This window comes from Canis aureus, chromosome 24, assembly GCF_053574225.1.
Source record: "Canis aureus isolate CA01 chromosome 24, VMU_Caureus_v.1.0, whole genome shotgun sequence".
NCBI classification, from domain to species: domain Eukaryota; kingdom Metazoa; phylum Chordata; class Mammalia; order Carnivora; family Canidae; genus Canis; species Canis aureus.
Window position 1 is genome coordinate 16,894,114 of NC_135634.1, and position 144,179 is coordinate 17,038,292.

At 36.6% G+C, this 144,179-nt stretch overlaps 2 long non-coding RNA genes across 10 annotated transcripts; one reads left to right on the forward strand and one right to left on the reverse strand.

Annotated features, from left to right (window-relative positions):
• Positions 1–19,768: 19,768 nt before the first annotated feature.
• On the reverse strand, positions 19,769–71,681 carry LOC144295836 (uncharacterized). Of its 2 annotated transcripts, XR_013362926.1 has the most exons (5): positions 71,537–71,681; positions 48,679–48,793; positions 45,462–45,637; positions 24,329–24,533; positions 19,769–19,987 (listed from the first exon to the last, which is right to left on the reverse strand). It is a non-coding gene; the product is annotated as an uncharacterized LOC144295836 (long non-coding RNA). The 2 variants fall into 2 exon arrangements; XR_013362925.1 differs by lacking the exon at positions 48,679–48,793.
• A 27-nt stretch (positions 71,682–71,708) lies between these two features.
• LOC144295837 (uncharacterized) lies at positions 71,709–84,038 on the forward strand. Of its 8 annotated transcripts, XR_013362934.1 has the most exons (6): positions 71,709–72,049; positions 72,539–72,724; positions 73,178–73,278; positions 73,357–73,469; positions 74,105–74,180; positions 74,595–74,728. It is a non-coding gene; the product is annotated as an uncharacterized LOC144295837 (long non-coding RNA). The 8 variants fall into 8 exon arrangements; XR_013362930.1 differs by lacking the exons at positions 74,105–74,180; positions 74,595–74,728 and adding an exon at positions 81,780–84,038; XR_013362932.1 differs by lacking the exons at positions 74,105–74,180; positions 74,595–74,728 and adding an exon at positions 78,996–80,651.
• The last annotated feature ends 60,141 nt before the right edge of the window (positions 84,039–144,179 follow it).

A 144,179-nucleotide genomic window follows, 5' to 3' on the forward strand; every position in this document is an offset into this window, starting at 1 on the left:
AATACAGATTCTGCTCACCCAGAACTGGAACAAGGCCTGGGATTCTGCATTTCTACCAATCCCACACGGGATGCTGAGGATCCAGGGCTCTGCAGACTCTGCTGTGAGTGGTAATACTTTAGATGGGCTCCTGGAGAGAGCAAGGGTGATGAGTTTATTTCCATACCTCTGTCAGTCACACTGGGGTGTTTTATAAGTCCATCTCTCTCTCTTTCTCTCTTTTTCCAAAGGATAAAGATGCCAGGAGGAGTTCTCTAGTTCTCTTTCTTCATTGCCACCTGCTGTAAATACCAAGGACAGGTGAGGACAAGGATGAGGGCCCACTGCTTTTTGCCTGCTCACCAGAGCCCACAGGTTCTCTTGATTCCAGGCCCCAGCAGGGCTAAAACACCGCTGATTGATGGCCCTGACCACCACAGTGACAGCAGGAGCATCGCAATTGTCAGAGCTCCATCTGCGGCTGTTGAACTTAGTAATGTTTCTTTTGAAACAGAGAAAGTTGGGCATGTCAAATGCTAAGAGGTTGAAAGTAAGTGTTGTAGGTGGTCTGTCTGATGAACTAGAACAGATGCCGCTTTTATTTGCACCCTAATTGTATCAGGCCTTCCTGGTGGGAGATTTAACACTTTTGGAGGGAAGAGTGCTACATTCCTTTTTTTTTTTTTTTTTTTTTTTACCTTAAATCCCAAGTGTCTTAGATTCAAAGTCGGGTTTACAAATGGGAAATTCCTAGATGTGTTTCTCCTCCTCCCCTCTGGAGCCCGGAGTTCAATGCATTCTTAACTTTCTCGCACCAGCATTTGCTCTTTCCCTATTGTTCTCCCATTATAAGACCAGAAGAGAAAGTAGGTTGGGTCATTTGCATCTCTTCATTGCAAGAGTAAGCTTTGTAAAAACACCAATACCGAGAGTAGGCAAGCAAGCGGCATGTTAATATAACTTTAGGGCAATGAGTTAAAAGCCCTAAAATGTATTTCTTTTGTTTTCTATTTAGTCACATTGGATTTATTATAAGCAGGTAGATTTCTCATTATAACATTGCACATGAGTTCAGCCCTGATCAGAGGTGTATCACACTAGTAGAAGATCTGAAACCATTAGGAGAAAAAAAAAATTCATTTACAAAAGAATGATTAAAATAATGACACAAAAAACCACCAACAACATGGTACTTACCTCCTCTGCTTTCAGGATGGTTAAAGACAAAACAAAGTAAAGCAAAACACAAACAAAACAGTATTTTTTTTTCATTTCAATTTGAAATCCTCAGCTTAGTTTTCAAAGCTCTTTTCATCTCTTGCTCCATTCAGAGTTTCCACCCTAAATTATCATTTAATCTGACATACAAACCTTGTCTTGTTTTATCCAGATGAAAATGGGCTCACCCCACATTCTGAGTTAGTTTCTACTTCCATCAGGAATGTTTCCTCTGCTGGTTCTGACTCTCCCTGCAAATTTGGCCTCGCTGCCCACCAGCACATATATACTAGCCTACTGTAAATGTCAGCTCAGTGTCCCCATGCCCATCCCAGGCTTTGACAAGTGAACTTTTCTAACCTCTCTTCAGTTACCTGGTTGATTGCCACTCAAATGCCATCGCAGGACCATATTCCTTCATTGTCTCATGCCTGAATATTCTGCTTCTGTGAGTAGAAGAGATCTTAAAAGATAGGTTTTCTTTTCTCCCCATTATTCTTGCAAGTACAAATAGTGCATACCAGTACTAAAGCCCTCCCAAAAGTGTGGTTAGTTTTTTGTTTTCTTCAAAACCCTTCTAGCATTTCAACAAATTTATTATGTTCCTATTTTGGAAAAATATACTTTCTGCTCATTGTGAAATATTTGAAATTATGTGGGGGGAAAAGCCCCCAAATCATCCATAAACTACAATTAAGTTTTGTGATATATACTTCTATTTATTCCTCATTTGAAGGTCATACACACATACAGATTCTATATTGCATCTATCTATCCATCATTCAAGAATAAGATGTTTCATTTAGGTTTCCCCCTAAAACTCTGAGTTTACATTGTGCTTGATATTTTGCAATTTACATTTTAAATTTAACATCATGGGAACAATATATGATGTCATTTTTCTATTCTTGTTATTACGATTATTAAAACAACATGTTTTTAAATGCATATTATTCCATCACAAGGTATTATCCTAATCCATTAAAACAATTTTTATTATTGAACATTTAGAACATCTATGTGGTCGATTGTTACATTAATGGTCTCACATCTCCTGTGTGTCTCCTCCCATGCTGATTCTGGCTTGAATGTGAGACTTGTATATTTATTTTCCTCTTGCTGCTGTAACAAATTATGTCAATTTTTGTAGCTTAAAACAGTCAAATGTATTATTATTTTACCATTCTTAAGGTCAGAAGTCCAAAATTGGTCTTTCAGGGCTAAAATAAAAATTCAGCTGAACTGTGTACCTTCTACAGATTCTAGGGGAGAATTCATTTTCTACATTTCTAGCTTCTGGAGACCACTTTCATTCCTTGGCTCATGGTTCTATCACCCCAACCTCTGCTTTCGTCGTCATGTCTACTCTACTCTTACCCTCCCCTTTCCTCCCTTTTATAAGGACCCTTGTGATTATTACATCAGGACCACCCAGAGCATCCAGGATTATTTTACCATTCTAAGATCCTTAACTTAACCACACCTATAAAGTCCCTTCTGCCCTGTAATAACATTAGGATGTAGACATCTTTAGGGGCTATTCTTCTGCCTCTCATGAATTGCTTGGGTCAATGGGACATCAACAAATGCAGCACAAACTAATTTGGATAAGTGTCTAAGCAATAGGGTTTGTCTCCTTGGAATCATGCTGCTCCTGTGTATAAAATCTATGTTGTCCTGATAGAAACATCATTTGGTTAGGAACTAGAGTGCTCATGGCTTCAGCAAACAGCCAGGCCTAGGAGTGAGACTATCATGGATCATAGAACCCTGAGTACTTTGTTAGGTATAGCCATGTGAATGACTACAGGAGACACCAACAGTAGAACTCACTAGCCCAGTGAGGCCCAACTGAAACAGAAGAATCTTGAATAAATCAATCATTCTAGTTTTGAGATAGTATGTTTAAGGCTATTTGTTATGCAGCAATACATAACTTGCTATTTTAAACAACATTGTGATGAAGAACAGTGCATGCACATCTTTGGGGAACATATGAGTTAGATAAAAGCTCTCCTAAAGATTAGCGAGACCCAAAAGGACAAATCTTTTGTGATAAGATTACTAGAAGCTCAGTAGATGGAATCATTTTCTTTTGTTAAACAGCTCCTTTGTAACTTTGAAGCCCAGCCAGACTGGTAGCAATGCACTGTAGTGGAAGAAAACATTGGTCTTGACACAATTGAATGACTTATTTAGCATCTTTAAGCCTCCATCTTCTCAGAAAATGGAACTTCATCAGTAAAATAGGAATGAAAAAACAAATGGAGACTCTGTCATTCCCTTCTTTTGGGATTGTTGTTATCATCCAGTAAAATTGTCTTTACTAAATGTGCTGTGCAAACTTCAGAGTGTTGTAATTATAGAAACTCTTCTTTGGGTTCTCACTAGGTATTTGGATTCACCAGTAAGAAGACACATTTGGTCAGAGAGCTTTGAGAGCCTATGTGACCTTGACCAGTTGCTTCATCTCTCCAAATTCTGGCTTTCTCCTCTTGACTTTTATCTCTATAAAACCTTTTGATTTTCCTGCTTTTTAGAGTTGTATTGAACACTGAATGAGATGACAGACATTAAGCTCCTAGAAAAGTACACTGGATGGATTTTTCTTTCTTTCCTATCATTCACTCAGCTCCCTCCACCCAGCCACCACAGGCCATTTGCATCAGCTGTGTTTTATGTGTGTTTTTTGTACTGCCTTTATGAAAGAATGCAAGAATAGCAGGCATGTTCATTACTTAATATTTCACAAGAACATGCAAAATAGTTTATATGTCCTATATTATTCAAAGACTGAATACAGGGGATCCCTGGGTGGCTCAGCGGTTTGGCACCTGCCTTCAGCCCAGGGTGTGATCCTGGAGACCTGAGATCGAGTCCCATATCCGGCTCCCAGCATGGAGCCTGCTTCTCCCTCTGCCTGTGTCTCTGCACCCCACTCTTTCTTTCTCTCTCTCTCTCTGTGTCTCATGAATGGATGAATAAAATCTTAAAAAAAAAAAAAAGAGTGAATACAGACTGGTTAAGGGCTGCAAGATTTAAGAGACAGAGAATGGGCAGAAAAGTGCCTTAAGATGGATGCTGAGCCCAAAGGTGATGAGAAGGCATGCAGGAGTTAGCCAGCCAGGAGTTTCTGGCCATAAGTAAACATGAAGTGACTTAATATTTCAAACATTGATAATATCAAAAATATCTCTGATGAGGCTGAGGCCAAAACAAAACAACAAAAACAAGCAAACAAACAAACAAACAAAAAAACTAAGCAAAATTTTTGATACCCAGGACAGGGTTGATTAGGAACTCATTCACAGATTCGACCCAGTTGAATTATTTGAGATTTATATTTATGAGCAATGAGTGCACTCAATAGCTAAAACAGAACAGGTGACATATCCAACCCCACCTCCTCCAGAAAGTTTTCCTGAATGATAGCATTTAGTCATCCTTCTTGCATTGTAGACTCCATATATGATACAGTCCCTGTTCCAGGCAACTTATTAATAACTGCTATTTTAGTACTTAATTATATTTACTATTATAAATTATTTGCAATTGTTTCATAATATTATCTCACTCAGATTGTAAAACCCATGAAGAAAAAGTCCATATCTTGTATCTTCTTAAGAGTTTTGATTAGCCCTCTCCAAACCTTTCTGCCCACAGTTCAGGAAAATAACAAAAAATTCTAGAACTTAATTAATTGGTATTTTGATAATGACAGGGCCAATATTTCACAATCATTCTGAAGGCCTGCTTTGCCACTGTTCAGGGGTAAGTCAGATTGGGTAGGCCAAGTGTTCTGAATGGCCTTTGACCCTACCAAAGAATGCATTGGAATAAAAAAGTCAGAGAACTAACCGTTACCATTTTAACTTAGGTATACATACTCTTCGAAGTTCTCTTTAACGTCTTATCTAATCAATATGAATTTACCCCTTGAATTGCATGTTTAGCAATTCATGGCACAATCAAAATATAAACATAAAATTTAGTAGAATGCTGGGTTTTGTGGCCCATGTCATAATAGTCTATCTGTGAACAATACTTTTAGTGGATTGCAAGGCATTACTCAATTACAATATAAAATTAACCCAAAGGAGAAGGACACCTTTCTTGCAGGATTATGTTCTGTATGTTGACATATTCCTCTTCTGACAATTTGAAAACCAGGAAAGTGGTGAGTGGTTTTGTTGCTACTGTTATTTTACTATAGCCACCAGCATTAGAATCAGATAGGACACTTATTTAAAAAATCAGATTCCTGACACTAGACCAAGGTCTACAGATTCAGGATATGTGGAAGTGTGGGGGAAAAAAATCAATCTGTATTTTCAGCAAGTTTCCTAGGTAGTTTTATGGATCCTAATGATTGAAAACCATAATTTTATGTTTAATCATAGCTTAATTTCCTAGGCAATTGTGCACATTTCATCATCCCTCTTTTTCCTACTTGGTCTAGAATTGACTTCAATATATTCACTGAAGCTTATTTTGGTGTTTTGTTTTGTTTTAATACCTGATGTACTGCTAAGACTATATGCCATAGGATAATAGCTCTAAAACTTGACTTGCATCAGAATGATGACTGGAACTTAAGAAATAATACCTAGGCCCCATCCTAGATTCACTGTATCACACTCATGAGCACTAAGGCTGGGGTATACATTTGTTTCAAAAGCCAAACAGGTCACTCAGCAGTTGGGACAGAGAAACATCATCTTAAGGTGGAGGTATGACCATCTGGGAGACCATCACTGCTTTCCAGTCACTAGCATCTTGGGTGGCAGTGGCTCTCTGGCCCTGTTGATTGGCAAACCCGCCTGACCCTGGGTGTCCTACATGTGCAGCTGTAGAGCACATATATAGCACATGTGTCTGACATCTGCATGCCCCTCCCAACATTGACCCATCATTCCCTCTGTGGGTAAGTCAGTGTCTCTGAAGTCTTTCTCCTGTACTCCTAAACTGATGGCCATTCTCCCTAGAGCCTCTAGTGGCCAGTGTAGGAGCAATGCTTCCACTAAAATTTCCAGAGGCAATTATAAAGTTTTCTAGCTCATTCAGGAGATAATTATTTCTGGGAATTTTCATAAAACATTCTAGACTTACCAATTAGAATCATATTCCCAGTTCTGTTCCTCTGTTGAGTAGGAGGACAGGGCAGAGGCCCTTAAGCTTCCCTTGCCCTAAAGGAATCTTTCATGTTCCTAACTGACCCTCTTGGGTAGAATAGAGCAAACCTTACAACTTCTTGACATTATCCAAATACAGATCTTAAAGGCATTACCATACTCTCTAAATGTCTAGCAAATGGCCTTCTTTAATATGCTGGGAAGACATGTGCACCTCTAACTTTAGGCACAAGCAGACAAATCTGATAGGATTTCTTGGTAAATATGGAAATTAAATGTCAGCAATAAACCTGGATTCCAATAATGAAGTGCCAATATAAACATTTCCATATTCAGACAAGCCAAGGACACATGAAGGTGGCCATACGAATCCTAACCACCTTGGTAAGTTTAACACCACTGCTTTATATTTTGACTCTTGGGGCTGGCAAATAATTTAGCTAAAGGTTTTAGAGAGAACAAAAGGCATGGCCTCTATTCAAGGACCTCCTGTATTTTGAATTTTTGCAGGCTTAGGTCAGCCCATGAACTATAGGGCTGTTTTAAAATGTAATCATAACTACAAAGGTACTCTCTGGAATTCTTGCATTGTTTGGCATTTAGTGATTAAAGCTGACATTCGTTGGGCCAAACTGGAGCTTTAGAATTGATAGACCTCGACTAATCCTAGCAATAAAAATGGTCACAAATGAACGGTGTGACAGGTTTTGAACCAAGAAAAATCATCACTGAGCTCACTAGAAAAGATTAAGAGACTGTCAAGTTAAAAAATGATTGGCTCCATTTACACTTGCTTTGGGTAGTGAATGCTGTTTTATCCATTTGTACTTGCCCCGTCATCTCTTTCATGTGTCTTATTATAATAATTTCCAAAGTCATAAACAAAGAAAATAAGACATCACCTCAGATAAAATGGCACAAGACCTAATACAAAACATTAGCTATGGCACAACCTGGCCTCAGAGAACAAAGAAGTTTAAAATTCATCTTACTTTACAGTGTTAGAATGCTTTACATTAAATATAGATTTTCCCCCTGATTATATTGTTTCACATTCCACTGTTCCCATGCCATCAGCCTCGAGGACTTTATTATTTATGTAATTCCAAGATCTGATGCAGAGTAAGTGCATCTGATCTCAATGAATGGCATAGGATAAAAAAAAATTATCAGTAGATTTTAGGGGAGAGAAAAAGACCATTTTAATTCTTTTGCAAGGCTAATGATTAGTAACAGATGTTGCTTTTCTGATTGAATTATTTTTGATTCATTTTTCAAAAAAAATATAGATCTGTCAAAGTATTTTAAATCATCTAGAGATAGAGGTTATTTAAACAAGATTCTTTTATTTTTCATTTTAGGGAGAGCTTCTACCTTCAAGTGCTGCAGGTTACAGGGGGATCTAATTTAGAGTGACCTATGTTTATATATATATATATATATATATATATATATATATATATATATATATATAGTAGTAGTAGTGCCAGCTTCATTTAGGGACTCCTAGTCTCAAAGGAAATTTTTGAGTCCATTCTGGTGTCAAGAATCTTTGAGCAGTAGGATGAGCTACAGAGAGAAATTTGTGTAAAGGAGTCTTAGACAGGCATGAAGTCTCGTTTCTGGTCTTATTTGGGAATTCAGGAGTTCAACCAACAGGGCTTCCAGAGAGCAAATATTCTTCTCACAGCAGTCTTTTTGAGAGAAAGTCTCTGTATACTTCGTTCACCCATAACTTCTGTGCTCTACTTTATTCAAATGGCAGAGCTAACCTATGAAGAGGGAGATGGGGAGATCCATTTGAAAATAAGAAACAAGATTCCTGTGACTGTGTCCCAGTAGTTTCCAAATGGATATGGATTTCATCTCCAAAAGAATTAACAAGCAACCTTCCCTCTTATTTTCAGAATTTAGATCATCCATTCTTTATATATTAAAAACTTACAACATGGTGGGCAGAAGGTGATGAGTAGAGGAAGAAAACCCAGAAAAAGAGCATCATGTTCTAAATAAGAAATTTGAGAATAACAGAACAAAGCAAGGAGAAATAAATATGTCATTTTCTGTATCTCTGTAACAAAGAGTGAAAAGTGATACCCACTGGACAGATAGGGTTCTCATAGAATTAAAAAAAAAAAAAGGTTAAGTAATAAAAACATAAAAAAAGACATACTAGATGGACCTGGATCCTTGGCTGCTCTTGAGAACAAAATATAACATCTCAACTCTGGGCCAATTTTCCCACCCAGCACCATTGGTGAGGGCCCACAGATTCCAACTTTAGACTTCATTGCCTTTCCTTCTCCCTATTTTCTCCTGTACACTCATTTTCCTTTTTGTGAATCACATCCCTAAGCCCTCTAGACACTGAATTTTCAGTCACTTCTCTGTGCCTTCTTTGAAGACAAATTAAGTCCACCTGTTTGAAAATATCATTCTCTTCTCCCCTTGGAGGTAGAATCTCCACTGAGTTTTTTTTTTTTTTCAAAACTAAGCTACTTTAGCTTGAAACTCTGAATTTCTTATTCAGAACCTATATATATTGTTTTTCCCCTAAAATCTGAGATTTGTTTTTTGTTTGTTTGTTTGTTTGTTTAAATTACAGTCTTACTGTTGACAGTATGCTCTTGACAATATATGATAGGGTCACCTGCAGTCCCTGTATTCAATATTTTAGCTCCTCCATTTATAAAACAAATGATGTAATCCATGAATATATCAGAAAATTTCAGAAAAGAGTGAACTATTACAATGTATTATCCTCTGAATTCCTATTATATGCCAGTGTATGCAATGGTAGAAGAATTGATTTGGGGGAAAGAAAATGAATAGAGAAACAGGTGGAGATGTCCTGGCTTCTGGTCTGCATTTTCCATTACTAACAAGATACATTGGTTCCAAAGTAGTACATATAAACTTTTGCAATGAAATTGATAAAATGCAGCAAGTGAAAACCCAGCATTGGAATTAGAAAAGAAAGACAATTCAACTCCTTTGCCCAGGAGTGCCCTAGGTGAGCTGTACCTCTTGCTGGGCTTCTGTGGCCATCCTTCAGGCCAACTCATGACCCTTTCTTGAGATGTGTCCAACTGTTCTCTCCAGGATGATTGGCCAGAACATTTCCTGCATAAAAGCAATAATCTAGCCCAAACAAGATAATGACTCATTTCTTAAATGCCACATTAGGTGAGAAAACAGAAAAGAAAATACCATATGTAAAATGTATCAGTCTACATAAATTGGCTGAGCTGGCACATGAGCTAGGTAAGCAAATAAAAATTTGCAAATTGACTCATACAAACTCAAAGCTGTCACTATAATCAGAACATGCAGTGGAGGGCAGTTGTCTTTGGCATCCTGGAGAAATATATCAATATAGATAGTACACAAAATTTAACATAGATAAAGAATGGCTGATTGCATTTTCATCTATAGGTCAGATCAAACATTCCAGAGAGCCAAGGGTTTATCCTGTGCAGAAAAATGCAAGGTGAATTGCCAACTTGGACAGGTTTTTGTGGATCCGTGGAGGCTTGGCATTGATTTGCTGTTGACTATAATCAGACTCCTGGTGCATTTCAGGCATTTGTGTTTCTCCCCAGTCATACTGATCCAAGTCTGGCTGAAGATAATTGGACATTGGCCTTCAATACACTGCCTCTAGTGCAGACTGACAGGCTGGAAATGATCCTTATGGCCATCCTTTTGTAGTTAACAGTACTGACAAATGTAACTTTTCTCTCCTTCTAAAAAGTGCATTCGTATAATTTCAAGGTATTAATTTCCTTACTTGGATTCTGTCCTGAAACAATAATACTATTGGTTTGAATGTCTGGGATTTAAAAAACATTAAAATGATCACCGCTATAGGTTGAATAACAACATTCAGTAAATGTGTCTACAGAGAGACGAGACGAAGCTAACTTTTAGTTGTCTTTTGATTCAGTTCAAGGGAAAAAAGGGTCTTCCCAAGTGTGACCCACAATTCAAATAGCGTTATATTGAGACTACAGACAATTACTTTTTAAAACTGGAGTGTTTACAAGGAAGAAGACAGTAGCAAAGATTGGGAGAGGAGCATGGATTATGAATGTAAACAAGTACTAAATCAGCTAGGTCAACTCAACCTCAAGTTCACAAAAACCAGGCTAGGATGAGAGCCCTGTAATTATTGAGAGCCTGGATAACAGGAAAATTCTGAAACACATTCAAAGGCTTGAAAGCAGGATTCCTTAAAAATACCCTTTTAATGGCATGATTCAAAGATTTGACAGCTGGTTCTGAGATTAGCAGGTGGAGATGAGACATGGATTTTGGTTCCTGTGTTTTGGAAGAAAGAAATTATAGAAGAGAAAGAGTGGGGTGGTGATATAATTAAAACCCAACATTTTAGAGTGACTGCCAAAAAAGAGTTAGGAAAGACTCCTACTTTCTCAGAGTGGCAGACTCCCCAAAGAGTGGAAGTGAATGAAAATTCCCACTGTCCACTCCTGGATGGATGATACCTCACAGCTATAGCATATTTAAGATCAACAATAAAAAACAATTCCAAAGCTTAAAATGACTTAGCACGAAATAAGCTACAATGAAAAGGACCTAACTTGGATCAGGTGATGTGATCTGGCCACTCCTTTACTTGATGTGTATGGCTTTTCACCTTCTACTTGATCCATTTAGCTTCAGCTTTCTCTGAATTGAGTCACATCCACCTCAAAAGGCTGTTGATGATCAAACGAGGGAACCACATGTAATAATAATAATAATAATAAACTCATAAGTTCTAAACAAATGGGCAGTATTATAAAATTTGTAGTTATGAGATCATAATTCAGGAAAAGAATCATCATGTTCTTGATGTCACTTCTGCCCAAGTGGGGATCCAGGAGATGATGCAACTCCTGTCTGAGCAGAGAGCCCGACTCAGGACCCCAAGATCATGACCTGAGCAGCATGCAGATGTTTAACCAACTGAGCTACCCAGATGCCCCTGGGTTTTTAAACTTTTAATAAATCTTCTATTTGTAATCTGGATTTCTCAACTGGGAAGTTGCTGTGGAGAGAGGTATGATGGATTTTTTCAAGTGTATTCCTCATATTTTAGAATCACTGTAAGAGCAAGTACTATTATTAATAGCAGTTTGTAATCCCACTCAGGTATTTTCAAGTGGAAGAAGGATTGGCAAGTGCTTTAGGAGAAATCAAGCTGTGAATGTTGCAGGGGGAGCACTGTAGTTATTTTTAGTGTCTTAATGTATACATATTTCTATCATTACCTGATGGGTAGATAGTGGCTCTTTCCTGAAAATGAAAAGAAGGAAATACATAGATATTTTTTGTTAATTTGTTTTCTTTTTAACTTTTTATTTTGACACAATTGTAGATTTATGAGAAATTGCAAAAAGGAGTATCTTACCAAAACCAGGAAATTGGCGTTGGTGCAATCCACAGATCTTATTCAGGTATCATTATTAATACATACACTCATTTGTGTATGTCAGTGTATGTGTGTGTGTGCGTATGTAGTTTTCTGCAATTTTATCACATGTGTAGAGTTGTGTATGCACTGGGGCAATCAAGATAAAGAATGATGCTATCACCACAAAGATTCTCAATGCTACCCCTCTATTACCAGGCCCCTCCACAACCCATTCCTAATTCCTGGAAACACTAGTCCATTCTCCATGTCTATAGTTTTGTCATTTCAAGAATGTTATATAAATAGAATCATGTAGTATATTACCTTTTATGACTGGTATTTTTCACTCAGCCTAATTTCTTTGAGATACATCCAAGTGTTTTTGTGTGTATCAATAGTTTGTTCATGTTTATTGCCACGCAGTCTTCCAAGGTATGGATGTACCACGGGTATTTAATCATTCACCCAGTGAGGGATATTTGTTTTGTTCTTTTCAATGTTTTGACTATTAAAAGTCACAAGTGCATACTTGTGGACTGGCTTTCTTGTGTGAACATAAGTTTTCAATTTTCTGGGATAAATGCCCAAGGGTGCAATTCCTGAGTCTTATGGTAAGTATAGTTTGATTTTACTTAGTATCTGGTATTATAAGAAAGTCCTAAACTGTCTTCCAGAGCACTTGGACCATTTACTTTCTCCCTCCAACACTGTGTGAGAGATTAAGTTATCCATATCCTTCCCAGCATTTGGTGCTATCAGAATTTTTAATTTTAGCCACTTGGCAAGTAACTGATAGCTATGATGATATCTATTTATGCTTTTGATTTTTAATGTGCTTATTTGTCTTCTATATATTGTCTTTAGTAAAATGTTCTTTCATGTCATTTACCCATTTTTATACTTGGATTATTTTCTTTGTAATGTTGAGTTTTGAAAGCTCTTTATATATTCTATATGCACGTCTTTAGTTGGCTATATGGCTTAAAATATTTTCTCCTATTCTGTTGTTTATTTTTTCATCCTCTTAGCAAGATCTTTCATAGAGCAAATATTTTTAATGTTGCTGAGGCTCAATTTATCATTTTTCCTTTAGCGTCATGTTTTGGTGTCATTACATATTTTTAAAATTGGAAACAATTGGTTTCTCTCACTGGCAAAACTCAAGATATTACAGATGCTCATTTTCACTTTTTTTTCCAATAAAAGTGAAACAGGTAGGAATTATGGTTGTGGGTATCAGTATGACTTTGCAATTTGATAAACAGAAAGTATGTCTGGTTTCTGGTTTTAGAGAGGAGATCAAATACTAAAAGTATATGACATGTGAGAGATTTATATGACTTGTGGAGTGCATTGTTCTAAATCTCTGCATACATGCCAGAAAGGTTTTGCTTCTGAATTAAAAGATTTATAGTCTTTCAATTTCATTCAGAGCAAAACTATCACTAGAGTTATTGTAAGTAGTAATTAATAATTCTTAAGAAGCCTAAATTCAGTTATCTTGTACCTGTACAGGCATTTTTCTTTAGTTCTTGCTCTAATTTTTCACCAATCTAAATTTACGAATAAAATGTCTTAATGACATGTTCTTTATTGCTTAAGAGCATAGATCTCATATTTTTAAATACATGATCAAAAGGAAAATAACAATGCATTCTTGGCTAATCTTGTGTGGTTGTTTAGACCATGCAGGGTAACGCAGCACAGCTCATCTGACCACACTGAGTCCCGCTCACAGGTAAGCTAGCTCTTAAGGGGAAAACTTCTTAAAACTCACCCTGAATCCAAAGTAAAAATCACTCCTTAACTCAGGACTTTGAGAAATATCTTCCTCTGTATAAACATTAGTTTCTACTAACTAGAACATGTTCACACATAGAAAGAAAGAAAGAAAGAAAGAAAGAAAGAAAGAAAGAAAGAAAGAGAAAGAAAGAAAGAAAGAAAGAAAGAAAGAAAGAAAGAAAGAAAGAGAAAGAAAGAAAGAAAGAAAGAAAGAAAGAAAGAAAGAAAGAAAAAGAAAGAAAGAAAGAAAGAAAGGAGAAAGAAAGAAAGAAAGGAGAAAGAAAGAAAGAAAGAAAGGAGAAAGAAAGAAAGAAAGAAAGAAAGAGAAAGAAAGAAAGAAAGAAAGAAAGAAAGAAAGAAAGAAAGAAAGAAAGAAAGAAAGAAAGAAAAGAAAAGAAGGAAGCTATTACCTTTGGCATGAAGACAGCTCAGTTAGGAGAAAGTTTAAATTTGGCATAATTAACATTCTACAATTACTAGAAATTGCCAGTTAGTTTAAAATCAGTTGGAAACCTTGGCTGAAATCTATATTTATAGGAAGATATTTATACAATGTAATATTAAAAGGAAATAATAAATTAAAAATAATAAAAAAGAATAAAATAATAATCTGATGTCTTTATAAGTCCTCTATGAAATGTTGGTTTTGCTTTTTCATCTCTGTGTTTCCCATTCACAGACAAACACAAAAAAGTATAATTTTGTCAATCTATGTGATTTCTGATAGAATAATTGACCTATGTTCTTATAAATTAAGGTTACTTTGACAGTAGAGTTCTAAGCATCATACTTTAGTACTTAGACACTATTTTTAAATGAATGCTTTCAATTGTGGTTGTTTTTGTTTGTTTGCTTTTTGTTATTTTGACTGTGATAACTCATAATGATATTTATAATATTCTTCTCACCAAGAAAGTTTACTGAACAGCTGATCAGAATTGTATTGATAACATTTTTAATGAGGAGAATAAACTTGCTTAAAGAACTCATCCCCTTAAATGGTTTCCACTATACTTGTTTCTAAAAATACAATCACACTTCCTTGTAGTTTTCTTGTTAGTACTAATGTGTTTGGTTTACTCATTTACTGGCCATATTTTATCGACGACATTTTCAACCCTGAAAGTTGGAGTGACAAGTCCCAAAAGAAACAAAAGGTCACTGTTGAGACAAATAAGGCATATGTGAATGTTTCAGAGAGATTTCACACTGAATATAGAAGCACTCCTAATCCATAAAGGAAGATACCCTATGTCAGAACAACAGTGTAACTCTAGTTGCTCTTAGGTAGCTTTTCTGAGACTGCAATTTGCAATTGTTCTTTTACTATAAGGTGATGTTGAGGGATTTGGGGTGGGTGGATGCTAAGCCAACTTTCTCTCTATCCTTTTTTTAAGATGAGTTTATATAATCAATTTTTAAAAAAACGATAAACACAGAAACCCAGCCAACAGAGGTAAATTAGAAAATATTCTCTCCACATGGTTGTATTACTAAACATATTGATCGAGTACCTATCATGTATGGTCATGGTTTCATTGAATTTTAAAAGTTTTAATATTTTCAGTAATCATCATCATCATCATCATCATCATCATCACAGCTTTTGAGCACTTACAACATGCCAGGCACTGTATTTAGGATTATTAAATCCTTACCTCATTTAATCCTCCAACAAATGAAGTATATTCAAGTGGTTATTCAGAGTCCATAGAGGAGAAAACATTGCCATTTGCCTGTGGATACCAGCTCTTACAGACATTCAGGACCACGTCTCAGGTGTGTCTACCTCCAAAGCCAGTCTCTTATCTACTTTGTCATTCAAATTTATTGTTAGTTGCATCTGAGTTTTCATTTCCAATGAAATGAAATCGTTTAAAAATTATTCAAATGAGAATGGGGAAAATTAACAAGGCAGGAAACAACAAATGTTGGAGAGCATGCGGAGAAAAGGGAACCCTCTTACACTGTTGGTGGGAATGTGAACTGGTGCAGCCACTCTGGAAAACTGTGTGGAGGTTCCTCAGAGAGTTAAAAATAGACCTGCCCTACGACCCAGCAATTGCACTGTTGGGGATTTACCCCAATGATTCAGACGCAATGAAACGCCGGGACACCTGCACCCCGATGTTTATAGCAGCAATGGCCACAATAGCCAAACTGTGGAAGGAGCCTCGGTGTCCATCGAAAGATGAATGGATAAAGAAGATGTGGTTTATGTATACAATGGAATATTACTCAGCCATTAGAAACGACAAATACCCACCATTTGCTTCAACGTGGATGGAACTGGAGGGTATTATGCTGAGTGAAGTAAGTCAGTCGGAGAAGGACAAACATTATATGTTCTCATTCATTTGGGGAATATAAATAATAGTGAAAGGGAATATAAGGGAAGGGAGAAGAAATGTGTGGGAAATATCAGAAAGGGAGACAGAACATAAAGACTCCTAACTCTGGGAAACGAACTAGGGTAGGTGGAAGGGGAGGAGGGCAGGGGGTGAGGGTGAGCGGGTGACGGGCACTGAGGGGGACACTTGACGGGATGAGCACTGGGTGTTATTCTGTATGTTGGTAAATTGAACACTAATAAAAATTATTTTATTAAAAAATATATATATATAAAAAATAAAAAAACTAACAAAAAAAAATTATTCAAATGCTGGCGCTTCCATACTCAGCTTTCCTTGCTTTTCTCACACCTATTTGCTCCCTACAGGAGCTATCTGAATGGAAGGTGAATGTTTCCTACCTCCTACCTTCTTCCTTTTGAAGACCAGCCATTCTGAGACCAGATGGACATTGAACACTGAGCTGAACTACCTGTATTCATTCAGAAATGTTTTTACAGTATTTAATGGTCATGTAAAAGGTGCAATATAAACTCCAACAAAACTAGGATGGAGAAAGTATTTTTGTCTGATCATAAAGTGTTATTAATTTATTGTTGATGGCATGCCATAAAAATGTTTATCTCATTTTTCTCAGTACAGAAGTGCAGACGGTGATGGTTCAATGTAGGAGGTGCAGACTACAACTGTTCACACAGCAGGGATCCTGTACAGATATAGATACTTAAAACCACTGTCCACCTCATGGTGACACCAACATTCTAAAGGTTAAAGGCATTTCAGGTAGAGAAGCAGATTAAAACAAACAAACCAAAACAAATAACCTCTCATCTTGCCATCAAATGGGAAAAAGAACTAAACTATCTTCAAAATAAAAATAAGAGGTAGGAGACCTTTTTTTTTTTTTTTTTTGAAGATTTTATTTATTTATTCATGAGAGAGGCAGTGACACAGGCAGAGGGAGAAGTAGGTTCCATGCATGGAGGCTGATACGGCTTGATCCTGGATCTCCGGGATCACGCCATGAGCAAAAGGGCAATGCTCAAAGATTGAGCCACCCAGGCATCCTGAGAAGACATTGTTAATAGGAAAGAATGATTTCTTGATAGGACTCGGGGTTCTATCTGGAAGACAACTCCATGAGTAAAGCAAAATTCCATGTTAATAGGAACTCTCTAAATGGCAATGACCATTAAAGAACTTTCTTCATTGCTGGAAGGGTTATGTATCTAGACTGCTCAAATGATATTCATTGGCTACACATGAGTATTGAGCACTTGGATTGTGGCTAGTGTGATTAGTTTTAATTTTAATGGTTACCTATGACAACTGGCTACTGTACTGGACAGCATAGGTCTGAAATATAAATGCTTCCCTAGTGGAAGTCATGGAGATTTTTACCAGTCATTTCTATACCAATTCAACTTCTCATACATTTCCTATCCTAGGCACTTCCTATATAACCTCCTCTCTGAGTGGTGGGCTTATGGCTTGCTCTCAAGACTAGCAGGGGCCAAGGACCCACCTACCACTACATGAGCCCAGGGACACACCACATCATAAAATCCCAGAACTCACTGAGCCTCAGGCCTGTCCAGTAAGTACAGTTACCTGCAGGATATAATCAAGTCTGTGTGTTGAGTCTTGTGACTTCTGGAACACCACTGAAAAAAAAAAAAAAAAAAAAAAAACTTTGTATCTAAAGTGACCCATTGCAAACAAAGACAAAGATTTCTAAAATGGAGAAAAGGATGGCCAGGATCTCAGAGGCACAACTTGGATGTTTCATCTCGTGTACATCAAGGAGAGCTTGGTGAAGCGAGAAATGAAGATGTGGCCTTGCTCTTTGTATCTGTCCTTGCTCTTGACCCATTACCTACGACGTTCTGAGGCAGAGCCTGAGAATGTGAGAGGTGGGGTCTGGTGCTGGTAAGGAGGGTGCTGGCAAGCAAAGTTAGGCTGATGTGTCTTTTGATTCTCTGGACTCACATGATGAGCCCAAATGAGGTACTAAGGCAAACAGAGATTCCTAGCTCTCTGCCTGACCTCTAGTATCACTATCCATCCTCCCAGCCCCAACTCCCAATTTCTCCTCCCATTTTTCCTTACACACACACACACACACACACACACACACACACACACACACGAGTTTGGGGTTATAACTGGGCCCTCGCCTTAGGGTATGTACTCTCCATCTGTATGCTATCCTATAGGTGACCGCAGCATTGTGAAAGTCAGCTTATTCTTACTCTTTCCAAATTCTCACAGATTACCCAAGAGCTATCAGCCCAGGAAGCCCTGAAACAAAAGAGCACAAAGTCCCTAGGAGCCATGATCATTATTGTGAAAGCATCTCTCACAGTTCTGGTTGCCCAGGAGATAACTCACAACACTTCAGTGTTTCAGCACCAAATAATGACTTCCTCTTCCTTTTCAGATTCTACTTCTAATCATTTCCTGTGGGTTCCTGCACTGTCTTTCCCTCACAACAAATAATAAACGTGTTCCCTCCCTCATGAGGATGAGAAGGGGTACAACTGGCTCTCTCAGAATAAAGCCGAGACTAAGGATGAGGGAGAGGAGAGGAAAGTGGGTGGAAGGGTAGAGGAGCCCAGTGCCATAGTTCAGGCTATGGCAGTGCAACCACAAGAGGGGTGTGACTGTGCCAACTGAAAGAAACGCGGGATTCATGCCTGTAGGAACTTCTTCAGAAGGACTTCCCTAACCATCCCCTGCTGCCCAGGAGGGCCCCAGCTCTGCTCCATGCCATGAGGATCTCACAGGTGCCCCGATTCCATCCCACCATGGTGCACCCTTGGTGCATTGTCACATCTGAGTTGCAAACCAGGAAGCAGCGCTGGGGCCTCCTGCATCCTCATTTGTTATCTGCTTTGCACAGTGTCAGACACATTCCCCTAGGAATGAGGAATGGGAGCCTGTAAATAATGTATTCAAACTGTCATAAACCACATCTTCTTTAGCCCCTTCCATTCCCTGTATATTAACCTCTATTTCTCACTGACAAACGCGATAAACATTAGGAGTAAAGACTGGCTGGTGGTATGGGGAACTAAATGTCATATCTAAATTAGACTGTTCTGAGAATTGTTATTAACTGTCATTGGAGTCTGATCAGTATATGTAGTCTGGTCAGTATATGGGAATCTAGTCAGTATGTGGAGTTTGGTCAGTATATTGGAATCTGTTCAGCATGTGGAGTCTGGTCAGTATATGTCCAAACAGGAAAGGAAAAATGGAAGAACAAATGACATCTTCCAATAAAATTAAGAGGATTATCAAGTTTTTCTTGATTCTGTCATCTATTTTTTTTTAATTCACTGTGTAGGTCTTTTCAAGGGATTTATTTCAAATAATATATATAAGCAAACATAAAGCTAACCTAGTATGCTTTGAAGTAAGTTGAAGTAAGTTGAGTAAGTCGAGTTTGAGTAAGTTCTCTGAGTAAACATGAATTAAAATCTTTGACAGAGATAAAGAATCAAGATGAGCCAATTTGTCATTCGGTTTGGAAGTTAAGAAGCTGCTATCTCCCCTGGATATCACTGAGTTTCAGCTTTGCTGCATAGAACGGGAGCTTCCACAGAGTTACTGTGACCTCTAAAGGACCCTGGTCCCCACAGGACCCAGAACTTGGGTCGGGCAGCAAAGAGCGGCAACCACGAATAAAAAAAAAAAAAATTAAATTAAAAAAAAAAAAACTTTAAAACACAATGAAGAGAAGAAGAAGGAAGAAAATCGTTAAACACAGAAACCATCTGTGCCTCTGCTCCATGCAGGCTTATTTTTCCAATACCTCACATACCTCAAATACTTCAGTACGACTCCTACATCTGAGAAGAAGAAAAGAAAAATAACAAAACTCAATATTTTATTAAGCAGATTATCTTTATTGACATGAAAAATTGGATACTTATTTAAAAAAAAAACAAATATAACTTTTGTTTGTTTTTGGAAGCTCCCTGTGTCTGCTTCTTTGGCCAGACGGGTATCTTTCCCACATCATTCTCCTGAGCTGAGCGTGGGTGTGCGTCCACCCTCAGGTAGTTTGGTGGGCTTTGCTATGCTGTGTATGTCATGGGCTAAGACTGCAAAAGGAAAAGAGTTAAAAGAAGCAAAATTGCTAGTAGACTATTTTTTTTATAAATAATTTTACAGCACATGTACATTACAGTGCCAACAAGAGGTTGTAAATATATTTGTCAGGTAGCTTTTTCTCTCTTTAAAAACAATTACTGCATCTGTAAATGCTTTCTTTGTGAGTATATTCTTATTAATTAAAAAAAAATTACTAGGCCTAAATTTTTCCATTGTTGTAGGGTTTGGAGTTAAAAACATGAGTGGTTCCTGATAGCTTAAACTACCTGACAGACTATCATATTTTTATATGAACTCTTTCACCAACACTAATCAGAATGCCATTGTAGAAGCATTGAATAGATTTTGGTAATTATGAGCTAATTTCATGGGATGCGAGGTTTTGTGATACCTTCACAATATGTTTTCACACCCTTATCCTTAATTAAAGTCAATTTGTCTAAAAAATTATATTAGGAAACATTTGGTTCTACCTAAGTAGATGCTTGTGTTGTGTAAACAATCATGACCTACATTCAAAAGTAATCCTTGACCTTCTTTTGCAATTAACCAGACAAAACAAAATAAACATTGCCAATACACTTGGAAATTTCTATATATCTGGAAGCAAATGGAGGTAAGAGATCATATGTTTCAAGTTTAGTTCTACAAATTTGGAAGTTCTCATCTTTGAAATTGTCCTGTATTGCTTTGCTTAGAAATCCTTAGTCACTGCAGTGAACATAATATTGCTCTATTTATAAAGGAATCTTCACAAAGAGCAATGGTAGGAAAACATTATTGGGCCTGTTCAGTTGGAGTTCTTCCTCCTTGCCCCAGGAGAATATACAATATAATTCAACTATTTCTCATGTCATCTTTTACATGGGAAGATAATATTGATGATGAGAGATACCCACACTCTTATGTAGGTATTAGGATCTTCTTGGGTTTAGGGATGGTAGTTATCACTATTGCTGGTTTTTCTTTTTCTCTTTCATGAGCTATTTGAGGCCATAGATTCAAATGAGCCATTTGGTCTCTGGCTCCTAGGGAGCATTGATACACTGATTGTTCAAATTCAATAGTCATAGCCCATGATTCGAAATTGTGGCTTCTGTGTGTTTTAATGGCTCTTTTTTTTTTTCTAGGAAGTTTTCATGATCCAACTTATTAAAATTAAACTAAAAAAGTCAACAGACAAATTATTCCCACCCTTAAGCTAGAAGGAACATTTCTTCACCGCTGATTGAGTCATCACTGACAGGTTTGATATATAGATAGTAGCTCGGGTCTCAAAAATGTGTAGCTAAGACTTCAGGTAAACCCGTTTTTCATTAAAAAAGCATAAGCCATTGATATTACTCAGCAAATCTGTGTTCTTTGAGGAATTCTGCAAATGTCAATTTTGAATGCTCAGTGTCCTTAAATCACAAATTATTTCATTCCCTTTGTTCAAATGTACGATACCTTCTCAAGGTTAACCTAAGTTATCTATATGTTCTTACCTACAACAATAAGAAAAGGTGAAGAAGAGTAGTGACTTCTGCCTCTCAGAGTGTTCAATTTTTATTTAATTAGCTTAGCCCCAAAAGCGATGATAACTTGAATGTGTGTTCCACTCATGGATGTCACTGTCCTTCAGCAGCAATAGCTATCTTGCATGAAAAGGTCATTGCCACATGTAAAAGAAATGCTCTGGTGATTCCTGGGTGGCTCAGCGGTTTAGTGCCTGCCTTTGACCCAGGGCATGATTCTGGAGTCCTGGGATCAAGTCCTACCTCAGGCTCCCTACATGGAGCCTGCTTCTCCCCCCGCCTGTGTCTCTGCCTCTTTTTTTCTCTATTTCTCTCTCTCTCTCTCATGAATAAATAAATAAAAGTCTTTTAAAAAATAGAAAAGAAAAGAAAAGAAAGAAAAGAAAAAAAGAAAAGAAAAGAAAAAAGAAAAGAAAAGAAAAAAGAAAAGAAAAGAAAAGAGAAAAAAAAGAAAAAAAAGAAAGAAAAGAAAAGAAAAGAAAAGAAAAGAAAAGAAAAGAAAAGAAAAGAAAAGAAAAGAAAAGAAAAGAAAGAAAAGAAATGTTCCAACATCATAGGGCATGTGGAAGGAGTAGCAAGTGGCAGAGAGGTTGCAAGCACCTGAGTCATTGGTTATGACAGGATGCTGGACCTTTGATAAGTTTAGAATACCCTCAAGTGTATTGAGGTTCAAGTACCATTAACTCTTGGCAATATTCTCCTTCCTAATTCAAAGAACAAAGGATTACTAAAGCTCATAAAAAGGCTTCTCAAATTTCAAATAGCCCTAAAAAAAAACATTTAATGAGTTAAGAGTAATTGAATCAGAGACATATGGATTAAATTTTCCTTGAAATCACAAGGGTTTAATATTAAGGAAGAAGTCACTCAGCAGATCCCCCAAAGACTAGCCAAACCCATTTTTTAAGACCAACTAGTCATATTCTGTAACCCTTCATCTTCACCCATTTATCTTTGCCTAAAGAATTTTGTGGTTTGGGTGGTATTGCGTTGATTATAATTATTCCAATAGATAATACATCTGTCAATAAAAGAATTCAGTACATCTGCTGCTTATATATTCATGGTTTGATTCATTTACTTACTTAAATGTAATTTAACTGTGTAATAACCTCATCCATCTACAACTGTGGATTTCAACTGTTTAACTAATGTGAATTTTTTTTTTTTTTTTTTTTTTTGTAAACCCAAGCACATGCAGATCCACCATCTAGCAGGTTGAGGGGAAAGAGAAAAACATGGGCTCTAGTTTCCATCTGAGGTGGCTCCTCAGCACCTCTCCATAGAGGTGGAACACAATTTACAGGCCTTTGATCTAGCATATAGCCAATAATAGGGAAATATACAAAATAAAAGAGACAGGAGATTCCTAGGAAGCCAAATGGACATTACAAAGCCCATGGAACTATTAGAAAATTATCTGATTGTATTCATTATATTCTTACTTTACAGATAATTCTAGCAAGTGTTGAAAATTTATCTACAGAATATTGACAGTAACAACTTGGGAGACCTAAAACTGTGGGAAAAATAGGAGGGAAAGGAGGAAAATAGAAAATTGAGACAATTTTCGAAAGGTTTAGTTAGGTTTAAGAGAAACAGCCTACTACTTAAGTAGACTCCGAGTATCAATGAACCAAATGCAACATAATAACTGGTATGCATAGTTGAGAACTCAAGTTATAAAGAAAACTTCATGCTTAGAAATACTCTAGAGCAGGAGAAAATAGTATTGCACCATTACTTTTTATTCAAGGCGTATAGAATGTACCAAAAAACTATGGTGAGTTTATAGGAAACACTAAATGTGCAATGATAAAATCTGTACTATTACTGTGGGTTTCCCCCACTCCTCAGCATTTGTGCAAATGTCTTCTAATGCTTAATTAATATAAAATTAACGGGGAGGACAAATCAGTAGGGACAAAACTACTTGGGTCTCTATGGTTTGGTGAGGCTGTAAGGACAAGTACTGTTGTGGACAGCATTCATTCCAATAATTGGATAATCCACAAACAATACATGGAGCTTGACCACATCTATGTTTTCAGACTCAGTGAATTCTTTTTGGAAATGTGGCAGCAATGTGTTAGGCGTAGTCCTAGCTGGAGGCAGATGTAAGAGTCAGAGTAACATAGAAAATGTGGATCCAGAAAGAAATACCAAATTCCCTTAGGAAAAAAAAAATGGGTTGTATTATCTTGGCACAGAACCAAGTCTAGGTGGAGCCTTCAAAGACCTGTGGAAATTACTAACAGTAACATTTTGACTTCTACAGATTAAGTCCCAGAATATAATAATATAGTTCATACTTTCCTTCCTAACTCTGTAAGATAGGATTATTGTTGTCAAAAAAACACACTAACATGATAGTTGGGATTTCTTTATATGCGTGTGTGAAAATGAGTTTCCCAGAGCTTAGATGAATATAACTTCCCTCTTTTGGAATATTAAAGTATTGCTCATGAATGTTACCAAAAAAGATCTCCATATTAGAAGTTCCAAGGTACTGAACATTCTGAAAATTATTCACCGAGAGTTTGACCTTTTACAACCACCTAAAACTGAACCCCCAATGAAAACTAGAAACTCAGCTGGGAAAAGGAAAATACCAATACAAGGACACAAATGTAAGTATAACCCAAAGGTGATACACTTGTCCAAAACTCATTTTGGAGCAGAAATGGGGCTATTCCCATGGATCTTAAGATTTTGTAAAATAACTGTTGCAAATTTAATGTCACTATCTCATTCTCTTAAAACCCTAACACCTATCAAGAACCCTGCCAGTTTCCATCGGAGCACAAAACAGACCTCACTCTCCTTGAAGATAAGCCAAGATCTGGTCTTCTGACTTGAATGTCTGCATCAGCAATGCTGCCAAACGTCTTTGAGCCCTGGAACCTCCCACGGATGAGTCCTGATTTTTTTCTGGATAGTGCTCTTTAGTTCACTTCCATGGGAGAAAGCATATTCTGGAGATTGAAACAGGATGACCCTCTGTCCTTCAGAGAGCTCACTGTAAAAACAAACAAACAACAACAAAAACCACTACCAACAACAAAAACATGTTATTTAGCTCCACTGTACCTTCAGTTTGTCAATAGTAGGAGAAAAACTGTGATTCTGATGTTTAAAAGAAAAAAATCAATTTGTGACTCATGCAATACCAAAAGAAGAATGTTTAAGGAAATAATTTTGAAGACACGATGTACTGATATGCTTACCTACCATGGGTAAGGTCTTGCAGAGTTAAAAGGAACATTTATTTCTTATTCTGTGATTTTTAATTTCAGCGAGATCTAGAGAAAAACACCAGATATTCACAGTAGGAAACTTTCACATGAGCTGCTAGCAGTTCGCTCTCCTATGGTCTAGCGTTATTATTGACTGGGGTTTGATTTTGTTTTTGTTTTTTCACACCCAACATGCTACTTCTTGGGGAGTAAAATGCCATACTACAAGAAAATTTTCAAATAAAAAAAATGCATGTCCTTTCAGAAACCTCTGTTCAGTTCTGTCTTTATATAACAAAAAAATTCATGTTCTAATATGCTGAAAGCTCCAATAACTTTTTACAAGGAAACTTGAGGATAGTAGGCTGAAGTAGCACACTTGGCTACCATCAGAGTTAGTGCTGAATTGAAGAAGAGTACTTCCCTCCCCCCCCCCAAACATAGGCAGAGATGGAACAGACTGAAGGCAGCATAACTATCTGACTATTATGAATGCTCCAGTCTCTGGGTAGAAATATGCCCATTATGTATCCGTGCTCCATCTGCAGATTGTTTTGCAGCCTCTGCCCACATTGGAAAATCATTTAGCATCACTCAGAAAGAGAGCCAGAGCCGTGTGTGTGTGCATTTTTACTAAAGTAAAATGTGTACTCATATTTAAAAATAAAATAATCTGAGCACTTAAAATTGAAAGCAAGAACGCCCTTCCTCCTGCCCACCCCACCCAGCACCACTCCTAAAGAGGCAATCGCTATTAACTTTGTTGGCAACTTCTGGCCATGACCTCCATTTCTTTAAAACTCTGCACTTTCTTCTCCTTCATTCTCAATTAATCTATGTATTGTATTATATTGATCTCTTTTATCCCTTACTTATTGACTTACTAGAGCATCAGATGAAGATTGAAGTTGCCTCAAGTTCCAAATAAGTCCTAGTTCTGTTTAGATTCCTTTCTCACTTACCTTTGTGCTGGCCCATTCATTTGCCCTTGCTAAGTCTCTCTGTGGTCCAGGTTCAGCAATCATCCATGCTTCTAATAACAGAGTGGAAACAATTCTGGGTGTCTAAGGTATAAGCAATTCAAAAGTGAAGCCTAGGTAGTGCATCTAGCCTCTTGCTTCCTGAATTGTAGAACAGTCCTGTCATAAATGGCTATTAGATTTATCCCACAGCTACCAACCTTTAGCAACTTTGCAAAAGGGATAAGTTATTTTGTAAATGGAGGAGTAACAGGCTTTACTGTGCTGCCAAGGGGCAGGGCAATGCTGTCTTCATCTGGGCCGCCGGGTGCCCAGCTGAGAGGCTGGGTATTTTACCAGGGACAAAAAGAAGAAGAAGTGCCAGGAAACAATAAGAAGCCTTGGAACCTTCCCTTTATCCTGAGTCACCTTTGACCATCCTGAGATGGTTCTTCGCATCAGAAAATTACTACTTCTGCTCTGCAAGAAGAACAATTGAAAGACCTTCACCAGTTCTGGGCTGTTGGACTTACTGAGCTAGTCACAAGTGAACTTCCTCTTCCCTAGAACGGCTATTTTTGAAAACAGTATCATGTACTCTCAGTCCCAAAAAGTTGTCTGGTTGTTTAATCTTGAGTCACTTGAAACTAAATGATTCTGCCTTAATAATCTATGTCACTGTCCCCTTAACAAATATCAGTCCAACTATTTCCTTTCTAACACATCTTCGAGACAAAAATCTGCTACTCACGACTTGTATGGCCCTGGGCATGCCATTGCAACTCTCTGAACCTTGGTTTCTTCACTTAGAATATGATTGTTTTTCAATGTCCAAGAACAACACATAAAATTGGAGAACTATAGAATCTTAAATGTGGAAAAAAATCTCAAAAGTCTTAAAATTCCATCTCTTTCCAAATGCATAAATCCTTCCTCCATATCCCTGGAATATGTCAGTTAGTGCCTAAATTCCTCTAGGAATAGGGAATTGAAAACAATACTTCAAGTGTGGTCTGACCTGAGCAGAGAACAGTGGGATTATTAACACCCTTGATCTTGACACTGTTCTGTTTAAAAAACCAAAGTTTGCATTAGGTTCATATGTAATTTTTGGCTGCTACATATTTTTGGCTCATTTGGTACTTGTGGTTACAAAATTATGAGAATCACACACACACACACACACACACACACACACATCCTTTCTGCTACATTCTGAATTTAATCTTTTTCCTTCAAATATAACTGTTGATTTTTGTTTTCTAAATTGTTGCTTTTGTTATTGTTTTCCTCTGATCAAATAAATAATTCAGGTTTGCTGTGAAAAAAGTCCAAAAGGTTTTCACAAATATGAAGTGAACATCAGTTATAATTCCAACCCAGAATGTACTTGTTATATTCTGACGAATATCACTTCATTTTTTTTTCTCCTCTACATATATGGCTATCTACCTGCCAATGCACATGCACTCATACACACACACACACACACACACACACTCATACACACACACACACCCCAAATGATGGTACTTGTGATTGCTTTGGGCTGACAAAAGCCCATTTAAGTAAATTGACTTAAGTGATGGAAGTGGATAGTGGATAGTGAGCCTTTGTGGAACTAAGTCCAGAGGTAGGATGGTTTTCAGGGTTGATTGACTCAGTGGCTCAGTGATGTCATTGAGGATCTACCTGTGTCCTGTTTCTTCACTCTGTTTTCCATGGTATCAGCCTCACCAATGCTCTCCCTTTCTCTTATGATATCAGGATGGGTGCCAAACCATAACGGGAATAGATGTGCACATGACCACATCCAAGAAGAGGGATTGGGAGCCACTTCTGGAAGTTCTCTCAGGAGAGCAAAGACTGCCATCACTACAAGTTACCAGCAAACACATTCTCCCATTGCACTCTCCTGAGACGAATCACTGGTTCACACCCCAATCAATAACTGTATCCAGGTGAGATAGTATTACACTGGTCAGTTTAGGCCTTAAGCAACCATGCCACTCCCAGAGCCTTCTAGGTGGAGTTAGCTTCTCTCAAATTCACAGACTTGAGTGAAGAAGGTCTAAATATCTGGATGAAATTTAGTAAAGGAAGTAAAATAGGTTGTGGTGAAGCCATTGCAATGTTCACTATACCCGTCATATTGCATGATATCATATAATAATAATGTTATTATTCTATTATATATAATTATTAAATTACATGATATTATATATAAAAACCTTTTAGATAGGCAGGTAGGTAGGTAAATGGATGGATATATGAATGCATAGATAGAAAGATGGATAAATTAGGTATATATATATATATATAAATAGGATCAAGTTAAACATGTCGTTTTGTAACCTGGTTTTCCATAACCATATTCCATGAACATTTTCTATGTCGATTCTCAGATTCTTACAACTTTTTAAATGGATAAATAATGTCCCAATATGGTCATGACTGATGATTTTAATTGGCCCTTATTACAGAACAATACTGTATTTTTAGTTCTTTCTAGCACATGTATAATGCTGAAATAACATGTTTGTACATGCATTCTGGCACAATCAGCTGCTTGTTTCCTTTGATAAATTTAGTTAAATATAGTTTCTGAGTAAACAGAGAGGAAAATATAAAATTTCAAGACATATGGCCAGATTCCCTTCCAAGAAGGCTATATGCACTTATTCTACTGCCAATATCATTTGTAACTGCCCATTTTGACACATATTTAACACAAATATATTGTTAATATATTTAATATGATCTTTACTCTATAAGTCTATTAGGGGAGTGGGAAATGATAACTACTCTGCATTTGTTTTCCAATTCTTTTGTTACTAGTGGGATTGAACATTTGAATACATATGGTTGTCTCTTTTTTCTTTGGCTTATTTTTCTATTGAAGCACTCATTTTATATAAGTGAGTAAATACTTGGTAAATGTTTAACTTCTGCTATATTTGTTGCATATTAATTATTCCTTATTTGTCCTTCAACTTTATTTATAGTGTTCTTGCCATATGAAGTTAAAACATTGCAATGTAATAAATCTGTTGCTGCTTTCACATAGGTGGGGGGAATTTTAAGTCTAAAACATGTTCAAATACTTTTGAACATCTCCATAGTGGTTCCTAATATATTTATCTAAATGATTTAAAATGTCATCTATGAATTTCAAAACACTGACAAAGTTTTAAAAAAAATGCTGGGTACCTGGGAGTGGCGAAGATTCCTATCTTAAAATATACATCAGAAAAATTTGGGAAAAAATCAAACATTTAAAAGTAAATAAATAAGAAAATTGAAAGAAACATGGAACATGTTTTTATAATCTTAAATATTTTAAATATGCTATAAAACCCCAGAGCCCAAGAAGAACAGACTGATAGACTCATAAATATATTTAATGATTTTTAAATAAGCACAAACCCTCCCTCCAATGAGGTTTACCCAAGGTACAATTATTGCTAATTGAAAAAAAAAAAAGCCCTATGTCAAAAACCAATAATAAAGTAGGAAAAATATTTGTAACTCATATCACAAGGACTAAGTCCCTTTACCACATGAAGACTCATCCAAGTCCATAAGGAAAATATATGTGTAAAATACAAACACTTCTTAAAAATCACAAAATATGCATAACCTCAGCCATATTAAGAGAAATTCATACTAATAACACAAGACACTATTTTTAACCTATCATATTAAAAAATTCAAAAAGTTTGCTACATTACAATTTTGGCAGGGTATGGGGTAGAAGGAGGTTGAGTTGATTGTTAGGAATATAAATCACTAGAGAGAAGAATTTGGCAAAATGTATTAGGAACCGGCGATGCTCAGGATTTATTCTACAGCTGTGTATTCTACAGAGAGAAACTGTATGTATGAGAAAGCCACCATCATGCCTACAGTTTGTGGATAGACAATCCACATAGACTCTCTCAAACAAGTATATAATTTTGTTTTTGATTACCCAAGATGTTCTCAGGCTAAACAAACATGCTGAGTGAAATCAATCAGAGGAGGACAATCATCATATGGTTTCGCTCATACATGGAATATAAGAAATAGTGAAAGGGATTATAAGGGAAAGGAGGGAAACTGAGTAGGAAAAATTAGAGAGGAAGACAAACCATGAGAGACTCCTAACTCTGGGAAACAAAAAGTTGCAGAAGGAGAGGTGGCTGGGGGGATGGGATAACTGGGTGACAGGCACTGAGGAGGGCACTTGACGGGATGAGCAAAGGGTGTTATACTATACGTTGGCAAATTGAATTTATTTTTTTAAATATTTTATTTATTTATTCATAAGAGACACACACAGAGAGAGGCAGAGACATAGGCAGGCTCCATGCAGGGAGCCCGATGTGGGACTTGATCCTGGGTCTCCAGGATCAAGCCCTGGGGCAAAGGGAGCGCTAAACCACTGAACCACCCGGGCTGCCCCAAATTGAATTTAAATAAAAAAGTAATAAAAATAAACAAAAATCATGTTGGCATGTGGGAATATTCATGCATCCTCACCTTTGTGGATTTATAAACCGCTAGGTGGTGGTGGGTAGAACACAGGTTTTGGAGTCAAAAGATGAACTATACTAGAACAGACAAGAACTCGTGATTTTGCATTAAACTTTGGATTGGGAGTAAAGAATAAGAGTCAGAAGCCAAAGACTATTTTTATAAGAGGTTTTGTGAGATTCTGAACAGAAGGAGATCTGCCATGAGGCATGAGTAATAAACCCTAGAAGAGGGTCACAGGGGCCATGCCACCTCTGCTCCGAGGCTGTACCATTGGTGCCTTGATACATTTGGCTCTTGGATGTCACAAGGCCTGAAGGGCATCATCAGTGGTGGCACTCATGAAGCTCCAGTGGAAACTGGTGTGGGAGAGGGTAAACATGGCAGACACCACATGGTGACCATACCAACAGACTGGTCTGTGACCTTAACACTGGCCTTTGGAGAGTTCAAAAATTGTTGGAGACCAGAAGAACAGAACTATGTCAGAGGTTCAGAAAGCTTCTATGAGAAAATTTTAAGTTGTTTTGTTACACAGGATGATGAGGTCTGATTATTGTCTGTTCACTTTGATTTTATAAAAAAGCCCAGAGGTGGTGGCAGAGCAAAATATCAATCTTCACAGACTACTTCATTTATTCCACAAGCATGCGCTGACCATCTGTTCTGGCTGGGCACCACAGAATGGGCAGACTTACCCTCTACCCTCAAGAAGCTCATGGTAGTGGGAGAAAAGAGTGGTTAAATAAATATTACAGGACAAAATAATGTTAGCCTTAATTTTGCTAAGGGAGCCCAGAGAGGAAGCGAAGAAATGTACAAGTTTTCAGAGATGAAGTGAAACTTAGGTTGAGTAAACCAAAAGGCAAAGACCGGCATCCTCAGGCAAAAGCAACATGCTGGACCAAGACAGGGAGATGTGGTAAAACGTGGGATTTTCTGGGAACAGCTAGTTGTTCAGTGTTGCTGAAATTGAAGATGTACAGAAGTAGCCATTGAATGGAAGATTCGCTGAATCTCTGGGGCCAGTGGGTTTGAGCCAGAGAGTGATGGGCACTGTGAAGCATTGGTTTAAGGTAATGAGAGTCATAGAAAATGTGTTTTGCTTAAACTAGAGGGGCGATAACATCAGATGTCAGATTTAGGAAAATTTCTGCAGCAGTGCAAGGGATGAGACCAGTTTTACCTTGGTCCAGGATGAGGTAATGACGTTGTGTGTTGCAGTGACAACAATTTGCAAAATCATTACTGAGGGATGTTTGTCAGGTGTGTTAATGTTACTTCCTGCTCATCTTTCCAAAGGAATATGGAAAAGATTTAACAAACAACCTTCCCATTATCTCTAAATTGGATCTGCCTCCTGCTATTTAGACTGAATTTTTGTGGCCCCCTGACCTCCAATTCATATGTTGAAATCCTAACGAATGTGTGATGGTGCTAAGAAATGGGGCCTTTGGGTGGTGATTGTGTCATGCAAGTGGTGCCCTCATGAACGGGTGCCCTACAACCCTATGGAATAGATGCTATGATTTTCCTATTTTACAGACTGGAAAAGCAGAAGCATGGAGAAGTGTAGTAACATAATCCAGATCACACAAGGTGTTAACTCAAAGCAAGTCAATTGGGCTTCAGAGTCCCTGTTTTTAACCACCACATGAAGACCCTTCCTAGTATGTCACCCCACGCAGAAGGTAAACCTCTCAGTCTCTCACCTTCCTCAGATCAATCTTCTTCACAGCCACTGAAGGAAGCATGGCACAACCCAAAGCTAATCAGCCCTTTCCACTACTTCCTTTCTTCTGTAACTATCTCCCTCAGTATAATATCCTAGTCTAGCACGACTAGGAGGCATTCATGATCTGATATTTCTGAGTTTATCTCTTAGTCCTGCTGTCCCCTTCCTTCCCCAACACCCTTGCCCAAGCCCCACATGCTTCCTACCCCCTACTGTGTATATGCTGCTCCTTTTGCTGGGAAGGCTGTTCCTCTTTCCTTCTTGCTTTCCACCCTCATTCTCTATAACCTCCATTGCCAGTGGACTGCTCTGTTGCAACCTGTACCCTGAGTCATTTCCTGTGAAAGCCTGCTTTCGACCACCCTTGTAAGAGTAGGGAATGTTTGCCCTATACACTAAACAGTGCATGCACACCTGTTGCGGCATTTATCATTAGCGTGCATTCATCACATTCTCAAACTCTCCCTATAGAGTACAGTAGATGATTAGCAAGTGATCCTCAAATGAATACATGAGTGGAGAGAAAGGATTGGCCTGACTGAAGTATCAGATTTGTATTTATTCACTTGGCTATCAATACCTCTCTTATTATGGTTACTTTCTTCTTCTTCTTTTCAATAAGTAACATTTTTTTTTTAAAAATCACCTTGAATCTATCTTTAATGGTATATCATATTTAGGAATCCTGCTGAGGACTGGGGGATACAGGGCCTGGGGGTGGGACATCTGGTCACACAGCCATGGAACAGTGACCGGCTGCCATTCATTATGGAAGATCTGTAATATTTCACAATGCTGCACCCGTGCATGTGGCCCAGTGCTGGTTACCTGGGCCCAGCACTCTGTTCTCACCAGTGACAGTGACTCACATCCACAGTGGTTTCTTGTGGGAGGCTGCACACCCCCGCCAGGGAGAGAGGATAGCATTATTTCCAGGAGTATGTGGAGGAAGTATGAGAAAGCACTCTGGATGATTCTAATTTCTCTCTGCCAAAGCCCATGTGCCCCCAACCCTCCAGAGTTCGGTAATAATGACTGGCTTCCCAAGCAATTATCCCTTGAATATGGACACTTGCCTTCCAGGCCCTGTGGATCTGTCCAGCATCCTGAAAAGTGCCTGGGTCTACTTGGGAAAAAGAGACCATCATAACAGGCCTCAGTACTGCTTAGAAACAGAGAGTACAGGAATCAGGCCTGATGAGGTTAATTTGCCAGAACAAAAATGAAACTTTATGTCAAAGGGTGAACTCAGGCAGGGGCTGGCACACGCAACGCAGCTGGAGGCTGGATAGGAGGTCCACAGGGTAAAATCAGACGGTGTTGCTGGCATTGCACCCGGCTGGATGCCTCTTCTGGAGAGGAGGAAGCCGGTGATTCATTCCCTGCAGCTGCTCCTTGACCTTGGCTAACCTTCAGGCTGGTTCAGTGGGCAGAGACCCTGACTCAGAGAGGTTCCATTTTCGGGTTCAGCCTTGGGTTGCCGCAGCTTGTATAGATGGTGGTGTTGGTACTTGAGAGGAGCAACCTAAAATTTTCTAAATGTTCATTGTTTGTCTAAGTGTGGACAAAAGATGATATGTCTCTCTTACTTTTGCTATATTTTTATGACTATAAATATGTCGTCACTGTGTACTCATACAGAGCAAAGGGTGCTTTAAAAATAAGTCTCACTTAAAAAGATCATTCTTTCTTTTGTAAGTGTATATATATTTGATTCTAGATGGAAAGTAATTTCTGTGTAATCATTACAGTAACCAGCCATCCTAGGTCTTGAGGACTTATTCAGTCCTCTTCTGACTCTTTGCCTCTTCTGAATATCCACTTCTCTTGCCAGAGTTTAAGGACCTGTCAGACAGGGGTACCACTGTTCCTCTTGCCTCTCACAAAAAGAAAAATGGGCCCTTGTAGAGAGGAGAACTTTTTTTTAAATTTTTATTTATTTAGTTCAGAGAGAGAAAGAGAGCATAAGCAGGGGGCAAGGGCAGCGGGAGAAGCAGACTCCCCACCAAGCCGGGAGCCTGATGCAGGGCTCGATCCCAGGAGTCTGGGATCATGACCTGAGTTGAAGGCAGATGCTTAACCAACTAAGCCACCCAGGTGCCCTGAGAGAAGAGCTTTTACTATCCTTTTCTCTTGCCACCTAAAACATCCTGTCCTTCTCAGCTTTGTGATGGAGGGGACACCACAGAGTCAACTGGAAAGGAACCATACATTTATATCCCTTTTTAAATAAATATTTTATTTAAGGGCAGTTACAGATTTACAAAAGTAGTTGCAAAGATATAAAATGTTCCCATATATCCCATCCTCACTTTCCCTTATTGTTAACATCTTCTATTATTATGTTCTATTTGTTGCAATCAATGAGCCAATGCTAATACATTATTAATAAACTCTAATTAACCAATAGTAAATTATTAATGAATAAAGCCCTTACCTTATTCAGATTTTCTTAATTTTTTTTTTACCCGATGTCCTTTTTCTGCTCCAGAATTCCACTCAGGAAACCATATTACATTTAGTGCGCATGTCTTAGGCTCCTCTGGCCTGTGACAATTTCTCAGGCTTGCTTTGTTTTTGATGACCTTGACAGTTTTGAGGAGTACTGGTCAAGTACTTTGTAGAATGCCTCTCAATTTGTGTTTTTATGATGATTTTCTCATGGTGAGACTGACATTCTGGGTTTTTGGAGGAAGACCACAGAGGTAAAGAGCCCTTCTATTCCCATCATCTCAATGATGCATGTGTGGTATCAACATGATTCATCACTACTGATGTTGATTTTAACACCTGGTAGAGGTCATGTTTGTCAAATTTCTCCCCTGCAGGTACTTTCCCCAGCCCCTTCTCACTGTACTTCCTGGAGTGATGTCACCACGCACAACCTACACTTAAGGGGTGAGGCAGAGTGCTTGCATAAATTATATGAAACTACTCAGGACAGATTTATCTCTTCTCTTCCACTTATTTGTTTATTCAATCAATCATTAATCCATATCGCTATCTACTCTAAAATTTGAATTACAGTATAATACTGTGTTTTTAGTTGCTAAAATTGCCCCTGATTTGGTTGTTGGAGGCCTTTCAGTTGGATTCTGTCTCTTTTGGACATACGTCCATTACTGGCAGGGGAACTTTTGTTTTGTTTTTATTTTAAGCAATTCTTTACTTACACCACAAGATACCCCTGGCTTACCTTCAATATTTCCTGCCTCAGCCATAAGAGAATCGGCTATTTCCACAAAGGACTCAGGTTCCTTTGATGGGAAAATGGTATTAGAAGCCAGGATCTGGGCACTAGGTGTGCTCATTGCTACTGGGGTATCGTTGCTTCTATCCCCTTTTAGCTGACAGAGCAAAGAAAATATACTTAGATACATACATTTTCAGAGTTGCTTTTTATTACTTTTTCCATTGTATGTCCTTAAGAGCTATCATATTTCCTCTATCCTACAGGGAATGATATGGCAGTAAAAAGCATGTGGGCCAATGAACTGATAACTGTAAAATATTTCTACTACTCAGAACCCACACCTGACTTTGCAAAGGAAACTACAGAGGCATTTAAACTGGTTCTCAGTAGTTTCATGAATTGAAACAGTTAAGATTTTGCTCAATTGACATGTCTTCAAGGAGGATTTGCCTTATGAACTTTTTGTCCTAACTTTTAGACTGGATTGGCTGGTGACTTCCATGGATCTCCATGCAAATGGCAGCTATATTCTACTGATCTCTTCTTTTTTTTAAAATTTTTATTTATTTATGATAGTCACACAGAGAGAGAGAGAGAGAGGCAGAGACACAGGCAGAGGGAGAAGCAGGCTCCATGCACCGGGAGCCCGACGTGGGATTCGATCCCGGGTCTCCAGGATTGCGCCCTGGGCCAAAGGCAGGTGCCAAACCTCTGCACCACCCAGGGATCCCTACTGATCTCTTCTTATGTTTGCTTTATAATACATGGAAGGCAGACTTTAAGCATATGTCCTGTTTTCTAAAATGCCTGACACATTATAATTCAGCAATAGACATCCGATAAATAAGTAAATGAACAAGTGAGCCAATAATCTGCTGCCCTGTTATATCTAAGTGATGGTATGTCATTAATAGAGTACTCTGGCACATGGTACTTAAAATATAGCTATAACTTATAAATACCTTCAGAAACTTATTCACCACAGTCTTAGGAGGATGGGAGTGGTCCCAAACTAGGGTTTCTCAGCCGTAGAGCTAGTTCACTTATGGGCATTTGAGAAAACAGAGGAGCTGGCCTGTCATAGGTAATGCGTTGGGGTCAGATCAGTGCCATGCTTCTGACTCCTCCTGCGGCCAACCATTCATGGTACAGGAGTGCCAATGAAAGGAGCATCATGGCCTTTTCATTCTGCCCCTCTGCGTCTTCCTCCAGAACTGCTCCTGTGTCAGAGTGACTGATGGCATATGCAGTCATGTCATGTTTTGCTATCAAACTCTTTGATTCAAATGGCAAATATCAATATTCATATTACATTTTTTATGTACCAGAATTGTTTTGTAATATGATTTTACTTTAAAGTGAAGTGGAATCTGTTGTTTCCCAATTTTAAAAATTACCTTAGGTAATGCACCCTTCACGGATGCTCACAGTTCCACTAGGCAGCCTCATGGCTTGTGCTCTGAGACCCTGGGATGGATTCCTGTCCTCCCCTGCTGGCCCCATCACTTACCATTGCTTTATTTTCTATTTCAAGGAGAAAAACCAATTGTGTACATGCAGGATACTAACACAAGTATGCATTTATTCAAAGGTGCAGTCATAGCACCTTGATGCCCCGAGATTCCCTGCCTGACTGTGGTACCTAAAAATGGCCCACATTGCCTTCCTGTCTCACTGGAGAGCTGGGCTGCAGGTTGTGTTTTGCCTCCGTCTTCTGTCCTCCCAATACCCCGTCTGAAGCCTGCTCAAGCCTAGGTTTGCAGCTGCAGTTTTTATCCACAATGCTCTCCCTGGAAATACTTGTCTTTGTTGTGACTGAGATATTTAGATCTTTCCCTCAGTACTGTCCTCACTTGATTGACTGATGAGCCTGCGAGTTATTTTGAATCTGGGTTATTTCTATTTCCGGTGTAAGATGGTAGAGGCTGCATAATTGCTTACCCCATTCTTTTACTTACTTTGATAACCTAAATTAAGTGAGTAAGCTGTTTCATTGTAGAGGCTGTATTTTTTTTTTTTTTCAGAAATATTGATGGTCAGAACCCAACACTGGGCGTTTCCCCCTCGTATTAAATTACACTGCTTGGAGGCATAACATGTCAACATCTTGGTGTCTGGTGCTCTCAGGGGAATCTTTTTTAGGATTCTTTTTCTGGAGGACGAAAAAAAAAAAAAAAAAACACTGCCTCAAGGTCCTTTAGTAAATCATTCTGTAAGTGGCCCACAAAAGATGAAGGGATGTGACCTGGCAATAAAGATATTATCTGGAGAGGTTTAAATTAATGACTACATTCCAGGTGCTGAGTTGGTTTTCCCAATGACTAGATTTTGATAAATTGAGTTATTCACACTGCACAGAAATTTAATTTGATGACATCTTAAGGTTAAACTGTAAGGAGGCAGAATGACAGGACAGTCTAGAGAAAAATAACTGCCCACACAGGAAAGGAAGCCCTAGGTTAGCTCGGTCTCCTTCATGCAGTGTGCCCATGAGGTGAAAATTATTAATATTGTCCTTGTTTTTTAATGTAAACATTAACTTTAAATAGTTTTATGGTCTTTTATGAAATGAGATATTTTAAAATTGTAAAAATGAATAAAAATTAACTGGACAAGGAAGTAACTTAGGATGATTAATGTAAGTGTTTAGACTAAGAACATGAGTGTTAAAGTTTCCAGAGTTACAAAATTGCCAGATGAATGATTATTTAAAAGCAACATTGTCCTAGTAAACAAATGTAAAACCAGGCAAATACTAGATTTTATTATTGAAGCATAATATACATTTGTAAAGACAAAGCAAAGCAAAGGATTTTATAAAAATATACTGATGCATTCCATTTATCAAAAGTTATACTATGAAAGGATTCTTTTTTTAAGATTTTATTTATTTATTAATGAGAGCCACGCACAGAGAGAGGCAGAGACACAGATAGGCTCCCCACAGGGAGCCTGATGTGGGACTTGATCCCAGGACCTTGGGATCACGGCCTGAGCCAAAGGCAGACACTCAAGCACTGAGCCACCCAGGTGTCCCACTATGAAGGGATTCTATGTGAAAGGAGAAATTACCAAACTACTAACATGTAGTTAGGACTTAATTAAAAATATCTGTGTACTTAGTTTCAAAAATTTTCTCTCAACCTATGTATTATCACTGTTATTAAATTGCCCACATACTAAGTGTATGAAGCATATTTGGTAAAATTATTCATTATTTTTTTAAAGATTCTATTTATTCGTGAGAGAGAGAGAGAGAGAGAGAGGCAGAGACACAGGCAGAGGGAGAAGCAGGCTCCACGCAGGGAGCTCAATGTGAACTTGATCCCGGGACTCCAGGATCACGACCTGAGCTGAAGGCAGATGCTTAACTGCTGAGCCACCTAGGTGTTCCTATGCATTAAATTTTTAAGTGCAAATATAATTGATTACGTTTGCCTTTGGTGTGGTAAATTTTCAGTGCACATCATCTATTCATATTTGCCTATGAGTAGCAAAATATTAAGTCAACAGGTAATGAAAAATTCACTTAAGCCTGGCAACTAGCTCTGTGATAATTTATGCCAGGCTCTGTGTATTAGTAACAGGGAAAAGAAGCATGATATGTCATCATTTTATCTTTGAACTTCCTCCTTCAAAAGATATAAGAAGCTAAACTATTTTTTAAAGATTTTATTTATTTATTCATGATAGACACACACACACAGAGGCAGAGACACAGGCAGAGGGAGAAGCAGGCCACATGCAGGAAGCCCAACGTGGGACTCAATCTCGGGACTTGGGGATCATGTCCTGAGCCAAAGGCAGACGCTCAACTGCTGAGCCACACAGGCTTCCCATAAACTATTTTTTAAATAAACTTTTTATTTTAGCTTTCAGTTCACAAAAAGAATTGCAAAGCTAATACAGAGGGTTCCTATGCACCTCACACACAGTTTCCCGTATTGTTAACCTATTGCTAATATCAGACATACTATAATATGTTTGGCACAAGTAATGAAACAATACTCACCCATATTCACTAACGAAAGTCATACTTTATTCAGATTTCCTTAGTTTTTCCTATTTTTTTTCTTTTCTAAAATCTCACCCAGGTTTCTATATTAATATTTAGTTATCTTGATTCTAGATTCTGACAGTTTCTCAGACATTTCTTGGTCTTGATTTCATTGACAGTTTAAGGGAGTATTGGTCAAGTATTTTGTAGGATGTCCCTCTAATGCAAAACATCTGATATTTTTCTTATAATTAGACCCAGGTCATGTGTTTTGGAGAGGAAGGCCACAGAGGTGAAGTGCCTCCCATATTATCATATCAAGAGTGTATACTATCAGTATGACTTATTACTATAGATGACCTTGATCACTTTTGTCAAGTTTCTTTCCATTGTAAGGTTACTCTTTTTTTCCCATTTCAAAAGTGTACCCTTTCACTCTTTGGAAAATTGTCACCCTTCGAAGCCCAAGAACAAGATCAAGTCAGAAGTAGGAGAAACCTTACAAGACTGCAAGCCAGTTGGGAGTCAGCTTAATCTCTAATTGAGTTAGGTAAAAATAATCATCCCCTACTCAAACTATGTTGCAGAGAAAAGAGTGAATATTCTCTGAAGAAAAATCATCAGGAGACTAAAAGTTTTAACACATTATTTTGTATTCAATAAAATATTTTCTAGAAAATCTGAGAAAGGGAGCCATGTGACCGAATATAAGAGAAAACTTAAACAAAAGAAATAGACCTAGTGATTCAGAAGGTGATAAGACAAATAACAACAGCAGCAGCAGCAGCAGCAGCAGCATCTGTAGAGATAAATATTAAGAATGTTCCCCCCCCAAAAAAAAAAGAATGTTCCCAAAGTCATTAATGACATCAACTTATAGATTCAAGAAGTGGAGGGAATGTAAACAGAATAAATAAAAGGAAGGTACACTAAGGCAGGTCTCAGTAAAGTACTGAAAACCAAAGAAGACAGAGTAGAAAAACTTTTAAAACAGCCAAAATAAAGACACAATTTCTTCAAAGAAGCAAACAATAAACTACAATAAGACTTTCCTTTCAGTATTTAAAAACTGCCAGTATCCTTAAGTGTTGAAATAAAATGACTTCTAAAGTTGGATTCTACATCCAACAAAAAAATCTTTCAAAATAGAGGCAAAATAAAGACATTTTTCAGAGAAACAAAAATGGAGAGTATAGACCTGTATCAAATACTAAAATGATTTTTTAGGAGGAAGACAAATGTCCCTGAATGGAAACATGGAGATAGAAAAAATAATGAGTAATCAAGTATATTGATTATATTGTGGATAAGTATAAACATCTACCCTTAAAAATGATAAAATAATAATGTTTTATGTTGTTTAAAAAAATAGAAGTTAAAATACAAAATAATAATGTGAAAAGGTCTGAGGAAGGTAAAGGTATTAAATTCTACCAGCTGATAAAAAGAGAGGTCAAACAGGAAAATGAAAAGTAAAATGACGTGAACCCAAATATATCAGTAATTAGATACAGGTGAATGGGCTAAGTCTGACAATTTAAAGTCCAAGATTTTTAGAACGGATAAGAAAAAACAAAAGCTAACTTGTATATTTGCTTATTGAATAATCACCATAATAGAAGCACACAGCAGTTTGAAAGTAAAGGAGAAAGGATGTACTGCATAACCATCAACTAAAGGAAGACTCGTGCTGATACAATATCAGGCGAAGCAGATTTAAAGAAAAAAAAGTATTAAGAGAGCATAAATACAGACATTTTATTATGATTAACAGTAAAATGTAATTATATATATCCATGTATAAATTAATATTTTAAGTATATAAAATATAAATCATACACAAAATAATAAGTGATATAAATTAAATGAAATACAAAATAAATATGAAGTATGGATAGATTGAAATGTAAGGAAATAGGCAAAAAACCACACTGGGAGAGTTTCACACACTTCTGTCAATTAGTGACAGACTAAAAAGACTAGACAACATTAATAAGCTTAGTCTGATGTTATTCGTAGAAAATACAACTAACAGCAATGGAATAAAGCTTCTTTCAACAGCACATGTATTACCAAAATTGATCATATGCTGAATCACAAAGCAAATATTAATGTTTCACAAGATTAAAATAATTCAAAGTATGCTCTCTCCTCACATTGTAACTAAGGCAGGAATTAATAATAAAATAAAAAATATAATAACTCCACTACTTAGAGAGTAAGGAAGAAACTTTCCAAAGGCTTTTATGTCACGATAGAATTCAAATTGGAAGTTAAATCTTACTTTCCACTGATGACATAATATCAAAATATGTGGAATACAGATAAAGCAGTACCTACCAACAGGGAAATATAGAGTTGTGCAGGAATATAGTATAAAAGAGGAAAATCAATAATTTAAAGTTCCCATTTGAAGAACTTAGAGAATGTTAAATCATTTCCAATGTAAAAGGAAAGAAATAATATAACTCAGAGAAGAAATCAATCAAGTGAAAAACAAATGTATAATGGAGAAAATCAGCACAGCCAAATAATGGCTTTATAAATGAATGATAAAATAGTGAAAGTTGTCGGTTAATAAAAGAGGGAAAAGACAAAGAAATAATTTCCAGGAGTAAGAAAGAAGACATCCCTATAGATTCTATAAATATTTAAAAGACTATAAAAACATTTTAGAGAAAATGGACAAATTCCTTTAAAAGTACAACCAATCAAAAAGGTTCAAGAAGAAATTTTAAAAATCTGAATATTCCTAGAAAAACTGAATCAATGATGAAATGGAAAAAGGAAAAACAACTCCTGGAACAGAAAGTTTTACTAGTGACTCCTCTCATTTTTTTTTAAAGGAACAATGTCAGTCTTACTCAAATTCTTTGAGAAAATTGAAAATAATACTTATAAATGTATTTTAAAGGCTAGCTTGATCTTGATACAAAACTCCAAAACAGAAACATAAGAAAAGAGAATTATAGGCCAACACACTCTTGAAAATGGAAGTGAAAACCTTAAAATGTCAGCAAAACAAATTCAGCAATATTAAGAAAAGGAAAATCCATTGCAACCATAGTAGAGTTTATACCAGAAGAGCAAAACTGTTTATACACTGGGTTAATCATTGTAATTCACCATCTTATCAGAGAACAAAGTGAAAATCACCAGATAATCCCAGTATTGACTGAATAACACATTTGATGGAATTTAATAGATGCACTCCACAAAAGCTTTTAACAAACTAAGATTAGAAGGAAATTTCTTAGATTTAATAAAGAATACCTAATACAACAACAACAAAACAACAATAAAAGCACTACATTAAATGGTGAATTTCAAATGGTGAAGAATTCCAAATAGTGAAGAAAGCTTTCTTCCTGAAAATAAGAACAAGACAAGGATTTCACTTGCTACCACTTCTATTTATCATGTTACAGGACATATGATGTAATAGGGAAAATTATTTAAAAAAGGTTTAAAAGGAAGTATAAAAACACATTATTCAGAGTTAAGATGGTTGTATATATTTAGACTCCCTCAAAAATCTCTAGATAAAATATTAAAATTGGTAAGGGAGTCAGCAAAGTCACAGGACGAAAGGCAAAAAAAAAATCAATGGTATTTATATGTATTAGGAACAAACAGAAAATGAAATTTTAAAATATTGGTTAGTATAAAAAGAATTATTAGAAATAATCTAATAAAAGATGTACAGGAATTGTACTGAAAATAAGAAAACATTACTAAGAGTGCTTTTAAAAGACCTAAAAATATGTGGAAAGATATACCACATTTATGAATGTGAAGGTTCATTATTGTGAGGATGTTAATTCTTTTCGAATTGGTATATAGATTTAATACAATTCCCATCTGTATCTCAGCAGATTTTGTGAAAATTTGCAAACTAATGTTAAGTTAGCTGTACATGCAAAAGCAAAGGATAGTCAAGGCAGTTTTGAGAAAGAAAAAGAAAGCTGAAGGATTTACATGGTTAAAATGAAAGAAAAAACAAGAGAATACCAAGTGTTGGCAAGGATTTAAGTAACAGTAACTCATCATACTTCATACTCTGCTTGGCAAGAGTGTACATTGTTAAGATCTCTTTGGAAAACTGATGGCATCTGCTCGGTCTGAACATAGGTATACCTCATGACCCACAAATTTCAGTTCTACAATATGTTCTGTGTGATCAAGAATGGAGAGACATGCAGATGTTCATTAAAAGGTACTTAGGAATTCATCCTGGCACTATGCACAACAAATCCGACCTGGAGTCCCAATGCCCATGAATATTAGATTGAACAAATAAACTGTGGTATATTCATGAGATGAAATATACAGGAATAAGCATGAACAAACCATCATTACACATAAAGCCATGTTTGGATTGCAAAATATAATGTCAAAAATATATAATTATATATATACATATATAATTAAATTTCTACAAAGCTATAAAACAGGTAAAATTAATGTATCATGTTATAAATCATGATAGTGGTTATTTTGGGGGTAGCAAGAGGGGTGGAACATTAGGAGTAATTGTGGTATGAGTAATGTCTGATATATTTCTTGAGCTGAGAGTTGGTACCTTAAAATGTCCCTTTCCTAAGTTTAATCAAGCTCTACACCTCCTCCCTAAAAATTTTGCTTAAAAAATTTCAAATGGGCAAGGGGATGAGAAATCCAGCTTACTGTGAAAGATTATTTTGAATTGAAATATAGTGAAAAGCAGAGACATCATATGTGAATGCAATTAGAAGCACCTTTCTCCTTGACCAAGTCTGTCTCCATCCAGCTGTAATAAATGTTTCAGTAGCAGACGTTGACCATAATAAGTACTTTTGCAGGCTCAAAGCCAAACCCAGATAAGCCTCAGTAGGACTTTGTCCAATTTCTTAATTTAAAAATGCAGTATTCATTTTAAAGGCCAATTTTAGCCATCCTGTTAAATCTTTGTTGCACCAGGCTGTTCTATTCAACTTCCCCAATGTTTACTAATCCCTGAAAATAATTGAAAGCAATTTTACAGAAGCATGAAATGAGTTTTCATGGATTTTCATCTATACAAAGTGGGCTCCAAAATTATATTTGATCCTGAGTAGATTACCTACTTATGTTTTTTCAACTTCTCCTATTTCCTTATTGCAACTTTACTAAATCTCACATGTTGTTCCCCCAAAAGATTTTTAAGAAGTAATTGCTAAGCAAATAACATAAGAGAGATTATACAATTTTCTATCAATTGTCAAGTAAAAAGTATACCATGATGCCTATTCTGAAAAATTCTTTCCACTTTTGATCATCCATTATCTACAGCATGCCGTTAACTTTTATAACACTAAAGTTATTTTCATTTTATAAGTAATATATTCTTTGTGTCAATTCATTTTATTTATTTTTTTGTGTGTCAATTAATTTTATATGGGAATATATACACACATATCCATACATGCATACACATTTGTTAGTAAGGCTCCCTTCCTCTGTTCCTAATCCCACTGGGTCTTTCTAGCAGGTGACTGACTATACTATATTATTTATGAAATGATTTATCTTTGCAGACCCAGTATCTTCAAATCCCAGAGCATCATTTGATCATACCATTTTCTATTTCTTACATGAGAAAGAAATCTCTAAAAAGGATGAATTTTCTATTTTCACTTGCTTCATAATGGTAGTAGTAACAGGTAACATATATTGTGCCGCCACTGGGACAGTTTACTAAGCACTTTACAAAGACCAAATCACTTTATCATCCTAACATTCTATGTGCCAGGTATCTGCTACCTCCAATGTAGAAATTCATTCAGGGAGAGGAAAATAGATACCTAGAGCCACCATTATTAACTGGCAGATGTGAATTTTGAATTAGTGAAATCTGATTCCAAACTTTCAATTAACTCATGTCTCCATAAGTGGGATTCTTACCTTGAATGTGTGATTTCCACATTTGACTATAACAAAGAGTGAGTAAGGAATTCAGGTAGTCATATGGATATGGCACCCTTGACTCACTTGGTACAACCGCTTATCTCAAAGTTACAAAAGTACCAGCATATCTCCCAATGTTTACCAGTTGATTGCAATTTGGAAAAAGCTACCTCAAGAACTCATGAGTTGTATTTTATTATGATTAAGTAAGAAAATCAGCTGTGAGATTTTAGTGAATCTGGCCAATAGCCTCTGTGATAATTATGGAAGATATTCCTAGTTATCACAAATATTTCCACTCTCCTCACCTCACCCCGCTCGACCACTTCTGGCAAATGGTGTTTCCCAATACCCCTGATGCTGGGGGCCCTCCATCACGTAACTTACTTTGGCTAAGGAAATGTGGGCAGAGCAATATTTTTGAGCTGTTGAGCATCTGTTGGGCTCTTTGTACTATGTTCAACCTTCAACCGAAACCTCATGCCGCGATGTCAGCATCCTCATACTAAGGGGCCACCAGGTGGGGCAGAGTTCCTCCGGATCACCACTAACTCAGCTTGGTCCTAGGTCATGAGCCAGAAATAAACATTGTTATTTAAGCCACTCTCAGTTTGGGGATTTTTCATAACTACAAAAATCTCTTGGTTGTCCTGACAGTTAACTAAAAGATAAACAAACTTGCTTTGCTGGGTGTATATATTATATCCTACTTACAACAATTCTGTTAGGTGTTATCCATAATCCCCCCCCCTCCCCGCCCTTAATCTTCATAAGGGCAAAGGCTAAAATGTAAATGGCACTTAATATATACTGAGCACTATTTACTTGTTTAAAAATACTATGAAGAAGGTGGTATTACGATTTCCATTTTGCAGGAGAGCAAACACACTCTTGGTCACATGGCTAACAAGGGATAGAGGCAGAATTTGAAATGGGGCAATCTATGCACAGAGACGTGAAAAAGTCTGTGGGAAAATTGTGTTTCGGGGAAGCTGAACGAGTTCTAAACACCACATGGCTATTAAGTGTTGGCAACCTCACAGGATTCATAAGAAATAAACAAAGGGGAATTCAGTTATTTCTCTCTCTCTCTTTGTGTTTTGGTTAGGAGTAGTCTTCAAAGCTGTGATTTTAGTTTTCCTTCTGTTTACTTTTGCTAATTAATACTAATCCCATAAATACTAATATAATGATGCAAAGGGTAACTTTCAGAAGAGTTACACAACTCTCTATAATTTGTTGCCTGGTTCTAGAAATACCTAGAAGGTTGCAAAATGCTGGGTTACTAATATTTCCTTCATGTGAAGCAGAAATTAGAAAAATTAAATTATTAGATGCTTTATTTATTTGCTTTTTTGTTCGTATTTATAGAATTATGCACCTGAAAAGGATATTAATCTTTCCTAGGAGATAATGCCACATCTATATCAATCTACATTATTCTCCAGTCCTTAAAAATTATATATTTATGTAACTGACCTAAAAGTCAAGTCAACAATTTATTTTCTTTCTTTATTACCCCTAGCATGAATTCCTACACCAAGGAGACCTTTCAAGTTTCTGTTTCCCGCCATTTGCTCACAAGTTATTTTTGCCAACGTGGCCTGTCCTTTGCTATTTCATTTCTATCTGTGCAAATTCTCCTGTTCCCAGTATCCAGTGAAAGTTCTAGCTCTCCTTAAACCACTCTGTCTCTATTAGTTTTGCCCAAGTGATCAATTGTGCCTCACTCTTCCAGGAAAGAGTAGGGGCTGCATCATTTATTAAACAGCATTTATGACTGCATTCATTGTTTGGTTATCTTTTGATGTCTATCCCCTCTTAAGTTTCTTAAGGAAATCTGTCTTAAGTGTAAGTTTCTTAAGGAAATGACTTATATCTTATGTTATCTCAAAGAATCTCGTGCAGGACTATAAACATACTAAGTGTTAATAAATGTTTTTCGATTCACTACTGGGTAGTCACCAACTATACACAGTGGTATCTTATAATCAAAAGTTGCTTCTAAGTGATTTGTATGCCACAATCTCCTATTAACATATACTACTACATGTTATGTTATCAATTCAACCAAACACCTAACACAGATATAATCAGTGTTTCTTTTATGTCTTATCTTTTAGAGCATAAAAATCCTGGGATACAGGCCATGCTTTCTCGTTTTTGTTTATTTGTTTGTTTGTGTTTTGTTTTTACCAATATTTGGGTATTTCTTTCCAAACACAAATACCTTTCTAGCATCTGAGCCACCAGCTCAAATTCTGATAGTTTCTTTTTCTTTTTCTCTTTCTTTATAATTTTATAGCCTATATTTGCGTTTTAAAGCATGTTTGGTATGTTTTCAATCTCCTGAAATTTGTTGAGATTTTATTTATGTGCAGTATATAGCCAGCTTTTTAAAAAATGGTCCATGTGCATTTAAAATAATTTCTTTGGCAAATAGTTGGACATGGTACCATTTCTATGCCTATTTGGCTAAGATTGTTAATCATAATTCTATCTGTAGATTCTATCAATTACTCAGGAAGATGAGTTAAAAATCTGCACTATGACTATGATTGTGAATTTTTTCTTTGTTTCTTCTTGCAGTCTTTCTCTCCCCCTTCCCCCTCTCTAACTCTGTCTCTCGGTCTTGGAGGAAAACTCAGTTTCGAAAACAAAGTATATACTATACATTATGTACCACTTAAAGCAGAAGAAGAACAGTACCCTGTATTAAAGCACATTAATATTCTAAAACAAAGCCACCACAGTGGATAAATAAAGACTATAAATGATATCTTGTCAAGTCAGCTCAAGTCTTGGCAGCAAACATGCAAGGCTTTCAGTTTTCAAGGCTTTGTTGATTTCATCATTGTGGACAAGAGATTTTACATCTGTATTTTCAGGGTAGGTTATAATGTGTGATATAAACAGTGTTCTCTTCTAGCACATGGAACCATTTATCATTATAAAGTGATGTTCATCTCTAGAAATACCTTTCACTATAAGTTCTATTTGTCTGATATTAATACAGTTGATATCAATGTATATTATTATAGCAGCAAACTAATGTATTATATATGATATTCTATTACATCTATAAAATTGGTTTTGTATTTATGTGGTATATTTTTCTCCATCTTTGTCTGCATCCTTATAATTTAAGTATATTTTTGATGTGTCTCCTATAAGTATATAATTGAATTTTTAAAAACACACTCTAAAAATATCTGTCTTGAAGTACTTAGTTTCTTTACAGTGAATGTAATTACCACATTGCATTGAATGAAATAATTATGTTTAAATACATTGTCATACTTTCTGGTTTCTGTATTTCTCTCCAATTTTATGTCTTTCTCACCTTTTTCGACCACTTTTCCTAATTGCTTTTTGTACTTATGTGTTTTTCTCCCTACACATACAAAAGTGTTTCTCTTTCCTATTATTTGCTATCTTAAAAATTAAAATATGCAAATCTGACAAAATAGAAAATTTTCTTTTCATCTTCAACCAGATAATAATACAAGGGAAAATACAAGGACCTTAAAACAATGCACATTCATGCATTCCCCTGGCTTGCGTGCTCTTCTAGCCATCACTATTTTCATCTTTTCCAAAATACCTTGGGTCAAGATGATGTGAGCATGAACATTGAGTAGACTTCAGTGCAGCTTTTCCCAGCTTCTCCTCACCCTTCTCCTCACCGCTGGTACCAAGGCACCCTCCTGGAATATCCCCTACAGGTGGAATCAGGGTCTGGTTAGATTTAGTTCATCTTTTACCTGACCTTAGCTTTGGGAGAATCCTCCCTTTAAAGAGTCAGCTTTCTTGTCAGACTGATAGCCTCTGGCTCTTGATCCATATTTTCACTACCTCCAGGGACCCTCACAACAAAACATTGGATTCACTTGTATCAGTAATTGCCCTCAGGTTAAGGCTCTTTCAGGACTCAGCTTGATTTCTTGGGTCTCTGCTTCCACTTAGTTTTGGAACCCAGTAACTCCTTTCTTTCTCTTTCTTTTATTTTTTTTAAGATTTTATTTATTTATTCATGAGAGACAGAGACAGAGAGAGAGGCAGGGACACAGACAGAGGGAGAAGCAGGCTCCATCCTGGGACTCCAGGATCACACCCTGGACCAAAGACAGGCACTAAACCGCTGAGTCACCCAGGGATCCCCTCTTTCTTTCTTTCTTTCTTTCTTTCTTTCTTTCTTTCTTTCTTTCTTTCTTTCTTCTTTTTTTCTTTCTTTCTTTCTTTTTTTAAATTTGAGTATAGCTGACATACAATGTTACATTAGTTTCAGGTGTACAGCATAGTTACTGGATAATTTTATGTATTATGCCATGTTCACTGCAAGTGCAGCTACCTTCTATTACCATGCAATATCATTACAATATCATTGACTATATTCCTTATGCTGTGTCCTTTATTCCCATGATTTAGCCTGGACCAGATAACTTCTAATAAATTCATCAGGTTCTCAGTATTTAAAAAATCTTTTAAAAACCTGTATCTACATTATAAGTATAATGTCTCAATTAATGTCACAACCATGTATTTAAGGACAATATGAATTCATTTATTAACAAGTGTGCATGTGCATTTACTAGCATGGGGCAGATATGCTTAAATATATTAATTATAGGATACCAATGTTTCTGAAAATACTAGAGGTATTATTGCTATTTCACAAACAAATGTCTTGGTAGTTAGGGGAAAATGAATGCCAAGGGGAAGGCTAGTTAATGTCTTTCTAGAGAACATATATGTCTCTAAGATTTCACATTCTATGTGAAATCAGTCAATGAGAGTTCCTTCCCCTTAGAATTCACAGCTCCCCTCACCAAGAATCTGCAGAGCGAATCTAGGCACCTCATTAACCTCTTCTGTGGATCAAGCTCCTTCAGCAAGTTCTGCTTTCTCAGGGTCCATGATTGGGGAACCTGCCTGCAGATCCCAAAGCAGAAGCCCATCAAAAAACTCTTAGGAATTTTTGTAAGCTTCACTATCCTCCTTGGAAAACATGACACCCACACCTCTGGCCTCCACATTGCAAAAGGTTCTTTTCTTTCCCTGGAAGCAGCCTTGGGCAGCTTCCTTTTATTTGCATGACTCTTTTGAGAGACTTTCTTTCTTTAATTGACTAATTAAGTTAAAGGCCACGGTATCATCCTGGAAGTATTTTTCCTTCTAAAAACAGCATTTTAGCCTTTAAGAGTTCCAGAGAATGGCCTCCTCTACCGCAAGTGCCATTGGGCTTGGCGCCTGACCTTATCCAGCCACCACATGCATGGTGTTTCTTTGAATCTAAAATGAGAGAGGGAGCTAGAAAGCCAGAATCGGCCAGTCTTTCTTTTCTCCCAACTTACTCATTTCCATTAAGTGCCTTAGGGACTGGCTGCTAAATTGTGAACCCAGCAAAGTACATTTGGGCTGTGAGTGGAAACAGTTGGAAAGTTTGGGTTGCTCATCCCAACCAGCAGATCCTCTCTGCCTGTAAAAGAAAGTGGCTCACTTTCTGTGATGTGAAGCAGTAGGTGGATGTAAGTGTAGTCAAAGCTGGGAGAGTGGGGGTGAAGGGTTGGGGGTGGGGGGGGTAGGTGAAGGGGAGAGGCAGTCTTCTGAGATTTCTGGAACTCAGTGCTTCACATCCAGCTAGAAATAACACATGAACAGCTGTACAAGGGTCACAGGTCCTCTCCCAGCTGAAAGCCCTTAAAAACCCAGCAAACTAACTAAATGTGCTGTGGACTTTATTTATGATATTTATTGCACTAGTAGAAACATGGGATAGGGCAGTGGCCTGGGAAATTGTCCTCTGGGAATTTATGCAAATACAGCACAGGAATGTGCAGCTGATAAGATCACCTGCAGTGTCCACCTCAAAGCAAGGGGATTTGAGATTGCTAAGGTCCATCTGTCCTGATCATGGGTAATTGTTGTAATGTGGAAACCCCGCAGCCCACAATGGCAAGTGCATGACAATTCTTTGCCTTTTCTCGGCTAACACTACTATTTTAACATCATAGTAGGCAGACATTAGACAGTAAGAACTTTCTCATAAGGAATGATATTGCTGGCACTTCTTTAGAAGATGTCAAATGGGTCATAGGACAGGGCTGCAAAGAGGTCACAGAAGTTAGCAGCCAGAGCTCTCTGACTGGCCAGTGTGTTGCTGAACACTTCTCTTTATTCTACGTGACCCATTTGAAAATCAATATAATAATCCCTTTTATCCTAAAACTAAACAGATACTTCTAAGTCTACCGATAAAACTAAGCAATGAAAAATTATTATAAGCAATGACCACATATGCTTGACTCTATATTCCTCTTTCTTCCCCAATTCTCTGCTGTCCATCTACAACAACTCCACTGACACCTCTTCCCCCTTTTTCATCTTCACTGCCATCACCCTGATTTGGGACCTCACTATTTATTTACATAAAATCATTCCAATAGCAAAATCATTGGATTTTTGCCCAATAAGCCTCCAAGTGCTTTCTCTTTCAATTCATGCTAAATACCACAGTGAAATGGATTTGCCTAAAGCACACCACTGACATAAAATTTCTCTGATAGGTGCCTGTCACCTATCAAATTGAGTCAGATATCTTAGTTTCGTATTCAGGTCTTCAACGTACCCATCTTCCTAGCCCTAACTTCTTTGTTCATTATCCTTGTCTTATATTTCAGTCTTAGCTCCAATTTGGGAGAGATGCCTGTGTTTTTGGGCCAGCATAGATTCAATCACTGGGTTCTAGAAAACTACCAAGAGATTATAAGCAAGAAAATGATGTGGTTATATCAGGCTTTAGGTAAGCCTGTGAGTATGGCTTAGAGGGTGACTGAGGAGTTTGAAAGCTCCTGCACTTCTCAAGTGTGAGGGCTTGCTTGACCTTGACAGTAGAAGGAGGAATGGAGAGGAAAGAGATGAACCAAGAAAAAGGCACCAAAAAGAAAGGATTTCTAAAAATAACAGTATTGATGAAGAGGAATGACTTAAAAATTAGAGAAACAAGCAACTTCCCAAATTCCCCATTCTATTTGAGCTCTCTTCTAAGGTTTCAACAACAGGCCTTTGAGATAAAGCTCGGTGTAGTAGGTTGTATGTCTTGTAGTTTTATTTTTTATTTTTTTTTGTCTTGTAGTTTTTTTTTTTTGTCTTGTAGTTTTAAATGACATGTATATTATTTCATTTTAAATATGACTCAAATTAACATTACTTCATTTATCCACTAATCTATCTCCAATGTTTATCATCTTTTAACCACAGGCCTATCAGATATTCTGATTTACTTCCTCAAAATATTTTAATACTTGAGTCACTATTAGCCAAGCAATCAAATAGCTGATTCACAGTTAACTATAATTCTAATCACTGTGTCTTCTGATTGTGGAGCAGAGAAAAATGTATTTTCTGTAAAGTTATTTAAAACAATATTGTGAATGTACAATTCTTTTTCTTTGTGTCTGTTTTAAATGTGCAAATGATCTATAAGACTAAACAAGGTATAGATATACTATGTTATATCAACACAATGGTTGGCTACACAGTCAGCACTCAATAAAGTCTTACTGAACAATTAATATGTTCTTCAGAGTTTTAAAGTTGAAAACATAATAAGTCCCATTTCAGAAAAACAGGTGCAATTGTTATCACTTCCATTTCACAAGGGCAATGGATAAAGGATTTCCTAGCTTGTTTAAACCATTTTAAAAAATTTATAAAAATAGTATTGTGGGGTGGTTTGTTGTTAAATTCCTTGAAGCCTTTATTTAGAAAAAAAATCTTGATATATGAGAGTTTACTTATTGAGTAATATAAGGATTAGGAAAATATTAGGCTGCAACTTGCTCACTGAGTGAATATGGTTCTGATTATCTCTCAGGAATCAGAAAATAAAAAACACTAGAGACCAGGAATTCTACAGCGAAAATTCTAAATATCTGATGAAATGTGTCTTACAAATTAAGTCCCAGACCCTTTTCTGAGCACTTAATACACTCTCAGGGGTAAAATGTGTTTGTTTTTAGCAAAGTAGATTAGCTTACATCTTGTGATGGGAAAAGTCTATGTAATCCAGCCTGTCCTGTAGCTCTCATTTCGAAGCATTTCTTCTGGGTTGTATCTTTTGGCCATAGTTATGGATCTCAATTTTCTTCTCTGTCTGAGTGCTAAATCGTTTTCTGTCTGCTGTCAAGCTGTCTCTTTTGGTTCCCAGGACCCCTCCCCTTTTTGTGAGTTACTCACTTCCAAGGTCAAGTTGAATCCATCTTTAGTTTTCTTTATTTATCACACACTTCAAAATCTAGCATTGCTTCATGTACCTGACTGCTGAGTATGTCCAATTTTAACTTAGAAGATCAATTATTAGACTATAAATAATTGAGATCAAATTTTGTAAAACACTGCATGTTCAATGGACAACCCTAGGTCTTCCAGAGTTCAAAAAACGTGGGGTAGGGCATTAGCTTAATAGGTTTTAAACAATAACTATTTCCAGTAGTTGGATAATTTGGAGGACTGGTCAATATAAGACCCTACCATTGTCCAAACCGCCTTCTGTGTCCCTTCTATGGTGTCAAAAGCCTGGAGAGAGCTACCATTCCCAAGCTCACAGGCTGCCTCCATCAACCCTTCCAGATGGAACTCCCCTGCTAAGCCAGGGGCCTAGGCCTACTTTCATTCTTTCTCATGGCAAATGGTCCAGCAGATGTTTCCTAGAGGGTTGTGGTGGCTGGAAGATTGATTTCCTGGCTTACTGGGGTGCTAACATAGTATCTTGAAAATTATGTCATGTGGATTATAACCCTTATGCTTTTCTAAAAGAAACTTTACACTTGTTTGGAAGAGGATACATGTCTATATGGAATTACTTTGGCAATAGCCTTTATTCCTGCTTCCAAATCAAGGAGGGCAACTTCAAATACTAGAAGACAGGCTTCAACATGATTCAGTCCCCCAAAGTGCAAGATCTCCATCACAAAGCAATGTTATGCAGCTCATCACAGATATTTATTATAATGAATTCCAGCAAGCAAACTATATTGTCTCCTGATGAAAAGTATGATAGTTTATCAAGACTATTTTGAATTCTAAGCCTGATCTTCAACCAGCTTGCATAGCTTCCACATGTGGATAATAATAGCTAACACTGATATAGCAATTCACTCTACACCAGATGCCCTTAAAAACACTTTACATGTGTTAACTAACTTGATCTACTCCTAACAATCATCCTATGATACAGGTACTATTATAATTCCCATGTTAAAGGCAGAGAACTACTGCAAGTGACTTGCCCCAAATCCAACAGGCTCATAACAGTTGGGGTCAGGATTTGAATCCATTAGTATCAATCTCAGATTAACTGTTGTACAATATTCCATCTCCATAAACTTTAACCCAATTTGAACATTTATAAATCATCAATGTATTTTTTTAAAGTGCCTTTTATTTCTTTTTGTTGTCTGATTGTTGAGGCTAGGATTTCTAGTACTATATTGAACAAAAGTGGTAGGAGTGGGCATCCCTATCATGTTCCTCACCTGTGGGGAAAAGTTCTCAGTTTTTCCTTATTGAGAATGATATTCACTGTGGGCCTTTTGTAGATGGCTCTTATGATATTGAGGTATGTTCCCTCTGTCCCTGTACTTTGGAAAGTTTTAATTGAGAAAGGATGCTGTATTTAGTCAAATTCTCACTCTTCTCAGATAAGATGATACTTTGTGTGGAAAACCCAAAGACTCCACTCCAAAATTGATAGAATCCATACAGCAATTCAGCAATGTGTCAGGATATAAAATCAATGCATAGAACTCAGTTATACTTCTATACACTAATGATATAGAAGAAAGAGAAATTAAGGAATAGATCCCATTTACAATTGCACCAAAAACTATAAGATACATAGGAATAAACCTAATCAAAAAGGTAAATTATCTATACTCTAAAACCTATAGAATACTTATGAATTAAATTGAGGAAGACACAAAGACATGGAAAAGCATTCCATGTTCATGGATTAGAAGATTAAATATTGTTAAAATGTCTATGCTACCCAGAGCACTCTACACATTCAATGCAATCCCTATCATTATACCATTGACATTTTCCTCGGAGTTGGAATGAATAATCCTAACGTTGTATAGAATCAGAGACGTCAAAAAAAAAAAAAAAAAAGAATCAGAGACATCTGGTGATTCAGGGTTTGAGTGTCTGCCTTTGGCTCAGGGCATGATCTTGGGGTCCTAGGATTGAGTCCTCCATCGGGCTCCCTGCAGGGAGCCTGCTTCTCCCTCTGCTTATGTCTTTGCCTCTCTCTCTCTCTCTGTCTCTGTGTGTTTCTCATGAATAAATGAATAAAATCTTTTTAAAAATCTTTCAAAAATTGTATGGAATCAGAAAAGACCCTGAATAGCCAGAGGAATGTTGAAAAAGAAAACCAAAGCTAGGGGCATCACAATGCCAACTTCAAGCTATATTACAAAGCTGTAATCATCAAGACAGTATGGTACTGGCACAAAAACAGACACGTTGATCAATGGAACAGAATAGAGAACCCAGAAATGGACCCTCAACTTTATGGTAAAATAATCTTTGACAAAGCAGGGAAGAATATCTAATGGAAAAAAGACAGTCTCTTAAACAAGTGGTGTTAGAAAAATTGGACAGCCACATGCAGAAGAATGAAACTGGACCACTTTCTTATACCACACCCAAAAATAAATTCAAAATAGGGGGAAGATCTAAATGTGAGACTGGAATCTATCAAAATCCTAGAGAACATAGGCAACAACTTCTTTGAACTCAGCCACAGCAACTTTGTGGAAGACACGCCTATAAAGACAAGGGAAACAACAGCAAAAATGAATTATTGGGGCTTCATCAAAATAGAAATCTTCTGCACAGAAAAGGAAAATAATCAACAAAACTAAAAGGCAACTTATGGAATGGGAAAAGATATTTGCAAATGATAGATTGGATAAAGCTCTAGCATCCAAAATCTATAAAGAATTTATCAAGCTCAACACCCAAAAAACAAATAATCCAGTCAAGAAATAGGCAGAAGGCATGAACAGACATTTCTCTAAAGAAGACATACAAATGGCCAATAGACACATGAAAAAATGTTTCATATCACTTGCCATCAGGGAAATGCAAATCAAAATCACAGTGAGATTCCACCTTACACCAGACAGAATGGCTAAAGTTAACAAGACCGGAAACAACAAACATTGGTGAGAATGCAGAGAAAGAGGAACCCTCCCACACTGTTGGTGGGAATGCAAGCTGGTTGAGCCACTCTTGAAAACAGTATGGAGGTTCCCCTAGAAGTTAAAAATAGAGCTACCTTATGATTCAGTAATTGCACGACTGAATATTTGCACCAAAGATACAAATGTAGTGACCTGAAGGGGCACCTGCACCCCAATGTTCATAATAGCATGTCCACAGTAGCCAAACTGTGGAAAGAGCTGAGATGTCCATTGACATATGAATGGATAAAGAAGATGTGGTATATAATACATACAATGGAATATTACTCAGCCATCAGAAAGAACGAATACTTAACATTTACATTGACATGGATGGAACTGGAGGGTATTTTCTGAGTGAAATAAGTCAGAGAAAAACAATTATATGGCTTCACTCACATGTGGAATATAAGAAACAGCACAGAGGATCATAGGGTAAGGGAGGGAAAACTGAATGGGAAGTCATCAGGAGAGAGGAGGAAAAACCATGAGACTCAACCATAGGAAACAAACTAAGGGTTGATGGTGGGGAGATGGGTGGGGGAAGGGGTAATTTGGTGATAAGCATTAAGGAGGACACATAATGTGATGAACATTAGGTGTTATATGCAACTAATAAATCATCACACACTAAGAAGGAAGGGAATGAGGTAGTTTAAGTATATAATAATATATCGATAGAGTAGGGATAATTGAAAGATATAGAAACTGGAGGCCTGAAAAGGACAATGAGCAATTAGAGTGAACATCAGAATATGAGACAGATGGATAGGAAATAGTCATAGAAGAGTTTAAGTTTTATGATATAAGCATCAAAGAGTTTAGGAGGTTGAAAGAAAGCAAAGGTGAAGATCAAGAGTCCTGATGATGCTCAAGGACCTAGATGCTGACCTCTTGGCCACTTTGGCCATAGGAATATTGAAACCAGCCAGTTTGGTGGTACAACATGGGCTATAGAAGATTATTGTGGCCTAGGTGCTAATGTCTTGAGCTTATGTCTTAATTGTAGCAGCATGACTAAAGGTGGACAGCTTTGTGACAATACGAAGGATGAAAGACAGGAAAAGTCAGGTAGTATTAATTTAGAATGCAGTTTTACATAGAGACAGAAGAACAGTTCTTTCACAAGTGGCATTGAAGAGCTCAGAATGCCATTCCCTCTCCTGGCCCTTGAGTAGATCAGGAAACATTGACTTCAAAGGGCAGCATGAAAGAAAAAAAAAAATCAGGGTAGATCCTGGATTTCTTTAAGGGATGGAGGGAAAATTCTGAGAACATCTGGGGGCATAGGGTAGGATTTTGTCATAATATAGGCTCTGAGAGCACAGATGAAAGATGGGAAATTAGGAAGAGTGGAGACAGGAAATGGGAGGAATCAAAGAGCAGTGTGAGAAAGGGAAAAAAAAAAAAGGCAAACCCAACCAACCAACCAAACAAACAAAAACAAAGAGCAGTGTGAAAAAAAAAAAAAAAAAAAAGGAGTAGGACATTATGGGGCAGAGGGAGTACCATAGAGAAAGATCAGAGGATGTATGGCATGTTCAAAAGCTTCCAGTGTTTCACTCCAGCCTCAGCACAGAGAACAAGGCTAGAGCACGGGGGAAGATAATGTGATTCCAGAGCTCATTAATTAATCTGAATATGTAGATTGCTTACAGTTGGTGTAGATGAAGTGAAGACCTGGGACAGCTTACCGGTTAATATCACCTACAGTTCTGGCATAGTAACTCTTCATTACACATGAAGGAAGGACTGAGGCCCATTTATCAAGAGTTATTAAATACACTGTGGCTATTATTAAGGATCAATTAAGTTAATTCTTCAATTCATTTTTAACATCTGGTATCCACATTCTAGTGTAGTGTCAAGAAGTCTTGCAACACTAGAGTAGGACTGATGGTCAACAAATTTAGACCATTGAGCTTAGAGTCTGAGTCTGAACAAGTCAACTACAGATAATGGAAACTGATAATAAAATCTTGATGGAAAATGCAAGAAATGCATCACTTTGCCATTTCAAATAATTTGCATGAATACTGTTTATTTTTCCCCTAATTTTCCATTTGACATGGTCTAATAAATAACAAACTGTTATTAATTACTGTTTAAATGGGAAAGCATACTTAAGCCGTGTAACCTTTTAGACTGAAAAAAACAAATACTTATTTTTGATGATGTCTTAAATGTTGTTTCCAGTCTCATGTTTTTATCTTAGTAAAAATTAGCTAACCTAGCACTATCTTTCAGGAATGCCTTTTTTTGCAGTTCAAAAACACTTGCTATATGTGTGTAAAAGCTATTTGAATTAAGTATAAAGTTAAAACTTCATGCCTCAAACCTCATTCAAGTCATATTCAAATATGTTTATAATAATTTCCTCTACAAATTCAAGAGTAGAACTATTATCCCTTAATGAGGATCTTTTCAATGGTGTAGTATTCATCACATCATGAGATTTGAGAATGACAAAGGACTATGCCTAGAATTAGAGCTTAAATGGAACAAGTTCTTACGGTATTAAAATGCAGTATGTTGGGGAAAATGAACAGGCAGGAAAGGGACCAGAGAATTTATAGTTGGCTGCCATGATCAGTAAAGAGAACTGGGAATATATATATATATATATATATATATATTTGCTTTTACCACTATATTCCTGACAACAGTATTTGATGCTTTGGATTTGTAGACATGATCTCAATTTTAAACTATTCTAGAACCCATTCTTCTGATTATAGACCTACAGGGCTAGATATTCTTCAAGTTTACCTAGTTATAGGAGAATTTATTTTCAAATTATTGTGGGAGTGGGAAATGGTTTATTTTTTCCATTCTATGACCCTGTGTGCTATATTATAGGTCATAGGGATTGAATCAAACTGAATTGTATTTTCCTCCAATGTCTTATGATTGTTATTACCTTTCTTTATTCTTTGAAAGGGGAGAGTATAAACAGAAATTATCCACTACACACAACACACACAGTGACCAAATACAATCTTTAAAATTTTAAATATCATAAAGTTAACTGGGGAACATAATGTTTTTCCAAACAATACCCCATTATCTTTAATCTTCTCACTGATAGGATACAGAGTAGATGTCTACGATGAAAAATTCCACTAGAAATTTCCTTTGGGGGAGGAGGGCAGTGGATGGTTTTTGTTGTTTGTTTTATATTTGATAGTAGAATAAATTGGAATGTTTCATACCAAGGATTGAGCTAAATTGTTTAATTGCATGTGAGGGATGAAAAAGGCTATAAAAATTGTATTGGATTCCAAATCACATTTTGAAAAATGGATACAATTAGGAAAGTGTATCCTCCATTAAAAAAGGATTTAATAAACAAATGAAAGAATTTGTCAGTTATCATCTTTTTCCACAAAACTTGAATCAGTTGTACTAAACCCTTCACTCTTTAATTTTCTCTTAGTCAGCTGCTCCCTGTCTTGGCTTTCCTTGTCACCACACTCCTAGCTTCCTGAATTCTTCTTTACCAGGCTCTTCCTCCTGGCTTAACAAATACATCTCTAACTGGCCATTTGTCTTGGAGATGTCATTCTATTTTCTTCAGTTCCCATTATTTCCACACAGGTATTTACAAAAATCAACTTTCACTAATCTCACTACCTTCCAGTTTCTTTTTTTTTAAGTATTTTTTAAATTTTTATTTATTTATGATAGTCACACACAGAGAGAGAGAGAGAGAGGCAGAGACACAGGCAGAGGGAGAAGCAGGCTCCATGCACCGGGAGCCCGACGTGGGATTCGATCCGGGGTCTCCAGGATCGCGCCCTGGGCCAAAGGCAGGCGCTAAACCGCTGCGCCACCCAGGGATCCCCTACCTTCCAGTTTCTTAAGAGAATGCACATCCTAACAATAGGAAAAATAAATTGTTGGAAATTCTGTGCATTACATAGACATAGTTTGGATTTAAATACACTTAAAATGTTTGTAGGATTGTGGCCACCCCAATTGTCATATCTTCTCATTACTTGTATGTGTGCGTGCCTTCTGGCTCACTACCATCCAGGCTATGTTATCATACTAAAGGTCCTGAAGTTGTACCTTCACAGGACAAATAAACTCAGGCCTCTCATCATCCCTAAGACAAATGAGCCAAGTCCTCTGCCTACTACTCTGCAACTAGTGACATCAAATAGGCCAAAATTCATTAGGGCTCCAATTTCTCTTTGTCAGTCAATTTCTATAATGTTCTTTATTTCCTGGCACCTCACTCAGATCAGCCTGCATGTACTTCCTAAACCACTCTATTTAGGGATTTGTACTATTTATCTCTAACACTTCTTTCCCCTTCTCATTAATGTCTTCCACCAACCTTTGAGCCATTTCTTTCCTTCACTGAGAAGTTTGGAAAATGGTTCATAGCCTTACCTTATTTCTAAAGCTTGCTATCACCCTGAGTGGGTTTGTGACATCCCCTTCATGGTTCATCCTGCATTTCCCTCATGAATCACAGTCATCTCCTCTTTGCTATATTAGCTATTTCTACTAAGAGCTTTCCTTAAATAGAGTACAGATTCACCCTGAATAGATTAAAGTAGTGTGACAGTTCGATTGAAAGTATAGGTTTGTCGTAAGAGAGACCTAGCTTTGAATCCTGACTCTACAGGAGTAGTTGTTTTAATTTGGACAAGCTATTTAATCTTTATAAACTGTATTTTTCCCAACTTTAACTTGGAGAGGATATTACTTACCTCAAATGATGGATGATTGAATGACATAATACATAAACCTTCTTGGCAGGTTATTCTTTCATTAATTGCTTCAATAAGCAAAAATTTGAGTACGTGGTACATATTGTACTAGACAGAGCGAAAACAACAGCCAGCAAATACAAAGCAGGGCTTCCTCTTAAAAAGCTTACAGTGGAGGCACCTGGGTGACTCAGCAGTTGAGCGTCTGCCTTTGGCTCAGGTTGTGATCCCAGGGGCCTGGGATCCAGTCCCGCATCAGGCTCCCTGTGGAGATCCTGCTTCTGTCTCTGCCTATGTCTCTGCCTCCCTCTCTGTGTCTCTCATGAATAAATAAATAAATAAATCTTTAAAGCTTACAGTGTACTGAATAATGAATAATGTATACATTCTTAATCAAATAATTACTTTAATTAAAGAACATGCAACTTAAAAGTATCATAAGGACTCTAAAGAAAAGGGAAGTTGTGCTCCATAGACAGATGGCAGAGGAAGCTGACTTCGACTGGTTATCCACAAGGCTTTCCTAAAGAGGAGGTATTTAAGCCAAGATCTGAAGATGTAATAGGCATTAACTAGATAAAGAGCTTTTTTTATTTGTTTTGTGACATGAGAAGGAGAGAACTTTTCAGGTAGAGGAAAGCATGTGCAAAGACCTTATGTTGGAAAGGATCATGTTGGATTAGGAGGATTGAAAACATGCCAGTATAACTCAGATAGTGAGGGAAAGAGCAGGTTCAGATGGGACAAGAGAAATGAGCAGAAATCAGAACATTAAAGCATTTCTATGTTATATTAAGGATTTTTGTTACTCTTCTAAGAGCAATGAGAAGCTATCAAAAAGATTTATACAGAGACATGGCATGATCACCAAGAGAGTTTATTGCTGCTCTAGGAGAAATGCTAAAGGAAGTTCTTTTGGTGGAAATGAAAGGACACTAGAAAATAATTCTAATTCACATGAGTAAATAGAGTACCAGCGAGGGTAATTACATGGGTAAATATAAAATTAAGTATTAATGTATTTTGATATATTACTTATCTTTTTTCCTAAATGATTTAAAAGACAATTGAATAAACCAATAATTATAAATCTAAATTGGGTACACAATGAATACAGATTTATAACAATAGCATAACTATGGAAACAGAGCTATTTATAATAGTAAAGCTTTAGTATACTATTGAAACTTAATTGTTATGGGGCGCCTGGGTGGCTCAGTGGTTGAACGTCTGCCTTTGGCTCAGGGCGTGATCCCAGAGGCCTGAGATAGAGTCCCACATTGGGCTCCCCACAGGGAGCCTGTTTCTCCTTCTGCCTATGTCTCTGCCTCTGCCTCTGTGTGTGTGTGTGTGTGTGTGTCTCATGAATAAATAAATAAAATCTTAAAAAAAGAACCTAAATTGTTATTAATTTCAACTGGAATAATATAATTGAGATGTTATTACTAAGAAAATAACTCAAAACTTATGGTAAAAAATGACACAAAAGACTTAAAATAGCATACAAGAAAATATCTAGGGATATTTTCTTAGGGGAAAATAAGGAGCAAAGTGACAGAAGTTCAGAGCCCCTTTTTAGTAACTATATTAAATGTAAATGGATTAAGCTCTTCATTTAACAAGCAGAGATTAATAGAATGAATATTTTAAATGATCAAACTATATTCTGTGTAGAAGAAATTCACTTTAGATTTAAAGACATAAGTTGATATAAAAAGATGGAAAGAAATATTTTATTCAGACAATAGCCAAAAGAAGATCTGGAGTGATTATATTAACAATGAAAAAAATAAAATTTAAACAAAAATTGCTGTAAGAGATAATGAAGAGCATTATATAATTATTAAAGGAATAATCTATCAAGAAGTCATAGCAACTATATACACCTAACAATAGAACCCCAAATGTATGAAACAGAAATAAACTTCCACATTTTGGTAAATTTGTTTTTTTGACAATGTTGCCAAGACAATTCAATAATAGTGAACAATAATGCAACAAATGGGGGCATCTGGGTGGCTCAGTCCATTAAGTGTCTGCCTTCAGCTCAAGTCATGATCCCAGGATCCTGGGATTGAGTCTGGCATTGGGAATCCCTATTCACCAGGGAGTCTGCTTCTCTTTCTCCTCCCTTTGCCCCCCCCCACCCCAACTCATACTCTCTCTCACTGTTTCTCAAATAAATAAATAATATCTTTAAAAAAAATAATGCAACAAATGATACTGGGAAACTAAATGTTCATATAGAAAAAAAAAATTTGAACTCCTGCCTCATACCACATATAAAAATTCAAAAATGAATTAAAGACCTGAATGTAAGAGCTAAAACTATAGAAATTTTAGAAAAAATATAGAAATAAATTTTTGTGACCTTAGATTAGGTGGTAGTTTCTTAGATATGACACCAAAAGCACAAACATACAAACAGAAAATAAATTATACTTCAACAAAATTAAAAACTTGGTGTTTCAAAGATATCACTGAGAAAGAGAAAAACCAGCACATTCTCAAGAATGGAAGATAATATTTGCAAGTCATATATATGTTATATTAAGAGGTTTTGAATATAAAAAGAATTCTTACAACTCAATAACAACAACAACGACAAAACACCAGATAACCCCATTCAAAAGTGGGCAAAGGATCTGAATAAACATCTCTTCAAAGAAAATACACAAGTGATGAATAAGCAAATAAGAAAAGCAGCTCAACCTCAGGAATTTTCAATTCAAAACCACAAAAGATATCACTAAAAGATAATAAAAAGCACTGGTGAGGATGCGAGAAATCTCAGCACTCATACATTGCTGATAGGAATGCAAAGTGGTAAATAAATAAATAAATAAATAAATAAATAAATAAAATAAATTTAAAAAAATAAATAAAATTAAAAAAAAAAAAAGGAATGCAAAGTGGTACAGTCGCTTTAGAAAACATTCCCCAAATGTTAAACATAGGGTTTCCATACAACCCATCAATGCCACTCTTAGGTGAACCCAAGAGAAATATAACATAAATCCATGCAAAAAACTTTAATGTATATTTACAACAGCTATATTCATAATAGTCAAAAAGTAGAAACCATCCAAATGTTCATTACTGATGAATGGAAAAACAAATGTGACATGTCCATACAATGAGATGGTATTTTCTCATTAAAAATAAATGAAGTATGGGTACATGCTACAACATGGATACTTTGTAAACATTATGCTAAGTAAACCAATCAGAAAAGACCACATGTAGTATGATTCCATTTATATGGAATTATACGAATTATATAGTTTGTATAAAATTATACCCAAATCTGTAGAGACAAAAAGTAAGTCACTGGTTGCCTGGGCCTAGAGAATTTGGGGGCAAAGAAGGAGTAATTAAGTGCTAAGGGACTGGGATTTCTTTTCGTGGTGCCAGGAATGTTCTAAAAGTTGACTATGTTGATAATTATATAGTTCTGCAAATATATCTAAAAACCATTGAATGGTTAAGTGGGTGGATTATATGGTATGCAAATTATATCTAAATAAAGCTGCTGTTTTACAAAACCTCAATATTAGAAAATATCTGAAAGAAACCAGTGAATTTCATTTTATAATAAAACAAAAGCTCAATTGTCTATCCCTTAGAAAAACATAGATTGGCATGCTATAGAAATTAAAGCAAAGAAGAAGCAATCTTTTTCAAAAGGCACACACACACACACACACACACACTCAAGCTGGGAGTGACTCTGAAGCATGGTGGATCAGACAAGTCTGTCTTCACAGCATATGGCTGGATCCTGTTTTCTCTTCAAAAGAAATAAAGTGGCAGTTTTTGTTACTTTAGAGGCGATCTGGCCATGACAGGAGGCTTCTTTTGTTCCATGACTAGGTAAATGGGCTGTAATGACTCCAGAGAGATCAATCATGCTTTGTTATATATGCATATTCATTTACATTTTCATTTCCTCATGAATTCATTCAAAATAAATGGAGTATCTATAGTGAGCTGGAGCTATATCAAGGTCACCCTGAGATGAAATAGATATTTTTTGGAATTGCAAGATTGGCTTTCTCCATTCTTCTCTTTACTGCTTTTCATTCTTACCCCTTCAGTGTCCCCTTACTTCTTTTGTTCAAATGTGTAACGTCCTCCAAACTCAATCCTTCATCACTAAGAAGTTCTAGGAAAATTATAGAGCTCAAATATTATCACTCTTAGAATAATTTTCTATCTTAAAAAAAGTAAATAAAAGCTGTAAACCAAAAGAAACACTAAAAGTGGGATTTTGAGCATTAAGAGGGTTTTGTGTATTCATTCATTCAACAAATATAACTTGCCTATTGAGCTCTAGAACTAGGTGATAGAAATTTTTAAAAATGAACCAGACACATGGATCCTGCCCCAATGAAGTTTATTTGTGAATATGGGTGTGGTGTGCATATAAACATACAATCTTGAGGGCACCTGGGTGGTTCAGGGGTTAAGCATCTGCTTTTCGCTCAGGTTATAATCCTGGAGTCCCGGGATCAAGTCCCACATCAGGCTGCATGCAGGGAGCCTGCTTCTCCCTCTGCCTGTGTCTCTGCCTCTCTCTCTCTGTGTCTCTCATGAATAAATAAAATCTTTAAGAAAAATGTATGATCTTGAAATACAGGGCAATGAGTATTTCTAGTTGGTGAGTACCCACTAAACTTTAGGAAATTTTTAAAAATAGAATTGACTTGAAACTTTGCTTATATTTTGTCATTTAAAAAACACATTTATATCATAGTAAATATTTGCGACAGGGAAGAGAAAAGGCTGAGGGAAAACTGGGTTTGATGAAAGGTGGACAAAAAAGACATCCGTTGAAAGGTGCGAAGGAAGCAGAAGAAATGTGGCTTAACTGTGGAAGGTCTGTGATCAAGGACCACAGCCTTGGAGGTGAACACAGTTGTGGACTTGCTAATTCCTTCTCTGACCTGCAGAAGTTTAGAATGATTCCCGGACATCGATCCACTTTTTACAGACTAACCTTAATTTTCAAAAATTTTAATGGGGTATTCACTGGACTGTCTGAAACCCCAGCGCCACATGGAGCAGGAGAGCTCTACACACAGATCGAGTCTGGTAGATTTGAGTTCCCCAGCTCAAGGGTTTTCAGGACCTAGACATAAGGCTATTGGATAAGAGCTTGGGGCACTAGAAGGAGCATGGTCCACCTAAATGCATTCCAGTTCAAATTTTTTTAAATACTTGCTAGCCTAAGAGGACATGGCTACTAGTCTTGAATCACTGGAATAGAGCTTCCTGTTATCTGAAGAAATACAAACAGGACAAATGACTCAATCTTCTCCATTCTTTCAATGTCACTGGACCATGCCTCACTCAGCCTCCCTTCGCCCACTACTGTGCTCCTCCTAGATAATGCATTTTTCTTCTGATAACTGCCTTTTCTCTCTTCCTTATCAATTTGTAACCCCTCAGTGCAATAATATAAACTAAATTTTAAAGATTAATGTGACCTAATTAAATGAAAACCCATCAAATTGGAAATGACCCATTACTCTTGATTTTCCCGAGAGGCTTTCCATTAAAATGCTTCAAAAAGGTAACTTCCCTGACTCTCCAGGGGGGGAAATTCAGTGAAGAAATAGTTCATAAGCAATCTGGGATTCTGACTTTGATATGTTTAGCCCTGTATGTTTTTACAAAACTGGAGGTCTGCATACTTCTCATTTTACAAACAAAATAATACATAAAACCCCCTACAACCAGAGAAGCCATTATAATTGGTTGACCTTAAGCAAAAATGCCTCAGAACAAACTTGTGGATGCTGGTCTGTTGGATATTTCTGGCTAAATGAAGTGCTTTGGCTGTCTCATACGGTGAGAGTTAAGTCAAGAGCGGAAACGCAGTTAATTGTCTTAGAGACACAACAGTTCTTCCCTAGCCTTCCAAGACATCCCTCACTAACCTGGAGTTATATAATGAGTTCAACTAAGTCCAAACACGTCTCTTTACATGGTAAGTTATTCATGGAAAAGTGAGCAAGTACAGAATGACATGAGACGTTCAGATCACTGGATGCCATTGAAATAAATATCTGTCAGTCACTGGCAATGGCTTTTAAAAACAAGCTGCATTTTACATTGCACGGTGTAATAAAGATCACATCACAGCCAACCTATTATCAAAGCTCAAAAACAAATAAATGTACAGTATACTTGCCAAGGCCTTTTCTCAGGTTTTATCATTGCTGACAATAGAGCCGGTGTTGTGAGAACCATGTTAGTTGGCCAATTCACACATGTCATGCTTTGTTCTCTGCCTGAACCTGCTCCTGCATGACTTTTGGACTAATGCTATTTATTTTTGTTGTTATTATTCAATGCAATTTGGCAGAAATGCAGAAATTCTGCAATCATTTAGTCAGTCTCTGAAATTCTTGTGAAATTCTTCCAGGCTGGCAAGAAAAATAACATTTCTGTACTAAGATTAAAACACCTAAGTGACACATAATTGACCTTGACAGCTTGTATTGTGGAGAAAATTGTGGGGGGATAATCAAGAGACATCATGTCTTGCCTTGACACAGGTACAAGAGCAAACAAAGGAGTATGAGATGCTGGAGGTCAGGAAACACTTCTGGTAGATCTACCTTCCTCAGCAAATATCGTTTGGGCTATCATCATGGCCAAGGCTCTGTGCTTGGCTCTGTGAGGACATGTGAGGACGTATGAGACAAAGGGCCTTCAGTGAATTATACAAGAGATGCATGTGCCAAATTTAGATGCCATGGATGGGAAAGGAAAACTGGATAGGTACCCAATTCACCTGGGGCCTAGTCCAGTCTCTGATACTAACCTGTGAGCTCAGATAAGTGTCTTTACATTGTGCTTCTGTTCCTCACCTTAAATGTCTACAACCAAATTTAGGTGTCATCTCGAAATAAGTTGACCAGTGCACCGAGTTTTCCTGGTGAAAGGGTCTGGCTCAGCAAGGTCCGGATTCTACTACCAGTCAGTCTTCCAAAGGATTCCCTTTCCTCTTAATCTGCCATGAACATTCAACATCTACTCAGAGTTTCTGAGTATCTAATGATAAAAGTTGGATTGTGGTAGCTTTATTTAAGAACATGCCATTTAGAGGATAAAATTGTTTTTCTTTTTCTTTTTTAAATATTTTATTTATTTATTCATGAGAGACACACAGAAGGAGAATCAGGCTCCCTCCGGGGAGCCCAATGTGGGACTCAATCCCAGAACCCCAGGATCATGACCTGAGCTGAAGGCAGACGCTCAATCGTTGAGCCACCCAGTTGTCCCAAAACTGCTTTTCAAATACAGTTTTTATAAACTCTCCAAATGTTGAGGTAAATGACATCACTGTGGCAACATCTGAATAGCTCATAGCTAATTCTTCATTTAAAATGTATTGTTATTATTCCATTTCTATTTGCAGAACTACCGTTATATGGTGCGATTCAAGTTCTGGAAAGACCATACGGTCTGCTGGGCAGATACTGTCCCACGAGCACCTGCTGTGGGCGAGGGTGCAATCGCAGACGTCCACTGTCCCCAGGTCTGGGCCACTTTTAGCACAGGAAGGCATGCCACGAGCAAGAAATACGACCTGGGATTATATTCTAAATGTGATTAACAGCTCCTCTCTCTACTTCTCAGCAGTGTAGCTGGAAAGACAGAGTAAGTATATATTTCTAACGCCACTGACCAAAAACGAGGGCCAGCAATTAAACTTATTCCACAACCTAGGAGAAATTCCGAATAAGCAGAAGATAGTGCTAAAGCCTCCAGATGTCAAAAACAAGTAAAATCTGGCTGCCAGAATGTAGGCAGTCAGCCCCCTCCCCCACCCCACCCCCGTTTTAGAAATATAAGAGACGCCCTAAGATTGCCCCCGTGCTGTGGATTGTGAATCTGGCACAGAGGGATTGCGATGAAGCCTCCAAGCTGCCGAAATCCTTCCACCTCCACCGGCACTTTTCTTCTCTTATCCATTCAAGCTTTCAGCTTACAGGAGCAACTGAGAGCAGAAGTGGATTCATGGTGAGGCATTGTATTCAGGAAGGTGTAGACTCTGCCAGTAAAATACTCCAAGCAGAAGTGGGGAGAGGAAGAGCCACCTCGATAGCAGTGCAGTCTATCTTGGCCTAAAAGCTTGCCAACCTCTGCTGTATATTATAATTGGCCAAGATATGAGAGGGCATCCCTAGAGAATGGGATCATGGGGACGCAGTAAAGGGGCAAGAAGCAAGACAGGGACAAGACAAGATATTTAGAACCCCAGGGACGACAAAGACAGATGTCGTGCCTGCTTTGCAATTTCACCATGGAACAGTAAACCCAGTTCACAGATATGGATCCTCTTCGGTTCATAATCCCTCTCATGGGGCATCTGCATGGCCCACTTGGTGAGGTGACCGCCTTCAGCTCAGGTCATGATTCTCTGATCTTAGGATGGGGCTAAGGTGGAGCTCCCTGCTCAGTGGGAGTCAGCTTCTCCCTCTCCCTCTGCCTCCTCTGGCCTGCTCATGCTCTGTCTCTCTCTCTTTCAAATAAATAAAGTCATATATATATATATATTCCCTCTCATGCTTTTATCTGATTCACTTTCATTTAAGATTTGAAGTTAATATAGTCATTTTCTTAGTTTCCAAAACCTGAAATTATTTTTTTCCCTCAAGATGGTGAGCTAGGCAAGAGTCTTCATGCAAATGCTATATGGGGGTATATACTCAAAAAAGTCATTTTCACACATCTCTTTCAATTGCAGGTTATGCTAACCCAGAGAAAGTATGTATGACTAACCATTGCAAATAATACAGGAGAAAAATACTATTTGTATGTTTGTTTTCCTCCTCAGTTGAAAGAAAGGTCACTAACAATTCTTTTCCAACATGAGCGAAATTGTTTCAAATAATCAGCCCATGTTAAAAAAAATGATTTTGAGACAAATAAAATATTTAAGCCATAAGGTTGGAATGTAAAACAATATCACCAAGATAAAAGAAATGCCTGTTTATATAGAAAACAGACTTGATATTTTCAATGAGGAAAAAAAAACCAACAGCATTCAAAGGGATTTTAATATGCCTCCGAAGGCAGTGTACCCAAAAAGTGTTTTTTTATCCTTTCATGTAGTCTTTTCGACTTCCAAGTGCTATGTTCCCAAAGGTCACATGTGATCTGATTAAGTGGAAGCAAAGAAAGAGGTCAGCTATGAAGTTCACAGAAAGTTCCTAGGGCTGAATGGGCTAGTGCACAGAGAAGTCCCGTTAAGGGAGCAACCCAGTTTGGGTCTCTCTAGGTGCTTAATTTGGAGGCTCAGAATCTATCAGCCTCCCTAAAATCACCACGTTCTCAGGGATCTCTGTAACAGGAGTCACTGATGGCACCCAGCACACTCAGTGGAGTAAGAGGCTGCTTCAGGCTTTGGTACTGGTACTCAATGTTAGGAAATCACATCAGAGAGTTCGCTGAACTTACAGCCAGCCTAAGCATTTCTAGCTAGCGTATAAAAGCATTCCAGAGGTGAAGAATGGCAAAAATGATAGTACTTTTCAAGCTTTGGGTTTTTACCCCCAAATAAAATGCTATAAAAAACAGTATGCATGTCTTCGTTATTCATTCACTCACTCATTCATTCTTTTTTTTTTTTTTAAGATTTATTTATTTGAGAGAGAGAGAGCGAGGGCATGCGAGCAGGGGGGCAAGAGCAGAGAGGGAGAGAATCTTAAGCAGACTCCAGGCTGAGTGCAGAGCCCAACATGGGACTGGATCCCTTGACCCTGAGATGACCACCTGAGCTGAATCCAAGTGGAACACAAAGCCAGCTGAGCAACCCAGGCACCCCTCATTCATTCACTCCAACAAATACTTACTAAACATCTACTCTGCATGGGAAATAGGATGGGGCATCAGAAGAGTCCTTATCTTTTAGAAATTTATATCCAAACAGATACACAAGGGGGTTGCTATGAAATAAAGAGAAGTGGAAGGTCTCTGTGAGAGGCCTGGAAGTATATTTGTACACCACTTGGGCTTCCCATCACACTCTAAAACTTACTGGACTAGAATACGAATGCTAAACCACTTCTTAAAAGAAACGAGGGAAGGGGAAGGGGAGGGGAAGTGAAATGGAGGGTAAAGGAAGGGAATAGAAGGAAAAAGTAGGGAGGGGAAGCAGAAGGAAAGGGAAAGGGAGGGAAGGGAAAGAGAAGGGAAGGGAAAGGGAAGGAAGGGGTATGGAAGGAAAGGAAGGGAAGGGAAGGGAAGGGAAGGGAAGGGAAGGGAAGGGAAGGGAAGGGAAGGGAAGAAATAACCGTCAAAGTGCTTACTGTCCTAATAGTGAGAAAGTAGCATCATGAACATATAAGTATCATAACAATGGCAAAATGTTCTCAATGTTTACTTTATAATTGTGTTCATGAATTTTCCCCAAAACACAGACTTTAAAATTAATGGCAGATCTAGCATCAATAATGAGTTCACAGAGCCAATGACTTACTAAACGGTGCAGGGCATTTGGGATGTTTCACCACATGGTTGGTATTTCCTTTACAATCCACCCTGGCTTAAGCTTAAAAGCCTACTGTGTTTTAAAAATGTTCAAGACCATCAGCGAAGGTGTTGGACTGAATTCCGATTCTTACATTCCATTGCTTTGTGAGCTTCTAACATTCCACTCCTTTTGTGATCCATATTCTGGGTTTCCACTCTCCAAGAAGGAAAGACAGATTTTTATTTGCATTCATCTGGACAATGTGTGTGCTTTAAAATTTCCATAGCTCTACCACTGCTTGTGAACTGTGAACTGTCTGCAAGCTCAAGCGGTACCTGGATCTACAGAGCTGTGCTTCTGGTTGAAAATGAAGAAAAGCTTCCAACAAAGATCAGAGGGCAAATTGGGTGATTTTGAAACTTAACAGGTCTTCTTATTGCAAACTCCTCAGGAGAGAGAAGGGGCCAGCAAAGTGGAGAAATGAGGGCACAGCCGAAATTAGGCAAGGGGTGTCGGGAGGTAGAAATCAAATCTATTTAAATTTCACAAAATCAGAATGTATAAAGTGAACCTAGCCACCACTAGTGTTGCTCAAATTCCATTCTGAGACTTAGTCATTAATATTTAGCATTTTTTGTGATTACTTTATAGACATGATGTCATTGTTTCAGAGTGTTTTACTAATCACCAATGACACAGTTGCCAGAGAGCAAAGTTACAATGTAGTGATGTTATGAGTGGAAAATGCTGCAATTGTGGTGGGGATGGGGGTGGGGAGAGAGAAGTTCAGATTAAGTTCAAGGCATTTCACTTGGATTTTCTGGGTGAACCAAATCTAGACTTCTCGGGGGGTTCTACATCTTAGAACCATGTTTAGAAACTCCCCGTTTTATTGTTTTAAAAAAATACCTATAAAAGTTAAAGCTTCTGAAATGGGGATCTTGGGGAAAGGGAATAAAACCACAGACATTCCAGCAAAAACAACCTTCTTCTTTTTGACAACTCCAGGTTTAGACATTCCTTAGGTTTATTACCACAAAGCAGACCAGGCTGGCAAAGGAGCCAGCAGGCCCCGCGGTCCTTCTGTGCAGCGCGCTTGCAACAGCTGCTCTGACTAACGCACCTCCCGGGGGTGATGGATGTGCCCACTGCCGGGGAAGACCCAGGCGGATGCAGATGTTGCTGCATGAGGAGGTGATATGCATTTGTGATCTGAGGCTCAAAGTGGAGCTGCCAGGGCATGTGTGATGAATGGAGACAGACTCTGTGAACATTCTTGGCTGGGCCACGAGAGAGGGACCTGGGATGTGTAAACCCCAGGCCCTGGTATGGATTTTTGCTTCAGAGCTGCTGTTCTTTTCCCTTCCTTCACCCAAAACCTCGACACTGCTTTCGATCTCTCATCTACTCACCTTATTTCATCCCGGCTTTAGCTGCTCTAATGATGGAGCTTGATCAAAGGCAGAGGCATACTCCTCTGGTAGGAAGGCAGTTCAGACTCTTCTGCAGATTTTGAAGTGGAACTTGGTTAAGTGAAATGTGGAATGGTGGGGAAACTATCCCATGCATAGATCCTGAAGAAAGATACCTTGAGTTGTTGCATGAAAAGAAGCACAAACTCATCTAGGTCTTTATTTCTTTGTTCAGAAGGACTCTCTGTTCCTGTTTTCCTAGCCCTGGGGATCACGAGGAGATTTAATTATACTGGACTTTCTCTCCACTCATCAGCAGAAAAGTGCAGAATAAATGTAAGCGTATTAGAGATTGTTAGGGGTCAGAGGCTGAGAAACCAGTTGCTCTAATTATGTGAATATCTTCTTTCCCAGAGACGCACTTGAATAGAGATTACAGAAACTCTGAAATAAAGCAAACACCAGCTACAGAGCAACTTCTGCCTCAAGAAACCCCTCCTTTCAGATGTTTGCAATTGTGATAGCAGGTACGTCGTGTTAGGTTTAGTGTGATGTGTGCCTGGTAATGAAACTATTTAACCACCCCCCCACCCCCCAGCCTGGTAATCATACCACCAACTAAACCTACTGTGAAGAGTTATAAAAATACACAGAGAAAACTGATAACTAACTAAGCAGAATAGATAGGAATCATATTATTTATTCCCCAAACTTCACACAGCTTACACAAAAAACACTTTGGAAAAATCACATATATTCCTGAAACAAATGTGACTAAAAGAAGCTAAGGATTCTGAAAAGTAACAAGACAATCAGAAAATACCAAAAAGACAATACATAGGGAGAAAGATGTTTAGGCAAAACTTCATAAATCCCACGTCTCAAAAGAATCTCTTAAATGGAAAAATAATTTAATCTATAACTTCAAAATAAATAGTACTTTCTCATTTAAAAGCACATAACTTGTTAAATAATAGCAAATTAACATACATATAATTATTTTGCTAAAGCGGTTCCTCTTGCCACTTCTCCATGACCTAGGTGGCATTCATAGATTTTGGGTTTTATCTTTGTCTCTGGTAGCTTTTTACAAATGGCTTGTAAGTTCAATTTCTGAGTGGAGGTTTTCTTAATTTCTCATCTATTGCATTGGTTTCTGGAGATTCCCAAGGTCAGGCAAGTAAGGCATTCACCTATAGCACAAGATTCAAGTGATGTCAATAAATGCAGTAATCAAGGTAGGTATTTTAATACAGTATTTTAAACGATGAAAATTAATGCAAAAAATTCATAATGAACCAAATGTCCACATTCTAAATAAAGATGGGATCTATTCCTGTACTGAAAGAATCGGCCTCCCAATCGTCACCTAATTCAGGCCCCGCTTGTTAAAAATATTCTTGCTTGTTTATGGAACACCTGGGTGGCTCAGCAGTTGAGCACCTGCCTTTGGCCCAGGGCATGATCCTGGAGTCCTGGGATTGAGTCCCACATCGGGTTCCCTGCATGGAGCCTGCTTCTCTTTCTGCCTAGGTCTCTGCCTCTGTGTGTGTGTGTCTCTCGTGAATAAATAAATAAAATCCTTTATAAGAAAAATAATATTCTTGCTTGTTCATTGACTGATAATATCACCCATTATATTGGCCAACCAGAACACTATCACCGGCAGATGTAAGTTGCATGTTTTCGCATCCTACACAAACACCTATGAAGTGAGGAATTCGAAGGAAGGAGTGAAGACGCGAATGAGAGAAAGAAGGATGGAAGAGATTTAGAGAATATTAAAATTGTGTTTTAAAGAAATTTCCCAGAATCTTTTTATTAGCATTATTTCCCAGTCTCCCCTCCATATCTATCAATAAAGGTGATAAATAAACAATCCAGTAAGGTTGCCTTAGCCAAGACAGAAGAGTTCCCATTCAAGCCAGATCTTAAGATAATGCAGGAAAAGGGGTGTTAAATATGAATGACAGGTAAGAGAAAGAGTGCTTTCTATCATGTACCATCCTTCTCTATGTGTTTCATTTATCAGTCTTGGGGTGCATGGCCCCTGAGAACCATTCATACTGCTCTGAGAGAAATGAACTTGGTACTCTTGAAATACTATTTTCCATTTCAAAATCAGGACTTCCAGAAAAATGTTAGTGTGAAGAGGTCAGACAAAAATGTTTTGTCTGATAACCTTATAAACGTTGGAGGGCTTTGACATGAAGTTAATTGTGAAATGTTTAAATTTCACAAATGTCTACAACTCAGACTCATGAAGTTATAAGTAGGGCAAATTGTTCAATCAGTTGGAGGATGTCGAGGGGTGGCCCAAGCAGGGTAGGGCAAAAGCTAAGTCAGCTTTGGAAAACACCCATTGGCCAGTTCCATCATATCAGCTACCCAAGGCCATCTGCTGTCTTCCTATGTCTCTCAAGTCTATGTTACATCCCTAGCTTTGTGTGCAGCCTGTGAAATGAACTCTCTCCAAAGCTTGTCCAGACGAAGGATCATTTTTCAAATACCACATACATTCGAAACATGTGCAGCAAATGCCAGTTTGAAAAGCCCAGATCAGCAGGAGATGGCATCCTGCACTTAGAGACAGATCTAAAGGGACTGAAGGAGAACAAAACCTTATACATGAGCTTCTCTGCTAAGAAGCATGTTAGGTTCAGAATGGTAATAGAAAAATGTCTTTGCTGGTAAGTCCAACAGGCCTCTCCAGGGAAAAGTAAAGCAACCTGTGGCTATGTGTTTTGCTCTGGTGCACAGTTCTGGGTGATTCTATGAAAATTCATATATTGGAATTTGTGGGCAGGAAACTTCAGTGATGGCTACGAAAGCTCACATTCCCGCAGAGGCTGCCTCTCACTAGTGACTGGCGCTCATCGATGAGTACCTCAGAGGATAGTGTGAGGTTTTGAAATAACAAAGTCTTAAATTTCTAATTATGTTAATTATTAAATGTCTTACTGTGGACAAATGATTTCAAATCTTTGAATACTTCTCCCTTAAAAAAAAAAGGAGTTGTAAGATTTTGCCTAAGTATAACTGAGCTAATAATGTGAAATCACATAGTTCATTTCTTTCTTTGTTACTAGGTACTCTCAAAGGTTTGAATGATTCAGCCTCCTGAAACTTTAAAGACCTAAGACTTTTAATTTGTTAGAGACCAATGATAGAAATAGAACTATTTACTATAATAACAGCAGCACTGATACCATATCTTCAAGAGAACAAGTAACACCCAACAAAAGAGGAAAAAGTCCAAACACATACTGAAAATATTTTACCTCACTATGTAAGCAAAGATATTCAAATTCAGGAGGAAACTTGGTTTTTTTTTCCCACTTGTGAAACTAAAAGTTGTAGTTTAAAGATATTATTAAATGCTGATAGGTGAGTGATGAAATAAGAATCTTATTTTGTATATTCCAGAGGCAATGGTTTTCACAAACTTTTGAAAACATTCTGAAAATAAATATCAAGAAACTTACATTTTTCTTACCTTTTTGACTCTTGGGAATATGAGAGTATAATCTGCAATCAAAATTTGAATTTACTACACAGTAGTATTTATCTCACAAAAGATCTAAAACACAAAAGGGAGAGAATGGAAATTTGTGTCCAATATCAATAAAATAGTTAAGCAAATTATATCTCCTCCTGCGTGGAATAATATTCTGCATTCATTAGGAAACTGTGAACATTTATGTACTAATTTATTTGATATCAGTATGCAATACCCAATAAGCAATATAGACATAATGATTTTTAAATATGCAAAAAGGCCAAGATATAGTGATTGTTTCTGTTTTTCATGATTATAATAATTGGGGAAAATTAAATTTTTAAAACCTAAAAAACCCACAGAAATGTGTAGACCCAACAGTCATATTCTAATGGCAAAATATCCTTACAGAAGGTTAGTGAAATATTTAGTGAAAAATACTGCTCTTCTACATTTTTCCTGAAATGTTGATTAACAAAATATATTATGATCTTGAGAATTTCACAATGGCCTTTGGATTCATGTTATGGTTATAAAAATACAACTTTAGTACCATCACCTCACTCTAAGGAAAGCAAATGACTAATGGAGCATTTGCAGGTCTGTAGAGCTACCCGCATAACAGGTTCCGCTGGCTCTGGAGAGTACCAGCACTTAATATGGCTAACACAAATTCTGTTTGGAATTGATGCTCTGATCATGCCATCTCCTTTAGATGAAATCCGATAGCCTCTCACTCAACAGATGTGTGTTTGTTGTCTGTGGCAACGGAAAGATTCCCAATGATAAGGTGGGAAGCAAGTACACAATCAGAAGTACACCTAGGAATCCCTATTTTCAAGGGGGTTATGGCTCTACCTCCCTGAAATCTCTGGCATCTGTTCTTTTGCTCTCTCTCTCTCTCTGTCTCTCTCTCTCCCTTTCTCTCTGTATCTCTGTCTCTGTCAGAACTCTTTAAGGCTTCTTCTAGGCATCTCACTAATTCATGTTTTTCTGCATCAAGACTAGCTTTAAAGTGTGAGCACAGCATTCTTCCAAACTTACTTTATAGTTAACTTCTTGATAAGTGGCATTTTTAAAGACAGCATGTTGTAAGTTTATGTCTACATGTAAAATGAGTTTAAAGATCTGGAATGGATCTGCTAACACCCAAATTTATATATTGATACTTATTTTTAGTAGCTGTTAAATCTAACCACACAGTCTTAATCTAATTCTAGTCCCATATGCCTTTTCTGCATAAAGATATGCCAGGTGCTGGATTACAAGTTCTGAGGGCAAAGACCAGGCTTTATGTTTTTCTATTACCCTGACCCTCCCCTATATTTAGCTCTGTCCCAAGTTAGAGAAAGCCATGTAGTCATCCATCAAATCCTTATTGGATACCTTCTAGACGATGTAGGTGCTAGGACCCATCAGGGAATAAGGCAGTGTCTGTGCTCTTATGCAGATTATATTTCCATGAGCGGGAACTGAGAACAAACAATGGAATGGGAAGGGAGTGCGGTGGATGTTTCCCAGGGCTCTGCTGAGATGTGAACTAAGGGGATAGGAGACTGGCTGGCTGGCTGCCCTAGACTGGAAAGAACTCTTGGAGGTGGTAATATTTATGGTGGAACAGAAGGGACAAGAAGAGCCCACACATGAGCATATTGTTGGGAAAAGCATATCAGGCTGGAGGTGGGGAGGGTTCAGGTAAAGTCCATACAGTGAGAAAGAGTGGGAGAAACAGAAACAGAAGTGAAACTGTTAGAGCTTAGCTTGGAAGGAGGAAAGTGGCGTGAGGTGAGTCAGAGGCCAATAAAGGTACAACTCATGTAGAGCTTCATAATGATGTGCTCAGAATCTCCTGAAATTCCTTTTTTTTTTTTTTGAAATTTCTTGACGCTGCATTAACTCCCAATTATTGGAGTTTGGGAAATACGGTTACTCTCTGTGAGACTCAGTTTTTTCCGTCTTGAGAGTATTGGTATTTATATCACATAATTTTACATAATGTTCATTGATACCAAATATATGAAAGGGCCTCACACAATCCCTTACATCCACTAGAATATAAATTTAAGTTGGATATGATTTTATTTGCATGACAGTAAAATATTTCCTAGCAGCTGTAAGGCAAGCTGAATAAAATGATTGTAGTATAGGAAGAACAGGAAAAGTATGCGTTCAATGAAGATGAACTGCCTAACTTTGGAAGTTGTAACACACCACTAAAAGAGAGTAAGGGTAGACCTATCAGACTCCTTTACCAGGAACGGTGTGAGTTAATTTTTTCTTCTTTTTTAAATAAGAGAAAATGACAATAAAGCAAAGAACATTTGTGTGCACAATGTGGAAAAATTCTCTTTTTTCAAATTACTCATCAGCAGAATGACCCATGACAGAAAGTTCAAGTCCTTTTTAATTATAAACCTTATTTGTATGCTAATATATTCATCTTGGGAAAACTCTATTTTGTGAACAAATGAGTTCTTACATGAATTATGAATATAAATATGGATTAAATTAGATAGCTCCCAAATTTCAATTCTCTCTTTTTTTTCCTACACAGGACAGGGAATATTATTCAAGCATGTAGCAGTGAATAGTTGGGCTTCAGCCTGTATTTTTCTCACTTCCCAGGATCTCAGTGAAGAAAATCAAGTCTCCAATAATCCAGATGGCCACTGAATGTCCAGTATGAGTCCAACCCAGTGAGCCTTTCGGACCTGTGTCCCTCAGACTGCTGTGGGCACCTCAGATTCTGTTCCCATTATTCCTCTCTATATGAGCCTTTTTATTCAAACATAAAAGGTTCCCCCCCCCCCCGATACTGCTTTATTAGGAGTAGGGTGTAGTATTTTTAAACCACAGAGGTTTGTAGCAACTTGGATGTTCAGGCAACAACTCAGAAGGGCAGCTTGTAGAGAAGAACCTCACTGTGCACAGTAACTGCCAGGAAAATTCTAGAGAAAATGAGGAGACTACCCGCCAGATAGCAAACTATATTGCAAAGCTACAGAAATTAATATATTCTCAAACAGAGAAAAATAAAGAATCCAGAACCAGAACTAAATAGCAAGTAATGACTTGTAATTGATAAAGGGGACATTTAATACCAGTGGAGAAAAGCTGGCTTATTCAATAAATGGTATTGGCCGTGTCACTCCCTCATCAAAATAAATTCCAGATGAACCTTTAAGCACTTAAACATGAACCATAAAAGTGCTAAAATAAATCATGAAAGAATTTTTTATAATCTTGGAAAGGGAAGCTTTTATAAACATAACACAAATCCAGAAGCCATTGAAAACATTAAAAAAAAATCTGTATGACACAATGCCATTAATGAAGTATTAACTATACCAAAAATGTGGTGAGACAAGATATGGCTTTTATTTCCTTCATGAAAAAGCTCCTCTAAATTGTTTTTTAAACAAGCAAAACCCAAGAGAAAAACAACATAACAGAGAGATTACAAAAAAGAGAAATACAAATGGCTCAAAGATATAAAAAGATTATTAACTTCCCTCGGAAGATAAGAAATACAAATTAGAACTGTAACCTAATGTTACTCTCAGATTAGCAAAACTCAAAAAAAAATTGATAATACAAAGACAAGGGAGCCCTCCTTTCACTATCAATAAGAAGAGAAAAACACAGGCTGTGAAGTATACTTGGAAGACAGCTCCTAAAATTCAAAATGCACATTTTCAGTGACCAGAAGATTCTACTTCCAGGAATTTGTGCTACTGAGATATTCCTCATAACATTGACCCAAGAAAAATCACAGCAGTATTTTTTTAAACATCAGAAGATTGGAAACAAGCTAAATATTCATCAATAGGGGACTTACTAAAGAAAGGAAAAACGGTCTATCTGTAAATGGTATTTTATGCCTCCATTAGAAAGGAAGAGGCAGCAGCTTTAGAATAAACTTGAAGCTCCAGAAAGGGAACAAAATAAAGGTTCAGAACTATAGGAATTCACCATCTATAATAAAGGAGGAACATGTCTCCAAATGTGTTTGCATATGCATAAAACATTCCTGAAAATGTCTAAGACAGACCTAGACACCAATGGTGGCCGATCTCAGGGAGAAAAACTGGGTGTCTGAGGTTATGGGTGGTGGGAGGATTATTTCACTCTTTTCTGTTTAGAACCCATGGGATTTTGTACAAAGTCCATTTATTACATGTCCCCTAAGTTAATGGACTTTATTTTTTTTTATTTTATTTTTTATGGACTTTAATTTTTAATTAAATTTTATTAAATTTTTACTTATTACATTTTATTAAATTAATAATAACTTTATGATTAATTAAATTACTTATTGTATCTAGGGGTACCTGGATGACTCAGTCGGTTAGCATCAAACTCTTGGTTTCAGCTTAGATAATGATCTCAGGGTTGTGAGTTCAAGCCCTGTGTGGGGCTCTTCGCTCAGCACGCAGTCTACTCAAGATTCTCTCTCTCTCCCTCCGCCCCTTCCCCTGCTCGCTTAAGCTCTTTAAAGTAAATAAATACATTGGGATGCCTGGGTGGCTCAGTGGTTGAGCGCCTGCCTTTGGCCCAGGGCGTGATCTGGAGTCCCAGGATCAAGTCCCACATCGGGGTGCCTGAGACAGAGAGAGAAGCAGGCATGGAGCCTTATCTTTCTCTCTCTACCTATATCTCTGCCTCTCTCTGTGTGTGTCTCTCATGAATAAATAAAGTCTTAAAAAAATAAATATATAAGATCTCTAAAAAAAAGAATATTGTACTCTACACACTCTAAATATTGTATTGCGTAACTCTAAGCACAGAGAATTATGGTGGGCACACATCAAGAAAAAGAAAAGAGAGTCACAGAAGGATCTTCCTTGGTGCAGCTTCTGACAATACAGAAAGAACCCTTCTCTGTGTGCAACTAAATATCAACCTAATTTCAGTTGAATTCTATTTTTCTCAGTACAAACTGACCATCCAATTTTACGCAGTATCAGACCCCTCAAAAATACACAGATGCCCTTACTTGAGTTCAATCTGTTTTGCAATAACTTTTTGCACAATAACAATTTTGTTCCAGCTGAGCTGTTCCACAATGGTGATGTCCCAGTAAGAGTGCTCACCATGTGTATCTCAGGGACCCTTAATCTCTCTGGTTTTGATATTGTTTCATCTGTTTATTACTTCTGTGTCCTTGAGCAAATAGTTATAAATAATCTATATTATGGAGACAGCAGAAGTACCAGCCTACGGACATTCAGATTACTGGTTCAGAAATAACTTACTGTATCCCCACTTCCTTCCATGGGTCAGAGTGGTTTACATATCCCTTTGACTTGCATTTGTCTCTGTGACTTTTTTTTTCCAGTCAATGAGGATGAGTGACTAAAGGCTGGAAAGTTCCCTACAACTGAGCTTCCTATGGTGCATGTCTGCCATCAGCAGGAGAACATGATGGAGCTAACCTGCTAGAAAAAGAAGAGAGACACAGAAGGATGCCTGGGTCGCTCCGATGGTTAAGCATCTGCCTTCAGCTCAGATCATGATCCTGGGGTCCTGGATTAAGCCCCACATCAGGCTCCCTGCTCTGCAGGGAACCTGCTTTTCCCTCTTCTGCCTCACCACCCACCTCCCTGCTTGTGCTTTCTTTCACTATCTCTCAAATAAATAAACACAATCTTTAAAAGAGAGAGAGAGAGAAGCAGAGCAAAGAAATCTCAGCTGAGTTCAAGCTAGATCAGCAGATTTTCAGACAGTGCAGCAAGCCCACCAAGAACAGCCTTCCCCAAACACTGAGAAGCTGAAGAAATGTTTGCTGCTATATGCTGATGAAATTTTGTGGGTGTCTGTTACATGGCATTAATTTTGACATGGTTAACTGCCTATATAACTATCAGTTTAGGAAAATTAAGAGAAAAAGCACAGAGAATTATGGTGGGCACACATCAAGCACTCTCTAAAAATTTCCTATTGCAATTGTCTTCATAGATGTTACTCATGTCTCTGATATTGTTCAGATATTAGCTATGGATCTGTTCTATTTCTTCTGCTGGAGATAGCTGCCTCCCTGGTTGCCATGTAGCCTTTTGGGTGTCACTCAAATTTTCCCAGCACAGGAGAGTTTCTTTCTTAATCTCATATGACACACACGCACCCCTAAACCTAGCACGCCTTTAACACGACACATCATGTCATGCATCCTTACCTCTTTAATTCATTTCCCTCTATTCTTACTGCCCTACTCTGTCTCACGAGAGCAGGGAGGCCAATGACTATTCCCATTCTTCGTGACTCTGGCTTCAGGCAGGATTCTATTCTGGAGGAGTTCCAACAAGGAGTGTGATTCTTGGTGATTATTTCCTGTTTCTCGACTTCAGATTTCTCATTTGCAAAATGAGGTGTTAGGTTATGCCCTCTTTGAGAAGTCCTCCACCTCCATTTCCTCGATTTAAACGAAATAAAGCAGAAGTACATAAGCAGTTTCTTCTGAACTGATAAACTCTGAGGTTTTGTTTCCCTACTTGTTTAAAACTTAAGAGGGACAGAAGAACATCTTTGACACGTTTTTAAAGGTTCTTAACAAGGTCATGCCAAAAACATTATCGTTGTTATTCAAAATGAAAAGTTTTACTCACCAAGAATCTTCTAACTTTTAATTTGATTTTTCTGATTCCAGAATATTTTCTTTGAAATGTCTCATAACACACCATCTGGGTTACTTTATGATATATAGATTCTATAGAAATGATGTATGATACAATGACAGTGGAAATCCCTATTTATCTTCATGGTTGTTGATTTAATATTTAATGCACATCCTGAAATTGGAAACTTCATTATTAAGATTCTTTTTCTATTCCATTATAATTCTAGAACACAATTTTTAAAAACCCATAATTTGAAACCTTTAAATAATGTTTCATATATTTGAGGTGAATTTATTGCATATTGGAGAAACACAAGAAAGTATAAAAATATCTCATATTTTAAGTATATTCTGAGAGAGAGGGGGAGACAGAGAGAGGTGAGTGAGAGAGAGAGGTATGTTCCATCTAATCCACTAATCAAGGTTACCATAATTAGAAGTTTAGTGGGTATTATTTCAACTTTTTTTGGTCTTACATGCAGATATACATGCACACAGAATTTATTTTGCAAGCACAGTATCCTATCGCTATATAACTTCTTTTTCACCTTAAAAATTTACAGTGAGAAATTGGCATGGCCCTCTCTAATAGCTGCATAATAAAACGGTGTATCGATATGCTGTGATAATTTAGAAAATATGCTGTTATGACTTGGGTTGTTTCCATTTGTCCTTACAGAGGATATGGATTGGACCCCTTATTTATGTATCATTATATGTGTGAGTAAGCATTTCTGGGGATCACTGTCAAAAACTGAAATTGCTGAATCATAGCATCTGTTCATTGTTTGTCTTGTTAAATACGTCCAAATGACCTTCCAAAGAAGTTGTGCCAAAATACAGCCCTGCCAACCCTGTCTTATACTCTATTTCTCCATCTCCCTGATAAGCTGGGTGGTTACATTTTATTTATTTGCTAGGGAACTGCGACAGATAAAAATGATGTTAGTTTGCTTCTGTCTAATGATATAACCGCTGTCTTTATGCCTTCTTACATTAAATATTTTTATTTTATGAATTGCTATCTGTTCATATCTTATCACCTTTTTTCTATTGAGTATTTTTATCTCGTTGAATTTTAGTAGCTGTTTGTATATCTAGATATGGACCCTATGTGTTGCAAATATTTTATTCTCAGGTACCTCTTAAGTTTCAATGTGACTTGTATTTTTCCCAATCATAAGTTGTCTGACACTGAAATAGTTTGAGTGTTAAACCTTCTTCAGAAGGCTTTCGATAGCCCAGAATCACAAACATGTCCCTGTATTTTCTTCTTGTCATATTTCGAAAATTAAGTGAATCCAGGGCCATCTGTACCCCACATCAAAGACCTGGAAAACCCAGAAACATTAACATTGGATTCTGTTTTTAACAACAATTCTGCATACAGCCTCATATTCCCAAACCAACACCCCCCAGATACTGTAAGTTTTAGAGATGCTGCCCAAGCAGCTCCTCCACTTGGTGGAGCCCATGTATATCTCTGGAAATCTGCTCTGGGATCACAGGCCTCCTCTCTGAGGGTGGGATTTAGCCAGCTTCCATCTTGCCTGAGGACAAACCAAAGGAATTGGCTGGAAACCTTGGCACCAAGGATTGATAAAACTTGGCGTATATTACCAAGGTCAAGGACGGAATCTCTTTCCACATTAGATCTCAGAGATTGTTATCATTCTGTCATCAATAATAGCAGCCCACACTCTGCTAACAATACAAAGGAGACATGATGTTGGAGCCAAATTATACCTTAAAGGTGGAATAACTGACCTCATGAACTGGGCCACGAGTATCTTTATTCAAAATAGTCTCAGAGAAATGGCAGTTCCAGTCTAAAACATATCTACACTTGCATCACTTTCATAATAGAATCACTATTTTTTTAACTAGATGGGAGATGATATGTGTAATACTGTGTATTTTCTGGCGAGTTCTTCCTCTACCGACTCAAGGTACCATCAAATAGTATGAGGAACATGCTGTATTATTTTTTTTCTTTTTTATGTGTTTTTCCCCCCTTAGCAATTACTCAGCACCATATACTATTGTTAGCAAGCTAGTCAAGTTTCAGAGCCTCAATTCAGTTTTAAGACTGATTTAAAGTTCCACTAGATCTCCTGCAGCTGTCAAAGGAAATGCCCTAGTTGCTATTCTGGGGCAGTCTTTGGTGTTTCTGTTCAACCCTTACTATCTGGAAAATCTCTAAATAAGTTCTATAAATGGAACTTTCAGCTGCTTTTACCAAGAGTGACTTGGATTATAAGGTTTTAAGGTCACGAATTTTTATTTGGAGCTAACTCGTACTACCGAGGTTGTATTCAACCATCATATATCACCTATAGAAAAAGAAAAGAAGGAAAAGAAAGACAACATTCTACCTTTTGGATATTATTATATATTGGCGTATTTACATCTATAGGCATATGTTCAGGAAGATTTGGAAAGCACATGGTGAGGGAAATATGGCAATTAGCTCTAGGCAGAAATCTAGGCAGGACATAGTCAATGGTAAGCAGAACAACACAGCCTGAGGATAGCAAACATAACAGCGTATAAATGAAATCTAGGACTGGCATCAGTTGTTGGTAATTTCAAATTTAGGAATTGCATTTCAGGACTATGGACCCAATCCATGTTTGGGGGACAAGAAAAATACTGTGGTATGCTAACTAGATAGGGGGCTGGTGGGGGCAGATGAGCGTGGGGGAGGTTGATATAAGGGAGACAATCTTGGACAAGGTCTATTTAGCACTAGAATTTGCAAAACTTTTTCACATCAATTTTATCTTTGATCTTATACCATTCCTATGAGGCAGCGTTATTACTCTCTTTCTACAAAAAAGGAAATTGAATCTCAAAGAGATTAATCTAACTTTACCCCAAAACACATGGCTAGTAAATGGTAAACTTGAGATTCACAACCCAAGATTGCTGATTCATTTTTAAAAATTCACTTCGTGTTCACTCTTTTATCCTCCTATTGGAAATTATTTTAAGAACAGATTATGGCCTAGTCATTTAGCATAGTACCTGTTGCAGTGTGAGGGCTAGATAATAAAATCACTCTTCTCTCCCCATGCACTTTTGGAGAACCATGTGAGTTTGACAAATGGAGACTAAAACATAACCTTTAGTTCTAATAAAATTTAAGTTAAAGAGCATGACTCTAGGTCTGTTAGCTGAGCGGGTTAATACTGTTCCTCTGGATTGAACTTGCCCAGCTAGTCATAGCTCTTCCCAAAAGGAGAGTAAAGTGAAAAGAGAAGAGGAGGAAAATTTGCCTCAGGCAATCTGGTAAGGTACTGTGTTAGTGGGAGAAAGAGAGAGGTTCTAAGTTACTCAAATTGAAGTCCCTCCTGGTGGAAAATAGGGAGTAGTAAGGATATCCTCCCTCTTTCCACAGAGTGCCTGGCTTTTTTTTTTTTTTTTTTTTTTTTTTTTTGAGTGCCTGGCTTTTAATCAGCATTTAGTTACAGTTTGTTGGATAAATAATGAGTAGATGGGTGATGCCCACCTACTTCTTACATACTCTTTACCTGCTTAATATACTATGTTGACCTCAAATCTCTTGGCTTCATCCTGATATTTTTGATGCTTTTACCTTCTTTATTGCCTATTCTTTTACTTTGAAATTTCATTATTTTGCAGCTGTCCTCACATACTCCGAAAGGAAAATAATGAGAAATCACAGATAATAGGGTACACTGGGTACTAGAAGAGAACATTGAAATGGACAGTGATTTGAAGCAAAGCAGTTTTTTTAAAAAATAACCACCACCTGTGTTTCATTGTTCACAAAGTAGGTTTCAGTTCTGATATCTCATTTAACTCACACGATCATTTGAGGACTTTGTCATTATACAATAATCTTTACAGATAAGTGAGGGGATCTGGCTCCTGAGTGGTTAGACCTGGACACGCACTAGTTAATGGAGAGTCTGGGACACTGAACTCACGTCGTCTGGTCCAGAATCTGGTATGTCAAGCAGGCAGCACGTACAAAGATTTCCATTAGAGCAATATGTGAGCATACCCCCATCAACTGCTCCACTCCTTCTTTGACCAGATGAAAATTATATCCATGGCCTTCCCCTTCATACTGTGCCTTTAAGAGCTGCCTGCTTAGGTTCCACATGTCCTAAACTAGGAGAAAGAATGAAAGGACTCTGCCTAACCAGATTTTGATAAGAATGAAGACAACCAGGAAGGAAGAAGTAACAGCATACACAAGATGCTGACTGGGAAGGGAGAGGTGAGAGAGGGCGTGAGACAAAAGGGAAGGGACTGCACTAGAGAGTGTTGGTTTCCTCCCACCTTCCCACTTAGGAGAATGAATTTGGGTAAAAAGGAATAGGAAGATCAAGCCAAATTTAATGGGCTTCCAAGGACTATTTACTTTGACCCCATAAAGTATTTGAAGTCAACATAATTAAGGATCAGGATTTTTGTTCACCCTGAGCTTCTTTCTCTAGAAACTAGATCCACTCCAGGACTGGCTAACTTGGGTCACTGCTCCATAAGCACGGGGCTGCCCTTCCCCCAGCTGCCATGCTCATTTTATTGAATTCCCAGGTCAAAGGCCACACTTCTCAATATTTCATCTTCCTCTTATTTTATAGTATCATCTCCACATTTGTCCTTGTCTCTTTTCCTCAACTGGGATCAACTCTACTATCTGCGGCATGCCTTTTCTCCCACCATGGTTAGTTAAATGTACTCAAGGACAACCCTTAGTTATATCCTTTAGGCTCAAGCCTACACCCTACATGACACCAGGGATATTTCTTTCCCTAATCACTCCACAGGGAGTTCTCCAAGTTTGGCTAGGACTCAGAGGAAGTGACTGGAAGCAGAAATCACTTTGTGCTGACACACATGTCACACCATGTTACAATTCCTTTATTTACTTCATCTGAAAGACAGTCTTTCAAATTCATTACATTTTCATTTCTTTTTTCTAGAAAATTTCTTCAAATTTCCGGTCATATGGCAAACAGTGGGAATAATTCCACCTGACAATTACCTTGACTCCCGTTTCTGTGAGCAAACAATGTTGTGGTTACCACTTTCATAAGTTCATGGGTAAACTTTTTATGCTTTAATACTTCAAAGAAATGTCAGCATGTTTATTCAAAATGGTGGATTTTATTTCATTGTTTTAAGGATTTCATTTATTTATTCATGAGAGAGAGAGAGAGAAAAACAGAGAGAGAGAGAGAGAGAGAGAGAGAGAGGCAGAGACACAGAGGGAGAAGCAGGCTCCATGCAGGGAGCCCGACATGGGACTTGATCCCAGGTCTCCGAGATCTCGCCCTGGGCTGAAGGTGGCGCTAAACCCCTGAGCCACCTGAGCTGCCCCAAAATGGTGAATTTTAATAAAAAATTGCCTCACATCAGATTATTTTGTTTTTAGGTAGTCACTCTAAAAAGAAAATATTATAAACCTTAAAGATCATGACCTATTTCAACACATGTGGAAATATCACAATTAACCACACTGATTTGAACCCACGTGAAGAAGCAAAGAGTCACTATTTTTAGTTTGTAACTACAGGAATTTTTATTTAACAGCAAATTTACTACAAAATTTTGCTTATACTGCTAAGCAGAGATAATTTCAAACCACTTGCTCAGAATAAGAAGAAAATTCCATGGTTCCAAACTCCTACTCAAGAGGAATACCTTCTACTCTATTCTAGAGTAGTTACTCAGCACTAATGGTTGGAAACATTCATTTCACATCAAGCCAGCCAGCCATCTTTTGCAATTTTTGACAATTGTTTACAGTTCTACCTTCCAGGAGCAAAACTAAACAAACCTACTACACATTCCACATGACAGAACTTGAGATACTTAAAAGACATTCACAATGTCCACCATGAGCCTTCTTTTACCCTGGCTAAATATTTTATGAAGTTTTATTAAGTGTTCCCACCCATGGTATTTTTAATTTCCAGATCCTTCACTGATTTTATAAACAGCCCTTTGAAACAGTGCTACCTAGAAATGAACAGTGTGTCCCAGTGTCTGACCAGGGCTGAAAAACAGGGCTAGAAGATCTTCCCCAATCTAGAACTGACAGCTAAAGACTATATTTAAAAGAAATGGCATCATGTTCAGTTTTCAAGTTTATGAGCAGCTAAAAATCCAAGATGCTCTTTGCCCTCCCGTCTCATCCAACGCACACAAGAACAGCTGGACAGCCTGACTCTCCCCTTCATTAGTAAATATACAATTGGAAGTCAAATGCAGAACTATATCCCTGATCATTATTTTAATCCAGCATTCTACTCTTTGGTATACTCAATGCTAAGAGAAATTTCTTTCATTTTGTGCAAGCTAAATAATAACTCTTCACTGAGGTCATAGATTCACCTGAATATAACCAGCAATAGAATTGCTATTAAGGACTCTTTCTCTTGAAATGTTCTTTAGGTATGAGTTAATCAGTTGCAACTCTGTAGGAAGACACTGTCAAACACTTGTTCCTAAGTATTCCTTAAAAAATCCAAAATACATAAAAACTATAATACCTCTAAAACTTTAGATCAAAAAATAAAATAAAATAAAATAAAAAAATAAAAAAATAAAAAAATAAAACTTTAGGTCAACAAAACAGGTAAATTCTTAAAAATCATAACCATTAAGAATTTAAAATAATACATTATTAATTTAATATTCTATAATGCATTAGATTATTTGAATTGTAATATTTCAAAATGTCCTCAAAACTTGGTGGCAAGTCCTTTGAGCTGTAGCTCAAGTTCCTTATCCAGTAGGTTTAATTTCCTATATTTCATTTCCAATAAATTGGACATAATTTGACTAAATTCAGCATGTTCACTCTGTAGATAAGGTTTGTTTCCCCTCTGATTTACTTTAAGATTGCAATTTGTATATACACGTCTAGCTGTGTTATGTTTGTTGTTTTGTATTTATCCTGCTTGAAAGGGCTCTGAGGTTTTGGGAATGATAGTTTGGTATCTGCCATCTATCTTGGAAACTTCATAGCCATAGTTTCTTCAAATGTCTCTTCTTCCTTGTTCTTTCTTTTTCCAAATATACATATGTTACATTTGATACTGCCACACAGTTCTTGGATGCTCTTTTTTACTTTTATTTTTGTGTGTGAGTTTTGGAAATTTCTGGGGTTTTGTTTTGTTTTATTTTTGTTTTTTAAGATTTTATTTATTTATGATAGACATAGAGAGAGGCAGAGACACAGGCAGAGAGAGAGAGGGAGAAGCAGGCTCCATGCCGGGAGCCCGACGTGGGACTCGATCCCGGGACTCCAGGATCGTGCCCTGGGCCAAAGGCAGGCGCCAAACCGCTGAGCCAACCAGGGATCCTCTGGAAGTTTCTGTTGATCTATTTTCAAACCTGCTGATTCTTTCATGGTTATATTTAATCTACTGATGAGCCCCCTTGAAGGCACTAATAATTTCTGTTACTATTTTTTTTTAATTTCTAGCATTTCCTTTTGATTTTTTCTCATATTTCCACCTTCCTGCTGACATTACCCATCTGCTCTTGCATGTTGTTTACTTTTTCCATTAGTCCATTTCCATTAAAATATTAACTTATTTTAAATTTGCTTTGTGATACTTCCAACATCTGTGTCATATCTGAGTTTTGCTCTGGTCATTGCTCTGTCTCTTCAGACTGTGTTTCTCTTGCCTTTGGCATTCCTTGTCATGTCTTTTCTCTTGCTTGCTTGCTTTTTGAAAGCAGATGTGCTGCAAAAAGTAATAGATATGAGGTAAATAGACTTTTAATGTGAGGATTTATGTTAATATGGCAAAGATTTGGGCCATGTTTAATGTTTGTTGTATTTATTGGGACCAGGGGCTTCAGGTTCCTCTAATGTCCTAGTTTTCTCCCCCCACCCCCACCCCCCGCCGGCTTTGGAACTTCCCTTTGTACTATTCCTTAGGGAGAGTCTATGTCTGATAGTTCTTTCAGCTCTAATCCATTGTTATTACTGGAGGCTTATTAGTATAATTGTGGGGTGTCAAGGGGGTGAGGGGTATTCTCTGATCTTCTAGTGAAGTCTCAGTATTTGAGTAGGCCTGTGTCTCAGAGGAGTGGTCTTCCAAGTATGTGTGAATTTCTTCCAGAGGCATGACTCTCCCTCACCCTTCCCCCCAATCTGTTCCCCACTACAACTCTCCAACCTATTACCTCAAAGCCCTATTCCCAGTTGGCTGATGCTTGTATTTATTTATTTTTCCTTCAATGAGACAGGAAGGCCAGATTAAGCTGGAGTGAGTTGGAAGGTTTCAGTTTTACTCCGATGAAATCTCTTCTCCCCAGGTGTTATGGCTTTGTTAGAGGGAAGTCTTGGGGAGGGAGGGTGATTCATCCTACCCCTGGCCAGGGTATGTGGGGAGCTCTCTCAGATCTTTCCCAAGAGGATCTGGGTAGGGTTCCTGGCAGAAAAGCCTGGATATCTTGGGCCCTTCTATAACTGTGGCCTCTAGGAGCTTTTTGTTAACATGCTAGTCTGCATTTAGCTTGCAGTCAGATTACTAGCAAAGTGCTCCTACTGGCTTGTGGCATATGTGGTCCTCTGTTCCAGGAAAGCAAATCTCAAGTGCTGTATTTCTCTGGGCATGCCTGGCCCTCCAGACTTGGAGATAAAAATTTGCCCTGTGACCTCAGTTCTGTGACATCTAAGATAAGTCATTGATTTTTCAGTTTGTCTAGCTTCTTCCTGTTGTAAGACAAGGCTAACAACTTCTCACTTTAGGGAGTAAAGCCCAAAAGTCAGTGTTTTTTTCATTTCCTTTGATACTAAATCAAAGCCAAGCAAGTTACTCCAAACTTTTCTGTTAGGATAAACCAAGATATAGACTATCATTCAAATGCATGTTTTTATTCATGCTTACTTCATATATCACTATCCTGGTCATGATGTACAGTATATGATGCGGCTCACGAAACAGTTATCACCCAATTGGAAAGCATCCTTAGTAAGAAGATTAGAAGTGATTTATCTAACAAAAAGTAGTAAAGAACTTTCCCCCATATATGTGCCTTGCATAGATTGAGCTATTTTTTATTCCATGTTAGTAGTTTTATAATTCATTTTAAAGCAAAACATGTGGTAGTATTCATACACCATAGTAATTTTCAGTTATTAGTCCTTATTATAAATCATTGCTACTGTGGATATCCAACATAATCATTTGATAAGGAATTTCATCATCAATAGTTCCTCTTGTTTTTCATTTTCTTTTTTCCTTTTCTCTGAATATATTTGATTTTAGCTTCATGTATGGTTTTATATATTTCTCAAAAAAATGACATGTGCCTAGTTTTGCACTTAAAACTGATACTCCTGTAGTTTTACTGTCTCCAATAATTTAAAAAATATATTTAAAAAGCATAATTTTTGTTCTGAAATGATTCTTGTCTACTAAAAATTTTTGAAATGGTGTGAAAATATTACTTCATCCTGTCAGATGTGGAAATGTATAACCAGCGTGACCATATCTTTGAAAATGGTGTGAAAATATTACTTCATCCTATCAGACGTGGAAATGTATAACCAGTGTGACCATATCTTTTTCCTAAGATGGCCTAACTTTGTACTTGTTGTGGCATCCTGTCCATTTCAGCTTTTAGAAATTATTTCATGTTTCAGTTTCTGCCATGGTCTCTTTTGGTAGTATGTGAGAGTCTTGTGTAATAAATAAGATGATGAGATATGAATGCCAAGCAATGCTAGCCCTGGGTGGTTTATCAGCTGCACTTGTTTAGGGCCTCTCCTGACCTCCTGATCCTGTGTTCAGACAGAGGCTGGGGCCAAACCATCCAAGATGGCATTTCCTCTCACACATCTTCATCTCAGTGCTTTTCTATGAGGATGACCCTCAATGCACCCCGATTTCCTGCACACCAAAGTCTGAGGATTCAGAGTCCTGTTCATTTTCAGTGAACTCTGTCCCTTGCAATCTAAGAAATTACGTTGTCTTTTGTGGGTTTCCTATGCATCAAATTATAAATCCATTTCAAAGACAAAAGACATAGTCCTATATGTCTTCAAGACGAGCTTCTCTCTACATTAGACTGCTCTGAGCCAATCCCCTAGGATGTTGGTCATGTTCTTAGAAGTCATTTTGTTTAGTGAGCATCATTTGAAATAATTCTGAGGTCTTAGAATGTTTCTTAGAGCTACACCTGTGAGGTTTTGACGTTAAAACCATACCTAACTGACAGCACTCAAGATTTGGTCATGGTCCTGAGCCTATTTCTTACTTTGAGTATCATCTGCTAAGAAATACTAAGGATAACGTTTTATTTTTAAACACAGCAAATCTCAGCTACTTCATATTCTCTCTAAATTTTGCTTGAAATGAAACAGCTCCTTCTTCTACTCATCTATCTACTTCCATATTTTATTATAAGCAGCTAATAGAAGCCTAGAAGGAGACTTAGTCTGGAAAACTTAACTTGATATCCAGTTTCATTAAAGTAATTTCTGTCTTCCATATTAGCAGAGGTGACACTATTTTCAAACTTCCCACCACAGTGTAAAACCACTGCCTCTTCCCGCCTATCTTTCCTGTTTTTCTAGCTTTTTTTAAAAAAAGATTTTATTTATTTATTTGAGAGAGAGCACAAGCAGGGGAGCGGGAGAGGGAGAAGCAGGCTCACTGCTGAGCAAGGAACCTGATGCAGGGCTCTATCCCAGGACTCTGGGATCATGGCTTGAGCAGAAGGCAAACACTTAACAGACTGAGCCACCCATGGTCCCCTTTTATAGCTTTTAATAAGAGTTTCATCAAGCCTCTTCCAACTTCTACCTGCCAGCCAATCCCTACACCAATACCATGTATTTTAGATTTTTGTTATGCTAACCCCAATTTGAGTACCAATTCCTGTTTTAGTAATCTAATGCTGCATAACAAACTATCCCAAACCTTAATTGTTTAAAACAGTGACAATTTTATTCTATCCCATTATTATGTGGGTTGGCTGAGGTATAGCTTGTGGTTCTTCTGCTCATCTCTCTTCTGCTATCTTACATGATTACATGTAAATGAATGGAAGTTGCAATAGCAAAGATGGATATCCCACTCACAGGTCCAGAGCCTCTGTGCTCCTACATATGACCTCTCTCTCCATGTGGTGTTCCCTTCTCCCAGGAGTCTCCACACAGCTTTTCTTTCTAGAAAGGCAGACCAATAGGGCAGCAGAGAATGCTGCCAAGACTGATCAAGAATTACGCTTTAATACTAGCCCTTTATCTGATATGTCATTTGCAAATATCTTCTCCCATTCTGTAGGTTGTCTTTTAGTTTTGTTGACTGTTTCTTTTGCTGTGCAGAAGCTTTTTATTTTGATTAAGTCCCAATATCCAAGATCTATAAAGAACTTATTAAACTCAACAGCAAAGAAACAATCCAATCATGAGATGAGCAAAAGACATGAACAGAAATTTCACCAAAGAAGACATAGACATGGCCAATAAGCACATGAGAAAATGCTCCACATCACTTGCCATCAGGGGAATACAAATCAAAACCACAATGAGATACCACCTCACACCAGTGAGAATGGTGACAATTAACAAGACAGGAAACACAAATGTTGGAGAGGATGTGGAGAAAGGGGAACCCTCGTGCACTGTTGGTGGGAAAGTGAACTGGTACAGCCACTCTGGAAAACTGTGTAGAGGTTCCTCAAAGAGTTAAAAATAGAACTGCCCTACGACCCAGCAATTGCACTGCTGGGGATTTACCCCAAAGATACAGATGCAGTGAAATGCCAGGACACCTGCACCCCAATGTTTATAGAAGCAATGTCCATGATAGCCAAACTGTAGAAGGAGCCTCAGTGTCCATCGAAAGATGAATGGATAAAGAAGGTGTGGTCTATGTACACAATGGAATATTCCTCAGCCATTAGAAATGACAAATACCCACCATTTGCTTCGACATGGATGGAACTGGAGGGTATTATGTTGAGTGAAGTAAGTCAGAGAAGGACAAACATTATATGGGTTCACTCATATGGGGAATATAAAAAAATAGTGAAAGGGATTATAGGGAAAAGGAGAGAAAATGAATGAAAATATCAGTGAGGGTGACAAAACATGAGAGGCACCTAACTCTGGAAAACAAACAAGGGGTAGTGGAAAGGGAGGTGGGCGGGGGTTGGGGTAACTGGGTGACAGGCACTGAGGGGGACACTTGAGATGAGTACTGGGTGTTAGGCTATATGTTGGCAAATTGAACTCCAATAAAAAAATAATAAAATAGTAATAAAATAATAAATTAATAAATTAAAAATAATAAAGGATTACATAAAATATAATTTTATGTAATTTATATTGACATAGCATAGCATCACTTTCACCACTTTCTGTTGGTTAAAGCAAAACACAGAGCAAGTCCAGATTCAATGTGGGAGAGGACCACACAAGGGCAGAGGAAACTATAGGCATGAATGTATTTATTTTATTATTTGGTTATGCTTTGATGTCTTGCAATAAACTCATTTGACAGTAATGAGCTAAAAAGAGAGAGAGAGAGTAAATGCATAATTATTGTTTTAAAAGTACTTAGTTTTGATTTCTCAGAAATATGAAAATGAATTTGCACTAGGTATTCATTAACACATACCATTTGCTATGGGAGCAGTGGTAATATCAATATTCACAGAAATGGCCAAAGACACAAAACTCCTGGCAATGCATCAGCATCAACTTCAAAAATAATAGAAAAGCTACTTTTACAAAGGCTTTGCTCAAAAATGACAATTCATCATATACTGTTGTGTTTACATATTATTTTATAAAAATAATAGATTTGTCATTTAGACCAAATAGCTTGTCTCCTTAATTAATTTTCTAAAATAATTTTTGCAAATGTGCAGAATGTTAACTGATGGTTGTTTCCCTTGTTGACTCTATTAGCACAATAACTGTATAAATTATGCAAGTGCCATATCAGTATCATTTGGTGATTTAAATAGGAAATCAGTTAAGTAAATTTCATCAATGATTCTATTTTCCCTAATTTGTAGAATTACACTAAGGTTTTATATTCATTATGTCAAAGATAAAAATTCAAACATTTTTGGCAAATGTTATTGTAAATCTAATTAAAAAGTTTACTTTTAAAGATAAATTATGTGTAGGGAAAGGAGAGTCATAGAGATGCAAACATTGTTGTATTGTTTTATAGTTAAACCAATGTTATTGTTACATTAAGAAAACTATAGAACATACACTTGGAATTGATTGAGGCAGTGTGGACTACAGATTGGGCAGTGGGAGCAGTCTGCCCCGGTACCAACAACAAAGAATTGCATTATCCACCGCAAATTGAAAACAATTCAGTCACCCCCAAGCAATTCCTTATTACCATCATAACTGGGCCATCCTAAACAATACCAATGATGGAACACTTCTACCCCTAAAATCATTTTTTAATTAAAGTTCTAAATAATTTCTACAATTACTTTTGAGCTTTAGCAATACAAGTCTGTATGTATGCTTCAAATTAGCATATTTTTTACTCTTACCTTGCAAGATAATTCTTTATGGAAGTTGATTCAGAGAACTAATCGTGTAGTTCACCCTAACACATGCAGACTCAGCTACATGGTGAAGAATATATCACATACTTCTTTTTTGCCTCCAGTCATTAACTAGATTTTAGAAAAGTTTCCACTGTTAGACAATTTCTTTTAGATTAATCAATTTTTCTTAGGGCATTACATTTTTTTTAAAAAAGATGTCTTTAGATTTCTTTTGTTTAATTTTTATTTTAATTCCAATATAGTTAACACATGGTATTATGATATTTTCAGGTGTACAATATAGTGATTCAACATTTCCATATATTAGTTAGTGCTCATCATGATCAGTGTGATCTCTTTAGGTTTCTGTTGCATTTTTGGCAAAATCACTTGGAAATAGTTCATCAAAAATTTTCAATGGATTATCTAAAATTTCAACATGTTAAACTTAGAAAGTTGTAATTCTTGAAAAGAAAACTAATAAAAAGGAGATGTTTAAATATATTCCCCCCAGAGGAAGGGGGAAACTAACTAAATTACATGATTAAGAGCTCAAAGAATATATACAATCCACAGATTTTGAATTCTAAAATTCTACTTTAGAATATTTTTACTTGATAACTTTTTTGATGAGGGGTCATATTTTTAATCAGCCAATGATGTGCTCCTTATTTGGAATGGAATAAAATTGAGAAGATCTACAACATTGAAAACCTAAACTTGGCAAGACATCCAAAAAGGTAATAACCAAAGATAATTTATTTGATGAATTTTTGTCACACAAAAATTTTTGTTGGATGGAGGCATTCTGAAGCAAAAATACAGAATCTGTGAAGATATGTGAGCAAATTACTTGTGTTTAAAATAAAAGGACTTAAAATAGTCTTTTTTAAGCAGAATTTGTGCCGAGTTTTTAGGCATCTCATCACTCATAGGAGAGCATCTTCTCAACCATGCAGATGGTCTACAGAGAAGAATTAGTTGAAGAGTCAGCAATTTCAGAGTTCTTAGCCACAAAGGAAATGTAGCAGATGAGAGGCAATATCACTGTAAAAGTAAGTGCATTCATCAGAAATACATCAGCAATAAAGAGGTACATTTATAACACTGTAAGAAACATGAATATGTACCAAGAATAGTCATTCCAATCATGCTGTTTTTAGTTTTTGGATCATTATAATTAGTAAGTATTTCAATAGATATTTAGCAAATTTCTATTCTGTTTCATTCAATGTATGTAATATGCGAAGTTTTTTAAGGGAAGATACTTAGTTTTAAAAGTGGTTTTAATAGACATTTTAAGTCCAATGTAATAAACTCATTTCATAGTAAATTAATAAATATTTTAAATTAATGATTAAATATTATGGTACCCTCTTCAAAATAGAAAACACACTGGAATCTAGAAGTAAATAATCCACTTAAAAACACACTTCAGAATGTTGCTTTTTTTATTTGCACTTTTCCTTTCTTTAAAAAAAAAGTTTTTTCAAAGCCTCTCACTCACAGATTTATTTATTATTTTTTAAAGGTTTTTTTTTTAAAGATTTTATTTATTTATTCATGAGAGACACATACAGAGAGAGAAGCAGAGACACAGGCAGAGGGAGAAGCAGGCTCCATGCAGGGAGCCTGATGTGGGACTCAGTCTGGGTCTCCAGGATCACGCCCTGGGCCTAAGAGAGACACTAAACCACTGCGCCACCCAGGGATCCCCTCACTCACAGGTTTAAATAAAGATTCACATTCTGATTTCTGCTAGAGTCCTCTTCATTATTGATACTTGCAGCCTAATTCCAAGTGGTAGAATTTCCTTGATCCTACCTCTGAGCCCTCACTCTTGCCATTTACTCTGCTGGCTAGGATTTTCCCTGGACTTTACTATTGCTGATTCCTTATCCAGACTGCAGTTCTTTTTCTCAGAGTAGCCCTCTTGACCACTCATCCTACCATAGCCCATCAACTTAAAAACTTGAATGCATTAAGTTCATTAAATGCATAACCACAAATGAAAGCATTTTGTATTTTCTCATGACCCATACTACCAGCTGACTTTTTCCATTGTTTGTTTGCAACTTATTGTCTGTCTCTTTCCATCATGGATCTAGAGTGCCTGATTGGAGGCACCTGCTCTGTCCCCCTCACTGTCACATCTCTGGCGGGGGAGAGGGGGAGTAGCTGGCAAGAAATAGATATTCCAAAAAAGTTGCTTAGAAAAAGCTTTATAAAACAAACAAACAAACAAAAAAAAGCTTTATGCTACAATGACCAATTTTGAGCCATTGATTCATATTACTAAAGTTGGGGCAAAAATACACTGCACTAGTAACAATGAAAATGACAGTGTAATAACTATAAACAAAGGCAGGGAAATCCCAGGAAGTTATTGGTAAGCACATCTACCCAATTCCCTGTTGGCCAAATGTTGGCCCAAGAGACATGAATAAACCAGTGTTTTAGTATGTAGATAACTTTTGGACATAATGACTTGAGAAATACATAAGATACTTCTGAAAATTGTAATTAATCTGATCTTTTAAATCTGTGAGATGTATAAATGCAAAATAATTTCAATTCTTTCTTTCTTTTCTCAAACTATCAAAGGACCACTTCACAGAAAATCAGAAACCATTAGTGAGCAACAGAAAACTCTGAAAACATGGACCTAGCAGTATGATTTGAATATTCCTTTCTACTTTTCCCAAAATCATGGCTCTTGCCCTCTGGTTTACTCATTCCTCAGTTGTGTTTCTTAATTCTCTTGATGTAAATCCTCCACGTTGATTTACCTTTTTCTCTCATAAGCTTCCTGTCGTACTTCATTCTAATCAGAAATTCTCTTCTGAACAGATGGCCCAATATTTCCAATACATTGATACTATAGAAACGACAGCAATAGTGGTACCAAGCATTTGTGCAGTGCTTATAGTTTACACTCCTTCCTGCCCTGGCATAATAAAACACAAATCCTTACCAGGGACTTCACTTGCCTGCCCTTCTGCATCATTTCCCAGCAACCAATCATGGTATCAATGATGACATATATTTATTCATTTGAATCAACCTTCCCAAATACAATTATAAATCACTCTCTTAACATGTACGATCACATTTTACAATAACCTCAACTTACGTCTCTTCATGACTTAGAAACACCCTAAGTGCCCATTGTGACTACATGCTCCAATTTAACTGGAATCACATGGAATGGCCAGAGAATTTTATTCCTGCAGCCATTCAGATGAAGTCCCAGATGGCCATTACAAAGAGTGACTTGAATGACATTTTCTCTTGTTTTCTTCTTCCATCAGCAGAATATGAAGCCAGCTTCCAAATGAGAAAAATAGTCTTCCAAGAAAGCCTTGTTGCTCTGCTTCAATGTTGGCTTAAGAAGAAACTTGAAAGAGATTATATGTTATATTGTGCTTGAAACTTTCATTCTCTTGTCGACTGTAGTAAGGAAAAAAAAAAAAAAACTCCTCACCCTCCTCTTGAGCATTTCAACTGTCCCATCTTTTGTTGAGAGAGCAAAAAGATAGCTATAGGAACTCCAACCCATAATTTGGTGCTAACGTAATGGAAAGGGACATGTAGCCATATAATAACTGCATGTTTCAGCAGATTACTCAGTAGTTTTTTTTAATTATCAAGTTACCTTAAACGTAATTACCACGTTACCTGACATTCTCAGCTCACCTTGTAGTTCTACAAAATATAAAATAATGTAATCCTTCTGTCATTACAATTCATTTGTTATTGTGTAGGCATCTGGCAGAGAGCTGCAGTGTATTAGCATGCCAACAGTTCTATCTGCAGTACTATCAGGAAATAGCATGCTTTTACACTGTAATTAAGGGGGAAATTCCTGCTAAGTAACTACATTTTTGAGAATGAAAAACATGTTCATCATTAGAAAATTCCATGAAAAACTCACAGTATCACAGACTTTACCCCTATAGGGTAGAGTTTCACCTGGAAAACAGCACTCCCCCACACATTCTGCTGTGCTTTTGCTATCTGTCTGTTAAACTTTCTAACATTCAAAAAGAGCCTGGCAAGAACCATACATGATAAAAAAAAAGGCTTCCAAATTAAGAACTGGTTTGTCAAAATCACTTTGTTTTTCTACCTGTGATTATAAAGCACAATTCAGAATAAAAGATTTAAATCTGGAGCTCTACTCAAATTACTAGAATCAACAAAACTTTTTGATAATCCAATTTCGCCTATTTTGTGGTCTCATAATACATCTCCTAAAATAAGACTTAAAGTCCATTTTCCTTCTGAGAAAGCTTATATGAAATTTGACAGCTCAAATTTTATTTTCTCTTTATTTGTATTTAAGAGTATCTGTGGTTCCTCCTTCGGGAAAGTGCTCTATCACAATGAAAAATTTCTGGATGTTTGGCTCAAACAGGTTATTTCTTGTTGGCTGGTTCAACTGATGGGAGAGTAGAATTATGAGACCAGAGCCTTGTGTGCAAACCACATCTGCATATGTCAGACGTGTGCAGCCACATAGCCACAGATGGCAGCTGGCTGCAGCCAGCAATCTCATATTTGTGTGCATGGTCATTAGGAACTAGTAATAGGGGGCAAATCAAAGCAAACATCACCTGTACTAGAGAAAAACTTCCATCCTGCTTACCTATTCAGGACACAGGTGTCATCTGTCTACACAAACAGCAGTATAAAGATGTTGAATAATGTAAAGATGATCTAGATTTCCAAGGTAAAGTCACTGTGTCACCACTCTGACCTAACATCATTAGTACCTCTACCAGATTTTAATCTACACAGTGGTGCCTCTAAAGAGACTAGAATTATAGTAAATAATGGTGGCTAAGATGTGCATATAAATTGAAAACTTCTCTTAGGAAATCATTATCAAGAGTTTTGATTAGTATCTATAATTATTTACCCTTACCCCCATTCCCCACACTCCCCACCAAAGGCTAGGCAAATACGTCTCCTAAGGGGAAACGTTGATTGTAAGGCAGATATGTTTCTAGAAATTCTTGAAAGCAGGCATGCATGGAGAGTTCATCAGTCTCCATATGGCTATTTTAATAGCATTTGGAGGAAGGTTATGTGATTCTGCAGGGTCCTCAAAGCTGTGAAGTAGGCTTCTTTGAATTTTATACCTTCCAAAGTATTCTTTTACTCCCTCTTCCCACCAATTAAGTTACTTTGCCTGTGTTGTATCCCCAACTAGAGGGGGAATATTGCACAATTTAAAGAGCAATAACTATCTACCTAAAATTATTTTTCCCGAATCTTTGCTAATAGTTTGATGAGGTAAAGAGCTAATTCTTTTTATATTTTCATAAACAGTGCCAGATTGCACTCCAAAAAGACTATGGCAAACTCTCATCAAAAGTACTTGAAAGTATCTATTTCCCCTTAGTCTCACCCACACTGGACATCTAAAGTGACTTGTTTTAAAAGTCTAGTAAATAAAAATGCATATTTTTTCTTTTAATATACATTTTCTTTGCTAGTGAGTTTGAGCATGTGACATATGCTTATTTCCTATATACATTTCCTGTATATAGTTTCTTGCACCATTTTTTTGTTTTGTTATGGTTTTAAATTTTGAATTGCATTGTTCCTCATCCACCCCCTGCCCCCCCCTCCCCCCCCCCCCCCCGCCCCGAGGACATATAGTATAGACGTCTTAACCCTGCATGGCTCCTGAAATCAGAATTATAGGGTTTGAAGTCAACTTCTGTTCCTTGCTACTTTCATGACTTTGCTTAATCTGTCTTATTTATTTATTTTTTTATTTTAAAGATTTTTATTTATTTATTCATGAGAGACACAGAAAGAGAGGCCCAGACATAGGCAGAGAGAGAAGCAGGCTCCCTGCGGTGAACCCGATGTGGGACCACAGGATCATGCCCTGGGCAGAAGGCAGACGCTTAACACTGAGCCACGCAGACATCCTGCTTTGTCTTTCTTAACCTCCAGTTGCTCCTCTGGAAGGAAGACAGGGATATAAGAAATATTCATCTGGTAGGATTGGAATTCGGATGAAATAATATGTATTCAAAATAGGAGAACAAAGTAAACACTGAACACACATTCACATTAGCTATATTTTATTATCTTGTGTCTAAGATCTTTACTTATAATGAATAGGCAAAGTTTTCTTTCTCAGATAATATTTTCTCTCAGTCTTTTAATTTGGTTCATCATTTTGTTCATTCATGTCTTATATACAAATATTTGAAAAATTACAGAGCTTGATAATGCCTATGGTTACTAGGTTTTATGAAAGATATAATAATTTATTCATTTAATAGTTTTAGGGACCTTTAATGTTTCATTAGATTATGAAATATCTGAAATATGTATTTGAAACAGATATTTCACAATCTGTCCTTAATCCTGTTAATATCCCCTTTTAATAGAATTAAGTATTAATAGGGCTAGCTAAGCTGTTTTTGTATTTTCTGGCATATAATTTTGATCCTTTTACTTTTAGTTTAGTTTTTATTCTATGTTTAATTGTACAATAAAATTGACTACTTTGGGTCATACTGTCCCATCAATACTGTCAATATTAATACATGTGTAGATGCATATAACCATATGATACTTCAGAGATTTTCCAATTCTAGAAATTTCATAATCATATGAAAGACTAAAAATCTCTAAAATTATTAAAAAGAGTAAATTATTATGCTCCCCACAAGACCCAGATACCAAAAGAATAAAATTAAACTATATAAATTTGCAAGTATCTGCCGTATAACAGACACCACTATATAAATTTGCAAACATCTGCCATATAATAGAACAAACCTGAGAAAGAGAGAGACAGAGAATAGACTGATAAAACCCCTGCTTAATCAGCACTGACTTAAGAAATAAAACCTATCGATGAGGTTCCATTAACATCTTCTCAGATGTAACCACTATCCTGAATTTTTCTAACAATTTTTTCAAGTATTTTGCACATTTACATAAGCTAAAGCTTGTTAATCGTGTAATATAAATATTCCTAATCCTTCCTAATTTTGGTCTGCCTCTGTATGCCAGCTGTAGAGTGGATTTTTTAAAAATATCTCCTTAATTCTATTTTATTTTATGTATTTTTAAGCTGTGTAATGATGTGCATTCTAGGGTCATATGTGAAAATTTCCTGGTGATTTAAACTGGGATGATTTATGATGGTTTACCATTACACAATGACTTTTAAAACTTTCATGGCATAATTTTTCATTAAAGATTGTTATCTAGGGCAGCCCCCATGGTGCAGCACTTTAGCACCGCCTGCAGCCTGGGGTGTGATCTTGGGGTCCCAGGATCGAGTCCCACATCGGGCTTCCTTCATGGAGCCTGCTTCTCCCTCTGCCTGTGTCTCTGCCCCTCTCTCTGAATAATAAATAAATAAATAAATAAATAAATAAATAAATAAATAAATATTGTTATCTAATATTAATATGGTTATATAAGCTACTTTGTATTTTCTGATATATAATTTGGGCTCTTTTCCTTTTTATTTATGCTTTTTCATTCTCTCTTTCTCTCTCTCTCTCTTTTTCTTTTTTTTTTTTTGGCCCTTTTAATTTTTTTATTTTATGCTTAAATGATCATACAGTAAAATTGCCTTCTTTTGTAATACAATTCTATCAATAATCTGTCGATATTAATACATTCATAGATCAGTGTAACCACCACCACACATTGTTAGTTTCTTTTTTTAAGTGGCTCTCTTGAAAACAGCATAGAGATGCATTTTTATAAACCTACTAAGATAAATTTTTGTCTTCTGGCTTGGGACTTGGGTCCACATACATTTATTGAGATTCTTTATACATTAGTGATGATTTTTACACACATTTTTTATGCTCTTTTTTTAAATCTTTTATTTCTAGGTTCTTTCAGCTCTATTCCTACCTTCTTTTGGATTTATTGAAGTCTTATATTACTATTATAATTATTTTGAGAGAAGTTATATATTTGAATTCCATTATCATCTTTAATTTTTTTAACATGCATCATCAATTTCCTAAGCCCGAAGATAATTAATACCTCTATCTTCCTCCTAAGCAAAGTTTTTAAAATGCTTTGCATCTCTTCACTACTATCTTACTTATTATTTTTATCCATTAATTCACTTTCACTATATTTATTACCTTTATCAGTTAATGTTATTATTCTTTTATTGTTTTATTTGGTCCATGCTTATTTAAATTTACTCTTGTTTCTCTGTTTCTTTGTTCATCCATTTTTCTTGTAACTCCAGGCTCTCAACTGGGTTTAGTTTTCCTTTTTCCTGGAGATCATTACCTTTAGAGATCTTGTGGTGAAAACTTAATAGTTGTACCTTTTTTAAAAAATTCTTTGAAAATGTGATTTTTCCTAGGGAGAATTCTAGAGATGCTTGCTCCCAAGCTCCCCACACCCCCTGGGCATTATCCAGTCAAACGCTAATCTGGGACTGCTTTGAGGGGTTGTTGCGGATGTAATGCAAGTGCTTCTTTTTAAGCCAGCAGCCAGGAAGGGGGGACCTTAGTCCTACAGGCAGGAGAAACTGAATTCTGACAACACGCTGAGTCTGTTTCTCTGGTTGAATCCTAACTGAGACAATACATAATGAAAAGTTCATTTCTAGAAAGGTCAAGAACAAACAAATTAATTGATGGTGGTAGAGACCAAAATATTATTACTTCTGCAGACATGGATATTGATTGAAAAGAAGCAAAAGGACTTTCTGTAGTAAATAAATATTTTATATTCTGGTCATGTTATGTTTATGAGACAATACATATTTAAAAACTCACCTAGCCATATGATGAAGAATAGTCCACTCTATACACTTTCTATATGTATGTAGTCCCTCATTTAAAAAATAAAAGAAAAAGGGCACTGAGTGGCTCAGTTGATTAGGCATCCAACTCTTGATTTCATCTTAGGTTGTGAGACCAAACCTGCACTGGGCTGGGCTTGGAACCTGCTTAATATTCTCCCTCCCTCAATATTCCCCTCCCTCTGCTCCTCACCCCACTCTAAAAAAAAAAAAAAAAGGTGAAAGAAAAATCAGTTTATAATCTTTTCTCATATCTACTTAAATGTTACTTAAAAATCCTCTTTAGTTATTTTCTATACATTTAACTATGTAGTAATTTTGTTATTTTGGATAATCATAGTTAATTTTAATTAAAATTTAGTCATTTTAGTTAAAACAGTACTTTAATTTTTATTATGATGTCACTTGACACATGGGTTATTACTTTTTTAACAGTTTTTTAAAGATATTATTTATTTATCCATAAGAGACACACAGAGAGAGAGGCAGAGACACAAGGAGAAGGAGAAGCAGGCTCTCTGCAGGGAACCTGATGTGAAACTCAATCCCAGACCCTGGAATCACCACCTGAGCTGAAGGCAGACACTCAACCACTGAGCCACCCAGATACCCCTTAATAGTTTTATGAATACGTATATAAATTACGTATACATACAATTCATCCACTTAAAATGTACAGTTCAGTGAGATTTACACAGATATGTGCAACAAATAGCACACTCAATTTTAGAGCATTTTTATCACCCTGAGGAGAAACCCTATACCCTGTAGCAATACTGTCACAAATATACCTCTAGCCCTAAGCAACTAGCAATTTACTTTCTGACTGTATAGAGTTCCCTGTTCTAGACAGTCCATGTGATAGGAAGCATACATTATTTTGAATGGAAGTGATCAGAGCAGACATCCTTGTCTTAACCTGATCTTAGAAGGAAAGCATTCTGTTTTGCATCACTAAGGATGATGTTGACTGTGGGCTTTCTTTCCATCAATGCACTTTTTTATCTGGTTGAGGAAGTTCCCTTCTGTTTCTATTTTGTTGAAAGGGGGCTGGGTTTTGTCACCTGCATTTCCTGAATATTTTTAAATGATCATGTGATTTTGTTTTTTTGTTCTACTGTTATGATGTTTTATATTGGGTGCTATTTGAATCTCGTATACCTCAGATAAATCCCACTTGGTCATAATGTATATTTTTTATTTGTTACAGTATTTGGTTTCCTTATATTTTGTTGAGGATTTTTGTATCTATATTCATAAAATATATTGTTTGGTAGTTTTCTTTTCTTGTGCTATTTTTTGCCTGATTTTGGTATCAGAGTAGTATTGGCTTTGTTCTTTAAATGTTTGGTCGAATTCAATGGTGAAGCCATCTGACCTGGGTTTTTCTTCATGTATAGTCTTCATTATTACTTTAACCTTTATATATTATAAGTCTAGTTGAATTGTCTATTTTTTCTTGAGTCAAATTCAGTACCTTGTGTCTTTCTAAGAATTTGACCATTTCATCTAGGTTATCCAATCTGTTAGCATTAGTGTTACTTTTATTTCTTTTTCTTTTCTTTTCTTTTCTTTTTTTTTTTTTATTTTTTAATTTTTTTTTTTTTAGTAAGATCAGTAGTGATGTCTCTGGTTTCATTTCTACTTCTAAAAATTGAGACTTTTCTCTTCTCTCTTGGTTAGTCTAGCTGAAGGTTTATCTTTTGTCGATCTTTTCAAAGAACTAGCTCTTGGTTTCATTGGTTACCAATAAATTATCAATAAACTGATTATCAGTAGAAAAACAATAGAGTTTTTCTATTTTCTTTTTTATTAATAACTATTCTACTCTTGATTATTTTATTCCTTCTGCTTATTTGAGCTTTAGTTTGCTTTTATTTTTTCACTGATAAAATGCTGGAAAATTGATTTGAGATCCTTCTTCTCTCTTTAATATAGATATTTGCAGCTATAGATTTCCTTCTACACAGTTTTGGCTAATTCTGAGAATTCTTGTTATATTGTGTTTTCATTTGTATTTATCTTAAAATATTTTCTAATTTTTATTTTCATGCCTTTTTTGACCCTTTAGAAGCATATTGTTTAATTTCCACATGTTAATGTTTCCCAAGTTTTTCCTTGCTACTGATTTCTAATTTCATTTCATTGTGGTCAATAGTTAATTTTATCATCCTAAACTTATTGAGGTTTATCTTATGGCCTAGGATGCTTTCTATGCTGGAGAAAGTTCCACATGTACTGAAACGAATGTGTATTCTACTATTGTCAGGTGGAGTGTACTACAAATGTTTGTTAGGTCTAGTTGGCTCATGGTATTTTTTAAGTCTTTTATTTCCTGATTGACTTCTATCTAATTGTCTCATTCTTTATGAAAGCAGGTTATTGAGGCTCCTACTATTATTGTTGAATTATCTATTTCTTACTACAGTTCTGTCAATTTTGGTGTTATTAGGTGTTTATATATTTATAAATTTTATATCACTTTAATGTATTGACTATTTTATTATAAAGTATCCCGGGCAGCCTCGTGGCACAGCAGTTTGGCGCTGCCTGCAGCCCAGGGTGTGATCCTGGAGACCCAGGATCGAGTCCCACGTCTGGCTCCCTACATGGAGCCTGCTTCTCCCTCTGCCTGTGTCTCTGCCTCTGTGTGTGTGTGTGTGTCTCTATGAATAAATAAATAAATAAAATCTTTAAAAAAATAAAGTATCCCTATTTAACTACTATATTTTATTTTGTTTTGTTTTAAAGCCTGTTGTGTTTGATATAAGTAAAGCCACTTCATATTTCTTGTGGTTGCTGTTTGCAGGGTATGTCTTTTCTTAGGCTTTTACTTTCTATTTGTTTTTGTATCTTTGAATCTGAACTAGGTCTCCTGAAGACAGCATATAGTTGGATCATGATTGCTTTTCTTTTCTTTTTTTTTTTTTGGCTTTTCTTTTTTGTTTTGACAATGTATGTTTTTCTGATATGATTAAACAATATTTATCATTAATATTTAATATATTTAATATTATTATTTAATATTATTAATATAGTTAAATTTCTGCTCATCATTTTATTATCTGTATATCTTTATCTTTTGTTTCTATATTCCTCCTTTACATTTTTTTGCATTTAGTACTTTTCTAATGTAGAATTTTAATTTCTTTATTGGCTTTAAACTATATTAAAAGTTATTTTTAGTAGTAGTTTCAGGTTTGTCATATACATCTTAATTTTCCAAATCAGTTTCTGATTTATACTAGCATAACTCTAGTGTTATATAAAAATGTTGCTTCTATATAGATTTATTCCCTTTTCCATTTTTTATCTGTTAATTTATCTATTAATGTTATAAATGAAACAATACATTATAATAATTATGACTTTATCATCTATAGTTATTTCCTTAGCCCAAAACTAGTGTATACCTCCTTTCAACAGTTATTAGAAAATGTTACATGTATACTATATTTCTATATGTTATGGGCTCAATAACACATTACATACATATTATAGTATATAATGCTTTTAAAAATAAAGAGAAGAAGGAAAAATGTGCATTTCTGTTGTGTTTAATAATTACATAATGAATTTACTGGTGCTTTTTGTTTTTTCATGTGGATTTGAGTTAATGTCCCTGGTTACTTGCTCTGACCCTGCAGAATTTCCTTTAGTATTACTTGTAAGGTAGGTCTCCTAGCAATAAATTCCTGCAATATTCATTTATCTGGGAAAGGCTTTATTTTCCACTTCTTTTTAGAAAAATAATTTTGCTGGGTATAGAATTCATGGTTGACAGTTGTTTTTCTTTGAACACTTTGAATATGTTATCCAACTGTATTCTGAATCCACTGTTTCTGCTGAGAAGTCAGCCATTAATCTTATTTGTGTTCCCTTGTAAGTAATAATTCATTTTTCTCTTGCTGCTTCCAAGATTTCTTCCTTGTTTTTGACTGTCAGTTTTGTCACTTTTTTTTTTTTTTTTTTTTTTGATAGTCACAGAGAGAGAGAGAGAGGCAGAGACATAGGCAGAGGGAGAAGCAGGCTCCATGCACCGGGAGCCCGACGTGGGATTCGATCCGGGGTCTCCAGGATCGTGCCCTGGGCCAAAGGCAGGTGCTAAACCTCTGCGCCACCCAGGGATCCCAGTTTTGTCACTTGTTGATAGGCTTCTTTGTGTTTATCTTATGTGGAGTTCTATGAGCTTCCTGAATGTGTAGCTTTTTGACTTTCAAAAATTGAGGAAATTCTAAATCATTATTTATTTGAATAGTTTTTCTGCACCTTCTCTGGGATCCTCTCTGCTTGCCACTCCTGCAGACACCTACTACCTCATGGGCTTGAGAAATGGTGATCAGGGATGCAGTACTCTCTGCACATTACACCCAGGACAGAGCCACCATTCTATGAGTGGAAGCTGTAGGAGTGGAGGCTGTAGAAGTTAAGTGGAAAAGTCAAGGAGGGGGTCTTCCACTTCCCAATGACACTCACCCAGGACTACACAACAGACAGCTAGAGACAGGCTGAAAACCACTGGAATCCTACTCCTTCTGGGAAGAAAGCCCCTTCTGAGAGCTGGGAAGAGGGAATTGGCTACAGAAGTCTGGAGTAGAATCCCCACCTCACTAAGCTGAAAACGTGGAGGGAGGGGGCAGTCTTGGTTTGAATGCCATTGATTCTTACCTTTCTTACTGAATTTTGTAGACATTCTTACGTAAAAGTTCCTTCATTTGTTATCCACCCTTAGTAAAATTTCCAGAGACTAAATGTTAGTTCTTTTTTAAAAATTGTTTTCACAAGTTTCACTGGGGAGAAGACCAGTGGAGATCCTCAATCTGTCAATCTCTTCTGATATATGAGTTATTTAATAGTACATTTCTCATTTTAGAGCAATATGGGTGTTTTCTAATTATCTTTTTGCTATTAATTTCTAGTGTACTTAAATCATGATCAAAGAATATAGTCTATATGATTTCAATTTTGTGAAATTTGGAGGGAGTTTAGCACACAAAAGACATAAGACAGCCATTTTTTTAAAAAAAATATATTGGGTGTGCTTAGAAAAAAAAATGTGTATTACACACTTTAGTACATGAGATTATAAATGGCCAGTAAGTTAATTTTAATAATAATGTTAAAATCTGTTCCCTCTTTACCATTTTTTATTATGTGCTTGAGAGAGATCTACTAAAATCTCCCATTATAATTGTGGTTTCTGTCCTGAACTTCTATTAATTTTGTTTTATAGATTGTAATGTTTTTAAGAGCATATGAATATGCAACTTTTACAATATGTAAATGCACTTTTTGCCTCTACTAATGCTTATGGCATTAAAGACTAATCTGTTAGAACAACCACTATGCAAGCCCTTTTGGTAATATTTGCATAGTGTATATTTCCTATTTATTTTTAACCTTTCTAGCATTATATTTTAGGTGATATTGTCATATGTTTATCATACAGTTAAGCATTTAAAACCCATTTATTGTGACAATCTTTTATCTTTTACAATGGGCATCTCTCTCTCTCTCTCTTTGATCTTAAATTTACCATAATACTATATGCTTTCTATTTGCATCACCAGTTTTGAGTACTTTTCCTCTTCCTTTTGTCCACTTTCACATTGAAAAAATAAACAGAATATTTATTAACTTGTTTTATCCTCTTGTTCTGCTCTCTTTCCTTTCTTAAATTTTTTTGACTTGAGTATAATTGACATACAATGTTACATTAGTTATTAGTTTCAGGTGTACAACATAGTGATTCAACTTCTGTATATGGTGTGCTATGCTCACTGCAAATGTAGCTTCATCACTTAAAGCTATTAGAATACCATTGACTATATTCCCTATGCTGTGCCTTTATTGTTATGTTCTTTTAATGATTGTCTTAGATATTATGGCATTTGTACGTGACTTATCAAAATCAAATATTCATAATTACTTTTACCAAGTACTATAAGGACTGTAGAATATTTAAAATATCTTTGCCATCAAATACATTTAATTGCTATTTTTGTGTATATTTGATTTAAATATTTAAATAATCAGTGTTTCTTTTACATACATAAAAACCATTTCACAGATCTTCATATTTTCTGTACCTTACCTTTCATCAATAATTTTTTTTCTGGGGTGCCTGGGTGGCTCAGTGGTAGAGCAACTGCCTTTGGCTCAGGTCTTGATCCTGGGGTCCTCAAGTCCCATATTAGGCTCCCCGCAGGGAGTCTGCTTCTCCCTCTGCCTATGTCTATGCCTCTCTCTGTATGTCTCCTGTGAATCAATCAATCAATAGAATTGTTTTTCCTTCTGCCTGAAGAAAAACTTTGAAAATTTTCTTCAGCATGCATCTGCTAGCTCTCTCATAAATTTTATTTGTCAAAAAGTCCTTAGTTACCTTTTATTGGTGAAGATAGTTTTGATTGTTAAAGAAGTTTTGTTGTTGCTGTTTTAAGATTTTCTTTATTTATTCACAAGAGACACAGAGAGAAAGAGAGAGAGGCAGAGACACAGGCAGAGAGAGAAGCAAGCTCCTGCAGGGAACCCGACGTGGGACTCAATACCAGGTCTCCAGGATCACACCCTGGGCTGAAGGCAGCGCTAAACCGCTAAGCCACCTGGGCTGCCCCTGTTATAGAGTTTTAAGTTTGTTTCTGTAAATATTATATTTCTTCTTTCCCTCAGCTGGTTATGAGTTTTTTATTAACTTGGTTTTCTCCAGTTTCACTATGTCTAACTTTGAATTTCCTTCTTTTTTATGATTAATTATTTTTTTCAATTCTAATGTAATTAATGTATACTTTTACATTAGTTTCCAGTGTAAAATATAGTGATTCAACAATTCTATATAAGTTTGACTTTCTTTACTTTTATCATTTTGGGCTTTTCATGTATGTGAATTAATGCATTAAACAGGGATCCCTGGGTGGTGCAGCGGTTTAGCATCTGCCTTTGGCCCAGGGCGTGATCCTAGAGACCCTGGATCGAATCCCACATCGGGCTCCCGGTGCATGGAGCCTGCTTCTCCCTCTGCCTATGTCTCTGCCTCTCTCTCTCTCTGTGTGACTATCATAAATAAATAAAAATTTAAAAAAGATGCATTAAACATTTCAAGAACAATTTCAGGCATTATTATTTCAAATATTCTCCTTTTCATTTGTTTTCCTCCTGACATTTTTATTAAATTATTTTAAGCACAAAGTGCCTTATTATAATTTTACCCTCTCTTTTCTATTTTTCATCTTTTTACTTCTTTATGTTTCATTCTGAATATTTCCTTTTTTAAATTTTATTTATTTATTTACTTATTTATCTTTTTACTTCTCTATGTTTCATTATGAATATTTCCCTTTTTTTAATATTATTTATTTATTTATTCATGAGAGACACAGAAGGTGAGAGAGGCAGAGACACAGACAGAGGGAGAAGCAGGTTCCATGCAGGGAGCCTGCGGTGGGACTCGATCTTGGGTTTCCAGGATCACACCCTGGGCTGAAGGCGGTGCTAAACTGCTGAGTCACCGGGGCTCCTTTGAATATTTCCTTTTAAATTTTGATCTTAAAATTGTATTTTCAGCAATTTATTTTCTTTAATTTTAGACATTGTATTTTCAATTCTAAAATATCTATTTAGGGATCCCTGGGTGGCGCAGCGGTTTAGTGCCTGCCTTTGGCCCAGGGCGTGATCCTGGAGACCCGGGATCGAATCCCACGTCGGGCTCCCGGTGCATGGAGCCTGCTTCTCCCTCTGCCTATGTCTCTGCCTCTCTCTCTCTCTCTGTGACTATCATAAATAAATTAAAATCTACAATAAAATAAAATAAAATATCTATTTAATTCTTTTTTAGAAACTTTAATTCCACATTGAAATCCATTATATCTTAAATTTTTCCTTTATTTTCTTTAAAATATTTATAAAGGTTTTATATGCTAATTTGGATCATCTGTCTTTAAGTCCAGTTTTACTGTTGATTATCAATCACATTTATTTACCTCATTGTATGTGTGCTTCTAATGTCTGCTTTTTCTCTTATCAGTCACATGTTCTTGGCCCTTTGTATGTGTAAATTTTTTTTATCTTGGACTTTGTGTATAACTAAACAGACTTAAAATGATGTTATTTCCCTTGAGAGAGTTCACTTTTTCCTCTTTTAGGTAGATAATGTAAAGTTGATCGCAATTCAATCAGGACTTTAAGGGAGTTGGGGATGGCTTATAGCCTACTTAGATTCTTTCCACTCTTTTCCAATGTCTAAAGTCCAAGATCTATCACGTTTCCTTTCCAGCTCAGTCCCATAGTTGAGACCAGCCCTCTAGGGTTTTTTTTTTGTTGTTGTTGTTGTTGTTGTTGTTGTTGTTGTTGTTGTTTAAGAGCCTCTTTATTTCTCCATGAAATTTCTGCTCTTTGGAGCTTTAGCCTTAATTGTTTAATAGTCTGCCCCACACAGATTTGAAATATGGCCAACTGTCTTAGGAGAAACTTAACTTGTATTTGTTACAGACACTTTCCTATGGAGTGATTTTGTCTCTTAAGCACTGACAGACCTTAGGAGTTTCACTCCTGAGACTTTCTTTCTTTCTTTCTTTCTTTCTTTCTTTCTTTCTTTCTTCCTTCCTTCCTTCCTTCCTTCCTTCCTTCCTTCCTTTCTTTCTTTCTTTCTTTCTTTCTCTTTCTTTCTTTCTTTCTTTCTTTCTTTCTTTCTTTCTTTCTTTCTTTCAAATTTTATTTATTTATTCATGAGAGACATAGAGAGGCAGAGACATAGGCACAGGGAGAAGCAGGCTCCACTCAGGGAGCCTGATGTAGGACTCAATCCTGGGACTCCAGGATCATGCCCTGGGCCGAAGGCAGGCGCTCAACTACTGAGCCACCCAGAAATCCCTCCTGAGACTTTCTGCCTCAGACTCTATCTCACTTTGTCTCAAACTCAGCAAATGCCTCACAGGAAAAACTGGTCATGTGTTTGGAGCTTCTCTATATTTTGGTCAATACCAGCATGTGTGATTGTCAGAGGCTCCACTGATTTCTTTTTGCCCTAATAGACCCTAGTGTTTACGACAAGCCTAATCCTCAGCGCAATTACAGAATCAACAAATGTCTCCAGAGGAAAAAAGATAGCCAATCTCAGCTCACATAGGAAGGGCTCTCCCTTCTCTGAAACTTTTATCAACTTAGTCCTCTTTGTTTTCACATATCTCCAATGTGTTTCTTTTTTTTTTAATAATAATAAATTTATTTTTTATTGGTGTTCAATTTGCCAACATACAGAATAACACCCAGTGCTCATCCTGTCAAGTGCCCCCCTCAGTGCCCGCCACCCAATCACCCCCACCCCCCCACCCCACCCTTCTCCCCTTCCACCATTTCTAGTTCGTTTCCCAGAGTTAGGAGACTTCCATGTTCTATCTCCCTTTCTGATATTTCCTACCCATTTCTTCTCCCTTCCCCTCTTTTCCCTTTCACTATTATTTACATTCCCCAAATGAATGAGACCATATAATGTTTGTTCTTCTCCAATTGACTTATTTCACTCAGCATAATACCCTCCAGTTCCATCCACGTGGAAGCAAATGGTGGGTATTTGTCGTTTCTAATGGCTGAGTAATATTCCATTGTATACATAAACCACATCTTCTTTATCCAATGTGTTTAAAAATGATGTTGATAATTAACATTTTACTGTTTTTCATAGCAGGATAAACAACTTGTCACTATCTGATATGTCTTTGTTGAAGGAGAAATCACAAAAATTTAAATATTAATGAGTTAAAAATCCATGAGTTAAAAGCTTAAGAAGCTTTTGGATATAGGAGACACTACTTATTGCTTCTTTTTTTTAAAAAAAAGTGAAGTATAATTGACATATAACATTAGTTTTATGTATACATAATGACTCAATATTTGTATATATTGATAAAATGATCACCATAATAATTATAGTCACTTGTTGCTTTTTAAAATTATCCTAAAAAAATAAAAAAAAAATAAAAATAAATAAATAAATAAAATAAAATTATCCTATATCCTGCTCTGGTAGAAGTTCTAGTTAGTTTTAAGAGTACCTTAAAGTATGCCTTTATTCACACATGCATGCACACTCTAAAGCAATTAAGGAAAAGTTCATGTTGAAGTTGCATCAGGATGTTTCAAAATAAGTATAAAATTATTTTCTCCATTTAATTAAGATTTTTAAGGATGCTCTTTACTCAAACCCTCAGACTCATGTTTATTCTTTAAAAGTTGATGGATCATGCTTCCGTTACCCCTACATGCAAAGAATTTGCCAGATCTGGGAACTGTCATCCTACTGAGAGGAATGGCAAAGACATATGGTGTACAGTTATGATTCACTCAGAGAAGAGTGTGTTTTAAATGGTTGAGTCAAGTGGGAGTCCTTAAGCTACTTGAAATTTCAAGTGGACTTTAAACATTTTTTTTTTGATAGGGGAAACTCTTCTCCTATTTCTTCATTAATAATTTCTAAAATCCTTGCAGGGATTTTAGAAAATCTAGCAGATTTTAAAAATCTTAGTTTTAGGGAACAATTTTTCAATATGGAATAATGACAGCAAAAAAGATGTATAACCACAGGAAAATAAGTGGGCAAGTATAGGACAATTTGTTCAGGAGTATTCAAAGGATGGTTACAGAAGTTTTTGCTGATTTCATCAGAAAAGCAAAACTAGTATAAGACATAATAAGATAAGTCTTATTCAGACTGAATATTTTAAACATTAACAGTCACACTTCTAAATAATATTGTCCTTACCTAAAAAGAAGGCTACTATGTACAAAGCATATATCTACCTTAGAAATAGGCTTCCAAAACATATACGTTCTTTTCAATGTCATTTCCTTACTCCTAGATTTGACCCTCAGAGTCTATTGAATCTTCCTCAAACTAAATGTAAGCAAGAATTTTTTTCAAATATAAATTCTCTATAAAGCATTTAAGAAAATAAAGAAAATCAGACTTAGAGAATGATTATCAAGCTACCAAATATCTAGCACCATTCTCCTTAAGCTCTGATCAAACATATTTAGTCTCATTTTAAAACTGTGTATTAAATTCATATACAATAGATGAAATAAATTATTTATTTCTTTAAAATTGGAAACTTTTAAATTATTTCTGCTGTCTGAACTCCAATATTAGAATCTATACTAATTATTAATTTATCATCAAATTTTTACAAGGCCCTGGAGTACAATATATATATGCACACAGTAGTTCCTTGTCTAAAAGAATTATAATCTAACCAATAAGAAAAGATATGCTAAGGTAAACAATAGGGTAATGTATAATTATTGTAAATGAGACCTATCTCGTTAAATTATGAAGGGGGAAATTGTATGCTACATACAATTTTGTATATTACATACAAAAACATATTTTAAAGGAAACAATTTAGTAATTTAAACAAGAGACAGAAGGAAAAGGAGATGAAACCCTTAACTTCTAATTGGATTATAACAACTTTGGCTATAAGACCTCTGTAGAAGGCCCCAGGCAGGCAGTAACATGATACATCTCCACTGAAGGCTAACAGTGGCCAGGCCAGCAGGTTTTACACTCCTAGCCATTGAATGAGGAGCCTCAACCACCAAGACAAAAAAGACCACAGCAGCTGCATTCATTATCCACCTAGGAGCTATTCATTTCAACCAGAAATTTCCCCTCAGTCAAAGCTGCCCTGATGGATTCAGGGACCATATGTCACAGAAACCCCTCCCTAAGGAGTCCTGGTTTTGCTATTAGGAAACCCAAGCCTACGTTTAAATAACCTTACCCTGTACTTCTTGAGATGAACCATACCCCCCACATCGATATAGCCCCAGCCATGTGAGCTAATCACTAGTATCCCATACAAGAGGATTTCCCTAGACATATTTGCCACCACAAAATATTTTAGGAATTAAGTAGTTAAAAATGAAAAATACATCAAATCTTATTTGCTATAAAACACGATGTGATTTGGGCAGCTTCTTATCTACTGGATTCTGCTACAATTGTTACAGATATAGGTGACAGATGCTGGAATGTTTGAGAGCTTTATTAGAATGTTTTCATTAATTCAAGTGGCCACAATGCCACTGCCAGGATAGTCTGAAATTGTGGCAGACATAGAATTAGAGAGAAGGGAAGCAGTCCCTTTTCATCATTTGGTAATTGGGTATAATCCTACACCAGTGCACAGACTACTTCCTTGAAAATAATTGATCAGATAACCCAACTAGGGTTCCTATTTTGCACTCTATTGCCACTCTGATTTAGCAGTGTATAGAAATAGCTACGATTTAACTTGAGTGTCAAGCCAAAACCTGTCTCATTTTATAAGCTAAGCATTTTCAAAGTTGAAGAACAATTTCATAAGAAAATCTGTAAGACTAGCAGGCTTGTATTAAATAAAAATAAACATACATATACATTTCTCCCCAATTCATTCATGCCATTTGAGATACATATATCTAGTTTCTTTCTAAAGTTGATCCATTCTTGTGAGTATTTCAAGATACCAAAAAGAGGGATGTCTAGGTGGCTCAGCGGTTGAGCCATCTGCCTTCGGCTCAGGGCGTGATCCCAGAGTCCCAGGATCGAGTCGCACACTGGGTGCCCTGTGTGGAGCCTGCTTCTCCCTCTGCCTGTATCTCGGCCTCTCTCTCTGTGTGTGTCTCTCATGAATAAATAAATAAATAAATTTTTTTAAGATACCAAAAAGAAATTACTACCTTTGTATTGACTTACCCCTGTAACAAACCCAACATCACAGTAGCTTAACATTGTAATAGTTTATTTTTTCTTCACAAACATCTAGTGTAGATTATTTAGTTTGAGTAGTGTTTATGGACAGTTTTTACTATGAAATGACTCAGGCATTCAGGCTACTTCCCTCTATGGCTCTGCCATCCCTGACTTGGGAGTTCTGGAGTCCTCCACTAGAACTTCAGCATCTGGCCATCCAAGGGGCAAACTGAGAACCTGAGGAAGGAGAGTCCAGCCTAGAGAGTGGCAAACAGGGTGATTACCCACACTCACTGGCCAATGTTCAGTTACGTGGTCACACTTCACTACAAGGAGACCCAAAATCTAATTTGGCTATGCACCCAGGAAGAAAAGAAAATTATTTGGTAAGTAGATGGCATAGATTTTAAGGTAGTAATTTTACATTGTTCAATTACAGATGAAAATGTTTTAATTAATTAATTAATTAATTTAAAAACTTTTAAAAAAGAAAATGTTTTCACTGCTACTTTTCTACATAGCTGCTCTTTTCCTCGGCTTCCTATTTGGCCATTGACTCGATTTTATTTCTAAGGTTTAATTAAGATTAAGAGAAGAAAAGAGTGAGTCTCCTGGTGTTATACTTATGAGTTCAGAAAGCAACAGGGAGGTACTTTAGAATGTACAGCTGATTCATAGAATATTATTGATTAACAACAATCAAAAAAGGCACAACAAATTGTTTGATTTGAAAAAATCATTTTTGTGATCCTAGTGTTGGAACTCTCTCCCATAAAATTAAACCTGTAACTTCTTTCTGGCTACTTTTTATTGACTCACATTTCTCTTATTTTTAAATATATTCACTTATTTTTAGACAGTGAAAGCATTATAACATATAATTCAGTTATTTCAAAACCTTTAGAAGATTAAATAATTACATTATAAATTGACAACTGTGACTAGGTATTATTTTAGTTGCTATCCCCATCTAAATCTACAGTTAAGAGTGACATCCGGTTCCTGATGAGTGCCTTTGAGATGAAGATATGTATGTGACTTGTACACTAAAGAAATTCCCTGGAGGGGTTACCTTTTTTTTTAACCCCATTTCTCTCTCTCTTTTTTTTTTTTTTCTTTTGCTTTTTGAGAACTCTGGAATGGTGGAAATTATGCAAGCTCAAGTAAAAATGTGACTGTTATTGCATATCATTTATCTTTACCAAATCATTCATATCTGAGGACTACTGAATTCATGTAAATAAACCAGCAACTGTGGTAAAACGTTTTGTTTGTCATATTATAAAAATTCTTATTATATCAGAAATAGATCATTTTCAAATATTTTGTTAAAAGAATTATGAAATGACAGATAATATCAAAAATAACCAGATATATATAGAATGTACAGCACCAAAGTGAACCCCAAGGAAAACCATGTTCCTTGGATTATTATGATACGTCAATGTAGGATCATCCTTTGTAAAAAAAAAAAAAAAAAAAAAATACAGCATTCTGATAATGGGGAGGCTCTGCATGTATGGGTGCAGGCAGTTTATAAGAAATCTCTGGGGGATCCCTGGGTGGCGCAGCGGTTTGGCGCCTGCCTTTGGCCCAGGGCGCGATCCTGGAGTCTCGGGATCGAATCCCACATCGGGCTCCCGGTGCATGGAGCCTGCTTCTCCCTCTGCCTGTGTCTCTGCCTCTCTCTCTCTCTCTCTCTGTGACTATCACAAAAAAAAAAAAGAAAGAAATCTCTGAATCTTCTTAATTTTGTTGTAAACTTAAAACTACTCTAGGAAATAGAGTATATACTTTTTAATCAGGTTAACTATATATAAATGGTGTGAATGCCAAGAATATTTATCACTAACTTACAAAATAATACAATTATATTTTATTTAAGAATTTATTGAATACCTTTGTCTTTGTGAGTGAAAAATACTATTTGGAAACTGAATAAATTGTAATTGCTTGGAAGTGCTTTTAGTGGCACCTGAAAAATATTAGATTAAACATTAAATATGTTACTGGGGCCCAAGGGTACAAGAGCACCTGGCTCCACAGGTCCCAAACAGATGAGGTTTGGCCACTCACCGCTAACAAAATCCAAAGGCAGAGAGAGGAGTGGTGGCAAAATAAGAAAGGGATTTATTTCAGTGAGGCCAGCACCAGGAAGATAGTGGGCTTGCGTCCCAAAGGTTGTCTCCAAAGTGCCAAAAGTACTTCCAGGTGTATATAAGGAGAAAATGAGATGAAGATACGTGGGTACATGCAGCAGAGCAGAAAAGATCAGGTTTATCAATGTCCTGAGGTCGATCATTCAGGGTCTTGCTGGTATCGGGGTGGTCCTTAGTCTAGAGCAGGTAGTTTTGGCTCCCATCAGGGGATGCTTGCCTGCTGGGTCTTTGCCTGACTTAAAAGATAAGCTGCAAATAAGAATTTAATCAGAAAGTACAGACTGAGCTAGTTAAGGTGACAACTAGGTCCTCTTTCAAATAGAGTATTTGTGTTAAATTCATAAAAGTAAAAATCAAGTTGCATTTGATACAATTTGATAATGCAATGATAAAATAAGTTGAATTGATGTAATCAGTTATTAAAATTGTAAACAAAGGCTCTGCAGGGGTCCAGAGAGGGAGCACTACTTTTTGTAGTGACTTACATATATATGATATATATGTGTGTATGTCTCAGCAATAGATCAATGGAATCCATTGAGAATGAGCTGTAAGAACAAGTTTCTTGAGTATGTTTTAATACCTTTAGTGGACTTCTGTATACCCTATACTGTGAAAACAATGGTAGCTTTGATTTCCTATGATTATTCATAAGCTGTATTTACTGAACACTTTTGTTTAGATAGTCATCCTCTAAATTAAAGAACTTCATAACTTGTGTGTGATTTCTGGTTCCACACATAGTCCACTTCTCACATTCTGAAAATAACAACTATCATGTCCTCAATGGCTAATAAAGTGATTCCTTTAAGATACATCTGCAAGATGTTCAGCAGATGATTAATTTTTATCCAAATCAGTAACTTTTAAAAAAATGTTTGATAAAAATCCTTCCATGTGCAAAGTACTACTAAGGTTATTTAGAATTATTAAGACAGATTTTCTCCTCAAAAAGACTTCATTTCTTTTTTTTTTTTAAGATTTTATTTATTTATTCATGAGAGACACAGAGAAAGAGGCAGAGACACAGGCAGAGAGAGAAGTAGGCTCCATGCAGGGAGCCCATTATGGGTCTCGATCCTGGGACCTCAGGATCATGTCCTGGGCTGAAGGCAGATGCTCAACCGCTAAGCCACCCAGGCATCCCAAAGACTTCATTTTTGATTCAAATGAAGAGACTTAAATGCTTGGTGGGTAAGGAGGAGTTAACTCACAATGCCAGACATCTAATACAAAATAAATTCACGAGACAAAATAAGACTAACTGCTATACAGTAAGAATACTATATAGTAAGACTAACTGCTATACAGTAAGTGAACACTCTATACAGTAAGAAATGAATTCAGAGGTAAGACACAGTGAGATGGATGAAGCTGGGACATTATGAATATTGTAATAGAACCACATCTTAAAAAACAAGTAAGCCTGGAGTAATTCAAAGGACTTTGGAAAAAAGCAAACCTTCAATATCTTGTTACTGTAATGAGACAAGCCTACTGAACCAGATGTGGTGTTCATAACTGTTTTTCACTGTGAGTCCCCAAAAGTTGCTTTTTTATTCCCCAATTATCACTCCTACCATTATCAAGAGGTGTTAGAATCATTTATAAAGTGCCTCATGCAGCCTTTATTTTAGTAGTCATCTTAAATAATCAGAACTACTTATGGTCACACCCTATAACCTGCTTCCAAGTCACATATTTGAAGAAAAATACAGAAGTATTGTTTTCTGGTGTTAAAACTCTTGTTCTCCATAAATCCTGGTCCACAAAAGAGCAGAGATCACAAATAGATCAATCACGTGAAAGGGTGATTCAAAGTCAGAGTCATATAAACCTCTCCACTTAATACAGTATCTATCTTAGTTCACATGTTCTCAGCATTGACTATTAAATGGTTACGGAAAAAATGCTCTCATTACAGTACAGGTGTTTGTGGAAAAACACATCTGGATTTAAAACCAGAGGTGTTAAAAAGCTTTGTCAAGCAAGGGAGGATCCAGTCAGCTAAAATTGGCAGTGCCAGGCTGCTCTGATGAAATGCCCTGAGAAGCTTTGTGCAGAGTGCTGAAAAAGCAAACAATTTCTCTGATCTCCAGAACACTGCTATTTGGACTTAAAAGGCATTCCTCCTCCTGGTGGAAAACGCATGGAAGATACACACACCAATTCTGGCCGCCAGTGAGACAGAACATGAACCACTCGTTCCAGAAAAGCTTTCATGAACACAGTAGCAAGAACGTATGTTCTCACCTAGAACTTGTTTTTGTCCTCCCCAGGACCACTATTCAGGGAAAAAAATCGGGGTGAAGAGGACATTTCAGTGAATTACCCCTATCTCACCTGGCATCTATGCATTACTTACATGGAGCAAATAGTGTCTCATAATATAAATATGATTTCCATCCAACCAGAGTTCTTAGAAAACCTTTCCAGCCCTCCCTTTCAAAATAAATGAAACAAAGAAAACAAAGCAAAGCAAAGCAAAATGAAACAAAGCAAAATATAAACACTGTACAATAAGCTCTGGATTCCAGCTTCCTCATAGACACCACAAGGCTAAGTAAGAGACCTAGAACAGCAGATCTTTGGAAGTCAGTTCATGGACTTACTCAAATTAGTATGAATAATGGGAATTAGGAACCTGTTGTTCTTTCTTTGTCTTTTGCATTAATGATACCTATGATATCAGCCAAAGAGAGTTACTAGTTGCATATTGTTTGGATGTATCTTTCATCTTCCATCACTAATCATTAGGGTTTTGATTTGATGTGCTTATCTACTCCTCTCTTTTTCCCTTGTCTTTGTTCTTTGCTTTTTCTAATTTTCCCTCATTATTTCTTATAAAGAGATCTATTCTTATCTGATTATAAAACAATTTCTGCTACTTAAAATTTTGAATTAATATAACATTAACACATAAAGCTGTATTTGGAATAAAACAGGGTTTGCTAAAAAAAATCTGTATATTTAGCAGAGAACATATTTTCATTTAGGTTAATAGACATTGGTCATGGTAGAAAGCAAAATGCATGCATATTCATTTTATAGATGTTTTTGAGGTTTTTGTAAATGAACATGAGAATTACAATAAACTGTAATACTATGGAGGTAAAATTTGCCTGGGGTTAACAAGATAACATTCTTCTTCTTTTTTTTTTTTTTTGTATATTTTTTTATTGGAGTTTGATTAGCCAACATATAGCATAACACCCAGTGCTCATCCCATCAAGTGCCCCCCTCAGTGCCCACCCAGTCACCCAGTCACCCCATCCCTCCACCCACCTCCCCTTTCCACTACTCCTTGTTCATTTCCCAGAGTTAGGAGTCTCTCATGTCTGTCACCCTCGCTGATATTTCCCATTCATTTTCTCTCCTTTCCCCTTTATTCCCTTTCACTATTTTTTATATTCGAATGAATGAGACCGTATAATGATTGTCCTTCTCCGATTGACTTATTTCACTCAGCATAATACCCTCCAGTTCCATCCACGACGAAGCAAATGATGGGTATTTGTCGTTTCTAATGGCTGAGTAATATTCCATTGTGTACATAGACCACAGCTTCTTTATCCATTCATCTGTTGATGGACACCGAGGCTCCTTCTACAGTTTGGCTATTGTGGACATTGCTGCTATAAACATCGGGGTACAGGTGTCCCAGTGTTTCACTGCATCTGTATCTTTGGGGTAAATCCCCAGCAGTGCAATTGCTGAGTCATAGGGTAGATCTATTTTTAACTATTTGAGGAACCTCCACACAGTTTTCCAGAGTGGCTGCACCAGTTCACATTCCTACCAACAGTGCAAGAAGGTTCCCCTTTCCTGTCTTGTTAATTTTCCCCATTCTCACTGGTGTGAGGTGGTGTCTCATTGTGGTTTTGATTTGTATTTCCCTGATGGCAAGTGATGGGGAGAATTTTCTCATGTGCTTGTTGGCCATGTGTATGTCTTCTTTGGTGAAATTTCTGTTCATGTCTTTTGCTCATTTCATGATTTGATTGTTTGTTTCTTTGCTGTTGAGTTTAATAAGTTCTTTATAGATCTTGGATACTAGCCCTTTACCTGATAGGTCATTTGCAAATATCTTCTCCCATTCTTTAGGTTGTCTTTTAGTTTCGTTGACTGTTTCTTTTGCTGTGCAGAAGCTTTTTATCTTAAATCCCAATATTTCATTTTTGCTTTTGTTTCCCTTGCCTTCATAGATGTATCTTGCAAGAAGTTGCTGTGGCCAAGTTCAAAAAGGGTGTCGACTGTGTTCTCCTCTAGGATTTTAATGGATTCTTGTCTCACATTTAGATCTTTAATCCATTTTGAGTTTATCTTTGTGTATGGTGTAAGAGAATGGTCCAGTTTCTTTCTTCTGCATGTGGCTGTCCAATTTTCCCAGCACCATTTATTGAAGAGACTGTCCTTTTTCCAGTGGATAGTCTTTCTTGCTTTGTCGAATATTAGCTGACCATAGAGTTGGGGGCCCATTTCTGGGTTCTCTATTCTGTTCTATTGATCTATGTGTCTGTTTTTGTGCCAGCACCACACTGTCTTGATGATCACAGCTTTGTAGTACAACTTGAAATCCGGCACTGTGATGCCCCCGGCTTTTTTTTTTTTCAATATTCGCCTGGCTATTCAGGGTCAATATCTCATTTTTCTTTTTTTTTTAATTTTTATTTATTTATGATAGTCACACAGAGAAAGAGAGAGAGGCAGAGACACAGGCAGAGGGAGAAGCAGGCTCCATGCACCGGGAGCCCGACGTGGGATTCGATTCCGGGTCTCCAGGATCGCACCCTGGACCAAAGACAGGCGCTAAACTGCTGTGCCACCCAGGGATCCCTCATTTTTCTTTTGCCTTGAGCTGTAACAATTGGGGTAAGCTTCAATTTTAACAATGGCATGTCTCCACATCAGTTTTATTGCAAGACTTCACTAGTGATTCTGCTTACTAACTAGAAGGGATGGGGCCTCTGTATACAAATCAGACAGTAAATAGATAAGAAATGTCTATTATCAATAGGATTTATTTTGCATAGGTAATTTATGTTTGAAACATAAATTGTTCCTACTTATTCCATTTACTATTTATATTGGAGAAAGAGGAAGAGATGCCCTTATGCAAGAGAACTCTTCTTTAATTTGTAAAAATAATTTAGAAGAACATTTAATAAATTAAAATCCATGGTGTGGCTTTATTCCTTTGTCAGCAGATACTTATTAAACATTTACTATGGGCCAGGTATTGGGCCAGATACAAGTGGGACACAAGAGTCCTCCTTGTTAATAACCAGAGCTCATAGTGATTCTATAAAAATAAATTTTATGGTAATATATTATTTGAAAATATGACAAATGTTACAGACAGCCTTAATAGGAAATGTTCTAAAAATTATTCCTCTAATAGCCATAAAACATCAACCTCCCTTCCCTCAATATGTATATGTATATAGTCTAGCTTGAGATGATGTGCTTCCAAAATGATTCAAGCAATAAGACTTGGCGTTTATTGTTATTTTCATGCTTATTAACAATTTGTTATTTTCTATACCAAAGAACTCAGGCCACTGATAAGATCCAGTGTTCTTTCAGTCTGAATTGGAGTTATTAAATCTAGAAGATCCCACTATGTTTGGGAAATGCTCTAGCCCCAGGCCCCATGCAATTTCAGAAATATGTTTTGTCAACAGTAAGATATTGAACAAAATATCCAAATTTCTCAAAAATTTAGCTTAAAACTACAGTTCTAATAATCCTCTCAGCCTCTCTAAGGGAAAAGTCTACCACTTTCATATCATTTTTTGAATTACTTCTACTTTCCAAAGAAATGGTAAAATATTTCTAGTAAGTTTATTGAAAATGTTTAAAGCAGTGATTCTCAACTTCAGTCCTCTAAAAAAAATCACTAAAAGTCCCACGCCCAGAGATTTTGATTCTTGGGCCTGGGGTAAGGCCTGGGCAGTGGAAGTGCTTGTTTTATGCAGTCAAGGATGAAAGTCACTTAGGTAGGAAAGAAACTTCACCGTGATTTCACCTCTTCTTCTGGCAAATTGACATTTCAGATTAAAACCAAAATCTCACTTCTCTCTGGAATTTTGTTAAGTTCTCTATTTAATTTTTACATTAATAGTTATATGGAATTCATTTCATTTCAGCTCAAATTGATCATGTGATCACACATAATCAGATTGTAAGCATTTTTATATTTACTTTATCTCATTCATTTTAGCTATTTGATACCTAGGGTTCCCAGAATCAGATCATAAGACCTGATACATTAGGCAAATCCTGTTTTCTTCTGACCTACCCCAGAAATTTAAAAAATTCTTAATTAAATTCTTCTTTAAAACCTATTATCTCTGTATACAAAGGATCACTTCAATTTTTCTAACAACTTCTAGTTTTGGGTTGAGCTATCTACTCAAAGATCTGTGCAGGCAGGAGAAACCTAGCAGGTATCACTGGGCCATTCCTACAGTCTAAATAATTTACCTTACCTATATTGGTTTTAAATATTATGCCGAAAAGAAGTTCTCACAGAATAGTATTGTCTATAGAGCTTAAAAAAATCAAAACAAGAATAAAATCTCCCTCCCCACATCCTGCAGCTTAAAGATGTTTCTTATTTATCACTACCACACTGGTTCTGTGATTCAATTTCTGGAACACTCCTACCTCAGATGCCTGTTATGGCCACACTTCATCAGGAGATACCATTCCTATGCATTCCTTGCCTGTGCTTGAAACAAACCACAGTAGCTTCCCCAGGTACCTCTTCAATAGGAAAGAAGAGAAAGGGTTTATGACCTCCTTGAATGCTTTCTTCTCCTGCAGGCTCTTGACTGTTGATGATACCCAGTTGCTCCAGCTTCAGCAGACACTTCCTTTTACCCCTTCCTGACTATACTTCTAGTGTAGATATTTTGGAAGGAAAAATTATGAAATTTGACCACCAGGTATAACGTGATGTAAAACACAGCTGTTAACTCCCACAAGGAAATATATATTTTCCTATCCTTAAAAAGAGTTTTACTTATCAGTAGATTAAAAAATAGTTTTCAAATTTTGGACCACTCATAATAAAATATATTTTATATCAAAATTATTGGAATGACCCAATTCCTTAAGTATACAAACATACATGTAAATGGGAAAAAAAGTTTTGATATAATACTAAAACTTGGATATTAAACAGTTTTGCTATAATAATGCTGCATAACGATCCCATATGCAACAGTCTGCATTAACAATTACTTCTTTCTCAAACATAATTTTGTGCATCAGCTGTAACTCTAGTGGGATTGGACAGGATCTGCTGGGTCAAGCTCCAGGTTAAGAGTTTGAATCAGGCTCATTTCACCAATCTCCCATTCTTGGACCAGAGTCTTCTTTTGTGAGATTGTACAGGTGCCTAAGAGCATGTGTTGTGACACAAGATACTCTTAAAGCCTCTTCACAGAACTGTGTACTGCCACCTCTGTCTACATTCAAATTGTCACAGCAAATTGCACAGCTGAGCCAAACTCAAAGGCCAAGTCACAGTAAAAATGGAAAGGGAAGGAAGAATTCTGGAAGAATAATACTCTTTACCACAATATGTGTTTACTGTGATTCATATCATGTTCTCTTTTAATATTCTATTTCATTCTTCCTCAAGCTGATCCCACAACCTGTAAATGGGTCATTGCCTACATTTTACAAAACAATGAACTCATGAAACATCGTACCCAATCAAAGCCAAATAATGGGAATTGTTGTGAAATACCTGTCTGGAATGTTCTAGATCTGGATCTGCCATTGACTAGTTATGAAGCTATGAATAAATTATTTTACATCTAAAAATTTCAGATTGCTTTAAAACAAATAGCATCTACATTGCTCAATTAAATGTGTTTTTGCCCTTTTATTATATATTGAAATAGCATTTAATATGCCAAAAAGAGTATAATATCTACATTATTACTTAGCAAATATGCTTGTCTCTAAGTATGGCAATGCTTATTGAAAACAGCAAGACTTCTTTAAGTGATGGAAGAAATTGGGACTTGAGTTCATTAGGTTGTAAATTACTTTTCCAGTTTTCCATATGATGAGAAAAGTGTGTGATGCAGCCAAAAGAAAGAGACTCAATAAAAAGAAACTAATGGTATTTTACTGGTTTTCAATTAGTTACATCATCTGAAGCTCATGATTAATGTACAACTTTTTTTTGACAGTCCATCTTTTTGTTAAATACCATTCAAAAGGGGCAGCCAGGGTGGCCCAGCGGTTTAGTGCCGCCTTCAGCCCAGGGTGTGATCCTGGAGACCCGGAATTGAGTCCTGCATTAGGCTCCCTGCATGGAGCCTGCTTCTCCCTCTGCCTGTGTCTCTGCCTCTCTCTCTCTGTGCCTCTCATGAATAAATAAATAAAATATTTTTTTTAAAATACCATTCAAAAGTACAAAGTTCCTTTCTCCCAATTTTCTAAATTTAATATGAAACATTTTATGAGTCTTATGGTTAGTAGATACACTTTCTCCAATTTTGCTAAATTTTTGAAGGGACAAGATAAAAATTTTAACAACTTTATTTAAATGGCAAAAAATTAACCCATTGAAGCATACAGTTTGATTTATATTAAATTTATACAGTTATGCCATCAACACAGCAATTCAATTTTAGAATTCTTCCATCACTACGAAACATTCCTTTGTGCTGGTTTGCAATCAATTCCCATTTCTGCCCCCAGGTCCCAAGCAACTTTGATTCTATTCTCTGTCTCTATAGATGGACCTTTTCTAAAATTTCTTATGAATAGAATCATTCAATATGTCATCTTTTTTTGACTGATTTCTTTCACCTAACACAATTTTTTTTCTAACACAATATTTTTGACAGTTATCTGTATTGTTGCATGTACCAGTAGTTTATTTTTTATTGCTAAATAGTATTTCACTTTATGGAAATATCATGGTTTGTTTCAATGTACAATTTGATAGATACTTGCATTATTCTCAGTTTTTGGCTCTTATGAAAAGTGCTTCTATGAACTTTTGCATACAAGTCTTTGTCTAGACATAAGTCTTCATTTCTTTTGGGTAGACTATTGGAATGAAGTTTTTGGACTATATGGAAAATAGTATTTGTTTCAAAATCTGCCAAACTGTGTTCCATAGTTCTTTTACCATTATACTTTCCCATCAGTAATGCAGGTGGGTTTCAATTTATTGACATCATTACCAACATCTGTTATTGTCATATTTTTGGATTGTACATATATTGGTGTGTATGTAATGGTATGGAATTTGGGGTTTAATTGCATTTCAGTAATGAAAATGTTTATTATCTTTTCATTTTCTTATTAGCTGTTCATAAATAATTTTTATTATCTATTCATATTCCTTGGTTAAATGTCTATTCAAATCTTTTGCTGACTTTTTATTTAGGTTGTTTTTCTTCATATTATTAATGAGTCACACAAGATTTTTTATGTCTGTACACAAGTTCTTTATAAGAATATTTCCAACTATTTTCTTGTGGGTGGCTTGTCTTTTCATTTTGTCAATGGTGTATTTGGAGAAAAAAGCTTTAAATATTTATGAAGCTCAATGCATTGTTTTTAATGTGTTGTGCTTTTAGTTTCATGTCTAAAAAATCTTAACCCAAGATTAAAAAGATATTCTCTAATGTTTACTTCTAAACATTTTATAGCTTTAGCACTTACATATAGAATAATGACACAACTTAATGAAATTGTTGCTTATGGTTTGAGGGTCTAAGTTCATATTTCTGCATATGGAATATCCAATTTTTCAGCAGCATTTATTGCAGAGTATCTTTTCTCCACTGAATTAAAGTTGACACCTTTTAAAGGTCAATTGACCATTAAATTAAGATTTTACTTCTCAATTTTCTAATCTGTTAAACACACATGCGTACACAATATTATATTTAAAAGTTTTCTGATTCAAAAGACATCATCAGGAAAGTGAAAGGATAATCACAGAATGGGAGAAAATATTTGCAAACCATATATCTAATAAAAGACTTGTATCCAGAATATGAATATGTAAAGAACTTTCACAAGTCAATAATAAGACAATAACCCATTTTTTTTAAATGAGGAAAAATTTTGAATAAATACTTCTGCAAATAAGATATACAACTGGCAGATAAGCATAAGAAAGATGCTCATCATTATTAAGCATTAGAGACACAAACCAAAAGCACAATATGATACCACTTCATACAAAGTAGGATAAGCAAAATAAAAAAGACTGGAAAGAACAAATGTTGATGAGGATATGGGGTACTTTGAACCTTCATAAATTGCTAGTGGGGATTTAAAGGGGTAGCCACATTGGAAAAGGTATGACTGGTCTTCAAAATGTTAAACATAGAGTTGCCATAAGACCAAGAAATTCCATTCCTTGGTAAATATCCAAGAGAAATAAAAATGTGGGCAGCCCCAGTGGCCCAGTGGTTTAGTGCCGCCTTCGGCATGGGGTGTGATCCTGGAGACCCTGGATCGAGTTCCATGTCTGGCTCCCTGCATGGAGCCTGCTTCTCCCTCTGCCTGTCTCTCTCTCTCTCTCTCTCTGTGTGTCTGTCATGAATAAATAAATAAAATATTTTTAAAAAGAATTAAAAATGTGTAAAAATATATGTTCACATTAAAACTGGTACATAAATATTCACAGTAGTATTTTTTTCATAATAGCCCCAAAATGGAAACAACCCAAATTTCTATCAACAAAGAATCACCAAAGACCATATTTTATAATTCCATTGTATGAAGTCGTCAGAATAAGGCAATCTATAGAGATAAAAAGTAGATTAATTCTTGCTAGGGCTGGGAGTTTGCGGAGAAATGGAAGTAGCAATTTGTATCTTCTATCAGTGTGTCAATTTTATTAATCTTTACAAAGAATGAATTTTTAGTTTCATTGATTTGTTTTATACTTGCTTTGTTTTCTTTTAATTAATTTTTCTCTGGTCTATTTTATTTTCTTTCTTCTGCATTGTTTGGGACTGTGTTCTCTTTTCTTCTAGTCATTTAGGGTCATTAGTAGAGAAAAGACTTGAGACTTCTAGCCCCAAGTTTCTACTTGGGTCATTGAGGAGAGAAATTTCTTTAAAAAAAAAAAAAGATTTTATTTGTTTATTCATGAGAGACACGGAGAGAAAAGCAGAGACACAGGCAGAGGGAGCAGCAGGCTCCCTACAGGGAGCCTGATGCAGGACTCTATCCCATGATCCCCAGGGTTCACATCCTGAGCCAAAGGCAGATACTCAACCACTGGACCACCCTGGTGCCCCTAGTAGAGAAATTTCATCATCTTTAACTTAAGTTTTCAGTGCTGTGAATTTCCCTCTAAGTTCTTCCTAGATATCCCACAAAATTTCATAGTTTTTGCTTCATTTTCATTTCATTTCTTCCTAGTTTCCCCTTTTGATTTCTGTTTTGAACCATTGATTATATATCAGTTAATTATTTAGTTTCAAAATATTTGTGAATTTTCTAGAGATCTTTGTTGTTGATTTCTAATTAATTACATTATTTTCAGAGAATGTGCTTTATATGAGTTGTATCCTTTCAAATTTACTCAGACTTGTTTTATGACTGAGAATATAGTCCATTTGGTAAATATTTCATGTTCACCTGAAAGTAGTGTGTATTCTTCTGTTTGTTAGGTGGAATGTTTTATAAATGTGAATTAGTTCAAATGTGTTTAGCATGTATTTATAGTCTTCTATGTCTCTGCTAATTTCTGTCAATTATTATACCCATAGTTAAAAGGATATTGAAATATTACACTGCAATTATGGATTTTTCTATTTCTCTTTTCAGTTCCATCAGGTATAGCTACATGGATTTGGGCCTCTGTTTTTATCACTTCATGTTTTTAGGTATGGAATTGTGATGATATGTCCCCTTGACCAATTGATCCCTTTGCCATTATGAAGCAGCTTCTTTATCCATGATGATATTTGCTCAAAAAACTACTTTGAGAAATTTGGGCAAATTTAAGCAAGTAAAAGTAAAATGAGGGAAATAATAACAGAGCATAGAAATAATAGAAAAGCAACATATGGTAAAGAAATTCAACATAGATAGAAATTCAACATAGATTGCTCTGTGAAAGAGCAATTAAATTAATAAACCCTATTAGACTGACCAAATAAAAAAGAGAGTAAACAGAAATTACCAATCTCAAGAATGAAAAATAAAAGCTATCCTTCTAATAATAATAATATCCTTCATATATTAGAAGGATAATACTTTATGTAAAAAAATTTTGAAAGTTTGAATAAAATGGAAATTGTTCTTTAAAAACCTCAATTTAATAACAGTGACACAAAAAAATAATAATTATACCTAATAAAGAAATTCAATTGGTAATTCAAATATTTTTTGTCAGTACAACAGCAGGCCCTGGTGGCTTCACTGACAGATTTTTCAAACATTAAATAGAAAAATAATCTCAGTTTTCCACCAAATCTTTCACAAAAGAGAAAGAGCAACATTTATCAACTCATGGTAATAGGTCAGCACAGCCTTGATTCCAAAACCTAGCAAGAGACTTAGAAGAAAGGAAATTACAGGGCAAAATCTTTAATAAACATACATACAAATCATTAATGAATTATTAGCAAACATTATCTCATAGTATGTAAAAAGGTTCACATATTATAAACAAATGGGATGACACAAATGTAGCTTTCTGTAAGAGGGAGTATGGGGACCTTGAGGATCTACTAATAGGATTTGGGAGAAGTTCATGGGAACTGGTAGCAAACATTTTGACCAAATTGTATGGTTGTGATGGTGAATTTCATAATGTGTCAAGTAAGCTAGGCTCTGGTGCCCAGTAAGTTTGGCAAAAACACCATCCGAGATGCTGCTGTGGAATGTAATTTTTAGGTATGATTAACCTTTACAATTGGTAGACTTTAAGTAAAGCAGATTATCCTCTATAATGTGGATGGATTTCGCCCAACCAGGTGAAGGCCTTAAGAGCAAAGAAAGACTAAGGTCCTCAGGGAAGGGGAATTTTGCCTCAAGATTGCATATTTCAATCTTGTCTGCATATTTCAGACTTCCTACCCCCATTCCCTATAATCAAATCAATCCAATCAATCTTTCACTCTTTCATACATACATGCATATGTATGTTCATATGTATAGACACACATTTTATATATATACATATATAAGAGAAAGAGAAATGATATAGGATAGATGATAGATAGATGATAGATGATGATAGATAGATAGATAGATAGATAGATAGATAGATAGATAGATAGATAGATAATAGATATCCTGGTTTAATTTCTCTGGAGAACTATGTCTGATGTTGTGGTTAAGTGGGCAGTGAGTGGCCCTATACATTATTGCTGGTAGGGGGAATCAGAGTGGTGATTGCAGGCTAAGTACCAGAAAGTAGTGAAAAGACAGCATCTGAATGGTTGCCCTTTTGCTACTAATTTTCTTCCAAGTAGAAGGAATTCATCACCAGTGTGACAGACTGGCTCAGATCCACTCCATTGTAGTAGCTATAACCAAGATTTGCCCTTGGGGGAAAAGAGCCTAAGGTTTTGTCCCATTTCAAACAAGAGCTATAGAGATACAATAAAAGTAAAAGAGGAAAATACACAAATACCTTGCGTAGTAAACAGGCAAAACATCAAAATCCGGGCTGGTTCACTTGGGTAAGGAGCTTGTTAAACAGTGTAAACATGTGAGTTGTCTTCTAGCTCAACCCTTCCTGCTATCATGCCAAACTTAGATCCACTAGGAGATGGGGATCTTTCCGGGTTCTGACTACTGCTTGGGGCTATGGCCCCAAGACAGACAAAACACTGTGGAAGATAATAAATAAGGCATTGCCTGGTACTGTTCTAGAGTAGGCTTACAGTGATGATGACAGTGACTCCCTATACAATGAGAAACTGACCCAGGGGACACATGGATGGCTCAGTCAGTTAAGCGTTTGCCTTGGACTCAGGTCATGATTCCAGGGTCCTGGGATAGAGCCATGGATGGGCTTCCTGCTCAGCAGGGAGTCTGCTTCTCTCTCTCCTTCTGCCCCGCCTTGTGTTGAAGCTGGGTGAGGTAAGGATCTAAGAGATGTTCTCTTGATGGTGTTTGGGCAGAGTTTATATTGGGGAAGGGAAGGTTAATAACCTTGTGCGTGGGACCTTTGGCACATATATAACGAATTATTGTTTGGACTTCTTTGCTGAATGTATAATTGGTATTGATATTCTTCATGTCTGCACCGAGAGTGTTTGCCAGTGCCAGAGGTAATTGTTCTGATTGGAGAGTCCTTGTATAGAGAAGTGCTAGTGTCCTTGGAGTTGCACAGCCCTGATGAGTCCTTTGAGCCACAAGTCTATGGGACTGATATTGTCAATTGATACCTCTGGCCAATTGGCAGGCACCTTTTGGGGCTTGGGACTCAACCTCATCCTGACATGGCTAACAGATGCACTCCTTTGGAAAAAAATTGTTGAAACTGAGCACCTGCCCATGGAGGCCATGTAACTCTCCAGCCTGAGATCCCCATTTGGGTCAAGCCCACCCAGACTCAATGATTAACAAAGTAGAAAGAGCCCAACAAGACTTGCTTGATAAGTGGAAATGGTATAGTCAAGAAAACGACTAGCCTGACGCCAGCAGCACCTAGGCTTTACATGATAAAAGCAGCAGCTTGCTTGCCTCATCTTTCTTTCCTTCTTTTTCTTTTTCTTTTTCTTTCTTTCTTTCTTTCTTTCTTTCTTTCTTTCTTTCTTTCTTCTTTCTTTCTTTCTTTCTTTCTTCTTTCTTTCTTTCTTTCTTTCTTCTTTCTTTCTTTCTCTTTCTTTCTTTTTCTTTCTTTTCTTTTCTTACTTTTCTTTTTTTTTCCTTCCTTCCTTCCTTCCTTCCTTCCTTCCTTCCTTCCTTCCTTCCTTCCTTCCTTCCTTCTTTCCATCCTTCTTTCCTTCACTTTGGGTAAATATGTCATTCCTCTCTCTGCCTCTTAAAAAGCTGTTGGCACAGCATGGACATCAATTTTGACTCAGTATCCCCAAAATGTCTGGGATCACTGCACTGACTAGTTGTCTATACTGAAACTTGGTGGTACCCACAGTGCTGCCATGTCTGCTGCATCTCAGCACCTGCTACTTATAAACAAGTGTTAACCAAGCTCTTTCAGGGTTCGTCTAGAGCCGCCTTTATTTTAGGGCTTTGCTATTCTCACTTCTAGGGTATTCCTTTCCTGTGGTCTCATCCTAATGCTTTGGGTATTCAGTACAGCCTTGCCTCTGGCTGACAGGGCTGCACATCATCTGCCCTGGGGGAGCTCTAAGGGTTGCTCACTGTACTGCTCCCTGGCAGTTCTTTCTGTGGAAGTAGTTTTCAGTTTGGCTTATGAGTTTTCACACTATGCATGCAGTGATTTATATGAGGACCCCTGTATAGATTTCTCAAATGCTTTTTCTTTATAATTTTCCTCCTCAGCCATTGTCCCCACAGATTTTACCTGCCTTGGCCTCCCTTGATGCCTATGTCTGCCTCCTCAGCTCAGTGAGATCCTGGGGCTGGGCGGGATGCCCTGCCAGCACTGCAGTCTGGAAATGGCTCACCTCAGTTGATTCCCTTCTCAGAGATTACAGGTACACCCTGCCTGTTGGCTGATGCCTCAAAATAGTTTCTTCTGTATTTTGTAAAATTTTCTAGTTTCCTTGTTTTATAGCAAGAAGTTAATTAGAGATGCTTGTTACTCTCTAATGGCCTGAAGTGAAAGTCTACATTTATTTTAAAATGTGAATAATTATAAATGCACCATTTAGTAAATGGCCTGTTTTTCTTCTCTGATTGTAATGCCAGTTCTGCCATATGTTAAATTTCCTTCTATAACTGTGTCTTTCTTCTAGGCTTCCTGTTTTGGTTGGATTGATCTTTATGTCTTTCTTGGGACATTACCATATTATACTAATTGTTATGGTTTGGTAAGAAGTCTTCATTTCCATAACCCTCCCCACCCTCAAATTTTTCAGTTTTATTTTTGTCTAGTCAATCATCCAGGAGTTGATCATCAAGTTCCATAAAAATTCTATTGGTGTTAGAATAGAATTGCTTAAATTCCTGAATTATTTAGGCAGATAATTAAAATCTTTAACATACTGATCATTTCATCTTTGAGTATGGCATATCACTTACTTGTTTTCAGAGGATTTTATCTTTCCTTGCCTAAGGGTTGCAAATTTCCCTATGGAGTTCTCGTTCATATTTTATTACATCTTTTTGTAAGGTTCTTACATATTTTTGGAAACGTATGCTTTTTAAAATGTTATTTTCTAATTATTTATTACTAATGTATAGAAACACATATGATCATTTTTATGCCTCAACTTTAACTCTCTATCTTAATTTTGTACATAGTCTTTTTGATTTTCTGTGTCATTTTCAATGACATCTGCGACTTCATAGTTCTTTCTTTTGTTATTTTTTTAATAAATTTATTTTTTATTGGTGCTCAATTTACCAACATACAGAATAACACCCAGTGCTCATCGCGTCAAGTGCCCCCCTCAGTGCCCATCACCCATTCACCCTCACCCCCCACTCTCCTCCCCTTCCACCACCCCTAATTCGTTTCCCAGAGTTAGGAGTCTTTATGTTCTGTCTCCCTTTCTGATATTTCCCACACATTTCTTCTCCCTTCCCTTATATTCCCTTTCACTATTATTTATATTCCCCAAATGAATGAGAACATACACTGTTTGTCCTTCTCTGATTGACTTACTTCACTCAGCATAATACCCTCCAGTTCCATCCACGTTGAAGCAAATGGTATTTGTCGTTTCTAATGGCTGAGTAATATTCCATTGTATACATAAACCACATCTTCTTTTTTTTTTAATTTTTATTTATTTATGATAGTCACAGAGAGAGAGAGAGGCAGAGACACAGGCAGAGGGAGAAGCAGGCTCCATGCACCGGGAGCCTGATGTGGGATTCGATCCCGGGTCTACAGGATCGCGCCCTGGGCCAAAGGCAGGCGCCAAACCGCTGCGCCACCCAGGGATCACATCTTCTTTATCCATTCATCTTTCGACGGACACCGAGGCTCCTTACACAGTTTGGCTATTGTGGACATTGCTGCTAGAAACATCTTTTGTTATTCTTATATCTCCTTTTGTCTTACTGCACTGGATAAAATCTTGGGTATAATGTTGGGCAGAAATGTGATAGCCTTTCTGACTTTTACTTAGATATTGCTTCTAAAGTTTTGTTACAATATGTAAAGCTCAGTATAGATTTTTTTATATATAAATCAAGGAAATTTCAAATTTCCTTTTCTAGTTTGCTAGATTTTCCCCAAAAATCTTGAATTGCTGTTGAATTGCATCACATTATTTTGTATTGTTGTGTTATGTGTACTCTATCTTTTGGTCTTTTGATGGGGTATATTATCATAATATTTTGGGATGTCACCTTTTTTAGAATAAACACTACCTGACAGAGTTTATTGATTGTTTAGATTCTAATGAGTTAAAAAAAAAAAAGATTCTAATGAGTTTACTACAATAAAAACTTATTTGGGATTTTTGCATTTAAGTTTATAAGTGATATGTGTCTATATATTACTTTTCTGCACTTTCTCTCTGTTGATTTTTTTCTAGTTATTGTAGCAGGATCCAAAATAAAAAGAGCTTAAACACAGTACAAGTTGATTTCTCTCACTAATAGTCTAAGCTTATACCATAAGTACAAGCTGTACTTGTGTAGGGATCTTAGGTGTGTGTTTTGTTTCTCATCCCTTTATCAAGTACCCTCCATTTCATGGTCTAAGAACTTTTTCCAGATCCAGCTGCAAGTCAACATTCCAGACAGTAGCAAATGGAAAAAGAAAAGGAATGGGGACAATATCCTTTCCTTTTAAAGCATAACCTTTCATTCCATGCATCACTCCTGTTCATATATCAGTGGTCAGAAACTAGTTACATGGCCCACCCACATGTAAGAAAAACAAGAAATGCAGCCTTATCTGACAGCTTGTGAGTTCAGCTAGCTAAAACCTGTAATAATATGAAAACAAGAAATTCTGTGACCTATCAGTCTTTCCAGATTCCATAACTCTGGACATACAAATATCCATATGGATCCCTCTTTCCATCCCTAGAATACACTCAACTGACCTCTCATTCAGGTGCTACATTGAACCCAGATGTCAGGATCTCTTGGGAACCCTCAGTCTTCTTCAACATACACAGATGTAGCTCCTCAGATAGCTCCTGTTATGTGAAAGATCTGCCCTTCTACTATCTGGTATACAATGGTAGAGGAAATAGTAAGCACAAGAAGATGTCCCAATGGGCAAAGGAAAGGATGGGAAACATAGGTTTGTAGCAGTCCTTCCCAGGGTGCTGGAAGGAATTGAGAAAAATCTCCACTGCAAACTGGAATACATTCCTTGTAACACATTGCAGAATTTCCTTTTTTCTTAAAAAGTGAATAATGTTCCATTGTATGTATATACCACATTTTGCTGATCCATTCATCCGTCAAGGGACAGTTGGGTTACTTCCACGTTTTAGCTATTATAAATAATGCTGCTACAAAAATGGATGTACAAATATCATTTTGGAACTCTTTGAGTTCTTTTGGGTATATACTCTGAATTTGGTTTGCTAGTATTTTGTTGAGGATATTTTTTTTTAATATTCATGAGAGACATAGAGGGAGACAGAGAGGCAGAGACACAGGCAGAGGGAGAAGCGGGCCCCATGCAGGACGTGGGACTTGATCCCCGGTCTCCAGAATCACACCCTGGGCCGAAGGCGGCGCTAAACCGCTGAGCTACCAGGCTGTCCTTGTTGAGGATTTTTGCAACAGTGTTTACAAAGAACATTGGTCTGTAATTTTATTTTCTTGAGTCTTGTGTTTCTTGCTGGCTTTGGTATCAAGGTAATGCTGGCCTCATAGAACGAATTAGAAAGTGTTCCCTCCTCTTCATTTTTTTTAAAGGTTGAGAAGTATTAATTAGTATTAGTGTTAGTATTAATTCTTTCAAAATTTGGTAGAATTTACCAATGAAGACATCTGGTTCAGGACTTTTCTTTGTCAGGAGATTTTTGATTACTGATTTAATTAATCTGCTTATTAATAATAGATATATGCAAATATTCTATTTCTTTGTGATTTAGTAGGTTTTCTGTCTCTATGAATTTGTCTATTTCATCTAGGTTGTTCAATTTGTTGATTCATAATTGTTCATAATACCCATAATATTTTCCATTTCTGTGGAATAAGTAGTAATGTCACACTTAATATGTCTGATTTCTGTGATTTCAGTCCTCACTCTTTTTATTCATAGTTCATCTAGTAAGCCTTGCTGTAGTCCTATCTCTTCTGCAGGGAGCATTATGGTCTCACTCACACATCAACAGGAGCCTCACAGTGCCCTGACTGCTTCAAGGTGTGGAATAAAGCTGACCATGGCCAAAACCTCATTCACTAATTCACACTCCAATTTTCTTCCTTATTTTTCTACTCCACCCAGTTCATGAGGATCATTTTCTATGTATTAAATGTGACTATGTCTTTTTTTATCATATATTTTCTTTTTATATATTTTAGAACTCTTATTTCTTTTTTTTTTTAAATCTTTATTTTTTTTATTTTTTTATTTTTTTATGATAGTCACAGAGAGAGAGAGAGAGGCAGAGACATAGGCAGAGGGAGAAGCAGGCTCCAAGCACCGGGAGCCCGACGTGGGATTCGATCCCGGGTCTACCAGGATCACGCCCTGGGCCAAAGGCAGGCGCTAAACCGCTGCGCCACCCAGGGATCCCTAGAACTCTTATTTCTACATGTGTTGGAGTAGAAGGGTTGTTTCCAAAGTCTGTACATTTACCTATGCACTTTTAAAATTTCGTTGCTTTATTTGATTTTAGAAATCAACATACAATGGAATAACTACATACTGCCCCTTTTGCAGGAGCCAAATTGGTTTTATATATTTCACATCTTATTTTTTCACTCCTGACTTTTGCCAGCTGCCCCTGGGTTATAGACACAGAGTATCACTTCTATGACTTTGCATTACAAATCCAGATAGATAGACAGACAGACAGACATGTTTCTTGTTGGTCTGTACTTCTACTATGCCTTCAAGATTCAACTCATGACTCACTTTCTCCAGATGTCTTTCCTGACCCTCAAGGCTGATGAATATGTTCTCATCACACTTCTTCAAAAGTATTTACCACACTATGTACTATAAATTTTGGTTTATGTATCTATGCCCCAATCTAGGCAGTAAATTTCTTAAAGGTAGTCTTATGTACCTTAGTTTAGTTTCCCCAGGGCTTAACATTGTTTCAAGACTGTAATCAAAATAAAATAGAATGTGTTTAAATGCATTAATAAGTGAAGTTAATTATTAAAGAAAGTACAACCTCAGATGTAGAGGTTAGAGTCCTGAGTCCTTAATTATTTGCTTCATGACATTGTAGAAAAAAATTATACATATGAAGATAAAGTATTTGTTTTGCTGTGTTTTGTTTTTAATCTATAAAAATGAGGAAGGCATACTTTGTATGTTAATAATGCTACTGCCAGATCTAATACTGTATGTAGAATTATGACTCACTACCTTTAGTGTCATATCATTATATGTAACCTAAAGATATTTTAGAACCCAGAGTAGGGGATCCCTGGGTGGCGCAGCGGTTTAGCGCCTGCCTTTGGCCCAGGGCGCGATCCTGGAGACCCGGGATCGAATCCCACGTTGGGCTCCCGGTGCATGGAGCCTGCTTCTCCCTCTGCCTGTGTCTCTGCCTCTCTCTCTCTCTCTCTCACTGTGTGCCTATCATAAATAAATAAAATAAAATAATTAAAAAAAAAGAACCCAGAGTAATTGTGTTTGAAGACATTTGTCATTCATTTTAAGTGATATTGTCAAAGTATAGTGTTTTTAAACCTGAATAACATGACTTTTATGTGAATATAAATGAGGTACATGTCAAAAAAAGTTGTTTAACTTATTATTAATGGGGGAATCAACCACCAGCATGCTAAAGCTGGTTCAATGAAGAATTAGATAAATTAAATATAATTGTTCCTGAAAGAAAAGTATGCTGGAATAAAATTGATAAGTTAGATACAAAATTGGTCAGTGTTGTACAGGACAATAAAATTGTACCATTTAGCCTTATATTTCCTGTACTAGGACAGAAATTATGTACATCTTTATTGAAAAGAATTTACAAAGTAACATGTAACTTTACAGTCTAGGACTTAGAAAATGGTAAATGGTAATTTAATCAAAGGTACATTCTTCTAAAGAATTAAATAATCTTTGAATACAATGTTAGACAATATTCTAGAACATGTTCTCAATCTTTTGCCTTAACTTCAAATTTTGTGTATTTTAACACTATTTTCTCCATATCTTTAAAAGAAAAAACTTGTCACTCTCCATGAATGAATTTATATTTCGATTTCCTAGTAATTGAATAAAAAAATCATTGCTCAAACAATTGCTTTGAACATTAGAAGTAATATATTTCCTAGTCTTTGGTACATGAGATGATTTTCAAATCACATCAAAGGATTGCTACAGAGTAAACATAATGCCACTGTATCCAGGTTTTATTTCAACTGTTATGATCTTTTAACATGGATGAGTAGTTTTTTTGGCAGTGCACATAATATAGTTCACCTTGAATTAAAACTAGACAATTCTGAACTCTAATTCACATACTTTACTTAAGTGACACAAATCTCTCAATGTTAGAAAAACCTTGCAATTGAATACATTTTAAGACTTTACTCTAGGATGTTTTTCATAACTGCTTTGATTCATATAGTGGTCAGGTCATTATTTGAAAGATACATTATTTTTAAAAAACCTAAAATCTGGATTCTTGGTATATATATTTTCGAAAAGGTTCTCACAGAAAGAGTTCTTTAATTCTCCAAGGTATTCTATATTTAGGAAAGGTCAATAGAGATCAGGTATTATAATGGAATGTCACCACTTTTCTCCAAATTTATGGCTTTTGTTCTGGTCAGCATGATAACACTTGTCATTTTGGCAAATTGATTTTTTTTTTTTTGGAAGGGAAACAGTTGGCTTAAAGATATCTAGTTAAACCTTAGAATGAATCAAGAGAATTGAAAAAATACGAAGGAACATAGTCACATTTTTTTTCAGAAGATTCATCTGTTAACATTTCTGTATCAGGTGCAGATGAGTGAGTACTCTCCATAAATTTGAAGGCATGGAGGAAAATATCTTCCAAGGAGTGTACAAAGATAACATATGTTGCAGGAAAGAATGTTAGGGACAGCTTAATTTAATAGGTGATCAGAAAAAGCATACTTAAGGGAGGACACCAAAAGAGTCTAGAGGGCTAGGAAAGGAAATGGTTCAGATTCAGAAACCACATTAGAATTTTTAGGAGAGGTTTTTCAATATGGTAAAAAGCTTCATACACTCTTGACAGTATGAGAACTGACAGGAGACCACTAGAGGCCTTTGGTAAAGCAGTGAAGGAAAGCAGGGGTTGTGGTTAAGGGGTAAATGAATGTGAGTAGTGGCACAGTGAATATATGATTTCAAGAAACACAGCAGCAAATCAGAAAAAAAAGAAAAAGAAATATCAGTGTGGCCTAAAAGAGAAACATAAGAGAAAGGGTCCATTTTGAAGTTCTATTTTTCAGAAGTCGAAATTTTGTTCACTGACAAAGAAGCCAATGAAGAGAGAGAAGGCATATATCCAAGAAATTAATGATGCTTGAGAGATGAAGGCCCTGGAAGTTATGGAAATGAGAATTATTTTTTGAGTGTCTATTATTGGCTAATACATATTACCCCATCTCTATCCCAGATGGAAAAATAGGCTCAGAGGCATGAAGCAATTATTTCAACAGAAGGCAACTAGTAAATAGCCCTAGAGTTCAAATGGAAGACTAGGTGACTCCATGCCCAAGCTCTTGTATGACTAAAGTAAAAGAGGAGGGATTCCAATAAAAAGAAATGGGGCTGTGGCTCCATTCTGAGAAGCAGAAGATAAATACTTACGTGTAAATAGACATATGTATAAAATGTAACGTGAAAGGATAAAAATTGAGTTTTCACCTAATGGTCTCTATCTTCTGGCTCAAGTTGAAGGCTAAATAATGTTCGCAGAGTGTATTGGGGCAACTAGGGCTATGATGAGAGGAAGAAATTTAGGGAGCAATACAAGCTTGGAATAGCCTCGTGAACTATTCAATTTATCAGCAGTTCTGGAGGAAAACCTATAATAACAAGTTTACCATTCCATTGATTTTAATTGTATCACAGGTAAAATAGTATCCCCCAAATATGAACTGCATCTAGGAATTATGTTCAGCTATGAATTTTAAGAGGGTTTCACATTTCATAGTGAAAAAAAATTATGAAATATCTATGGCAGGTCTATCTCACAAGCCTTATATTGAGGGATCAAAATAAGCTACACTATAGAATTTTCATGTACAGGGAAGAAAAGTTTACTTCTGAAAGTTTTAGTAACATTATAAGGGATAGAGTTTAATTCATAGAAAACACATTTTACTATATAACATTCACCTTTCTAGAAAATAGATATCCTTGGAAAGATATTTCAATTATTCATTTAGTATCTGTTAAAACAGTAAAGGTAGAAAATGCGTCACCAACTGGCTTCCAGTTCTGGCTGGAAGAAGTCTTAGTGAATGTCTTGAATCTCAGGGGATCACTCACTAAACATCAGATCAAGTGGGGGGAAAGCAAATGCAACTTGATCACTAATGAGAGTATCAAAAGAAAGACATCCTTGCTTGGTATGAAGGACTCTGAGTGAGCAGATGTTAATAACTTAGAATCCAGGAATCTAGAGCTCTCTTCTCTT